Genomic DNA, 106,379 nt, shown 5'->3' with positions numbered 1-106,379 from the left:
GAAAAGGTCATCGATCCTGGGAAGGGGGTACTTATTCTTGATAGTGACCTCGTTTAGTGCCCGGTAATCTACACATAGCCTCATACTTCCGTCCTTCTTCTTGACGAATAGAACCGGGGCTCCCCAAGGCGACGAACTTGGTCTGATGAAGCCAATTTGTTGTAATTCCTCTAGTTGTTTCTTTAACTCTGCCAACTCGGTGGTTGCCATCCTATAAGGTCTCTTGGCTATAGGAGCAGTTCCAGGGACAAGGTCAATGACAAATTCTATGTCCCTATCTGGTGGCATACCGGGAAGTTCTTCGGGAAAGACATCGAGGTACTCATTCACTACTGGGACTTCTTCCAAGAACTTGGCTTCCATGCTAAACACCATCGGGTTTGCTCCACTTTCCCGGGTATGGCAGGTCACTCGGACTCCTTCTGGGTTTGTTAGGTGTACTACCTTGTCCGTACAACCTATGAGGCCATTGTGTTTGCTCAGCCAATCCATTCCAAGGATCACATCTATCCCTTCTGACTTAAGTACTACTAGGTCTGCTAGAAACTCTACCCCACTTAAATTGATCCTTACCCGTAGACAACCCAGTTGACACCTGATGTCTCCTCCGGGCGTCCGGGTTATTAGGGGTGTTTTTAGTAGTACCGTAGGTATTTTATGTTTCTCCACAAAACTCGAGGATATAAATGAGTGTGATGCCCCAGAATCGAACAGTACTGTTGCAAGAGTTGAGCTGACTAGGTACTCACCGAGTACTACGCCCTGGGCTCCTTGAGCTTCCTGTGCGTCGATGTGGTTGACACGGGCTCGTCCGAAAGACTGCTGGGATTGCCTCTGCTGGTTGTTGTTGTTGTTGCTGTTGCCACGGAGGGGCACTCGGTTGGCACCGGTCAGAACTGGCTTGGGTCCGTTCACTGTGTTGGAGAAAGCCGAAGTAGCAGGCTTGTTCTTGGCATAGGGACAGTCGGCGATGAAGTGACCCGTCTCACGGCAGTTGAAGCAGGCTCTCACGTTGCTGTTGTTGTTGGTGACCCGGCTCGCATTATTCTGTGAGGCCCTCATGGTGTTCTGGCTTCTGGGCTGTGTGTTAGGGGCCCGTGGTCCTGTCACTTGAGACTGAGTTTTGTACTGCATTGGGGCTTGGGACCTTGGTGCGTTGTAGCTGAGACTTCTGGTCTTCTGAAAATGATCCTGCTGGCGAGACTTACTCTCCAGAAACTTGCGTTTGTTCTCTTTCCTTTCATCAATCTTAGCCTTCTCGGTGAGGATTGCCTTGTTCATCAAGGTGTTGAAATCAGGATAGATCTGAGGGGTGAGCAGGGTCCTGAGTTCTGGGTTTAGTCCCTTCTTGAACATGTCCTACTTCTTCTCGTCGTCGTTCACTTCATCTGGCGCATATCGAGACAGCTCCATAAACTGGTGAGTATATTCTTCCACCGACATACTCCCCTGCTGAAGTGCGCGGAACTCATCTGCCTTGCGCTTCATGGTGGCCGAGGGGATGTGATAACGGCGGAATTCCCTCACGAATTCATTCCAGGTGATGGTGGAGGCATCTCTGGCGGCAGCGCAGTAATTCTCCCACCAGGCTAAGGCAGTCCCGGTGAGTTGATGTGCAGCCAGAAGAACTTTATCTCGATCCTGGCACCCAAATGGCTCGAGCTTCCTCTGGATCACGCGGAGCCAGTCATCTGCATCCAAGGGGTTGCTGGATCCGGCAAAAGTGGGTGGCTTGGCCCTCAGAAAAGCTGTCAGCTTGTCATTAAAGGTCTGCTCTCGTGGCTGCCTGTTCACTAGAGCATTGGCCAGTGTCTCCAGTATGAGAGTCTGGTTATGGATTACTTGTGCCAGGTCCACGAAAGGTGGTGGTGGTGGTGGTGGCAGCTGTGCACCATGATTTTCTCCTCTGCCCTGACTCACTTCTTGTTCTTCCTGAGGATGGTTTTGCCCGTCAGGGTGTACTCCTGCATCAGCGGCTGCAGGGTCCCTGACTCGGGAGGCCCTTGTGATGCTCTGGGAAACCATCTGCAGAACGAGTGGATTGGGACTAAGATTAGGTGATGTTTAAGTCGATTAAGTCGTATTTTTTTTTTGAAAAGGCAGTATCTATTTACTGCCGGCAAGCACACAATCAACAAGCAATCATCACAAACAACAAGTACAAGCAGCTTTATTACAGCAAGGGTGGTACAGCAAGGGGCAAGGTCAAACGCGTACTACACGACCGGGTACACAACTACAAAAGAAAAGGGGCACTGATCTTCTTCGGACCACACGGCTTCATCCCTTGATGATCGCTAACACTTTAGGCTGACTCATCGGCTTGAGTGGGTTCCTCCCTCGGAAAGGTACCCACGACCTCCGGGGAAAAGAGTGGTCCCGGTACGCCATCCTCTAGACCTCCGTTTTCCCGGGGTTGCGTTGCGGCTTCTCTTGCGGCGGCGGCCGTAGACCTTCCAGGGTTCTCGGGTGGGGCTAGTGGGTTTCCAACGAGTGGTCCCCATCCAAAGACGGGCGTCCCGAGTAGAACATGGTCTTCTCCTATTGCCGGGACTGGGGTTCCACTACTAGCCCATTCTTGCATACGCCGGTCTCGGGCTTGCCTGAGGCTCTCCTGAGCAACTGCTTCACTGCTGACCGCTGCTGCGGCTCTTGCCTCAGCTTGGACTGCTCGGATCTGTTGCAGTCTTAGTGCGAGCTCTGCTTGCTCGGCTCGATGGGTCTGTTCCCTCAGCAAGTTGGCTTGCTCGTCAAAGAGCTGATCCAAGGAGGCTATGTAGGTAGCTACTTGATACAGGAGGACTTCTTCATGGCGGCGTCGTTCCAGGCTCCTCATTCGAGCTTCCCAAACTGGAGTCCTGATGGCTGGTGGGAAGAACCTCATTGGTGTGGGGTGAGGTGTCCTTCGAAAATCCGGCACAGATAACGAAGTGCTTTCCTGACGGCTAGGGGATAGGTGTCCTGGTGCCTAAACCCTGTAGCAGTCACCCGCCATGACAGGATGTCGGGGTAACGGTCGCTTCTGGCGACGACTAGGATCACCCTGCAGCGGAGAGTGCCATGATGCTCGTACTCTCTGCTGTAGTACCTTGGGCGTTCCGTGACGCCAAGGCTCTCCAGGGCGTTGATCAAGAGGCTGGGAAAGCCAGGTGCAGCTTGGCAGTCGCCCTGGGTCCATCCTTCCTCAGCCATCTGAAAACAAAGATATGGTGAAAAACTTGCACAATTATTTGAGGTACACAAAGGGGTAGATGATCTTTATTTATGGCGTCATGGGGGGGGGGTACAACTTCATGGGTACATGATTATTATTAGAGCAAAGGTCCTAGCTTGGAGACAACTCCTATCATGGAGACTCTTCCTCGATCCTAAGAGGGCGCTTCTTCAGTGGGAGATACTGATCCGTGGTGTCATCGGTCTGAGTACCCTTATCCCAATGGGTTTCCTCGGGCTCTTCTTCCTCTGTCTGAGTACCTACGTCCCAATGGGTTTCCATGGGTTCTTCTTCTTCGTCCTCCTCTATCCAACCGCCTATTCCCCAGCGAGCCTCGTACCTCCGCATCCGAGCTTGGAGAGCGGCTAGCGAGTCCTCGGCGCGTGTGGCTCTTGCCCGCTGTTCTTCCAGTTCTTCCTCATTTTCATCCATTTGGACTTGGAGGGCGGCTAGGGAATACTCGGCATGGAAAGTCCTCGACCGTTGTTCCTCCATCTCCTGGGTTGCTTTTTCTGCTCTGTGGACCTGCTGTTTCAGTTGTGCTGCTTGCTCGCGATAGAGCTCATCCAGGCCGGTGAGATAGATGGATAGGTGAGAGACCGTGTCTTCTAGGTCTTCTTCTTCTCTTCCAAGTCCTCTCATCCTGGCGATCCATGTGCGTCCTCTTCCTTCAGTCGGCGGGAAAAATCCCATAGGAGTCCGCTGGAGGTGATGCCTGTAGATCACACGCAGACGTCGTAGGGCTTTGCGGGCGGCTTTCCGATAGGTATCCGGGAAACGGAATCCAGTGGTGGAGATGAACCAAGGGTCCACATCAGGGTAGCGGGTGCTCCTTGCTATGAAGATCATCAGGTCGCACCGAAGAGTGCCCTTGGAGTCATACTCCCGGTAAAGAAACTCTGGCGGATCCACCACTCCAATGCGTTCCAGGCTGAGTATCAACAAATTTGGAAGGCCGGGCTCTGCGAAACAGATTCCGCCGATCCATCCATTGTCAGCCATCTGGAACAGGGCAAGAACCAAAGGTAAGTGTTTGTGTGAGAAAAGGATTAAGGATAGAAGAGTCCTAAGGCGAAGGGTCCTGAAAACGGGTTTCGCTCCTAGGGTCACGTCCTACGGCCAACCTACGGCTCTGATACCACCTGAAGCGTCCCCTCATAAGAGAAGACTTAAATGTGATACAAAACATCAGTCACAGGAGGCTGATGCCACATTTATTACATCAGATGGTTCAAAACCTTACAAACCTTGGCGGACACTCGATACAGATGATAATAATAATTAACCAGGCTACGACATAACACCAGACCGCGAACCACATAGGGTCTACTACGGGCTCAGAGTACTGCGACAGCGGAGGCATCTCAACAGGGCCGGTTCCACAGGCAAGGTTGGGTGTAGAACGGTAACCCTACTCGGCGTCGTCTGGTACGAAGTCCGGGTCTTCTTCTGTAAAAAGTAAGAGTGGGGTGAGTACAAACGTACTCAGCAAGTCCAACCACACCCACGGAGGGGGTTATATCAGAATAATATGCATAGGTAAAACAAGGATAAGGTTACGGTTTAATTTGCAGAAAAACGGCATTTTATGCAGGGGTTTATTTTACGAAAAACCTTTTAGAAATCAGTTTTTGCAGTAACACAGAGTTCAGGTTTTAAAACGGCACAACTGCCGGAACCAATTCCAAAACAACTCACACCAGCCCATCCCAAAGAAACACTAGTTATGTGACCACACCATAACTCGCCCAATACCGTGGGCACGGACTATTCGAATAGATTCTTAACTCTGCAGAGGTGTGCAACTTTACCCACAAGTAGGATACCACAACTCGAACACCGTCGTGTCGGTGTAGATCCCAACATAGCCATTACCCACCATAGCTAAGCCTGACTAGCCATCACGGGACGCACCAAGGGGTCATTGACCGTTCACTTAGGTATAACCGGGCATAAGTCACTCGGGGCTTATCCCTTTTCCTTAGTCACCCGTTGCTCTCAGCTCTCCTGATGGCTACCACACCAACTAGTGGGATTTATGCTACGCCGTTGCCCATTCAACGGTCGAGTGGTTTGCACGAAAGTGGAGTTAGGTGAGATGACACACCAACTCGGTCCTTAGACACGACAAGATGGATATCTCCCTCCTTGCTCTGCCACACAGGCACAAGCACACCAATCGGCAAATCACACAGAAATGCCGTCCATCCCGTCCATACTCATCTTTCGAAATCCACATTTTATCCCTTCCCACACGCACACATTTTCTTTATCAAATAAATCATATTATGAGTAAAGTCCTGAGCGTTCTAATATCGATTAACGTCCAAGCAAAATCAGACATTAATCTAGGTGGTCAAGGAATGGTCATCACAAGTCAAGGGGTGGCTATCCAACCGTGTTTTCACGCAAGTAAAACATATGCAACTTTATAAAACAGGCCATTGGGTTGTGTTTATAAAAACTAGGACAGAAACATGCATCAAAGGATGGGATTGAACTTGCCGTCTTCGCAGCCTTCGGGGAAGTCCTGTCCTTCGGGCTCGGGGTCGCGGAACGGGTCCTCGTTCACCTGCTCACAGCACTGCTCGTCAACGGGTTCTCCTTCGTTCGCTCCGTGGTCTACAGCGCACACAAACAGGCACACAATCAAAACACAGAAGACAAAGATTTGTCGTCGAGCTCGAAACGGGAACACATGAAATATAGAGCATAGAGTATTATTTTTGGATGGTTTCTGAGTGGTATGGCCGCAACTGAGCTAGGAGAGGCGGGGTAAAATTTTAGGTTAATCCGGGGTCGTTAGGCACATAAAATGATAGGTCAGGGGAGCGTTTAGGCCCTAAACAGGGGTTCAGGGACCTAATTGTAATTATAATTAAGTAAGTAAGGGCTTGGTTTATATTTTAGAAGTTTCTTGGGTTAATTAAAAAGAGTCAGGGTTTTATTTGTAATTAAGTTTACATGGAAGGGGGCTTATTTTGGAATTAGGTAAAAGGGCAGGGTTTACTTTGCAAATTGGTTAAAAGGGGGGACTCTTAACCAAATAAGAGGGAAAGGAGGGGGTTTGGGGCAAATTTGCCCCTTCTTCCTCCTCCCGTCGGTGGGGAACAGAGGAGGGGGAGGGGGCCTCTGCGCCGGCCAAATCCCGGCGGCCAGGGGTTCGCCGGCGGCCCGGATCAAGGGGAAAAGAGAGAGGGCGGGGAGGCGAACCGATCCCCGGCCTCACCTTGCGCCGGGGTGGAGCGTGGCGGTCCGGCCACGAAAGACAGCAGCGGCAAGGGTGAGTGAGCGGCGGCGGCTGTGCAGGGTTGCGGAGAGGGGGCGTGGGGCGGTGGCACTGCGGTTCGTGGGAGCGCCGGGGGGTGCTCCTTGGCCCCCTTTATAGGCGGCCAAGGCGGTGGCGGTGGGAGCAGGGTGGTGGCCGGCGGGGCAGGCCTGTCGGCGGCGTTAGAGGCACGGCGAGGCTCACCATGGTGATGCGACGGCACGGCGCGGGGGGGGGGCACTGGTGAGGCGTCAACGGGGCGCAGAACCGGAGCGGCGAGGCGAAGTGACACCACGGCCAGGCGGCGACCGCTGCAGGCGGCTCTGTGCCGCGGTCGACGCTGCTGTGCAGCGTCAACGGCGGTCGGCCGTGGCGTGACGCGCACGGGCTGGCGGCGCTGGAGCGGCTCGGGTGCAGCAGGGCGCAGGCGAGCGGGTCCAGGCGGCGGGGCGCGCGTCGCAGCGGGCGCGGGTGGGTGCGTGCAGCGGCCGGGAGCGGGGCGAAGGCGAACTGCGCGGGGCGCGGGCCGGTGCGCGCCGAGCCGCTGCAGGGCGGCGCGTGCACTGCGTGGCGACGTGCCGGGGTGCGCGTGGCCGTGGGCGAGGTCGGGGGCGAGCTTGGTGTGCGCGGCGAGCGGCGCGCGGGGCGTGCTCGGGAGCGGGCCAGCGCAGAGAGGGGGGGGCAGGAGGAGAAGGCGCGGGCCAGGCGCGAGCGGCAGAGAAGAAAGGAAGAGGAGAGAGAAGAGGGAAAGGGAAAAGAAGGAAAAAGAAGGAAAAGAAAAGAAAAGAAAAGAGAAAGAAAATGGGAAAAAAAAGAAAAAGAAAAGGAGGGAAAAGGGAAGGAAAAAGAAGGGGGAGGGAGGGATCCGTGCCGGGATCACGGCGCTGATCGCGGAGCCGGTCGGCCACGCTTGGCGTCCGGGCGCGCGAGAGCGCGACGCGCAGGTCGAGGGGTAACAGGGTGTCGAATACGGGTGTCGGGTCTTTGGGGAATCGGGAAGTCAGGCGGAAGATGAAACAAGAAGGGATCGAGCTCAACGACAAAACAAGGATTAGCGCGTGATTTAATTTTGTTAGATTTTTGGGATGTTACATCTACGATAAAAATTTTGCACGGCCAGAGCGAGACGCCGAGGCTTGCTGCCCGGTAGCAGGCGCCCACGTCAACGGCGCACGGGATCCGCTGTCGCCACCGACGGGTGCCGAGATGAGGCTGCAGAACGGACAGGCGCGGAGTGGCGTCGCGCAACGGCAGCGACACGGCAGCGTGAGCGCCTGAGCAGGACTGTAGGGGGGTAGATGGTGAACTGCTGAAATTAGCAGCGGCATATGGTGGCAAGAAGATGCAGTGCTGGGTTGGGGCGCTAGATTGAACCACTTAAGAGGCCATAGCCCACTCGACCTCGCGTTCGGAGGGCACCGCCGCACCGTCATGAGCCCCTGCCGGAGTTGAGAATGGGAGATATTGTCAACACCCACGAACCGGAGGAAACATCTACTATTATGGGCCGCCGCACCAGGAAGCCTAGTGTTTGTCTTGGTGCGAATGAGTTCGCTAGATGTGCCTGCCCGCACATATCAGGCCCAATCCATATAAACACAAAAGAGTCGCTAGTTAAATACTGAGTGCGTGCGATGAGGAAGGGTATCGAACAACTTGTGTGAACTCTTACTCTTTTCTCAAGTAACATGCTATGTGAAACCAATTCCCTCTTCTTTTATGTTCTTCTTATGTTTTTCAGATTCATTCTTCTCATTCTCTACTACTTTTACTGTTAACAAATATATTTTTAATCTCACCTGGAGGGACCTGGCCGGCCGCCCTGGCTCGCCCTAGTGTGGCTCCGCCACTGGTGCGGCGGCGGGAATAATCCGCCAGCGCCGCCCCGACCAGCCGCGCCGCCCGGGCAAGGACGCGCGCTGGACATGAGAGCATTCAAGGCTGCAAGATGCCCCAGCGCCGCACTGCTCCTCCCCGTCCAGCTCCGCACTGTCCTCGCTGCCTCTGTATGCCAGCCCAGTGAGCCCCAGCTCACGTACGCACAACGTGCACACGCGGAGCACGCCGCGCACCTCCTTTCTCTCAGCTTTCCTCTCTCTGTTGGCAGCAGCAAGCTGCACCACTCCTTTCTCTCTCTGTCGTTAGGCAAGCTAGCAGCAGTTGCCTGCACATCCGTCTCTCCTCCTTTGCTCAAGCCTACAATTCAGAGAACGGGTGCCATCTCTCCTATTTAAATTCCCAAGCCTACAATTATATGTATGCTACGATGATTTTATGTGTTCAAATGTCATTTTATGTCGGGTAGACACATCCTGTTTCAAGATATTTACCTTCCTTGACAAGTTGCACCCTTTATTCCTTGTCGCCATAGATTTATGGGTTATTCGCGTAATTCAGAGTCACATGCTTAGTTGGCTTAGTGTTTGTGCAGTAGTTAAGTAGCATCACATGGGTTGGTTTCTTTTAAAAAAATATACATTTTTATGGTTGTTTTTAAAAGATAAAAACTCTATGGTAGACGCGGGTGAATATATGGTCTAGCGGATATTATGGTATGAGGATGAAGAAAAAGAATATGAATGATAAAATGGATGGAAAAATAGATGATGGATATGGTTTGGTTCTGTATGCGTTTCCGGCGCATTTTAGGGATTTATCACCCGTGTCAAATTAAGAACCGGTAATTGGCACAATTCTAGTCAAGTATTACAGTGCAACCATACGACTAAATGGGCACTGGCCTTAGCTTATTAAGTCAGTCGACCCGAGAGGATGCTACCGCCCGAGCGCTCGAGGAGCTCGTCGGTGTCGGGGTAGCTAACCCGGGCAAATGTATGGAGGCGAGGCGCTCCTACAGTCTGTCGTACAGCATATATTGGGTCCGGTTGATGTAACGGTCATGTTAGCTTGCCGACACATCTAAGAAATTGTGTATAAGCGCGCTAGCTACGCGCTGGCATCAAAGCGAAACATGTCGTATGGGTAAAGTGTACAACCTCTACAGAGTGTAAAACTATTCGAATAGCCGTGCTCGCGGTCATGAGCGCTTGAACTAGACGCCGGTTTTAGAGGTTTGGTTTGAAAAACTTGGTATGGGAATTGTTTGACAACACTTGCACCGGTTCAAAGGTTGTGGACGCGAAATGGAAAATGGGGAGTCATGATTGGTTTTGTCGGTCTATTTTATATAAAACAAAATATTTGCAAAAATTATGCGTATGAAGATACACTCAAATAAAATGCAGCCTAGTGCTAGTGAACCTGTCAGCCTTTCTTGATTAACCATGCATGTATTATAGGATTTTTGATATACACCCGAAGTCTTGCGAGTATAAAATTGTACTCACATTTGTTGCTAAAATTTTAAAATTCAGAGTTCGAAGAAGAGCCGTCTCAGTTCAGTTCCTTGCTGAAGGATGCGGGTTTTCGACATTAGTTCTTTTTAGGACTAACTCCCAGTCAGTTGACTGTGGGAATGGTGAGGCACACTACTGTAGGATGGAAGTTCTATATTTCTATTTGCTTCTGTTGCAGATTATATAAGCTCTGATTAAATTTTAATATTACTAACAAGTTTTTGAATGCAGTTGTGATACCGGTGATGTTGTGCGCACTTGCCGACTGATCATGGGACAAGTACAGTGAAGCACAACGGGAACCTGGGTATTTGTACACCCAGCAGCCCGCAGATGGAAGATTTATTTTGGAGGTTATTAACATGTATTAGAATTCAAAGGGGTTCTTACATACTTTTAATGGTGAGTTCTTGAATTTAGATCTAGATATGATCCCGTAATATGGGTGTAGAGGAGGGGGTGATGGCTTGGGAAAGATGGAGGAGGTCACAGAGGGAATCAATAACATATGTACCGTAGACCATAGTAGGGGATATTACGTCCTTCGTGGCGTGGTGGCCGGATATGGTGGCGGCAGGTGTTGTGGCGAAAAATCTCGACGTTAGACTTGGGTTAACCCAGAGTAGTTTCTGGTGAGGAGTTGAAAGATATTGGTGCACAGCGATATCGTGGCGACTTTTATGGGCGTGTCTGTAGCCACATGACTGCTAAAATGCACATTCAGAGTTTGTGGACCTAAGTGATATAAGTTACAAATTTATGGATCCAAAAATACACTATCAGAGTTTATGGACCTATGTTTTCAAAATTTATAGACCTAAGTGACACAAATTACAAGTCGATGATCTAAAAATGCACTTTTAGAGTTTGTGGACATAAATGACACACCTTTATAAGTTGATGGACCTCTGATGTATTTTACTCATACATATATGTAATTCAAAAGCTCAACCATTTCTAATCTAGATTAAGCAATAGTTAACCCAAATATCTAGCAACCAAATTATCACGTGGATTATACATGAGCATCTAATAGCCAAATTTTCATCATCCAATTTGCATAATCAAACATATATATTAATTATAGGCGATATTACAAACATCCCATTTGGAGCTAAGATTTTTATGGTGGGTAGGTGTTATCAAAACATGGCTACTGTACAAAGATTACATGCTCAAGTTTTGTAAATTAATCATTACAACCAAAACAAATTTTAATTGCAATAAAGCATGTGGGAGCAAGTTAAATCTAAGAACTCACAATTTAGTTGTTATAAAAAAAAGACTCACAATTTCTGTAAAAGCATGGCCTTATTAAGGTTTCATAGGTCACAACAACACCATTCAAAGCTAGTGGAACCATATTTTCTATTTTTACAAACTTTTATTATCTATAAACTATTTATTAAGCACTAAACAAGCTAAATCATTAACTCAGGCATACATGCACCAATAAATCTGAAAATTTTAGCACAGTACATTTATCACATTAATAGCCTACCATACAAATTTGATAGCAAAATGAGCAACATAACTACAGATATGAATTTATTCCTAACAAGCATAGCTAAAAATCTAGAACAATATCTTTCTACTAAAACATATCGTATTATAGGTCTACTGCATAGATCTAATAACAAGAATTCCAAAACATCTTCGTTTTCTATTTTACAGTTTTTCTATAATTTTATACTAATTTTAGAAGCTATCAGCTAATTTATGTATAAGAGAAAAGATTAAACCATATAAGACAGGCACTTTACACCAAGGCCCCTAAATTTTTCTAGGATTGCGCAGCACTATTCAAAACTATTCATATGAGTCATAGACTTCGCAAAGAGCCCTCTGGAATTGTTTCTATGGTCCAGTCAACCATGGCCGGCCGGGTGGGGCGATCGAGGGAGGAGCTGCCTGTGCGAGGAATTGAGATTTGGTGGCTTGTGTGGGGAGTATTGGAGAGGGGTCAAGCTCGAGCTCGTTAATGGTGGCCGGGTTCTGGAGTTGGGCTTGGCGACAGCGCAGCACGCGAGCGGGGAGGGGGAGAGGGCAGGCAATGGGCAGGGAGCTCGGGAAGGACGGGGGCCGGCAGCGGCTTGGGCAAGGCCAACGGCTAGAGCTCGGTTCGGCTCTGCCTAGCTAAGCTCGAGCGGGAGGAGGAAGAAGAGAGGACTGAGCGTGCGTGCGAGAGGTTTCGGGAACAGGCGAGGTGGCCGGCGTGTAGAGGCTTCGGGAGAGTGAAAGAGAGAGACACAAAGATAGCAGACATGTGGACCCGTGGACAGTGAAACTAATCCAAAATTCGAATTTTTATTTTGGAATCATAAAACCGTAGTGTTTTAAAAGAGGATTCATCGTCACATGTGTTAAAATGCTAGAAAATTTTTATTTAATGGTTTTATGTATATATAATTAGTGCTAATGATAATGCTAATCATATGCTTAGCCCTAATACAAAGTGATTAACACTCGGCCTCTGGCCGTTCTATGTCAACATTACTGGTAGGCGTTGTAGGCATCGAACTCCCGGAGATGCGCAAGGCCCGCTTTTGCTTTGGTGGCTCCCTATCATCGACGAATGAGAAGAATCTTTTGAGGCTGCACTTCGATTTCGATGACCCTGGCTCTGCGGAGACAGATTCGGCCTGTTCATGTCTCAGGTACTGGCGTAGCACGATGCCGAAGTAAATGAGCAGTGCGAGGACACATGCTGCGCCACAAATGAGGAACAGGCCCATGAAGCTCTCAGGGCGGAGCTGGTTCGAGTCCACAAACTCGGTATTGTCAGCTGAGCAAGCGCCTGTCTTGAGCCACTTGTCGTGGATCCGCTGCAGTTCCCCATTCTCCGACAATGCTAGGATTGCGGTGGACAGGTCTACTTGCAGAGGGGAATCCCTTGGAAATGCCTGAAAGAGTTGAATTTTTAAGATGCTAAGTTAGAATGAATGAAATAAAGTGATCTACACTTGACTTCTGCTGCTAACAAGTGCAAGAAAGGCTCCATAATCTTAGTGTGTGTGGCCATCAGCTATGTGAACAGTAGTTAAAATTCTAGCAGTTAATGCAAAGTTACAGTAGATAATCTTGTAAGGAATTATCAGATTTGTTTCTGTTTATATTCCTAGAATAGAATATGTTTCAAGAGAACGTAAAGTTCAATGTACTTACAAAGCCCCATCCTGTACTGGTAAAATCTGAGCCAGCTACAGCAATTTTGCAGTTAGTTGACAAAAACAGCTCAACATAGGGGCGCTCATCGACAATGGCCATAACACCTCCTTTCTTAGGGCCTAGCTTGAGGTTTTCAGCATACTCTTCAGGAGAACCGAGAGCTTTTAACCTTGACCGTGGCATGTTGAATTCCTTGACCATGTATTCTTCTACAAAAGAACCAACTTGGAAACCAATAGGGTAATTACTATTTTGCAGGTCATCAAGTCCTCTTATCGATGTATCAAGTTGTTGCACCGTTAGGATGGAAGTAAGACTCGCGGTATAGCTGGATTGAATGATCAAAACAACAAATAGCCATATGATCAGAACACCACGTCCTAATGTGCTCATAGTGTTTTCTCCTGGTAACAAATAAAGATGGAGGTGACATGTCAGAACAGGAGGTCGGTTGCACTTAAAGATAGAACAGGAAAGGCTAGTTTACTCACTATGTGCAAAAAATAGAGTCGAAAAGCTGAACCTGCAGAGAATGAAGCAGATCATAAGCACTCGTTTCATAGGGAAAAATCAAGCCATCAGAGAAGCACAATACATGTCGAGAAGTACTTTGACAGACAAAAACTAACAAATAGAGGACAATACATCATAATATCACGTCAAATAGATTATGCAAATGCAGACATCTTTTCTTTCACAAATCTAAAATTACAAGATTTAAGTTCCTTGTTAATTGCTAGATGTTCCATTGGGACAAGTCGCCAGTGTTGAAAAAACACAGTTTAAGGCTGCTAACAATGTGTACTATGTTGCATGGGAACAGTGGAAATCTTAATACTTGTAAGTGAAATGACCAGGTACAGATAGTGAATGCAAAAAGGTGCAGTTCAGCTCCTTACCAAACAGTTGTTATTAATTGTTGCCGTGGTGAGCCACGGAAATCATCATTGATTCGATGCTCAAGAACCCAAATAACCACACCCACAACAAGAAAAAACAACCCTGTAACACACCACATCCTCAATGTAAATGGCTGCAAGAATGCCCAGGAATTCGTTATATGCTTTTTGACCGGAGCCAAAATAACCAGGCCTGACTCAATAAAGGGCTGGGTGAAATCAAGAGTTTGAGTTCTGTTCATTGTAATTACAATGTCCCCTATTGCTGCATCAAACTCCTGCAGGATAAGTTAACTCCGATCATTATCACATGATGAAATGTGCTGGAGGGAAAAAAACCCCCAAAAAAAGTTGCATGTTCATACTTACATTGTCCACAACCTTCTGTACGAGTTGATCATAATTAGGATTTTCAGTACCACTGCCAAAAGCTTCAAACCTGTATGTAACTGGATAAGGAAGTAAAAACAGTGCTTGAGTGAAGACATCGATGCAATAGCCCATCATTTTCCCAGTAGCGTTATCTAGGGTGACAAACTCTTTAAAGCTAAATCTGTTGGGGACGCCAATTATCAACTCCTTGGCATTGGAAGGAAAGACCCAACCTCGAGGTTTCTGCGCAGTCTCTCCAGGCCAAATGACATCATAGAGATGTTGATTGGCAAGAGAAGTATTAGGAGGCTTCAAATATAGGTCTTCTGGAAGGACGGTCGACAGCAATCTTGTATAGTTTGACCAAAAACCAATGGTCCGCACGCCATTTCCAATTATGCTTATGATGTCATAGGCAGGATGAATGAGTTCACCCAGAGCATTAAATTGCACTTGGCCAGATACCCCAGTGAAGTTCACTTGTCTAATCTTATCCAGTAATTTTTTTCCCATGTCAAAAACACTCATGGCTTCAAGGTGAAGACTTCCCCCAGTTTCATCACGCAACCTTGAGTCATTTTTAAAGGAAATCCTTCCACCATCATCAAAGAAGGCGTCCAGGGCCCGAGCTACTGCCCACACACTATCATAAACATAAAAACCATAAGCACTTAGGCGAAGATCACTGTGGTTGTATTTCTTGCTTAAGCTGCTCCACTTGGACATTAAATTACTCTTCATCTTTGACTTAGGGATGTGTGGACTTACAGTCAGAACACCTTGCATGCCATTTATAGTTTCAGCAGGAACTGATGAATTAGCATCAAGATAAGCAGAAAGCCAATCAGTTGCAATCCATACATAGCCATTGCCCATCATGTTCAGTCCGTTTGCAAGTGAGAGAAGCTTGAGTCCGGGTTCCGCACCAGTACGGAGGATAATAACACGAGACTCCATATTACTAACGGTAACCAACAAATTTAGAAGCTCACTTCTTTTAGCATTGGAGGGAAACCCAACCTTGTAGGAAATTTTGCAGCGCCTAGCAGTAAGTGCATCATCCAAAGCAGCAATGCCATTTCGACCATAATCATCATCAATGTATATTGCAGTCACCATCTTCCACTGGTAGTAATCAACAACTGCTGCCACAGCTGCCATTTCGTAGAGATCACTGGGCGCAGTCCGTACAAAGAATGGGAACTGGATTGATGATAGAGTTGCATCAGATGCCAAGGACATCAAAGGGACTTGGAGCTCATTTGCGACATACGAAATGATATGGGCAAGAGTAGAGCATTGTGGCCCAATGATTGCAATAGCATCAGTCTCCATGAACTGCAAAGCTGAAAAAAGGAATACTCATGACCGTGACCATAACTCTAGAATACAAGCACACACTATTAGAGAGTGCAAAACAAATGGAAGTGGTATTAAAGATGGTCTACACCTTCAACCATTCCGAGGAAACCATCATCGCAATTTATATCCCTCATGTCAACTTGTAATGTTGTTCCATTTAGAACTGTCGGATCAGAGTTTATATCCTCCAAGGCCGCATGGATGGCAACTGCTGAAACACCTCCAGTGGGGGAGTTAAACTGAAGAATGGAACCAATACTCACAACTGAAGGCCTTGCAGCTAAGCTCTTGCGGATCCCATTAGGGAAGAGGAACAGGGAGACAATCAACAACATGAGAAACACTATCTTCATTTTGGCTCAAATTGTTCAAAGACTGCTATGAACTTATGCAGATGTTGGTAAATTATCAATGAGTTTGGAAAGTGGGAATCCTGTCAAAAAAGAAAAGACGGATGCACTGTTATTAGGATGAACATATAGAAATGTGCAAGAGAATCAACATATAGATATTACAAATTGAGAGAAAATTATAAGAAAGGATGTCAACAAATGTAGACATGATGGAAGCAAATATAGGATTGAGAGCAAAATGAACAATGGATTGAAGAATCCAAAGAAAGCAACTTAGACAGAACAAGTACTGATGATCATTTTGATATCAATAAAAGCTTCCTTCTATCAAAAAAAATTACTGACGATTGCAGTAAATATATGATGAATGACAAAACTCATTATAGTATGGTACAAAATGTTCTGGGAGGCGCCATTCATGATATATATTTATCCTATTTCTAGAAAGAAGAGAAACCACAAAATGATATCCCAACATTGGTGAAACATTCAACTAAAGGAAGCTTAAGGTCGGCCTTAGATTATTCCGGCAAGCATCATTCAGAGCTAACTTCTCATATGGCCCTATCCCAGAAACCAGATGCCATGTGGTCCATTAGTTAATAGCGATAGATAATCGTGTGGCTGTCCCGCTCACTCCACCTGTTCCAATTTGCACACCCTTTTGCTATGAACGAAAAGAACAAATGCTGGACCTTCATACCTTGGCACTGTGCAAGGCATAAGAACCAACCAATCAAGGTGTCTATTCTATTCCTTGTGTGTAACAATTTGACAACAAGAATGTAACAATCCGACCCGGGCCGGCCCTCGGGCAGTGCGGCCAGTGCGACCGCACCGGGCCTCAAAAAATTAGGGGCCTCCAAATATTGCTAAGCTAATAGGCCTGTAAAGTTACAAGTGCCAATAAATTTTAGCCCAGTTCATTAATGATAATGAGTTTTCCAATATTACTCCATTCAGTTATGGTATCTATATTTTCACATGGCACAGTGACCAAGGGTACCAAGTATGCTTATCAATCCATTAATCACATTAACCATTGTCTTCTAGTTTCTATAATTTTTTCTTGGCGAGACTCCTTGCTTCCAGCAATTATTAATTGCCGCGATCCATGTGGAAAATCAACAGATCCAGTTTTTCTCCTTCCCGAGGCACCCGTGCTGGCGCTGGAGTTACTGTGGAGGATACCGAACGGGCTACTTGCGGACTCTCAAGGCAAAGGCTTAATATAATGATCAATTTTAAATTTTTCAATTTCGAAAATATAGCTATCATAACTAAATGGAAGAAGTATCTTGTATTTTTTTGGTGAATGAGAGCCTCCATTTTTTGTTTCGCACTGGGCCACCAAAAAGTCAGGGCCGGCCCTGAATCCGACAACAAGAAACAAGCACACGTCCCATACTAGTTTTTTTCTTAAGTTAAACAAACAATTTTGGTATTGCTAGGCACTAGGGATGTAAATGGTACGGATATTTCCCGACCGACCGACCGACCGAAAGGGGTCGGATAGTGATTCGGATATCCGGATATTTTTTTTCGGATATCGGATACGGATTCAGATATTGGATTCGGATACGAGAAGGGTAATATCCGTCGGATATCGAATATCCAGTCGGATAATCCGGATAGTCAAGTACTAGATTCGTATAGTTGTATTATACCAAATATATACATTAATAAAAAACTGATTTAATCTCTAAAAATTTATAACTAATTCATTTCAAATCAAAAAAATATAAAATTAGCACCAAAATTTTTCTAAAACTATAATCTATCTATTGGTACTCTATTGGATTAATAAAAAAAATCTGATTTAATCTCTAAAAATTTATAACTAATTCATTTCAAATCGGAAAAATATAAAATTAGCACCAAAATTTTTCTAAAAATATAATCTATCTATTGGTACTCTATTAGAGTTGAATCTTGTTTATTCCTAGTATAGTTCGAGAACTAAACTCGAACTCTAACAATAATTAGACTTGTTCCATTTTAATAAAAACTCAATATAGTATAACAATTCGAACTCTAGCAATAATTTGATCGCTCCTACATATTATTGCATGTAATAATTTAGAATGTCAATATTGTGCAATTGAGTGCCCAAAATGGTATGTCATCTGTATTTAATTTGGTTTATCAAGCACGATTTAGTTTGACTCATGGAACAGACGAATCGATCTGAGTGCTTGTCATGTATCATTAATGTAATAAGCTATAATGTTGTTAATTGAGTGTCTCCAATCTAAGTTGTGTAGCAAGTTAGAATGGCATATAATCGAATCTCTCTTATCTATATGATAAGTTAGAAATATCATGTAACTATTTGTTAAGTTGCTTCGTTAAACATAATCTAGTTAAGATTTGGACTCGTATGGTGTTCGATGTGATATGAATAAATATTAGCTTTACTCAATATCCGAAGAAATATCCGTGTTCGACATTATCCGCATCCGACTCGCTCTGTATTCAACACATATCTATTCGTATTCATATCCGAAGCAATCCGTATTCGTATTTGTACCCGAGTCTATCCGTGTTCGAATCCGAATCTGATAGAAAATGTGAAAACAAATACAATATCTGTGATATCCGTCCGTATCCGATGCGTTTACATCCCTACTAGGCACGCTTGCCACGAGGTACATTCCATACTAGTATGTTCCAACGCAACTATCAAGGGTGCTTCCTGCAAAAGTGCAACAAAGCCTCAATTATCAAGCAACCGAACGAACTAGACACGAGCATCTTCAGCCACTCATGCGATTTGTGCTTGTTTATCAAGTGATGATCAACAGGATGGACCTAAGTGAAGCGTTGTAGTGAAATCTTTTGCTCCAACTACAATCAAAACCCCAAAGAAAAATTGTCAGGAGCTACTAGAATTACTGGGAGCAGCTTCCAAAAAAAAATCAAAAAAAAAAGTTACTAGGAGCAACAAAGATCAGGAGAGGAACTGCAGGAACCAGCCAAAGAACACAACTTTGATTTGAATCACCGCTGGGAACCCGAGGAATGAGCGGAAATGACACTATGACAGCCATTGGTGGTTGGGGACATGGGGATTTGCTCCGCTCCAGGAACGAAGTGGATGCCTGTTGGTTGGTTCTGACGCGGAAACAGCATGAGGAGGTAGAATTGCAAGAGGACTCACGGGTTGGCTGCATTGCTGCCCCGGAAGAGGAAATCTTGGTCGTCGCCTCGTCTCCGGGTGCTTAACTCCTCGTCTCCTCCTCAAGACTCCAAGATCAGGCGGCGCTGGCCTTCCCCGGGGCTCGTTTTCTCATATTGGAACCGGGCTGTTTAACCTGTTTATAGGAAGGGGAGCGGGACAGGGGAGGGAGATGGAGATGGAGATGGCAGGTGGGGCCCATGGGAGCAGATGACTAGCAATGGGGTTGGGGTCCCATCTGTTGAACGAGCACCTGTTTTGGTTTGACTAGCAGTACAACCTTTTTAACAGGGACAGGGTGCTTTAATTTACCAGAGGCTATTAATTTGGATCTAGTGAGAAATTGCCCGAGCTATATTTGCTATCAATTGATATATTATCAAATAGTAATTATTTATAGTAAGTAGTACTTCCTCCATCTCAAAATATATCTACTTCTGGCATTCAAATTTTGTCTCATAATACAGCTACTTTTAAGTTTCCAAGTGGATTTTTTAGTATGCCAGGTCTAAAATGCCCCTCCATGCGTGCAAATTAATTATGGCATACCGATCTGCATGCAAGCTAAATAGAAAGGTCATAAGTATTCTCTTAATTAGTGCACGGTAACTAAATAAGAGTAATTTAGACTTTTACTCTCCATCCTTAATACGTCTGAAAAACTTTAGAAGTAGGTATATGGACAGAGGGAGTAGCCACACCAAGATTTGTTGAAAAGACTAAAGAAACGCCATCAATGTTGACACATCATTATTCTAGCTTACACTGTATTGCGACCCTACTGTATATTTTTTATGTGTTTATCTGGATTGAGAAAAAAAACATTGCCCCATCGCATTTGATGTTTTGTTTATCCATCCATGTAATAATTGAGTTATTTCCTTCACCCAAAAACAAGATAGCTAATTTGTCCCCAAGTAAAAAATTTCATATAAAATAGATAAACACATATTTTGACCTTTACCGTAAGGGGTTATCAAGGAAGAAGAGATGGAGGAGTTTCACGATCACAGGCTCACAGGCAGCACCTGTGACGGCGTGACCCACGTTGTGCACGGGGGCGTCTAATTTACGGTCGCCCGAAAAAAGGCCTGCCTACGGTTAATTTCTGACCGGCTATCGGAACATGTCTTCTTAGGAGAGTGTCAGAACACTATTATTTTTTCAATAAAATAAAACTTTTCATGGAAAAAATTAAAGAGACCGAAACTTTTGATGAGAAAAGTTTCAAAGAGACATTTTTTCCCCATGGACTGAAAAGTTTTTCGCCAATACTCGTACTAAGTTGTACAGTATTTTTTTCAATAAAATTTTTCTAGAGAAAATTTTCAAAAAAAAATTGGAGAGACCGGAAAACTTTGATGAGTAAAAATTTAAAGAAAAAAATTTTTGCATCTCAAATCGAAAAAACAATTGTAACAAAAACTTTTGCATCTAAAAATCAGGAAAAAAAAGAAAAAAAACACTACTCGGAGGACTCGGCGCCGCCGCTGCTGGCGAGCGCCTGGGCAGGTCCCCGCCGCTGCCGAGGGCGAGGCCAGGGGAGCACACCGCCACACCGCGCGCGCCGCCTCGCCGCTCGGCTCCGCTCCATCTCACCACGCTCGTGCCACTCCACACCCCCCTCTCAACGCCAAGGATGACGTCCCGCTCCAACTGCAAGCTGCAAGCTGCAGCGCGCTGGCCCCGCACTCCATCGTTGCATCCGCTCTTGCTAGCAGGTTGTAGATTTGGCTGGAGAAAAACGAAAGGAGAAGGGGAAAGCAACCAGGGAAATGAAAAGGCGGAAGGAGGAAAGAGTGGGCACGGGTCACGCGGCAGTTTTTGTGGGGTTCACCCACGTGCACTCTAACAGCGCGTCGACCGCTGCGAGGGCTGCGTGTGGTCGATCGCAAAACCAATACTGGGCGTTGGGGGGCGTCTAATTTACGGTCGCCCGGAAAAAGGCCTGCATACGGTTAATTTCCGACCGGCTGCCGGAACATGTCTTCTCACATGTCGGAGAGTGTCAGAACAATATTTTTCAGTAAAATGAAACTTTTTGTGAAAACAATTGAAGAAATCGAAACTTTTGATGAGAAAAAGTTTCAAAGAGACATTTTTTCCCCATGGACTGAAAAGTTTTTCGCCAATGCTCGTACCAACAACGTTGACCTGGGCCGGCCGTACGTGCACGTGTCACATGCTCAATGGTGGATGGCCATTGTGCCCCCGGACCCACCACGCACCACATGGTGTGCAGGCCAGACCATACAATCTAGCCCTAGGCTGTGTTCGCTTTCCCAAACTCCTCCAAATTTTCCAAATTTTCCATCACATCGAAATCACATCGAAACATTAAATATAACAAATGACTCATGCATAGAGTACTAAATGTAGGTAAATAAAAAAACTAATTGCATAGTTTTGATGTACGTTGCGAGACGAATCTTTTGAGCCTAGTTAACCTATAATAGGACAATATTTACCACAAACAAACGAAAAGTGTTACAGTATGCTACCGTGTCCTATGTGAATTTTCTACCAGATTTTCGCGGATCTAAACACACCCCTAGACCCCTAACAGCTTACTGTAGTAGGCAAGGCAAGCTGTGACTGGCACAATTAACCCGGATGCTCCCTCTCCAATGTCTCCATGAAACCTCGATCAGGCTTGGACTTGGAGTGTGTGAGTGGGCAAAGAAAGGAATAGAATTTTTTTCTCTCTTTTTTTCTTTAGCACTTGCAAACTAAACCGTGAGTGAACACACGTAGGTCTGGATAATGAGCAAGTAATTCATAGGCCCCTTTCTTGAAGTATTTGAATTGATCTAGTCATTAGTCAATTGCTGTCCTGTATTCGAGGAGAGTCTAACATTGTACCAGTTTTAGTTTTTTTTTTGAAAAGTAATATAATAGATGTGATCTCCGTTTCAGCGACAGGCCTCAGGCAGGCAAGTGTGACAAGACGAGACAAATGCTAGGAGATGATGAAGGCGACAGCATGTGGGGCCAGCTTCCTTCCAGCGATCATTTTCATAACTTGCACAAGCTACTATAGATCACATGTGGTGCAATGTATTAGCACATCGAGCATGAAAAGGACAGGCGCCAAATTGCACGGATATGTTGACGCAAGTTAGAATCTGCAAAGGCAATGCGTGCGTAGGTCGACAAAAATTCGCAAGAAACCAACAAGGCAACAACAACTACGTAGGACGAATATAACGTGCAACACGAGTTGATGAGCAGTAGTCTGCCTCAAGCAAGAAAGAATACACGCACGGCTCTTTCTTGACCAGTCAACAGCAATTTATTTTTTTAGAAAAAACCAGTCAACAGAAATTAAGCATGTTATTTACATTTCTGCCTCACTCTATTTACATGATATGCACTCTCCAATTCCCATGCCATCTTTTCTTCGTTTGTATTATATAATTTTGGTAAGTGAAAGTAAAGCTATAACAATTAAGCAAATTGAGAGTAGCTCACCTGGTAAGGTTTCTTGTGGTAGAACCTGCCCATCCGAGTTTTTCAACTTTTTCTTGATTTACCCTATTGGTCAAGGAATGAGTGCCCGCATTTTTCTAAATTTATTCTGAAATTTAACCGGCGCTATTTTCTTTCAGTGGTAGGCGACTGTCCACAGTAGCACGCATGTGGTCACTTCGTCAATCTCGAGGATCAGCCAGCTCAGTCTCTCGTCAAAGGTGTTTTTAGAGGTAGGGTTGTGTGCGTGTATTCATAAGGGTCAGTGTACATACGTGTTTGTGAGCATCTGCGTTTGTGCTGTATTTCGAAAAAAATATAATTTGCACTTGCAATGCACCTCTTCTAATTTCCTTATGCTTTTCAGTGGCCTGACAAGCCAGGAATATAATTAGCATCTCTAGCCAGCCTAGCTATCTGCTTGTTGCTAATATTTGGGTCATATATATATATATATATATATATATATATATATATATATATATATATACAGCTGTATACAAGCAGCAGGCAGCTTTTTTTTCCCAAAAAGGGAAGATATATTAAAAAGGAGCACAGTACATCCCTTTTACAACCAGGCCCTTGCAGAAAGGAGAAATTACAAATAGGACCATAATCCTACTGTTTTCTCCTCCGTTGGCTCCGATCTGCCCGGTTAAACACCCCGGTCTCCTCCGTTGGCTCCGATCTGCCCGGTTAAACACCCCGGTCGCCAAGAACTTCAACCACTCCGTCAGAAGACCTCAAAGCATGATGAAGCCGCAAAGTCCACCACCCCGGAGCTCCCACCAAGATGGATCTCATACGCTGAACGCGAATCGGCGATCTTGCAAACGAAGTTGAAGAAATCCAACCTTCCGGCCGAGCCCACCACAGCCGGCTAGAGATAAAGCTAGCACCACAACTTCCAGAAGGAAGCCATGGCCCATCAGAAAGTCCGGCGCCGGCAACAAGGTCGCCGACCCAGAAGAAGAAGCCCACGGGGGAGCACAACGCTTCACCTTATTTTTTGGAACAAGACAGGCGATTTTGCATCTTGCTGATCGATCTTGCGTTGCTTGGGCAATAAACTGCATTGTTCGTATTCCATTATTTGGAAATGCATTTTCATGAAGAATAAAGTTCACTGAATAAACTCACTAGCCATCTTTGAGCTGTCCAAATCAGAGAATATATCCTTGTTTCCTTTTTCCTTTCGGAACAGGAAAAGACCAAATACGACGTAACGCTGACATGTCACATGCATGCGAGATGCAAGTGGCATCAGATGCTGCCTGAAAGTTCTGCGCGTGGCTTTACAAGCAACTAGCCAATAATATGTGAAGACATGACGAGAGAGAGAGAGAGAGAGAGAGAGAGAGAGAGAGAGAGAGAGAGAGAGAGAGAGAGAGAGAGAGAGAGAGAGAGAGAGAGATGTAAATAGTGAAGTTGGAAATCAAACGAAAATGTTTGGCATCTCACAAAGCTGGAAAACAAATGAAAACGCAGCTAGCTGGATCATAGCAGCAGCCGAAAGTCGTTTTCGGTCGTGCATCGGCTGACTTCCAGTTCCTCCAGTGTGAAGAGAGAATAAAGACATTTTAGTGGGGAAAGAAATCAAAGTGTGACACACTGCAGGAAAAAAATTATTCGAATCTTCCTAGTTGTGATCGTGCAATGCACCAGATTATTATGCATAAATCAAAGTGCCTAGTTGGGAAGAACAGATCTTGAAGACTAGCAGTAGTAATCAGCAATGGATGGCCTCATATACTAATGCAACTTGAATTTGTGAAACGAATAAGTCAGTCCATCTCATTAGGCAAAACAAATGGATCCATCCTAACTTCACGTATTGGAAAGTAACTTTTTTTTTAAAAAACACAATACTAGGCTGACATATCTTAAGTTCGACAAAGTCACCATGTCGATAAACTAATTGTCTACCACTATAGAAGGAATTAGCCAAAATAAGGTGGACAGGTTTCACCACAGAGAATCTCACCAGCTAAACTAAATTTGTGAAAAGAGTCACCATATTGACAGACCCTTTGTATGCTGCTAAAAGAAATTAACTGAGAATAAGGTGGACAAGTTCCATCACAGAGAATCCCAGCAGTTGAGCTAAATTTGTGGAAAGTAAGTCAAGGCGTAAGAAATCTCTAGATTGTGCATTGATCTTATGTTTTACGATAAAGGAAGCTCAAAGATTGTTACATCATGTTTATTATAAAAATTCAAAAACTCAACATCTTCATTGATCTTATGCAGGGTAGGGTAAAATTGTGCATGAATTCGAAATGAGTACTGTTTTGCCTGTTCTGAAAAGCAGCGTCTGCCACAACAGGTAACGAGTGCAGGAGAAAGTAGACACTCGGTGGCTGGTGCAGCGCCTCGGAAATGGAAGCCATAGTCAAAAACACCACGCAACGCATATAGCCGCAGCTTCCGTGACTTCGATGCAGCTACGTACCGGATTCCACATTCCAGTCTCTGCAGTTCCTTTCTTTCATTCCAGTCTCTGCAGTTCCTTTCTTACTAAGTAACGAGTTCCTTTCTTTTATTCCAGTCTCTGCAGTTCCTTTCTTACTAAGTAACGAGAGTACTCTATTCTGTCTGTGATGAGTGAATTGTCAATCGTGCGGTATGATCGTGTGCTTGTTCTTTGGATTGCAGGTACATGGGCGTCGAGTGTCGACGGAGAGTTGCCGTGGAGGAGCTCGGGCCGGGCGGCAGCTGTGGCGTCAATTCCTGGATCGAGGGCGCAAGCGGCGACGGAAGGCGGGTTTCTTGGTTTGCGCCACAAAACCAAGGAGGCGGACGGCGGTTGAAAACGCCAAGTCGTGGAGGCACGGGCGTCGGTCTCGGGACTAACGGAGGCGACGGGCGTCGACGGCTTCTAGGGCCTCGCTGCGGGCGAGGAGGTGACGGGCGTCTAGGGCCCCTCAGAAGGCCGAGGCGGGAACGGCGTCTAGGGCCACGGCGTGGAGGCGGAAATCTTCCCGCGCGTGAAGTTTTGGCGGTTTTCTCAAAACCGGCCACTTACCCGGTTTTCGCGGACCCTCCAAAACCGCGGACCGGAACTTCATCGACGTGGCGGCATCGCAGCAAAGACTTCGAGTCGAAGAAAGAAATTCTGCCGTCGATTGAGTCTGTACAGCGGGCTGTTGCAGACCCGACCGGTCTGGCCGCAGCAGCTGGGTATAAATACCCCCACCAGCCCGTGGCTTGGTGAGTCTCTTGAGTCTTTTAGTATTCTCTTTGTTTTTTCTTTTCCCTGCCCCTGCTCCAGGTTAGGGCCAAGGACTCCAACGCAAAAGAGGGTTAGAGTTTAGCTAATCTCTCAATTTTAGTGGGTAGGATGATGGGCGGATGGCTCTAGCTTTGTATAGGTGAATTCCTCTGAAATTTATGAATGAAATCTTGTTGAGATCATCTATGTGTGTTGAGTATTGGTTTTCCCCTTCCTCTATTGCGTTTTGTGTTTGATTTCTCCTCTTTTGGGATGCTTTGTGTTTAGAGGAATCGAGCCCTTGGATTCGTGTTTTTGCCGAACTCTTTGTGACAATTCCTATGCATCTAGCCTTGTGCCAAACCCCCTGAAATCGTGAGTTCTCACGAATTGGAATTTTTGTGTTCTTGAGAAAACCTCAATCCACTTTGATCTTACCCCGAATTCTCAAGATCCTTTTATCTTTTGGGAGAGATCTCTTGGGGATATGTTCACGGGACAGGTGTGAAGGTATCCTCCAAGTTTCGTTGGATTTAGACTTCGTTTGCTCGAGATTTGCCATTTGGAGATTTGGTTGCGGGCTGTCTGGGAGCGACCGGTCTGACCGGTCTGTGTAACCGGTCTGGAAATTCAAAATTCCAGCCCGACCGGTCTGTGCTAGCAGTCAGACCGGTCTGACTCAGCATAGCTGCTATTTGGGGAGTTTTTCTGCATTGCTTCCGTTTCTCTTCCTAAGGGTTTTTGCTTAGAGATAGCTAGTCCATAGCTACTCTCTCACCCTAGGTTCGAGGGTTTGTGGTGATTTTCGGGATATAGGCCGACAGATCGATTTTGAGAGAAATTTTGATCGGCTCCCATTCACCCCCCCTCTGGTCGCCAGTTTTGGTCCCTCAATTGGTATCAGAGTTTGGTTGAGGTTTTCAGTACCTTAACCGGTTCGAAAACCAATTGGCGACCATGGCGAGTCTTGGTAAGATCCCTCTGTTTGCCAGCAAGGACTATACTTATTGGAAGGTGCGTATGCAAGCCTTCTTGCAAAGCATGAGAGCCGAGGTTTGGGAGATTACCAGGAACTAGGCTTACGAGGTGCTTGCCGTTCGGACCACACCTCTTTAGGTGTCCGAGCACGAGGCCAACGCTAAGGCTGTCAATGCCTTGTTAGCTGGCGTTTCTCGTGCGGAGTTCTCACGCGTCCAGGGTTTTCAGGAAACCCACAAAGTTTGGACGTGCCTTAAGAACTACCACGAGGGCACACCTCAGGTGAAGGCCAGACTGTTCGAGACTCACCGGCGTGAATACGAGAACTTCACACAGGGGCCGGGTGAGAGCATTGGCGACATGTTCAGTCGATTTCAATCGATTGTGAACAAGGTCAATGCGAACAGATCTGCTGATGCCCTTGAGTACACAGAGCATGAGAAGGCCCTCAAGCTGCTCTACGCACTTGACCGCTCTGTGTGGGATCTCAAGGTGAACACGATCATTGAGTCTGCTGGCTACGAGACTCTGACCGTGAATGAGCTTTTCAGCAAGCTCAAGGCCACAGAGGTGGATAACCAGACACGAGCCAAGCTCAATGGTGCCCCTCCTTCCAAGAGCATCGCTCTTGTGACTGGCCCAGGTGGATCGAGCTCTAACGCTAACTCTGCTCTTGGCTTTTCTCTTGCATCTTTACCTTCTGTTACGGATGAGCAGCTGGAGACGCTTGGCGATGACGACTTGTGCCTCCTCATCAGCAAGTTCCAGCGCGTCTACCACTACAGGCAGAGGAAGAAGAACCCCGGGTGCTACAACTGCGGCGATCTGAACCACTTCATCGCCGATTGCCCCAAGAAGTCCGGCGGTGGCCAGAACAACCACTTCGACTACTACCGCCACCGCGACCGCGACGAGGGAGGCTCCAACAAGGAGCGTCGGCGTCACAAGCACCGCAGTTGTGACCGGGGAGGACGCTTCGACAAGGAGTCGCTCAAGAAGCGCTTCTAGTACAAGGCCAAGAAGCGGGAGAAGGCCTTTCTGGCGCAGCTCAGTGACCTCGACAAGAGCTCCGACACCGACCGCTCTTCTTCACCGACCTCCGACGACGACGACGACAAGAAGAAGAAGAAGCGGGACAAGGAAGCCACCGGCTTCATCGGCCTGTGCTTGGCGGCTAGTCGGCGCAAGGGTTTCTGCACCATGGCGGGCGAAGCCGATGGTACACGTGTCTTCAGCTGGACATGCTACACCGACACACATCGACTCTTCTCCTGGATCCGAGAGCGATTCAGAGGTAAACTTCACAATCGACCTGCTTGATACAGAGGTTAGGGAGTTGTACGCCGCTCTCGACAACCAGAAAAGGCTGCTTAAGGAAGCAGCTAGAGAGCGTAGAAAGCTTAGGACTGAGCTGGCTTGTGCTAGGGAGAAATCTAGTGAGGATGAGTGCGCTGGCTGCATATCTCACATGAACGATCTTGTTGCTCTCCGTGCCAAGCATGATGAGAACGTCGCGAACTTAGATGTTGCTAAGACTTCGCTTGCTGACGTGTCTCATGAGCTTGCTAAGGCCAAGCATGAACTAGAACTGGTTAAGGACGCTCCTATTGTTAGCGATGTGCTTGAATGTGATGAGTGTCCTATCTTTAAGTCCGATCTAGCTTCGTTGCAGTTCAAGTTTGCTACTGTTGTGTGCGAGCTAGAGGAGATGAAGTCTAGGCCAGTTCTGCTTGGTGCTTGCAAGCTTTGTCTCATGCTTAGGTCGGAGCTAGATGAGAAGAACGCCTTGGTTAAGTCTTTAGGGAAAACTAAGGTTGTGGAGTCTAGCCCACTTATTGACTGCTCTGTTTGCCCTGGTTTGATCTCTTATTTGGATAATCTTGCGGTAGAGAAAAGCCAACTTGGAGAATGAGAATACCTATCTTAGGGTGATTCTTAGTTGGGTTTCTGCTAGTGAGCCGCAGTTGGACATGATGATTAAGCAGTTCAAGCGTGGTGATGGGTTTGGGGTCGGTTACACATACACGAAGTCAGACTTTGACAAGTTGTATGGTAAGATCGGCAAGGCTACTGGAAACACTGCTAGTACGAGCACGCAGCCTTCGCTTGTTGACCCCACGGATGGTGTGCTTAAAGAACCACCGAAAGCACCTCCGCAGAAGTAGGTTTGGGTTCCAAAGCCCAATGAGCTGAAGAATCCCCTAGATACGCTCCCTGCTGCTGCAGCCCAGGTTGCCCAGAAGAAGGGGGCTGCTCCTCCCCGTCCGCAGGCAAGGCCTCCACCTGCCAAGTGTGAGGTGAGGTACCACTACGAGTACTGTGACAGGGAAGGTCACCTGGACGAGTTTTGCTTCAGAAGGAAGCGGGCTGTGAGGCGTGAGTAGGAGAGACATAACTCGGACATGTACTCTGCTCGGGTGCATGGTCCTCCTCAGTGTGGTGGTAGGCAAGATGCTAGGGCGTGCCTTGTAGGTGGAGGTCAGGGAGACGGTGGTGGTTACCGTGCTCCAGCGGGTGATCGCTTTGCCGGTCGTGCTCCTGGTCGTTTTCAGTACGGCTATGGAACATGGGACCGAGGCTTTGGAGGAGGTTTCGATGCTCCATGCTTTCCTTGCGGTGGTGTTCGTCAGTCACGCGGTAGACGGGACGAGGGATATGCTTTACCTGGTTTTGCTAACCCTTCTATAGAGCAAATGGCTCGACACTGGTTTTCTTCTCACTTTACTAACCCCAGTGTTAAGACATTTGCTCACCCTTTGTCTCACTACTGATGTGCAGGTCGGAGGCTCGGAGAACAGGTGGATCATGGACTCCGGTTGTTCACGCCATATGACCAGGAATGACAAATGGTTCTCCAGCCTCACCCCGATGCGCTCAAAGGAGTACATTGTGTTCGGGGATAATGGAAGAGGAAAGTTGCAGGAGATGATGAGCTCGGCACCTCCATCTTTGAAGATGAGGAAGAAGCTGTGGAGGGTGAGGCTGAGGCTACCACGCATGCTGTGGACCCAGTTGCCTCCGCCACGAGCTCGGACGATGATGACGGCCCCGATCCGACTACGTCTACTTCACGGGGGCCGATCGAGCAGGTGACTCAGGCTTCACCAGCTTCACCTGAGGAGACACCAGACTTGGTTGAGGAGGAGGCGACTTCGACGCGGGAAGCACCTCGACACATTCAGCGTCGTCATCCACCTCAACAGATGCTAGGTGATCTCAACGAGCGAGTCACCAGGTCCAAGGTAACAAGTATCGCTGGCTTTGCTTATTCAGCGTTTGTTGCCTCTTTTGAGCCCAAAGATATTGGACACGCTCTTTCTGATTCTAATTGGGTCAATGCCATGCATGAGGAACTTGAAAATTTTGAAAGAAATCAAGTTTGGGTTTTAGTCTAGCCTCCACCTGCTTGTAATCCCATCGGAACGAAGTGGGTTTTCAAAAACAAGCAGGGTGAGGATGGGTTGGTTGTTCGAAACAAGGCTCGTCTTGTCGCCCAGTGGTTTTGCCAAAAAGAGGGTATTGATTTTGAGGAGACTTTTGCCCCTGTTGCTCGTCTGGAAGCTATTCGAATCTTTCTTGCATTTGCTGCTTCCAAGGATTTTAAAGTTTTCCAAATGGACGTTAAATCTGCCTTCTTGAATGGTTTTATCGAAGAAGAGGTTTATGTGAAACAACCCCCTGGTTTCGAAAATCCCAAGTTTCCAAACCGTGTTTATAAACTTCAGAAAGCTTTTTACGGTTTGAAACAGGCACCTAGAGCTTGGTATGATAAACTAAAAACTTTTCTGCTGGCTCAGGGTTTTAAAATGGGATGTGTGGATAAAACATTATTCCTTATGCGATCTGGCTCTGATTTTTTTATTAGTTCAAATATACGTGGATGATATTATCTTTGGTGGCTCTTCTCACGCTCTTGTCTCCAAGTTTTCTGAGCAGATGTCCAAGGAGTTCGAGATGAGCATGATGGGTGAGCTGCAGTTATTCCTCGGGCTGCAGATCAAGCAAACTTCCCAGGGCATGTTCGTTCATCAAGCCAAGTACAGCAGGGACTTGCTGCGGAAGTTCGACATGAGCGACTTGTCTCCTCAGCCGACTCCAATCAGCACTTCGACAGCGCTTGATGAGGACTTGGACGGCGAGGCGGTGGACCCGAAGGAGTACAGGAGCATGATCAGCTCGCTCCTGTACCTGACGACGACCCGGCCGGACATTCAGTTCGGGGTCGGCCTCTGTGCGCGATACCAGACTTCTCCGCACACCTCCCACAGGCAGGTGATGAAACGCATCTTCAGGTATCTGAAATTCACCCCTGAATTTGGTCTTTGGTATTATGCGGATTCTTCTCTTGTTTTGGTGTGCTTTTCTGATGCCGATTTCGGTGGGTGTCGGTTGGATCGCAAGTCGACATCCGGCACTTGTCAATTTCTCGGTACATCTTTGGTGTCTTGGTCCTCTCGCAAGCAGGCTAGCGTATCGCTTTCTTCCACAGAAGCTGAGTATGTTGTCGCTGCTAGCTGCTGCTCCCAGATCCTTTGGATGAAACAAACCTTGCAGGATTATGGACTGAGTTTCGGTAGGGTTCCCATCTTTGTAGACAACATGTCAGCCATTAGCATTGCTAAGAACCCTGTCCTACACTCCAGAACCAAGCACATAGATATCCGGTTCTATTTCCTGCGAGATAATCATGAGAGAGGACACATAGTCCTGATCCATGTACCTTCAGAGAAGCAAACCACAGATATCTTCACCAAACCGCTAGAGTATGACACCTTTGCTCGCTTGCGAGGGGAGCTTGGGGTTTGTTACCCCTTTTGATCGCTGACTTTTCTTTGGTTAGCTTTGTAGGTTTTTATTTGCTTCTCTTTGTTTTCTAGGTTTGGTAGTTGCATTGTGCATATGCATTGTACATGTTTGCATTTTGCATTGCCTCACTTGCACTAGCATTCTTGTATACATTGCTATGATCTTCTAGTGCCTGCTAGTGTGAGTTGATAAATTTGATCATGTATAGCTTGCTCCACTGTATATATGACATCATCTGAGTTAAGCTATTTTGATTTGAAAATCTGAAAACATGATCACCCTGTCTTGGCTACTAGCATGTTAGGGCGTGTTGATATGCTTTGCTATCTTATTCATGCTAGTGTAGCCTTTCGTTCAGCAATTCATACTTGAAATAATCTAAATCTGATAAAATTGCTTGAACTGTTCTTGAAATGGATTGAAAAGATCCAGGTGGGATTGCTTGTCACACTGATCAAGTTTTCGGGACGGCTCACTTTGCACTTCTGAGAACCCGGGCAAGGCTGTGCATGACTAAAATGAGTGCCTTAAGCTTCTGATTGTCTTTGGCATAGGCTTGGCCTCGTTGCTAAGTAAAGCATGACAAGCTTTCAACCCTTGGCATTAAGAATTGTTTGATATAAATTTGATCGAAAAATAAATGTTTGCAACATGCTTTTGGCTGGTTTGGCTTACCCGCATGAGTAGGATTAGCACTGCTTTCCTTTCCCTACTTGTTAGTGCTAGATCATGGGTGATGCTTTTATTTCTCCTAAACTGAACTTTCCTAGCTCTAGACTGATTTGATATACCCTGTTGAGCTAGATGCAGGTCTTGTTTATGGATGCACACGTGCTTGTGACTAGATGTTGCTCATATCATCGTATCCCTGAATGCTTTCACTTACACCTCTTGCATTGCATTCATTGCATAGCATCTGTTCATGGGGAGTTTCAGCTTCAGGGGGAGCTTTAGGTCTTTTTAGACTTGATGTGTGCATGTGCCAACAAGGGGGAAAAATTTTTGGAGAAGTGATCGAACAAGGGGGAGACTTGTTTGATTTTGGCTTTGAGAGTGCATCATTTTGGGAGAATTGCACGTGTGAGGGAAAATGCATTTCAGGGGGAGTTTCTGTCACAGAACAGTCCAAATAATACCGATCAAGTGCACTAATTAACCTTTTAACTTAAACCTCTGCTACTGCACTTCACCAGTACACTCAGACTGCCTGCTATAACCAGGATCGATTACACGGGAACTCTCGCCAAAAGACGAGCACAGGTGATTACAAGCAACAACAGTTTTCAAATTTAACTTACAACCAGAGTTAAACAAAAGTCTTCAAATTAATTCACAATAAAGTTTTACAAGCCAGAGTTACATTTCGAATACAGAGTTTAAACGCAGCGGAAAAAATACAAACAGGTTGAAACAAGCTTCAAAATACAGTACGATAAATAACGTCGATGACCAAAAGACGAACTTCACATCTTGCCCACTGATGTGAGGCTCACCTGCCTTCACTTCACGGAGAAGACGGAACCCACTCGACCGTCCAACCTGGAGGAAGATGCTGACCACTCCAGGACGCACTGATTTCCTCGAAGTCTTCCGGAATACAACCTGCTCAGAAGGGTTACAACCAAACCCTGAGTATTCTAATACTCAGCAAGGCTTACCCGTCTATGGGTATACTTAGCCCATTACCTAGACATCCACAGCTCTTTGGCTCTGGGTTATTTTGCTGGAAAGCTACTAAAACTTGATCCTTACTTTCAATATTTTAGCTCCAATTGTGTTGATAGCTAGAAACTAGGTTTGCCTAATTCTCTAGACCACACATGGTTAAACATATTATCTTTTCAAGAATATCAACAAAAGTCCAACTTTTCTCTTTCTGACCTTTCAATCCTTACTACGATGCGACGCATTGACCAAGGCTCTCATAACCGCGAGTCACGGCGAATCGATCCGATTTAACCTTGCAAGGTGGACCTAACTCACACGACACGTGAAAACCCCATCGGGCCACACACGTCAACTATTCCCATAATTACCTCGAAGTCTGAATCAAGCCCACAAACACCCGGATGATGAGCCCCACACGTGCGAACACCCAGTAAACCCGTGGGCTACTTCACCATCCGTCAACCCTACCCAGCATCGTAGGTCGAGACCCAGATTCCGACGCAATTTAGGTAATTAGCTTACCGGTTTCGACTACCTCCTACTTCCGGCATGTGGTTAGTACTGTTCAATCCTCAGTCAAAGGGCCAACAACGGAACGGTCCTCAATCGACACAGGCGGAGACTCAACTTTCTTTTCTCAATAGTCATGTCCAACTTCCCCTCCGCCCGGTCTTCAATTTCCTTCTCATTGCATTATTTCTCAAAACACTGGCTGAAGTAACAACCCTATATCTCGCGGGTGACAGGAAATCACCCGTCTTCTACCGAGTTTACTTAAGCCTAGCAATGCTAGCGATACCTACACTAGTAAGGACACTGGGTAATCAAGATTATGCATCTATTGTTCCAATCAATTCCTTGAACGTAAATGCACAATACTTAAAGTATAACATGGAGTAATTAAAATAAGGGATATGCTCCGGGGCTTGCCTTGCAGGTCAGCAGGGTTAGTGGTTTCTCCGGGAGCTTGATTAACGACTTCTCCTGGCTGCGGTTCTCCTGCGAAAGGCTCCTGGACCGGCCCGGCAATCAGCTCGTAGACGACGTCGGTTTCAGCGTCTACACGAATAAAATATACCATGCATGAAACTCATGAAATGATGCAACGCAAAACAATGCAATACAATGCAAAACTCACAAAAGGCTACATGGACAAAAATTTACCAACAGCCGCTTCAACTAGGGTTTAAAGGGATGGTGGAAAGCGGCGACAGGGTTTGGTTCTAAGTTTCTTTTTAGCCTGAAGTGCCTCCATCCAAGAAGGCGAGAGGGTGCATTGATCAGATCAGGTTCAACTTTAAGTCCGAAAGGAGATGCTCTAGGTCTCAAATACCATTAAACAAGTGCAATCAAAACCATCTATCAAAAGTGATGAAATTATCCATTTCATGGTTCTATCAAATAGAGCATGAAATTACGAAGCTAATGCAACTGGTTTTGCCTTTTTAGCATTTTTCTACGAATTTCTACAATTTATCAAGCTTCAACTCAAATCAACAAAAAAAAACAAAGACCCTGACCAGCGGGCCCCATCTGTCATTGGAATCAAGAGAGAAAGAGGGGGGCACTCTGCTCTGCTCTGCCCCCGGCCACGCACGCCGGCAACGCGCTCGGCGCGCGCGCGGCGGCCGTAGGCCGGCCGGCCAGCGGGCAGCGCAGAGGAGCAGCGCGGCGGAACGAGCTCGGGGGTGGGTCGGCGCGCTCGCGGAGCAGGGGCGCCCGCGGGGCGGCGCACGGGGCGCGCGCACGGGGCGGCTCGCGGCGGCGTAAGGGCAGAGGCGGCGGCGTGCAGCGTTCCGGCGACGGGGACACAGGGCGGCCGCGGGGTAGGGCAGCGCGACGTTCAGGGAGGTCCGACGGCCTTAGGGCGCGTGGCAATGGCTAGCAGGCACGCGCAGGGGCGGCACGCGGCGTGTGGCGGCGGCGCACGGAGCGCCCGCGGCGGCGCGGCGTCAAACTGGCGGCGGCATGGCCGGAACCGAAGGGGGAAAAGCTCGGAGAGCTTGAGTGGGTCGCAAGGAAGCTCACCGACGACTCGATTTGGACGGAGGACGGCTGGAGAGGGAAGCTCGACGAGCACGGCGGAGCTCCGTGAGCGGCAATGCCAGCCGACGATGGCGGGGGTGCCTATTTGGGTGGGGTACTGCACGGCCAAGCTCAGGGAGGGACGGAACTGGTGCGGAGCGAGGCGAGGGAGGTCGGGGTGCACCGAATCGAGGTGAGGCGGCGAGAGGTGGCCGGCGCGGACGTCGTCGGCGGCGGCGCTAGGGCTCGGCTCAACTGCGTGCTCTGCGCACGGGCGAGGAAAGGGGAACGGGGAGGCGAAAGCAAATGTGGTGTCCCACTCGGCAACGTGGGCGCTTAAGCGGCGATGGTGGTCGTCGGCACGACGCGTGGCGACGACGACATCGAGGCCGGCGGTGCCCTGACAAGCAAGGGAGGCAAAGTGACCAATTCAATGTTTTTGAGCTGATTTTGACCATCCAAATCTCGAAATTTGATATAAGAACTTGAAATTTGGCCAAAATAAAAGTTGTAGAGGACGAGAAAATCTACAACTTTGCTTTTGGGCGAAAGTTGAATTGAAGCTTGGATCAGAGACAAAAACGTGATCGAACACTGCTAAATCGATGTTTACCACGCGAACACGATTTATGCTAATGACAAGATTAACTCCTAATTAGCGAATCTAAGCTCATGATTAGCGCTCAGTAACACTGGGGTGTTACAGCCTTCCCCCCTTAAAGGAATCTCATCCCGAGATTCAGACACGATGGAACGTATAAGATGAGATGGGCAAGTGAGAAGTACCTTGATGAGCATTTAAAAAGTCCAGATACTTGGATCTCAGAAAGTCTTCTTTCTCCCAAGTAGCTTCTTCTTCAGAGTGATTACTCCATTGAACTTTGTAGAATCGATTAGTTGTGCGACGAGTAATCCGATCCTTGCGATCAATAATCTTGATAGGATGCTCAGGATAAGTGAGATCAGACTCTAGTTGAATTGAATCACTATCAATAGCTTCAGTTGGAATTCTCAAACACTTCTTCAGTTGTGACACATGAAAGATGTTATGGATTGCCGAAAATTCTGCTAGAAGATTCAACCGGTAAGCTACAGGGCCACATCTCTCCACAATTGGGTATGGACCAATGTAGCGGGGTGCTAATTTTCCTTTTACTCCAAATCTTTGAACACCTTTCCAATGTGATACTTTTAAGTATACATGGTCACCAACTTTAAAGACGAGTGGATCAGTCCTTTTGTCAGCGTAGCTCTTCTGCCGAGACTGCGTGATTTTCAAATTTTCTTGAATAAGACGGACTTGTTCTTCGGCTTTTTGAACCATGTCAGGTCCGAAAATAGTTCTTTCCCCTACTTCAGACCAATTCAAAGGGGTTCGACATCGACGACCGTACAAGGCTTCAAATGGTACCATTTTGATGCTCTCTTGATAGCTATTGTTATAAGAGAATTCAGCTAATGGCAAACATTGATCCCATTTCTGTGGATAGGCTAAGACACATGCACAGAGCATATCTTCTAAAATCTGATTGATTCTCTCTGTCTGGCCATCTGTTTGAGGGTGGTAAGCAGAGCTGCGAATCACACGAGTTCCTAAACAAGTATGCAATTGTTCCCAAAAGCGAGCAGTGAATTGGCTTCCACGATCAGAGATGATAGTCTTGGGTATACCATGCAGACATAAGATACGCTCAACGTATAACTCAGCATATCTTTTTGTGGAATAACGAGTACTGACTGGAATAAAATGTGCTGACTTGGTTAGCCTATCAACCACAACCCAAATCGAGTCGTAACCTTTTTGGGTCCGAGGTAACCCAACTATAAAATCCATACTAATATCTTCCCATTTCCATTCAGGAATACTCAAAGGCTGTAGAGTTCCCGCTGGCTTGAGATGACTAGCTTTAACTCTGCGACAGATGTCACACTCGGACACATATTTAGCTACCTCTCTTTTCATTCGAGTCCACCAAAATCGTTGTTTCAGGTCCTGGTATATCTTGTTGCTACCAGAATGGATAGACAGTCGGGAAGTATGAGCTTCATCAAGAATTTGCTTTCGGAGTTCAAAATCCTTAGGTACCACTATTCGGTTCTTGAACCATAACACATTCTCACTATCTTGGTGGAAACAGTTTACTTTTGGATCTCCTTCTGATAATCTTCTTTGAGTTTCTTTTACTCCTTTATCTTTCTTTTGTGCTTCGATGATCAGATCACGAAGAGTAGGAGTAAGTTCTAGATGAGCCAATGTGCCATGGGGTACAATGCTCAAATTCAGCTTTTCCATCTCAAAACAGAGAGACTCACTTAGGGGTATAGCCGAGAGGCAATGACAGTGAGCCTTGCGGCTTAACGCATCAGCAACCACATTTGCTTTTCCTGGATGGTAGTGTACTTCAAGCTCATAATCTTTAATCAACTCGAGCCATCGTCTTTGACGCATGTTCAGATCAGCTTGAGTGAAAAGATATTTGAGGCTCTTGTGATCTGTATAAATGTTACACTTCATGCCCAGAAGATAATGTCACCAGATCTTCAAAGCATGGACTACAGCTGCTAATTCCAGATCATGTGTGGGATAGTTCTCTTCGTGACGCTTGAGTGATCGAGAAGCATAAGCAATCACCCGATTCTCTTGCATCAGAACACAGCCAATTCCGGTGCCCGAAGCATCACAATAGACATCGAATGGCTTTGTAGTATCTGGTTGAGCTAAGATTGGTGCTGAAGTAAGTAAAGTTCTTAACTTCCGGAAAGCTGCCTCACATTGGTCACTCCAATAGAATTTGGTACCTTTCTTGAGAAGTTCAGTCATAGGTTTAGCAATTCTGGAAAATTTCGATATGAACCGATGATAATAACCTGCTAAACCTAAGAAACTTTGGATTTCAGCCACTGAGGTTGGAGCCTTCCAGTTCAGTACATCCTGTACTTTACTGGGATCAACAGAGATACCCTCAGTCGTAATAACATGACCTAGAAATGGAACTTCCTTTAGCCAAAATTCGCACTTGCTGAACTTAGCATATAGCTGATGTTCCCTGAGACGCTGGAGTACTATATGAAGATGCTGAGCATGTTCTTCCTCCGTCTTGGAATAAATTAGGATATCATCAATGAATACCACGACGAATTTATCCAACTCTGGCATGAATACCAAATTCATGAGATACATGAAGTAGGCTGGAGCATTGGTTAATCCAAAGGACATAACCAAATACTCATAAAGACCATAACGAGTGGATAATGTTGTTTTTGGTATATCTGATGGCCGGATTTTGATTTGATGATAACCAGATCGAAGATCTATTTTCGAGAAGAACTTGGCACCGGCTAATTGATCAAAGAGAATATCAATGCGAGGAAGAGGATATTTGTTTTTTATGGTGACCGCATTCAAAGGTCGATAGTCCACACACAATCGTAACCCATGATCTTTCTTTTTCACGAACAAGGCTGGACAACCCCATGGTGAAGCACTGGGTCGGATAAAACCCTTATCTAATAACTCTTGCAACTGAACTTTTAATTCAGCTAACTCACTTGGAGTCATTCTGTATGTTCTTCAAGATATGGGCGCTGTGCCGGGCTGTAACTCAATGACAAACTCAATATCCCGATCGGGAGGCATGCCTGGCAAGTCCTCCGGAAACACATCGGGGTATTCACAAACCACCGGAATTACTTCTAGAATCTTCCCCTCAAGATGGTATATGATAGTGGTTGTAATTTCACGCTGGGAAAGATGAATATTCAAAATGCCATGTGTGGAAGAATTGATTCGGACAATGCAAGATGAAGTATCAAGGATAACACGATGTTCCTCCATCCAATTCATTCCAAGAATGATATCTATTCCTTGGTTTGGAAGAACAATGAAATCGGTCTGGAAAACTTTCCCTCCTAGGTCAAGGGATACACCCGGAACACATTGACCGGCTTTTAACGGTGCACCCGGTGCATGAATAATATATGGTCTTTTCATGTGTGTTACTTGTAAGTTGAGCCGTGTTACGCACGCTTCGCTGATAAATGTATGAGATGCTCCGGAATCAAATAACACAACAATAGGGCACTGGTTAACGGAGAACATACCCGTCATCACTTGAGTACCGTCAGTAATATCTTCCAGTGCAGTGTAGTTCACGCGACCGGTCTTTGCAGGTACAGTTTTCTTCTTATTATCTTGGGTACTAGAAGTTGAAATTGGTGTAGGAGGCTAGTAATTGACTTGTCTGCGTGGCATGGGACAATCACGTGCAAAATGCCCAGAAAGCCCGCAGTTATAACAAGGATAGTTGCTGGGGCGTACAAACTGCGAAGCGGGAGGTCTCTGCCCTTGTTGTGGCGCTGGGAGACGTGGTACCCACGACTGCTGCTGTGGCGGCCTAGCAACCCAACGGCCTTGCTGCGGTGGATGACTTGGAGCCAGCTGACTTCCTGTCTGTACTAGCTTGTACCTCTGGGGCGCACTACTTGAAGATCCAACAGGTGCCTTCCTCTTTTTGTCGGCCTTATGAGCTAAGGTAGCATCTTCTTGAGTAATAGCCTTATTAACCAGTTCTGTAAAGTTGGCACAAGTTGTTAGAGCTAGTTTGTCCTGCAGCTTGGTATTCAGTCCCCTCCTGAAGCAATCCTGCCTCTTTTCATCACTATCCACATGAAAACCACCATACTGAGCTAACTGGTTGAAGGTTTGAGCATATTGAAGAACAGTATTGTTTCCTTGCTTCAATTCCAGGAACTCTGCCATCTTCCTTCTCATCAGACTAGTAGAAATATGATGAGCCTTGAATGCTGCCACAAACTCATTCCAAGTGAGACGTGCACCAGCGGGGAGTAAAGACTTGTGATTAACCCACCATATCTTCGCTGGGCCTCTCAGCTGTTGCGCTGCAAAGGCTGCCTTGTCTACTTCTGTGCAATTGAGGATACTGAACTTGTCCTCAATGGTGCGAATCCATGCATTGGCTTCAAGAGGATCATCTGCCTTGTGGAACAGAGGTGGTTGGGTGGCCAGAAAACCGACATAGTCAGTTTCTGCTGGTGGTGCTTGTCGACCTCTGCCGACATTGTTTTGCACCAATTGCCTCATCAACTCGGTCTGCTCATTGCGGTCAGCGATAAGAGCCGCAATAGCTTGAGCCAAGGAGGGAGGTGGTTGTGGCTGTGCTCCGTGATTCTCATTTCCATGGTTGGCAGCGTGGTTATCGCCCATCTGCAAAATAACCACCCCTTGGTTAGCCATTCCGCTATCAGGACTAATTCATGCAAATAAAGAATGTGCATATCAAATATGAACACACGGCATGAATCATTTCCCTTGCGATATGGTTCACCAAGGAAAAAAAATAAACCGACTTGCTTCGGTTGAAACCTCATCTACTCAACTTGAACCACAGATTGGTAACTCGGGGTTGCACAACTATTAACTACGAAGCGATCAAAATAACTTTTTTTGATGAGACGCAACCGCAAACAACAAAGCGATCAACCAACTCAAATATGACAGATGCATGCACGTTCTATCGTTTCTCACCCAAACAAGTACCAAATATGGTATACGAAGACGACTAGTGGCACAATTACATACTCTCCCTATATATACTAGTCGTTCCTACGACCAAGGATTTCATAACGCGCATAACGGAGTTAGTGTTCCTACAGACAAACCAAAACAACAAGAGAGATAAAAATATCCATTTCTGGACCCTTCGTGCCAGCACACACGAACGGCCCCCATGTGTCCTATGCCACACGGGTAACGCATATGCAGTTCCCACATATTCACCGATACATTACCGTCCACTATAGAGACGGCACCCAAACGTTCGACGCTGAATGGGCAGCGCTGCATACGTCATAACAACGTATTCACTTCCCGTACACTCGCCTTACGGGACATCCAAGGGTAGACGTGTCCCAAGGGTCATGGTCATGGCCAACCGCATGACAGGTTTACATCTCGTAACATTACCTTACGAAATGACCGTGATCACAATCACACGGTATGAAATCCGCACTCCATATCAGGCGGCAGATAGCGACAGGCTCGTTTGAATTGAGCCTTATCACCTCCTCGTATGCTCTTCATACGGGACCCGCGCACGTATGAAACATGTGGGCTATTCTAAGGACTATCAGAATGCTCACCTTGCTTACCTCAGCGTAGGTGCGTCGTTACAGAATAGTAGTTGTGCACAAAAGTAAGGTTTAACGAGAAGTAAATGCTGGAAGTGCTGGAATGAATAGATACTTAGATGCCACCTAACTTGTAACACATAATTAGGGCATACGAACTATCTATCCTATTCCTTAGCGCATCTAGCGTCAACTTTTCAAAAAAACCCAAAAGTTTTGTAGTTAAGCACTCAAGTAATCACCCCCCCAGTGCAATTAGCTCTGATGCCAGCTGTCACAGAACAGTCCAAATAATACCGATCAAGTGCACTAATTAACCTTTTAACTTAAACCTCTGCTACTGCACTTCACCAGTACACCCAGACTGCCTGCTATAACCAGGATCGATTACACGGGAACTCTCGCCAAAAGACGAGCACAATTAATTACAAGCAACAATAGTTTTCAAATTTAACTTACAACCAGAGTTAAACAAAAGTCTTCAAATTAATTTACAATAAAGTTTTACAAGCCAGAGTTACATTTCGAATACAGAGTTTAAACGCAGCGGAAAAAATACAAACAGGTTGAAACAAGCTTCAAAATACAGTACGATAAATAACGTCGATGACCAAAAGACGAACTTCACATCTTGCCCACTGATGTGAGGCTCACCTGCCTTCACTTCACGGAGAAGACGGAACCCACTCGACCGTCCAACCTGGAGGAAGATGCTGACCACTCCAGGACGCATTGATTTCCTCGAAGTCTTCCAGAATACAACCTGCTCAGAAGGGTTACAACCAAACCCTGAGTATTCTAATACTCAGCAAGGCTTACCCGTCTATGGGTATACTTAGCCCATTACCTAGACATGCACAGCTCTTTGGCTCTGGGTTATTTTGCTGAAAAGCTACTAAAACTTGATCCTTACTTTCAATATTTTAGCTCCAATTGTGTTGATAGCTAGAAACTAGGTTTGCCTAATACTCTAAAGCACACATGGTTAAACATATTATCTTTTCAAGAATATCAACAAAAGTCCAACTTTTCTCTTTCTGACCTTTCAATCCTTACTACGATGCGACGCATTGACCAAGGCTCTCATATCCGCGAGTCACGGCGAATCGATCCGATTTAACCTTGCAAGGTGGACCTAACTCACACGACACGTGAAAACCCCATCGGGCCACACACGTCAACTGTTCCCATAATTACCTCGAAGTCTGAATCAAGCCCGCAAACACCCGGATGATGAGCCCCACACGTGCGAACACCCGGTAAACCCGTGGGCTACTTCACCATCCGTCAACCCTACCCAGCATCGTGGTTAGTATTGACCGGTTTCGACTACCTCCTACTTCCGGCATGTGGTTAGTACTGTTCAATCCTCAGTCAAAGGGCCAACAACGGAACGGTCCTCAATCGACACAGGCGGAGACTCAACTTTCTTTTCTCAATAGTCATGTCCAACTTCCCCTCCGCCCGGTCTTCAATTTCCTTCTCATTGCATTATTTCTCAAAACACTGGCTGAAGTAACAACCCTATATCTCGCGGGAGACAGGAAATCACCCGTCTTCTACCGAGTTTACTTAAGCCTAGCAATGCTAGCGATACCTACACTAGTAAGGACACTGGGTAATCAAGATTATGCATCTATGGTTCCAATCAATTCCTTGAACGTAAATGCACAATACTTAAAGTATAACATGGAGTAATTAAAATAAGGGATATGCTCCGGGGCTTGCCTTGCAGGTCAGCAGGGTTAGTGGTTTCTCCGGGAGCTTGATTAACGACTTCTCCTGGCTGCGGTTCTCCTGCGAAAGGCTCCTGGACCAGCCCGGCAATCAGCTCGTAGACGACGTCGGTTTCAGCGTCTACACGAATAAAATATACCATGCATGAAACTCATGAAATGATGCAACGCAAAACAATGCAATACAATGCAAAACTCACAAAAGGCTACATGGACAAAAATTTACCAACAGCCACTTCAACTAGGGTTTAAAGGGATGGTGGAAAGCGGCGACAGGGTTTGGTTCTAAGTTTCTTTTTAGCCTGAAGTGCCTCCATCCAAGAAGGCGAGAGGGTGCATTGATCAGATCAGGTTCAACTTTAAGTCCGAAAGGAGATGCTCTAGGTCTCAATTACCATTAAACAAGTGCAATCAAAACCATCTATCAAAAGTGATGAAACTATCCATTTCATGATTCTATCAAATAGAGCATGAAATTACGAAGCTAATGCAACTGGTTTTGCCTTTTTAGCATTTTTCTACGAATTTCTACAATTTATCAAGCTTCAACTCAAATCAATAAAAAAAACAAAGACCCTGACCAGTGGGCCCCATCTGTCATTGGAATCAAGAGAGAAAGAGGGGGGCGCTCTGCTCTGCTCTGCCCCCGACCACGCACGCCGGCAACGCGCTCGGCGCGCGCGCGGCGGCCGTAGGCCGGCCGGCCAGCGGGCAGCGCAGAGGAGCAGCGCGGCGGCTCGAGCTCGAGGGTGGGTCGGCGCGCTCGCGGAGCAGGGGCGCCGCGGGGCGGCGCAGGGGGCGCGCGCACGGGGCGGCTCGCTGTGGCGCAAGGGCAGAGGCGACGGGGACACAGGGCGGCCGCGGGGCAGGGCGGCGCGACGTTCAGGGAGGTCCGACGGCCTTGGGGCGCACGGCAATGGCTAGCAGGCATGCGCAGGGGCGGCACGCGGCGTGTGGCGGCGGCGCACGGAGCGCCTGCGGCGGCGCGGCGTCAAACCAGCGGCGGCATGGCCGGAACCGATGGGGGAAAAGCTCGGAGAGCTTGAGTGGGTCGCAAGGAAGCTCACTGACGACTCGATTTGGACGGAGGACGGCCGGAGAGGGAAGCTCGACGAGCGCAGCGGAGCTCCGTGAGCGGCAATGCCGGCCGACGATGGCGGGGGTGCCGATTCGGGTGGGGTACTGCACGGCCAAGCTCAGGGAGGGGCGGAACTGGTGCGAAGTGAGGCGAGGGAGGTCGGGGTGCACCGAATCGAGGTGAGGCGGCGAGAGGTGGCCGTCGCGGACGTCGGCGGCGGCGGCGCTAGGGCTCGGCTCAGCTGCGTGCTCTGCGCACGGGCGAGGAAAGGGGAACGGGGAGGCGAAAGCAAACTTGGCGTCCCACTCGGCAACGTGGGCGCTTAAGCGGCGATGGTGGTCGTCGGCACGACGCGTGGCGACGACGACGTCGAGGCCGGCGGTGCCCTGACAAGCAGGGGAGGCAAAGTGACCAATTCAAAGTTTTTGAGCCGATTTTGACCGTCCAAATCATGAAATTTGATATAAGAACTTGAAATTTGGCCAAAATAAAAGTTGTAGAGGACAAGAAAATCTACAACTTTGCTTTTGGGCGAAAGTTGAATTGAAGCTTGGATTAGAGACAAAAACATGATCGAACACTGTTAAATTGATGTTTACCACGCGAACACGATTTACGCTAATGGCAAGATTAACTCCTAATTAGCGAATCTAAGCTCATGATTAGCGCTCAGTAACACTGGGGTGTTACAGTTTCTGCTTTGGTTGTGGCTTCTGGTTTCCTTGTTTTCCCTTTGCTTCTTGCATGACTGCGTCGAGCGTTACATCTGTCTTTGAGGAGTCATGTTTTGGCTTTTGATCGATTGTGTTGAGCTGTTGCCCTTGTCTTAGGGGATCGATTTGTGCTTGAGTAAGTGACTGGTCTTGCATGTCTGAGCTTTTTGTCACTTGCTTGAGTTCTTCTCTTTCTTGCTTCCATTTTATCACTTCTCTGGTTTCAGGTGGTGTGTTGACAATGTACTCATCAAGAGGGAGATTGAGGAACGAGAGTACTCTATCCTGCCTGTGATGAGTGAATTTGTCAACCGTGCGGTATGATCGTGCGCTTGGTCTTTGGATTGCAGGTACACGGGCGTCAAGTGTCGACGGAGAGTTGCCGTGGAGGAGCTCGGGCCGGGCGGCAGATGTGGCGTCAATTCCTGGATCGAGGGCGCAAGCGGCGACGGAAGGCGGATTTCTTGGTTTGCGCCACAAAACCAAGGAGGCGGACGGCGGTTGAAGATGCCAAGTCGTGGAGGCACGGGCGTCGGTCTCGGGACTGACGGAGGCGACGGGCGTCGACGGCGTCTAGGGCCTCGCTGCGGGCGAGGAGGTGACGGGCGTCGGGCGGCGTCTAGGGCCGTCAGAAGGCCGAGGCGGGAATGGCGTCTAGGGCCACGCCGTGGAGGCGGGAATCTTTCCGCGCGTGAAGTTTTTGCGGTTTTCTCAAAACCGGCCACTTACCCGGTTTTCGCGGACCCTCCAAAACCGCGGACTGGAACTTCGTCGATGTGGCTGCATCGCAGCAAAGACTTCGAGTCGAAGAAAGAAATTCCGCCGTCGATTGAGTCTGTACAGCGGGCTGCTGCAGACCCGACCGGTCTGGCCGCAGCAGCTGGGTATAAATACCCCACCAGCCCGTGGCTGGGTGAGTCTCTTGAGTCTTTTAGTATTCTCTTCATTTTTCCTTTTCCCTGCCCTTGCTCCAGGTTAGGGCCAAGGACTCCAATGCAAAAGAGGGTTAGAGTTTAGCTAATCTCTCAATTTTAGTGGGTAGGATGATGGGCGGATGGCTCTAGTTTTGTATAGGTAAATTCCTCTTAAATTTATGAATGAAATCTTGTTGAGATCATCTATGTGTGCTGAGTATTCGTTTTCCCCTTCCTCTCTTGCGTTTTTGGTTTGATTTCTCCTCTTTTGGGATGCTTCGTGTTTAGAGGAATCGAGCCCTTGGATTCGTGTTTTTGCCGAACTCTTTGTGATGATTCCTATGCATCTAGCCTAGTGACAAACCCCCTGGAATCGTGAGTTCTCACGAATTAGAATTTTTGTGTTCTTGAGAAAACCTCAATCCTCTTTGATCTTCCCCCGAATTCTCAAGATCCTTTTATCTTTTGGGAGAGATCTCTTGGGGATATGTGCACGGGACAGGTGTGAAGGTATCCTCCAAGTTTCGTTGGATTTAGACTTCGTTTGCTCGAGATTTGCCATTTGGAGCTTTGGTTGCGGGCTATCTGGGAGCGACCGGTCTGACCGGTCTGTGTAACCGGTCTGGAAATTCAAAATTCCAGCCCGACCGGTCTGACCGGTCTGTGCTAGCAGTCAGACCGGTCTGACTCAGCATAGCTGCTGTTTGGAGAGTTTTTCCGCATTGCTTTTGTTTCTCTTCCTAAGTGTTTTTCTTAGAGATAGCTAGTCCATAGCTACTCTCTCACCCTAGGTTCGAGTGTTTGTGGTGATTTTCGGGATGTAGGCCGACGGATCGATTTCGAGAGAAATTTTGATCGGCTCTCATTCACTCGCTAGTTTCGGTCCCTCACTTACACATCGTCATACTCATGCAGTAAAGTAAAAGGCAACTCAGACCAAAAAAGGCTAAATCTTGTTCATTTTGACTCAATTTGAACAAGGAATCAACAACTCCGAGTCCTTTCATCGTTGAGGCCTGTGAAATTCATGCCCTCCAAACAGATTAGCAGCAGTATGGCTGTTTAGGAAGCAGGGAGCCAACGAGATATCGTGGAGGCCTGTGAAATTCATGCACTCCAAAACAGAGTTCCGCTGAATCCTTAACCAAGATGAAGTCAGTAAGGAAAACAGTAGGTCAGAACATCTCAAGTCACACCATCTTTTTCCCTCTTCAATTCAACTCTCCGAACCAAATAATCCGCAAAGCAAAAAAAAAAAAATTGTATCATATGAATCATTTCTAGGTTCTTAAGTGAGCCGGTATCAGAGGTCGTCAAGCCCATTTAGCTGCTGACAACCTTACACGAAAACTTGTGCCTTCCTTTTTCTCCTCATCATGACCTAAATCTAGCTAGAACGCTAGTCCCCCTTCTTGTTCTCTTTGGATTTATCATCTTGCTCTTCTTCACCTGCTTCCTCGGCTTCGGCTTTTGACTCGTCAAACTCCAGTAGCTGCATGTGCAAAATATATAGCAGCAGCCAAAAGTTGATCGTTTTCGGTCGTGCATCGTCTGACTTCCAGTTCGTCCAGTGTGAAGAGAGAATAAAGACATTTTAGTGGGGAAAGAAATCAAGTGTGACACACTGCAGAAAACAATATTATTCTTCCTAGCTGTGATCGTTCAACGCACCAGATCATTATGAATCAAAGTGTCTAGTTGGGAAGAACAGATCTTGAAGACTAGCAGCAGTAGCAATCGGCTATGGATGGCCTCATATAGTAGTGCAATTTGGATTTACGAAACGAATAAATCAGCCCATCACATTAGGCAAAACATATGGATCCATCCTAACTTCACATATCGGAAAGTAACTTTTTCTAAAAAAACACAAAATACTAGGCTGACATATCTTATGAAAAACACAAAATACTATGCTGATATATCTTATGTTTGATAAAGTCACCATGTCGATAACCTGATTGTCTACCACTAAAAGGAATTAGCTGAAAATAAGGTCGACAGGTTTCACCACGGAGAATCTCACCAACTAAACTAAATTTGTGAAAAGAGTCACCATATCGATAGACTCTTTGTCTAACTAAAAGAAATTAGCTGAAAATAAGGTGGACAAGTTCCACCACTGAGAATCTCAGCAATTGAGCTAAAATCGTGGAAAGTAAGTTAAGGCGTAAGGAATCTCTAGCTGAAAATAAAGGAAGTTCAAAGATTGTTACATCATGTTTATTAAAAAAAATTCAAAAACTCAACACCTTCGTTGATCTTATGCAGGGTAAAATTGTGCGTGAATTCGAAACGTGTACTGTTTTGCCTGTTCTAAAAAGAAAAGCAGTAGCGTTTGCCACAACAGGCAACGAGTGCAGGAGAAGGTAACACCCGGTGGCCTGTGCAGTGCCTCGGAAATGGAAGCCATAGTCAAAAAACACCACGCAAGGCATATGGCCGCAGCTTTTTTGGGCCGTGACTTCGATGCAGCTACGTATCGGATTCCAGTCTTCTGCAGTACCTTTCTTATTCCAGTTTCTGCAGTTCCTTTCTTACACATCCGTCATACTCATGCAGTAGCATAGAAAGAGAATATCTCCTCTCCAGCTTTAAATCACCAAAGAAAAGTAAAAGGCAGATCAGACCAAAAAGCCGAAAGTCAAAGGCGGCTCAGACCAAAAAAGCCTAAATCTTGTTCATTTTGACTCAATTTGGAACAAGGAATCAACAACTCCGAGTCCTTTCATCGTGGAGGCCTGTGAAATTCATGCATTCCAAACAGACTAGCAGCAGTATAGTTAGGAAGCAGGGAGCCAACGAGATATCATGGAATGCAACCAAGATGAAGTAAGGAAAACAGAAGTAGGTCAGAACATCGCAAGTCACACCATCTTTTTCCCTCTTCAATTCAACTCTCCGAACCAAATAATCCGCAAAGCAAAAAGAAGTTGTATCATGCGAATCATTTCTAAGTTCTTTAAGTGAGCCCGGTATCAGAGGTCATCAAGCCCATTTAGCTGCTGACAACCTTACACGAAAACTTGTGCCTTCCTTTTTCTCCTCATCATGACCTAAATTTAGCTAGAACGCTAGTCCCCCTTCTTGTCCTCTTTGGATTTATCATCTTGATCTTCTTCACCGGCTTCCTCCGCTTCAGTTTTTGACTCATCAAACTCCAGTAGCTGCATGTGCAATATATATAGTCAGCCAGTCTTGCATTCCAAGACATCTTTTATACATAAGCTACTTTCAGGGAAACAAAAGGGATAAAACTTTGCACAGCTACAACCAAAAACACATGAGCTGAAAGCGAGATGAAATAAATGACTAGAAGGAACTAGAGAACACCATCAACACTATGGAGCTCATTACTCATCATAAAACCGAATACCAATTCAGAACAAAGACAACTTTATCTTCGTGACTCTGCTCAAGATCTATTAGACAGGTAAGAAAAGGATAGAGGCACATTTAATACGGAGCAGTACTGATAGTACAGAAACCAGAATGTACAAATGGAAGGGCCACAAGGTAGAAGGACGGAGGTAGAATGCCACAGTTGCAGTAAGTATTCAGAATCTGACCTGTTTTACTTCTCCATTCCACAAACAGTGAACAGCAACGAAACCGATCACACCAGGAACAATGTATAGTAGAGCAGGCTGCGTATGCCCAAAAAAATGACCATATTAATATTTCAGAGATGACAGATATAAGGGGCAAAAAGGCAGTAAACCTGAGTAACAGAACTCACTTGTGCAGCTTGAAACCAGTTCATTACAATGATGGTAACCGTCAAACCCACAGTGTATCCCAAAAATGCACTGTTGAAGTAATGGTTCTTGATACCTCTTGAGACGTCAAAACGCAGGGCAAGTGCAACAAAGATGCCTGGAACCAAAAGTACAAATCCATATTATGAGCTGAATGACACAGAAACTGTCTGAATAAAATCACATTTTCTATGCACCTGATATGCAGCTGATAGTTTTGCCTTCTAGGGGGTCAGAACAGATATAAATAGTGCTTGTATTGACAATAACTCAAGAGAGGGCATGCGACCAGATAGCTTAAAAATATACATGAGCATGAACCTCAGGACCTAGTCATATGGCCCAACAAATACATCAATATCTGAGCATGATCTCGTTCCAGTTGGACCAATTCTAGTTGCAACACTGATTCTTAGCCAAGTACTAAAAGCATACATGAATAACTATATCATAAATCTAGAAAACCTGATACTTGATACTTCTCTCCAATAAATCTCCATAAATCAAGGAAAAAAAGCTCCCATACAACATATCTGTAGATTGTCCTAAGACATGCTAACAAGATCCCAGTATATGCTCGTGTAATAAGTTTGGCACTCATAGTACTGTGGCTGATATATTACCATTCAATCAGGAAAAAATTAATTCACTGCAGACATCAGCAGAAATGTAACATAGCACAAAGAAAGAAACTTTTACTACTGACCAGGTATCACAATGTCACCAAGGCCAAGCATAGAGAATGGCCGTGCAGCATCTGCAGTTGGAAACAGAAGCTGTAGAAAAACAATGCAGAGCCAGATTAGTTGATGACGAAACAGAACCGACTGTATTAACAAAGACAGTTCACTAACAACAAGCACCGACCTTTATTGGAGCATCAAAAGATTTAGCCACACTGACCATAACTGGAGTGAAGAACACCCAGAAAATGTCATAGACAAAAAGTCCTGCCTGAAAATGCAAAAGGTAAATGCATTCACATATGAATGTCAGTGAATGAATAGAGAATGATACAGTGGCACTATCCTGAAACAAACGGCACAAATCAGTTCAGCCAGAACAGATGAAATTGCTGTAGCTATTATTTTCAAAACAATCAAAATGCAAGCGCTCGGTTTCTTCAGAACTATTATTCAGTATGAGGTTCCATGCGAGAAAAACTATCTTTTTCAAAGTTCAAGAGGTATGGCAGAGTGCATACTAAAAAGCCAAAGCATAAAAGTTAACTCGCCAATATGCACCACGGCTAGGACAGATATTGCAGTAAAAAAATCATTATGGCCAAACAGGGGAGGGGAGCGGGAGAACAGTAAAAGTATGATATGAAATCTGACCCTATTAAAAAAAAGGGGGCAGACCCAGTGCCAGGCGGCTCCCACTTGAGTGGGGTTCTGGGGAAGGGGTAACCGAAGCCAGCCTTACCCCCGCAAATATGCAGGGAGGCTGCTTCAAACCCAGGACCTGGTGCTCGGTGGGTGAGCTTCTCACCAACTGCACCAAATCTGACCCTATTAAAGTGTTAGAAAATATATTGAACATGTTAAAGAGGATAGGGATACAACTTTGACCATAATTAGAAACAATACATATTTAAATCCACATACATCACAAGCAGCAGTACTTTTAGTTTCCTGTAGTGCATAACAGGTAGTTCCTTTGGTAGGAACAAAATCAAGTTACATTAGGACCAGATGATTTGTAATTATTATGCATATAAACTTCAGTTGTGAAAACTATGATAGCTTAGAGATGATAAAATAAGAACATGTTTATGACTGAAATGATGAGGATGTGTTCTTAGAAGTTATACCCAAAAAACAGAAAAAAAAAACAGAAATATGTCTTCAAACCAATACAAAGATGGGGAAAAAAAAACTTACCAAGAGAATGGCTCCAGTTTTAAACGATCCCAATGACAGCATCTCGATCCCCTGCAAAATCAAAGTTTAAGGCTCTGGTGAAGTAAAATTCGTGGCGGAAACAATCAAATTCAGGAAGATTTAAGCCCATAATCTGAAGTAATGCATATTAATGTTAAATCATACAAACAAACCTGAATACAGAAAGCGATTCCCAGAACATTATTTGCTAGCCAATGCTTCTTAGATGCATACCACATGCAAAAGAGAAATCCCGGGACAGAAGCAACAATCTGTGACTTTGTGAACTCCACCGAGAGTGCTGAAATAAGAAACTCATGGACTTAAACCATCTTCAAGAATAAAGATTGTAAAGGGTGGCAACTCTGGCACATAATACATCTATTTCGCGAAGGAAAATGGAGCTTCCATATATCCATAAGAAATGCTGTCAACAAAGAATGTATTTCCATGCCAGCATATAGTTTTTCTAATTTCACAGAAAAATGGCCATATCCACATGGAGCAATGTCATTTTGTTTGTAACAAGGTTGAAAACATCAATGGTGAAGAAGTTCAAAATCATTCAGGCCACACAATAAGTTTGTATATCGACTCTCAGTCACCACAATTTTTATTTCAATTACAGCAGCATTGAATATATAATCAAATAGAGCTACGGGATATCATTGAAAACATAGAAGCAGTTTGTTTCAAGATCTGCATAATTGGACAAACAAGAAAGAACATCAAAGTGAGTGAGGTTCATACAGTGGATAAATGGAGCCCGCCATACAATGAGATTGTCATTCCATTCTTTTGGAAGAAAACGTTTTATAGATGGAAGCAATGTTGCCCTGCACAAGGGAATGAATGCAGTCATTAGCTCATAAGTACACATGTCTGCAAAGGTATTCCGAGAAAATTTGGACATACGAGAGAGCAACGATTCCAAGAATGAAGAAGTAAGCAGTGAGCACAGCATTGACCAAGTCTTTTGAAAGAAACTTGAATAGAAGGAACAGTGACAAGAGCATAGCACTTCCCACTAAGGGGAAACGCATAGCATGCTCCTTGGACATTGTCTCCTGCATAATAAAAATTGCAAAAATAAATTAGTTGGTCTCTTAATTTACATGTCACGGCAATACCCAACAGATGTTATATATAGCAAAGAAAAACATATTGCTTACAGAGGGTGGAGTTGGCTTGACAGAACGGTAGCAACCCACGTAGACAGTAAGGCATGCTGTCAATATCACATTCAGATTTGGGTTTACTTTAACCACAAGTGGTGCCAAGCTCAAAGCTGCAAATATTGTAAAAAAGAAGGCCGCAGAGGTCAGCAAGTTTAATTTATCAAAACAAATATCAACGTAGTGAACAATGTAAAGGCAGCAATGACTGAACTGAACAAGAAACATACCGGCAAGGGCCAAATTGGCAGCTCGCTCATGCATCTTCATTGTCCGGGGACAATCAGGGAGACTAGCAAGGTACTCTTTGTTGGAATATCAAACTGACCCTGCGACGATGATAATGTTAGAGTATATTTGGTAGGTTAGGATATGTAATCCCGGACTGCAATATGTATCGGGGAGGTGCCTTACCCCCAAGTCTCTGTACTCTATATATACCGCCCAAGGGGCTCAATACAATACATCGACCACATTATACGCATCCTACTCTCCTACATGGTGTCAGAGGGTCACGATCCTGTGACATAACTAGGCTTCCGCTGCCGCCGCCGCTGCGCCGCCCCCGGGGAGATCGATCTCCGCCGGGGGCAGCGCCCTCGTAGGATGCCCGGCGGATCCCTATGATCCGTTGTGGCTGTCGTTGTCAAGCACAGCAAGGGAACCTACCTCGCTGCTACGATTCGTCGCCAGCGCCGCCGTCTTCGCCTCCCCCGCCGAGCGCCCCGCCGGCCACGTGCCTCCCATCTACTCCTCAAACGCCATCGCCACCCCTGCCCTGAGCGCGACCTCGCTGCAACTTGCACCGTCGCCACCCTGTTCTGAGCGCGACTTGGCTGCACCTGCGCGAGTCCGTGGCTGCGGAGGAGAACCGTGGGGGCGCCGCCGCCGCCGCCGCAAGATCGGGGGCGCCCGACGGTCGCGCGCCGCCCTTCTCCCGCCGGTCCAGCCGCACCGCCTGTGGCCACGGATGGACCTGCCAGGGTGGCGGCTCGGCTCCGATGCCTTCGTCATCGTCGCCGGGCTCTGGTGGCGCACCTGCCTGGCCTCCACGCACCTCCACCGCGTCGCTTCACCGCCGTCGTTGGCGGGTCGCGCCGCCATGGGGGCGCCACCCCATCTCGCTACCCCCTGCTGCTCGCCGCCGGTCACTCCCGCCGGCGCCCTGCTGCTGGGTCCTTCCGACCTGAGCGCGGGCCCGGCATCCTCGAGGGCGGGCGGGTGCCCGGCCATGGAGTCCGGGAAGGACGGCCTCTCCTCTCCCCGTTTGATTTTTCCCACTGTCCGTTAACCGGGGGAAGGAGATAAGGGAGGGGGGAGGGGGGAGGGAGCAGTGCTAGGGGCACCCGAGATTGTACCCCAAGGTTCGTCTGCTGCTGCTGATTTTCTTCTTTTCCCGATCAGCGATTGGGTTTGCGTCGCCCTGCCGTTCGTCTTCGCTCCATCGTCGTCTCGTCGACACTCCCGAGGACGAAGTTGTTGTTGCGCCCTCCAGGCTGCAGCGACGCCGCTCGTGCTCAAGCCACCCTCGCCAGCATCGCCGCCTCTTCAGGCGGTGGCGCCACCCGCTGCCGGTCCTCGTCAAGCTGGTGCCCAATCCGACTCCACGCCTCCTGCCGTTCTTGCGCGGACACCGCCGCCGATGTTGCTAAAGGAAGATCCCCGTGCGCTTTTTAGCTGCCTGGTCTACCATCGCCATCCGCCGCTCACCATCCTGCTACTGTCCTCGGCCAGAAGCTGCTGATCTTGTGTACTCGGGCGCCTCGACGACGCTTCGGACCCGCGCCCTCCTCCACGACTTCGACCACGTCCACCTCGACCTCGGCTACTTCAGCACTAAGGGGCTATCATCTGCATGAGCTACTCCAGTCGAAGCATTCGCACCGGCGTTCCGATTGCGGGGGGGATATCTCCATTGTTCTCCAATCTATCCGTTCGTGTTGCTACCGCTACGACTGCGAGGGGATGTTAGAGTATATTTGGTAGGTTCGGATATGTAATCCCGGACTGCCATATGTATCGGGGAGGTGCCTTACTCCCCAAGTCTCTGTACTCTATATACCGCACAAGGGGCTCAATGCAATACATCGACCACATTATACGCATCCTACTCTCCTACAGATAATGATGCAGCACAGGTGCTTCACGATCTTATCACTGGTGCCATACAATGATACAAATAAGGAGTTAGGAAAGTAAGACTATACCTTCTAGTCTGAAGCAGCTTTTGGTTAACAGTGTAGGAAACATCCAACGATAGAACAAAAGAAATTTTAATTTACGGGACATGATACAAAAGCTCAGTGTCTTCTTCAGCAATACTGTAAGGTCAAAGAATGCTCCAGCCTTACTCACTTAAGTCTAGCACAAGGGAAGTCTGGATGCTACAACTACAACCACACCAAGAATACAAGTTCCAAGTAAAATCATGCATTCACACAATAGAAAGTTGCCAATAGTTCTGATATTCACCATCTCACTACTGAATTTTCCAAATAATTAACAGAATCGATTTCTCCTAAAGACTAGCATAACAGAAGCAACTCCCGTAAGATCTAGTCTGCAAAAATCAGGGGCATACTAAAGCAGGACATAGAAAAATTTCAATACAAACTACACCGGCACCTTGGTTACCAAGTCCTATGGGGTCAACTGATATTTTTCAGACATCAGGGGTCAACTGAGAATCTGAGATTTGGGTATGCGGGTGCACAGGGTGTAGTTCAGGGGTCAACTACTGAAATCTTCGTTTATCCCGTAAGAGCCCAATCGAACCGGACAACGGGTGCACAGGGTGCACAACGAGGCAAACGACTCCGCAACAAACTGAACTGCGATAAACGAAGATTTGGGGATTCTCTGAGCGGCGATGAACGAAGATTTGCGAATTCATACGCGCAATCGCTGCAGAGAAATGGAAGATCCCGCCGAACGAAGCGAATTACTAGTAAAACGGAGCTCTCCCAAGCGGTCTAGGGTTTACTCACCGAGGGAAGAGGGAATCAGTCCAAGCCCGGGCGGATCTCGCGTCCTGGACCCCGCGCCCAGCCGAGCCCCAGCAGAGGGTTTTGAAAGGGGGCGACGAAGGGAGGGAGGACTGGGGCGGAAGGACGGCCGGCCCGCGGGTCGTCGCGTCCCGTCGCCGGCGGTGAGGCCGGCTGTGCGGGATGGGAGGAGCGTAGAATTTGGGGACGGGAAGGAATTTTTTTTTGGGGGGGGGGGGGGGGGGGGGGGATTAATAGGGGGAGGAGACTCGCACCAGAGGAAGAAGATGAAATTACGCGGTGGAAACGGTTTAATAGTAAGACGCCGTTACTCCATGACAGCATGGGCCCACAGTAAAATTCAACTTGGGGACTCCTTCCGTTGACCAGGGACCCACACTCCAGAGCTGGCGAGTATTTTGCGAACAAGTTATCAATATTGGCTGTGTTCACTCCTCCAAACTTTCTATCACATCGAAACATTAAATATAGCAAATAATCCATGCATAAAGTACTAAATATAGGTAAATAAAAAACTAATTGCATAGTTTTGATGTACGTTGCGAGACGAATCTTTTGAGCCTAGTTAGCCTATAATAGGACAATATTTACCACAAACAAACGAAAAAATGCTACAATATGCTACAGTGTCCGAAGTGACCTTTTCTACCAGATTTTCGCGGATCTAAACACACCCATTGACAGACTTTGGAAAATAAAAAGGTACTCTATCGGTGATCTAAATTGACAAATTTAGAAAATTAAAGGGCATCTTCTGCTGCATTGGAGATGAGATACTGAGATCTTCTGGTGTATTGGAAATTAGGGATTGAGATCTTCAAAGGCATAATGTATTGAAAAAGATATTGAGATCTTGCTTGACTCTTGAGAGGTATTTGTTTCAGCGCCTGCCCTTCACTATGTGCAAATTTTATTTCATGCTACAACAGTTTATTTTTGGTCTATAAACAACTCTGACGAGCCATGAATTCCTGGCTTGTTATGGCAACCCAATGTGCGTGATCAGTGGGATGCGTTCTGCAAATCCCAAATGCATATAATTTTGGGTCATCTCATTGGCATACTGTACTAACTACTAAGGGATGCGCAATGTGCGCTCATCAATCCACACTCAACATGGCATAACACTAGATGATCCGGAGCATTGATCTAATTGGCTAGAACTTGGAAGCACTCAGATATCAGATTAGCCCCTGACAGGTTAGTTGCGGCTGTTTTCAACTGTATTTTGGTGTACAAAATTTGCTGTTCCGTTGTTCTCTATAGAGCAGTCTATACTTTAGACCAAAGAACATCATCATGTGGAACGAATTACAGGTCCTATTTGAAGTACAAGAATGCGAGCTCGACACAAAAAAAACATCTGATATGGCACCTTCACGTCTGATTAAATTGGGTATCAGGGGCCATTTGAGCTTCGTGCCTTTGACATTTCCCAGCCTGCCGTCTGTTTTGCTTCGCCCACCACCATGGCACGGCCTGTTATAGTTCATCATCGATCTGGATGGTAGCACTAGAAGGAAAAGGAAATGAAGAAGATGTATAGAGCAATCAAAATAGGAGAAAAATATGCAATGTGTCATGTGTGAATGTACAAACATGCCTGCATCGTTAGTTTTCAAGCATGCTAAAGAATCTAACAGGTGACATGGCCTTGTCACATACAGTAAGGCTCTTCAGAGATTTGGTTAAAACGAAGGATCTAATATGCAGGCACCAAAAGGCATAATCACAGAAACCATTCCCTGACGATCTATGCCTGATAGTCGATACATCAGATATGACATACCTTGTGGACCGACAGTGTGTGCTAATATCTTCACAAAGGGCCTTGCTCACATTTTCCAATTCTGAGGAGCTTGTTTTTATCCATTCAGAGAGCTGCAAATGAACCAGAAAAAGAATCAGAATCCACAAGGCCTTGATTTGTGTTTTGACAAAATTAAACAAAAACCATATATTTTAAAAATAAAACGCAACTAATAATCAAGCTAATAAGATGCTATTTGCGAAAACCAAACTGTAATAGTACTATATGAACAGTATCCAAGATAAGCCTACCTCATCCTCTGTTTCCTCAAGTAACCTGCAAATTAAGTGAAGTTGGTCAGTTCATTCCCTCAATTTTCAGCTGCAGGCTTCTTCAAAAGCCGCAGAGAGTCAATATTATCTTTACACAACCAATAAAGTTGTGCTCTAAACCACATGGTGAACGAAGAGTTTGTTTAGACTTGCTTAACAATGAGAAAGTTTAACAAGTAAGAAAAATGACTCTTAGCAACGAGGAAAGGCTTGCATGTGCAAATATGTTTGGTCCGGGATAGTGTGTGTAATTGACCCAGGTGACTTGAAGCCTTTACAACTTACAAGACAGGAAGACATGTAAAATTTTGCAACCACATAAATAAGAAGAAAGTTTTGTATACAGACCACATTCTGCCAGACAAATTCATAGAAAAAAAATACTAAAACTGCTTATATGTTCTGCTTATTCCGTTAATGAAAACCTAACGTACCTTCCACAGAAGCTGGACAGATTTTTGGAATGTGCCCGTGCTGCTGCCTTCTTTTCTACAAAAAAGAACAATGACATAACCAACATAGTGTTAGGCATTAGAAACAATTCTAGTACACGTACAAATGTTATTATTGTAATGAATGAACATAATCCAAAGGTATGACTTGTTAGCTTGGCATTCTGCATTAAGATTTACCACAAGACGATGCAACTTAATCTCGTGAACAGGATCGATTCGAAGATCATCTTCAGTAATATCCTCCAAGATTATTTTCACATCACTGAATTTGAGTTGCTTACAATAACATTCAGAAATGATCAGAAACACAGCTCTAAACCTAGTGCTTGCAGCCTTTCCTGGGGTGATGCATGATAGAAAACAACTAAGCAGGAAAAAGGAACTAATATACTGCAAGAAACCATGGATTGACATGGCACTTTGGTCTCCCAGTACCAATATAGTAACAAGTCATCAGAAAAGTTAACAGGAGCCACAGAGTTGAAAAAAAAGATCTACCAGTTTGAAAGCTGTTCCAGTCTGTTACTTTCACCCATCCTTTTCGCCGGATTCCAACTGCACACCAGAAAAAAAAAATCATTAGGTTGTGGCTAAATGCTGGGGAACATCCTGATGCTATATCAAAAAAATTGAATACTAAAGTATACTGATAACCCTCTTTACATTTATGGCATATTTATTACGCTAGATATCAAGAAAAGGAAGCAGCATCAATAAGATGGTATTCAGGACAAAATCTAAAACAGTAATAGATTTTTGTTCTACCTTCTGCAAGGTATAATCTTGCATCTTATCGCACAGGCCATCCAGAAGTTCTACAACCCGAAGCTCACTGACTCTGCACCACGTATATAGGATCAACTACATATAATGACAAGAGTAGGCAGTGAAATACATCCATAACTTGTTATGTGAAACCAAAGGATGCCAATCAAGATCAAATACGCTCCCTGTGTAGAGTTAAATCAGGGACTATTCCTCTCAACGTATTTTCCAATATGCATCTTTTTCTTCATTCACAATGTGTGTTATTATGCTGGCTGTGTACCTGTAATCAATGACCTTCCCTTCCCTCTGACCCTTGGAATTCAAGCGGTTGCGCAGGTCCAAGTGATTTCTCGGTTTCTCCTGTATTAGAGAATTCAGACACAATAATTGATCATTTGATGCCAATAACTGAAAAACTAATTTGTAAGCAGCTAAGATTATGGAATGATTGTTTTATCAATTGTAAAAGATATTTTAATATTTGAGAAAGATAAAGCTACTTGGTATAAAGATAAAACTGAAATCAGCATTGTAGACAAAGGTCAGAATCACATAAATAAAGGCAACTGAAAGAAAGATTATCGGTGTACTTACACTCGAAATTCCAATCTCTAGCTCTGCCTGGAAAGAAGATCAATAGATACATCAGAGAATGTACAGTGTACATTGCAAATTACTGAAACACAAAGTTCATTTATTGACGGTAGAGAAGAACAAAGAGGAAACATATATGCCCCTGGAAGGCTGGAACTCGAATTCAATCTTCAAACAACTGCACTATACACGACATTAACACACAAAATGATACTTTTCCCAGCACCTGAGTGTTGAAATTTCCCCGTTAATCTAGTTAGTATAATCTCAAGTTATCAATAAAATAGTCAGGGACTCAGTTCAAACTCTGACTGCGCCAGCATCGAAATTCTACAGAGAACGTTAAAAGATCCAGTTCATGATCTATCCTGCACTGCAGCTTCAGGTCGGAGCTAGTTTTCCCCCCTCGCTGCTATAAAATGGTTTCAGACACGCTTAACAGGATTGCTCCAAGAACGACAAGAGGACGACTTCAAAAAAAAAAAAAGAACGACAAGAGGACCGAACAGGAGGCAACTTACCGCAACAGCCTTGCAAGCAGCGCACTTGTCCCCGATGGCCGATGCGGAGGAGGCGGCCGCTGCGAGGACGGCGGCGAGGAGTAGGAAGGCGCCGGATCTGTGGGTTGCAGCTCTCGGCTCCATCTCCCGCGATCTGGCGCAGCGTCGTCTCCCTCCCGATTTCCAGTCTCCGCTTCCGCGTCCGTGTGATGGTCTTTTTGCAGATGTGACCCCGAGATCTTGAATAGGTTTAAATACGTCCGTACCCTTTCAGTTGGGGGAAGCTTCTGGAATTGTTTCCTGGCCAATTTCCACACCACTCAAGTTCTCCTATTCGTGTCTTTCACGCAAGGGGCAGGTGACCAAGAACAATTTCAGAAGACAAACAATTTCAGAAGACAAACGGAGTTGGCGTTGCATCAAAAATCTTGTTGCAGGTAGAATTTCTACTTTAGAAGTATTCATTCATGGCACCCAAAACACGAGTTTGTAATGGCACCTTCAGGTTTTACAGAACCTCCATTTTTGCAGTAGCACCTTCAGGTTTTACAGAACCCAAACTCAACTATGACACAATCACCAAAACGGGAGATCTCGCATGCGTACACGCAGTTGCAGACCAGGCAATGCACACTGTACTGTTACATTTGAATGATTAGACAAGTAATAATCTCCATTAGTCCTAGGTGGACATATATGTAGCCAGAGTATGGGCCACTATGGGCCTAGATAATATATGGGCGTTAACACCCCCCTCAAACTCAAGGCGGATCCGAAGCGTTGAGTTTGAGCAAATGAAGACGATGATGTTCTCGAGTTTGTGCTTTAGTGAAAAAATCAGCAAGCTGCTGCTCTGATGAAACATACTCAAGAGCAATAGTTTTCTGATGACAATGGGACCGTGTAAAGGCTGCATCAACACCAATGTGCTTCGTAAGTTCATGCTTGACAGGATCATTAGCAATCTGAATGGCTCCGGTGTTATCACAAAGAAGAGGTGTGGGGTATCACAAGAAACTCCAAAATCAGCTAATAGCCATCGAATCCACACAATCTCAGCAGTAGTAGTGGCAAGTGCTCTAAGTTCTGCCTTTGTACTAGAGCGGGAGACAGCAGCTTGCTTCTTGGACTTCAAGGCAAGAGGAGAAGAACCAAGAAGAATGCAATAACCAGAGACAGAACGGCGATCTGTTGGATCACTGGCCCAAGTGGAGTCTGAATAGGCATGAAGCTGAAGTGAGTTGTCATGAGCATAGAATAAACCCCGAGAGGATGTCCCACGTAAGTATCGCAGTACACGAAGCAAATGTCCAAAATGAACTGAAGTTAGAGCACTCACAAACTGACTCAAAATATGAATAGCATGAGCAATATCAGGCCTTGTGACTGTGAGATATACTAGACTACCAACAATATGGCGGTATCGAGCAGGATCTTCGAGAGGGGTACCATCCGTAGGATGAAGCTGTAAGTGAATATCCATAGGAGTGGCAGCTGTCTGAGTATCAGTAATACCAGATCGAGCAATCAGATCTTGAATGTATTTAGATTGAGAAATGTAATACCCTTTGTCAGATCGTGAAACCTCAATGCCCAAAAGATAACTGAGGGGACCCAAATCAGTCATCTGAAATTGTTGACTAAGGTGCCTCTTGACCAAGGAAATATGCTCGGCATCATCACCCGTGATCAACATATCATCAACATAGATAAGAAGCAGAGTACGACCACATGAAGAAGTATGAATAAATAGAGCCGGGTCATGAGAACTAGGTGAAAAACCAGCTTCTATTATCACGGAGACAAAACGCTCATACCAAGCACGGGGAGCTTGTTTGAGGCCATAGAGAGCACGACGAAGATGACAAACCTGTCCTGAAGGGACATCAACACCTGGAGGTGGGTGCATATAAACTTCCTCATGTAATTCACCATGAAGAAAAGCATTCTTGACATCCATCTGAGAGATAGTCCAAGAACGACCGGCAACTACTGCAATCATAGTACGAACGATAGTCATATGTGCAACGGGTGCAAAAGTCTCCTCATAGTCCCTCCCCTGAGTTTGCTGAAAACCGCGAGCAACAAGACGAGCTTTATACCTCTCAAGGGATCCATCTGATTTGGTCTTGATTTTGAACACCCATTTACATGTAATAGGTACAGCATGTGATGGCAAAGGAACAATTTCCCAAGTACCTGTCCGATCAAGTGCAGCAAGCTCCTCTGACATAGCATTCTGCCACTCTAGAATACCATATGCTTCCTTGTAAGTGGAAGGTTCAGCAACAACAAGGGCAGCACTTACATAGGGAAAACCCAATTTATCAGGAGGAGCAATAGCAGCACGATCCCGTAGATTATATCGCGGACCAACCTGTGACTCATGAGAAATAGAATGAGACTCATCAGTAGTGTCAGATGCATCTAAAACAGGAGTATCAGGACTGGCCGAAGGAGAATCAGATGGAAGAACTGTGGGAGCCTTGGGACGACGAGTGTAAACTTGTGTGATGGGAGGTTTAGCGGGTGGAGGTGGTGGAGGTTGTGGTGGACATGAAGGCTGTGGAGGACATGAATGCTGTGGTGGATATGAAGGTGATTGAATAGGTGGAGGAAGACACAGAAAGCTAGTGGACTCTGTGGGGGAAGATGAAGATGGAGTGGAAGAATTATAAAAGAAAGGGCGATTCTCATCAAAGATCACATCACGAGAAATACGCATACGACGACAGGAAGGATCGTAACAACGATAACTCTTATGTTCAAGACTATACCCCAGAAACACGCACTCAACAGACTGAGCAGTCAACTTAGTCCGCTCACGAGGGGCAAGCAAGACATAACAAGTGCAACCAAAAACCCGAAGATGATCATAGCGAGGTGGAGTACCAAATAGAACTTCACCAGGACATTTTCTAGACAGTGCTGAAGACGGTTGTCTATTTATGAGATAAGCAGCGGTAGAAACAGCCTCACCCCAAAAATGAGAAGGAACAAATGAGGAAATCAAAAGGGTACGAACAGTCTCAATGAGATGGCGATGCTTGCGCTCAGCAACCCCATTCTGAGCATGAGCTCCAGAACATGAAAGCTGAGGAAGAGTACCCTCAGAGGCCAAAAATTGGCGAAGAGTATCAGATATGTACTCGCCACCAGAATCAGAACGAAACACTTTAATAGAAGTGGAAAACTGAGTATGCACCATACGAGCAAAATTCTGGTAAATGGAACACAACTGGGAGCGATGTTTCATAAAGTAAATCCAAGTATATCGAGAGTGATCATCAATAAAAATAACATAATACTCATGACCATCCTTAGTGGGAAAAGGTGCTTTACCCCATACATCTGAATGAATAAGATCAAAAGGTCGAGCTGAATGAGATGTACTAGAAGAATATGGAAGTTGTATTTGTTTTCCAAGTTTACATCCCTTGCACTGAAAACTAGACTCGACAGAAGTGTTGCCTAGACAACCACTACTTATTAAGGTCGACAAACGAGATCCACATAGATGACCGAGCCGATGATGCCACATGGCAAAAGGTGCAGATGATGATGCAACAGATGACACATGAGCTGTAGAGGTAGCAGAAGCAGGAAGACTCAATGTGTCCAAAACATAGAGGCTAGAGGAACCTCTACGGAGTTGGCCAGTCCCAATCACTCTCCCGGTTCGACGATCCTGAACAAAACAAGATGAGTCATCAAATCTAATAAAACAATTCTGATCGGTAATCTGTCCTACTGAAAGAAGATTCATGGACAGCTGAGGTACAAATGAAACATTGGGTACGGGAAAGTGTGGTGTAGAAAGTGAACCATGAGAAGTAATAGGACAAGATGTACCATCCGCTGTCTGAACAGAAGCACCATTATGGACTGTTTGGCAATTAACCAACTGAGATTTATCATAAGTCACGTGGAAAGAAGCACCTGAATCAAGGAACCAAGAGGACTGAGGAGCACGAACAGGTGAAGCAGCAGCAACAGACACAGAGCCCCGAGGAGGATTAGATGTACCACGACCACGAGCCGCACGACGAGCACGGAACTCAGCTAGCTTCTCAGGATACTTAGCGAAACAGTGCTCTGAACGGTGAGTATTCTTCTTAGAATGTTTACAAAGAGGGGAAGTATCAGACGTACGAGACCTGTGAGCAGCGGCAAGAACACTCTGAGGTGCCAACACTGAAGGAGCAGATGACAATGAACGAAGTCGAGCCTCTTCAGCAGTCAATGAGGATAGAACCTCTGATAAGGATGGAGTGGGAGATCTATTGAGAAGCTGCGCACGAACAGGCTCATATTCAGATCTGAGTCCCATAACAAACTGATACATCATGAACTGGTCAATGAACTTGTTCTTCTTGGAGCATCCATCACAATCTGCAGTAGATGAAGGAACCATAGATAGCACTGGTCCCATGAAACGATCAAAAGCACTGTAGTAGTCATCAATGGTCATGTCATCTTGCTGAAGCCCACGAAGACCTTGCATCAGAGTATGCAGATGAGCACCACTAACATGAACAAATCTGTTCTTTAGATAATCCCACATCTCCTTAGCTGTTGCAAAGGGCTGAAGACTCATCATCAATGATGGTTTAACACTTGTGACGATTGCAGTCTTGACCCTACCATCATCATTAACCCAAGTAGTGACTGTACTAGTATTAGAACCATCAGCTGCAGCAACTGGTTTGGTGCCAGTAAGATGTGAGACAAGACCATATCCACCAAGCACTGTCTCAACACAAAAAGTCCATTCTCTATAATTTGAGTCATCAAGCTGCACAGGGATGGTGATAGCAGTAGGATGCGACATGCTGGTATATGTCCAACAATAGCAAAGACCAGTACCAGTAACAAGAAATGAAAATTCTGCTCACAGAGGAAAAGTCACGGCAGTCTGCAGCAGCGGCGCCTGATGAAGATAGCCTGATTGGACTCCCGTGACAACAGCGAGCAGAGGAGACCGCGACGGGCGGTGTTGGAGAGGAGGCCGCGACAGGCGGCAGGAGATGGGCCGCAAAAGGCGGCGCAGGACGGGCCGCGACGGCGGCACGGAGGACGGGCCGCGACGGCGGCACGGCAGACGGGCCGCGACGGCGGCAGACCAGAGGCGCCGCGACGGGCGGCGCGACGGACGAGCCGCGACGGCGGCAAAACAGAGGAACCCGACGGGGAAAAATGGATCGGGGGTAGGGATTAGATTAGTCCTAACCCTAACCCTAAACCATGCTCTGATTCCATGTTACCTTTGGATGATTAGACAAGTAATAATCTCCATTAGTCCTAGGTGGACATATATGTAGCCAGGGTATGGGCCACTATGGGCCTAGATAACATATGGGCCTTAACATGTACATGGCCTTCTTTCTTTAATTTCAGTTACATCATGAACACTACTTTTGCTATTTCCATTTCCATTTGCTGAACAGATCAGAATCTTTTTTTTCTTTTCTGAAAACTAGGGCAGACAGATCAGAATCTCAAGTTCTCCATGCGGCGGACATCTCCTGATCAACGTTCTCTTCCCACCATGTAGCATTCTGCATGACAGAAACTCAGCTAGTAAAATTGATGCTCTGATGAAATTCAGCTATGCAAGAGCGCATGTTGAATTTAGTTTAAACTGCAATGAATCATATTTCGCCCTATCAACTATTGACTGGATGAAATCTGAACCTTGTATCCTCTTCTGAGAAATTCAAGTGAGCTTCCTTCTTCTTCTTGTAAACCAATAACTCTCAACAGTTCTTCTTTGGCCTGAAAGATGAGATGTTGCATGGCGGACCCAATGAGCTCGAACGAAGTTAGTCAATTTTTCAAACACTCAGGAGAGTAGGAAAACGTAAAATAAATTTTTTCAAGTTACTTATGGTACGACCTGTCCCAAAGTGAACCGAGCTTCACTCTCTGCAACGCAAGCATATGAACCATCAGCCTGCTTCAGCATAACCTGCCAAGGGCCTGAACAAGCAGAAACTCAGTAGATCAGTAGCTGATGATGCTGAAGAAAATGGATGACCATGAAATTACCCAGAAAAAAATCCTCTTTGAACATTTATTTATTTTGGTCTTCTATTGCAAACCCAACATGGCAGATTTGTGTTTCAAACTGTAATCTTTTCAAGTGAATAAATCTGAATAAGCCAAAATGTTCTCCAGGATTACCTGGGTATTGGCGGAATACAGCGCCACTGTAATTCACTATGTATGGAGCAACTGCAATTGTCTACATGGTAAAGAAGGGAAACTAGTCACAGATAGTACAGGAAGCAAGAAACACAAAGGATATTGCTAGGTGCCTAGGTGGATAGAAGTGAAACAAATTAATACCTTGGAGTAGTCACGCTGTCTGATATAAAATACTGGGGTGAACTGAGAAAGAAACCGGTAATGCAAATCTTTTGGAGGGAATCCCAGAAGCCCCAAGTCAGATCTGGAGGATGAATTACACTAGTCATTGCCTCATAACACACTCAAAAAATTTAGAAGTAACAAGCTACTGAATGAATATATGACACATTCCGCAAGGTATCTAGTTCAAGATTAAATAGAAGGGCTGGAACGGATGTGGCAAACTTCTCCTGAAATTAGCAAAAGCACAAAGAAAGAATCAACTGAGTGTGCAAACAACACATAAATGCACATCGGCAAGGAAAGAGGCATTAGATTCTAGACATACCACATACTTCTCTATAGAAGCAAGGTCTCGTGTGCTGCTGTTGATGAAGATATATAATGATGGTGGTTCATCAGATTTCCATCGATCTGTATCCACACCAACCAACTGGTTACGACTAACTTATTCAGATATGTTTATATAAGAATTGTACCATAATAACAGGCAGCAAGCTAACTGATTGTTCTTCTTAGATGAAAAAGGGAATTTATGCTTCGATGATAGCATCATTATGAATATAATTAATCTGCCTATGCTTGATTCATGCACATAAAGGTGATGCACACATTCAGCATTCACTAATGTATTTCCTTTTTTTTCAAGCTGCGATAATTTATCAACACGAAAATGCTTGCCATTAAAAATATTAGCATGTGTGTTGCTCCTCTACACAAGAAGGCTTCCATGCCGCAGAGAAGTGGTATGAACTCTTTGATAAAATAAAATGAGAGTACGAGACAAAATGTCATTTTAGACTAGGCGTTGCATGGTTATTGCTTTCACTAATGTATTTTGATCACGATATTTACCTTCGTTGTCATCTGAGAAGTCAAAATCCAGGGTATTTCTTATTGATTTGAAGAAGCTGTTGACAGGGTCGGCGGGCACATCATCCAAGGAACTGACAGTGATACCCTCAATCTAAAGATAGTGGAAACAGAAAGCAGAGCACTTAATTTTTCCTTTAGAATGAACAAGCAGAGTAGTTATCATGCTACTATAAGCAAGCTCATAACAAAGATTCAGGAAAGGGCAAACAAAAAAGAATGTTTTTTTCACCCTCAAATAAAGATATTATTCCATGAGGCATCATTTACCGTGTCAATAGCTGTTCTGAAGATCTGTGACGCTCTGCGCTTTTCAGGTTGATCAGGAAAAACCTGAAATCAACTAGAAGAGAGCAAATGAGCACGGTTGCGCACTTCTACGGCATACCTGTCTGAGTGATGGCGTGTGAAGAAGCTTGAACTTACTATACAGGACCTAGTCCCCTTGAGCTCTTTAAGCTTCCTCGCAACAACAAGAGCAAGCTGGATGTTGGCATCGATGAACTCATCTGAGGAGCCCTGCAGAAGTAAGGCAGGATGATCAGAATCAATAGGTCGTTTCAAAAATCAAAACTAGTGTGCGTTTCAAAACTGGATGGTGCATCAGAAGTATAAAATTTATAGTGGGCGTTCCAAAACTAGCAAAGCAGAAGAGCTCCAGTCAGTGAAGCAAAATGAGCAGAATGTGATGAGAGTAGGTGTAACCTTGTAAGAAGAGATGCTGCTTGGCAGAGGCCTTGACACCGTCACAGTCCAGCAGCAGCCACCCACGAGAAAGGCGTAAAAACAGCAGGGAACCGAGCGATGAGAAGATAATGCAGCAGGCATGGGGATAGAAATGCAGCAAAGCGAGGAGAAGGGAGAGCGCGGTGGTGTGAGCTTATTACGGGAACTCGATCTCGAGGCGGGTCTTGCCGTTGTCGATGGCGCAGGCGAGGGAGCGCGCGGCGTCGGTGACGAGCACGTCGTAGGAGCGCGGCTTGTAGACGGACACCCCGGCCCTGAGCGCCTCCACGTCCCCCGTGCCCGCCTCCGCGCGCGGGGAGACGGCGAGGCGGCGGGGGCGGAGCCGCGGGGCCGAGCAGGCGGAGGCGGTGGCCGGCAGCCGGGGCGGGGAGGAGGAGGAGGAGGGCGCGCGCGGCAGGCGGAAGCGGCGGGCGCAGAGAGCCGTGGGCGCCGGAGCTGCCATGGCCGCGCGCTCCGACGAGTGGAGGAGAGCAGACGACGAGACGACACAGCCGCACGCTCTGGCGCCAGACTTCGACGACTAAGGCCAATCCCCCGAGTCCGCAGGCAGGCGGGGCCCAGCCACTGGAAATGAGGACAAAAAGAGGGGAAAAAACAGAAATGCAGGTGCAGGAAATCGAACCCGGTGCCTCTCGCATGCGAAGCGAGCGCTCCTATGAGCTACACCCACAAATAATATACTCCTTCCGAAGGGAGCTTACTTCCAACAAGGAGTAGAACTCATCATTCTGCTAACACGAATAAAATAAAGATGAAGAGAAATAATGTACCATATATTCTCTTCTTTAAGAAAACTGAGAACTTGGTAGCTTTGCTATTTCATATGGATACAACTCTCTCATGAAACTCTTACTCATCTCCCCTCATAATGATACTGGGAATGTGGATAGAACTCGTCTCTCGTCTCATGAAACTCTTACTCATCTCTCCTCATAATAATACTAGAAAGTCAGCAAATTTGCTGATGTGATATATTATTTAGTACTTATGTAACCAATAATGAAACTCCCATTAAGACCACTATACCACAGCCCCTCATCGCCGATACCGCAAGGGTCGGTATAAGCCTCTGTACCGACGGAACATCGGTCGGTATAAAGTTATAGCAACCCGTACTATAGGTTGTTTTAATTGGCGTGGCGTCGGTATAAAGTTATACCGACCAACAACACTATACCGACCGATGGTTGGATGCAAACTAGAGATATACCGATCCATGCATATATGCCGTGTGATTCGATCTCTGTACCAACCAAATAGTTTGACGTTAAAAATGTCTATACCGACAAACAATCCAACACCAGTCATTCATATAAACCTAGAAAATAACAGATATATAGAACCTCACATTAACAATTCATATGAACATAGCTAATAGTTTTCAATTGAAGACAAAAAGATATCAATCGCACATCTGAACATAGCTTAAAGTTTTCTTTTCAATTGAGGACAACATCATTTGTCTTATCACAGAGATTAGTTCTACCAAACTAGCTAGATAATATGTTTTCCTTGTCACAGCTCACAGTTCAAGCGGATAGCAACATTTACAACAAAATGGGAGGAAGCCAAGCTTAGTCAAATCAGTCACTAAACAACCATAACATTGGCTTGTCAGAACACATGACAACTCACAATTCACATACAAAATATATCAGGTCTGCCAAAACAAAATAGCACTAGCAAGCACTGATCCGCTTCCTACCAACATGATCGAGCATCATGCTGCCTCTAGGATCTCCCACCTGAACAAAGTGAAAGTGAAAATTATTAAAAATAATGCATTGAATATAAGGGCTGCAGGTTACATATTGGAATTGCAATGTCACTATTCTCAATAAAAAATAAGGACCGCTTTATTAGCACTAAAGTCCAGACCTCTTAGTACTAGCGAATTTCCCTTCATGTCACTATTTTCAATCAAAAAGCAATTGTGCTAGCACATTAGCAACAGCCAAGAAGCTAATCCAAACATAATGTTCAGAAAAATGGCTAGCTTCTATGCAGGTTGGTCAAAGTAAAATTCAGCTATTTGTTCAAATAGAAATAAGACATTGCTTGTTATTTGCTCAAAGTAAAATATACAACATACCTACAGTACCCCGGAAAGATTGTGATGCCTTGTTAACTTTCAACTGTTAGAAATATAAATAATTAGAATATTTAGTCACTCATCAAACTTGAAAAAAAGGACATAAACATGTGTATTACCCTTTGATATGGCCACACAATTGACATGTTAAGAGCATCAGCCATCGACTCCACACCATCATAAGGCCGAGGCAAAATTGTATCCTTTTTAGCACAACATTGACAATAATTTCACAATACTGCTTTCCAAGAGCCACACCTCTAAGCATGTTGTCACGATTAGTTGAAAAAATTGTTCCATTAGCCACATGTTGATCAGTTCCCAGCATGGCACATAATATCACATCATTTCCAATCTGAAACAAATGATGCATTTATGAGAATTGACTCTATGTATAGAACCATTGATATATCAAAATTAACATTGTAAGACAGATAAGAAGATTACAAGTTCAGAATGTGGACAACGAGGGGCATCATTCCTTGGCACAGATGAAGGGGCTGCACTAACAGGCCTGCAATGACGAGGCTGCACTGACAGGGCTGCAATGATGAGGCTGCACTGTTGGGGCTGCACTAGCAAGGCTGCAATGACGAGGCTGCACTGTTGGGGCTACTTTGGTGGGGCTTTCCTTATTGTACTCCAATGTTGTTGGAGCTACAACATTTCTATTCACAAGCATGAACTCACCCTCATCATCAGAGCCATCAGGAAGCTTCAGCACGTTCCTCGCACCTTGTATGTGTTGGAAATATGCCCTAGAGGCAATCATATTTCCTTGTATTCATGATTAATAAAGTGCTCCTTGAATATCCATGGATGACAACTTGTATTGATTAATGCTTATGTGAAATATTTGTGAAACTCTTTACTTGTATTAATATTCTAAAATATTTCTAGTCGGAGTTTATGTGAGGACACACATGAATATTAAACTAGCACATGTATTAGTTGACTGACTACGTTTCACAAGTCATGGACATGGTGATGTCAAACTAATAATGTGGGCTCATATGAGATATGAGACTGAACTGACCCAACACGAGATAATAACTTCTCATTACACAATATGTACGCTGTGTCCTAAGATCTGAGATCATCGTATGTACTCAAGATGTGAACCGACTTATTTAGGAGCCATCAAACGCTACACCGTAACTGGGTAGTTATAAAGGTGGCTTTCGGGTCTGTCAAGAAGCATGCTGTGAGATATAGTCGGTCAAGATGGGATTTGCCCCTCTCTGCAAGAGAGAGATATCTCTGGGCCCCTCAATTGATTCGGATCAGAAAATGTATGGCCATGCTGGGGTTAAGAGTTAACCAAGGATTCCGAATCACAGGATCGAGAAAGAGTGGTTGGCTTAGAGCTAGACCAAATATCGTGAGGCAAAAGGAACAACATGTATATGACATTGTGACGGCTCGTCTGATATGATCTTTGCGTGCGTATAGGAATTGACATGTCTTGCTAGAGGCCACTGTCTACTATTGGGCCGGGTAAGAGTACTCGGGTCATGTCTATTCGCATGTGAACTCATAGGGTCACACACTTAATGGAAAGAAGGCTGATAAGAATGAGATTCAAATTAGATTGGGTTTAGGTGCACTAATGGGCCTCTCGGGCCCAAAGAAGGCGCCTAAGGTGGGGCCCAAGAGGAGCCCACCTAAGAGAGCGCCCAGAGGCTATAAAAGTAAGGGGAAAAGGGGCACCCAAGACTAATCCTAGCCCTTCCTGTCCATGCTACAATACCACAGGTATTGTTCACTGAACAGTAACGCCGCTGCTACAGTAGCAACGCCCCTTTGTTGTTCGCCTCTCCTGCGCACCGAAGCCCTAGATCGTTCTCGCGGATCTGCCGTAGCGTGACGCTTCTTCCTGTACGTGTGAATACCTTGGAGGTGCTGCATCTGCTGCACAAGAACGAGCCGCACGTGAGGATCTCGCAACTGCACTGCCGGCTTCCATCTACACTACACCGATGCGCTACAGAAGTTCCACAACTGCGCGTCTAGTGTTAATCCCGTGATCTATAACAGCAGTAATCCTGGTTTATGCGGTAGAGAAATTTTGTTTTTGCTACCCCATATTCCTACAATGTGGGCAAGTGATACCCCAACCCGCTCCTATAAATGAATTTGTAGGGGCGGGTAGGGGCGTCATCCCCCTACATTCAATTTTTTTACTCCTAAAAAAATATTTAATTTAAAAAATAGTAAAACACATAAAAAAGTGAAACTTGTACCTAAGGGTATTATGACAGGCAGAACTTAAAAAATACGAAAACCATATTTTCTTGTATAAAATGGTTAAGAGTGTGGAAACCACAACGTATAATTCACTCACACAATTATCTCATATAGCTTAAGGCTCACTTTATAATTTCCACACTCATAATCACTATATACATTGAAATATGCTTATAATATTTTTTTCTAGTTCTATCACAATAAGTTTAGGTACAAATTTCATATTTTTGATGCATTTTTACTATTTTTTGAAATATTCAAAGCTTTAGAATAAATTTAAAAATTATTTTTAGGGACGGATGGGCCTCTTCCTCACCCGTCCCTACAAATACCATTTTTAGAGGCGGGTGAGGGAGGTGACCTCCCCATACAAATGGTATTTTCATATGCGGGTAGGGGAAAGTCAACCCCTCACCCACCTTTGAAAATGGGCGTCATTTTCTGAGACAGGTCGGTTGCTACTGTATCCCCATTTAATTTATAGCAACATGTTATATTTAGACCCGCCTCTGGAAAAAAAAATCTGAACTTTCCTACATATGGTTTTTAGTATTGGTGCATGTCATTCACCAACACAGTTTCTGCTGCATGATGTTGTTGCAGACACTATGCGTCCACCAGCAGTAGCGCCCCGCTAGTGGGCGACCTTCTAATTTCCCGCGTCCTCATTAGAGCAAGTATTTCGGTGCCAACGAGGCGTGCGGTATGGTGGAAAGAGAAGAGGAGAAAGTGGAACGGGCGCTCCACTCGCCCGCCACTCGTCGACTGAATCACGCGGCTCGAGACGAAAACATTAGCTGATAGCTGGGTACAGGCGTAGAAGCTGCTGCGTCCTATCCTCCTCCCATCCCGTGCGCTTGTGTGCTGCATCCTATACAAACAATCTATTAAGCCAGTTTTAATGCAGAATTTCACAGAAGTTTCATAGCATTTAATAGGATGCCACGTCAGTAAAAATGATTACATGGTAAGAAATTTAATAGAGGAGAGAGCAAGGCGTTTCATCCCCACGACACCCGTTCGGCGCTGTTTCCAACTCGTGAAACGCAGATGGAACCCGCACTGAGGCACATTCGTTTCATCTTGTCGATCCCGTGCGAATCCTCCCCACCGTTCTCCTCCGGCCTCCCCTGCGACGCCGCGGCAGCCCGGCCTCCGTCCCGCTCGAGGCTGCTTCCCTCTGCTCTCGCCTCGCCTCCACTGTCGCCTCACCTCTCTATGCTCTCGCCCGCCTCCCTCCCGCTCTTGCTCCCCTGAAGATGGATATGATGCAGCGGCGGAGGGGAGCTCCGAACGGTAGGTCTCCGGCGGAGGAACCCGGCCTCAGGTAAATCCTACAGCAACCCAACTGGAGAAGCAAAAGTCCTCTTCACCAAGGTCTTCTTCCTCGCCGCCGCCGGCGCCATCACCAGGAGCTTCTCCGTCGCAAGCACCACAACAAAGTATGCAGTTTTGGCCAGGATTTGCAGAAAACAGAGTCACAAATCTCTCATCCCCTCACGGAAACTCTCCCCCAAATCCACGGCAACATTCCTCTTTGATCTCCCTTGATCTGTTTGAAAATGATGATGACAAGCTAGGAATCATATCTCTGTACCTGCACTTGGAGATTTCCTTTCTGTTAACTACCTGGACAAGTTTGTTGCCCAGGTAATGCTCAGCATGATTTGTCGATGGATAGTTCAGATTTGTTTGCTCTTTGGTGGTCTTATTATTTTCTTAGTATATGAACGATAGTCAGATCAAGTGGGGAGGTTTGCTCGTCAGGCTTTGAGAAAGCACGGAAAGAGGCTTTCACTTGGTGTGCAATGGAGGCTTTTCTGAAGGTGCCGCTGCTGATATTTTGGTCAGAATTCAGGTTTGGCAGCTTCAGTTTAGCGTGCTCGGCGTCACTACTACTACCACGGCAGCATAGTACCTGTCGCTGTGTGTTTTACCGTACATGTTCCATAGTTTGTATTTACCCTGTTTTACCATACGACCGCAACCATGTGCTCCAGACTTTTGCATGTCGTTGTAAGTAGTCAGCGAACCATCCAACCATACAATAGTGGCTACATAGTTTGTACGGCACAAGTAATCACAACATTATGCTACAATTAAATATTCGGACTAGTCTACGAAACTGTGATATGAAACGGTGCATTGAGAGAGGGTGTTTCATTCCGAAAACCAAGATAGAAAATGTGATGTGCCACACTAGAAAACTCCCCCATAAAATCTCCCACTGAGACTGGCCTTAGCCAACCCATTATGTGTGTTAGTGCACTTAGATGCAGCGGAATGACTTAATTTTCAAAGGAGTTCAACTTAATTTTCAAAAGAGTTCAACCATCACTAGTCTCATGTTTCCAACACTTTATCAAAGAATTTGCCTTAGTTATTCTAAGAGCAAAAAATAGAATTAACCCCCTTATGACCTCATGGCCAGAAGCCTGTGTATTAACTCATCAGGCTCTCTCCTCTTGCTTCCCCTCTCGCTACAGTAGCCACAGGGCGATCCCCTTTTCCTCCGTCGATCCGCCGGCCCCCTCCCCTCCGGTGGCCCTCGGGGCGTCGGACCGGCGAGGGGGGCCCGGCTCCTCGGCGTGAGGACCTTGTATAGCCTTAGTCCTAGGGCTTAGTGCTACTGTTTCCGGCGTTGACTTCTTGGTCGGCGTCTAGGGTTAGGGTTCCGGCTGCACTTCTTCGGCTGCGGCGGCGGCGTGGCCGGCGTTTCTTTCAAAGTCGGGCGCTGGGCTTCAGTTCTCCATGCCATCGATGATGCTGCTGGCGTCGTCGATGTGGAGGGGATTTTGCTCCCCCGATGCGGCTCCGGAGACGTCCTCTCCGGCCGCCTTGTGAGGGATTTGATGCCCCTCACCTCCTCCAGCGCTCGCGGCGGCGGCGACGGCGTCGGCTCTAGTGGTGGTAGATGGTGGTGGCTTGGAGTTCCCGTCGACGAATCGTTGGGGGAGACGGCGTCGGCATCGTGGAATAAGGTACTCCAGATCCCTCTCTCCTTCGTCGGCGTGTACTCCGGTGCCGGCGTCGGATCTGTGAGTCGTACAGGAGTTTGGTTCTTCTTCCTTGGCGTTGCTGCTGGTGCTCTGCTCGCTGGCGTTGGGGAGGCAGCCTGGTGCTCTGGGATTGTGGAAGCAGGCGGGAGAGGGGCGGAATCGGGGTTCTCGACGACTGTTGTTCGTTCATCGAGAATCTCCTGCAGTTTTCCAATGTTTGGAGTCCACTCTCCGATTGCGACTGGTGAAGTTGGTTGTTTGAGTATCAGCGCGTGTTGCTCTTGTCCGGGTGAGGCTTCGGCGGCAGGCTCTGCTGAGGAAGACGAAGAACAGTTGGGGGGGACTTTGTTATAATTCTTATGTTACTCAGGGTCCTTTCTGTAAGAAGGGAATGTACGGTGCCCTCTTTATTAATATAAGTTACGTTCCTTTCTCGCAAAAAAAAAAGGCTAGAAGCCTGTGTAATCACCCTGATTTTCTCTGTTTCTTTATTTTTGTTTCTTAACTGTACTTGACTCTTTGACTTTTTCCTATTTTGATATAATTAATTAGTAGGCCCCTCCTCTTCTGTTTCTTCAAAAAAAAAGTGTTGGTTGGGTAGTTAACCGTGTATGACGTGGTACTTGCATTTAGCCAGCGTTAAATCATAAGCACTGCTCTCAACCAAGCGGCACCGCTGTGCCCTGAGTGAGTGGAATGCAACAGGTTTACCACCAGCGTCCTAAGAACAAGTATTATAGTGGGCTGTAAGTTGGTTGAATACTGAGGTGAAGGAGAGAGAAGAGAAAAGAGAAGGGAGGTGGGCTGTAAGCTTACAACCCGCTTATGCACAAGAACCAAGAAAATTTATGCGAGGGATAGGTGAGCCATGTATTAATAGTGAAGAACTGAACTACTACATGAATCAGCTAATAGAAAACTACAAAAAAAAATCCTTATAGTCAGCAGTTGGCTGAATCATTAACCTTGCTCTAAAATCGAGTTTGTCTGCCGCCAACACAGTCCCTCACCGCGTACAGTGGCAGTAGTAGTGCCATGGGTTGAGCTTGAGTGGAAATCCCGCTCCCATCTTTCAACGACGGTGTTGTCTGCAAGTCTCGGGTCTTTTGTTTTCGATTATAATCGGTTTATTGGTGAAAATAAGCGATAATCATAACAAAAATAAGCGATAATCATATCAAACTCTTCGTTTGTTTTCGCTTATGTGGTAATTTGCTTCAGAAATTTAAACTACAAAAAGCGAGAATCGAGAAACAAGAAAATCTTCACTTCTGTCAACCACGCTTAGCTTATAAACTAAGTGAAAACAAACAGAACCTTTGTTGAACCGGGAGATCCAGCTGCCGGGGGGGGGGGGGGGGGGGGGTTCCAATCTTGCTTCTTGCTAGTGGATAAAACAATAGTCTGTTCCAACCAAACCAAAAGTTACACACCACGGCCATGTTCCATTGGTCTGCGGTTTTTATACACTTAAAGATCCAACGTATTTTAAGACATCGGTAAAAGGGTAGTACAACGGGATCGCGCTAGCTAGCTACGATAAAAAAAAAAGGGTCAAGGGGATCACGGAAGACATGGATTCAGAGCAATCTAGAAGTTAGCGAAGCCCCATCGCACCAGTTGCTGGGAGACGTCGGACCAAACAGGCGATGAATCATCATCACCGGAGGATATTTTACTGAGCCCTTGTTTAGATACGAAACGGAAAGTTTTTGAAAGAGAATTTTTGCACATTTGAGATATTAAATATAAATTAATTATAAAACTTGTCTGTAAACTACGAGATGAATTTATTAAGACTAATTAATCTGTCATTAGCACATGTTTACTGCAATTTTACTGTAGCAATTTAATATCTAATTATGGCCTAATTAGGCTCATTAGTTTCATATCATAATTTACAAACAAACTATGCAATTAATTTTTTATTTTATCTAAAATAGTTTTAAAATTTTAAATTTTGCGTCTAAATTTAATACTCCATCCATGCTCATCTCCCGGCAGCACAGCATCAGCCAGCAACGAGATTGTTCTTGCAGCTGGTGGGACCGGGACCGGTCACTGCAAGAGCGCTGCCCCCAGAGATTGTCCTCTGCTGTCCTGATTCGCCGTCAAACATTTGTGGTGCATATGCCATTCACCACCACAGTAGTCTCTCCCGCATGAGGGCAAATATTATAGAGTGATATAAGCAAACTATAAGAGTTGCCACATTATTTTTGTGCTGAGTCGGAGGAGAAAAGAGAAGAGAGAAGAAAAATAGACTGTTAGCTTACTGCCAGCTGATGCACATGTTTCAAGGAATTCTATGAGAAAAAAAAGGAGGATCTAGCATTAATGATTTAGTCTGTGTTTTAGCCAAACCACTATGCCGTTCGAGGGTCATGCCCATACCGTTCGAGGGCTCAGCGGAAGGAAAAGTACGAACGATGTATGGGGAGTTGGCAGCATAGTAGCTGGAACAGTGCCGAGCACATCTTGCACTGCGTCTCAGGTTCCCACAGTGTCGCCACAGCGTCCGGAATGGCGGAGCAGTGACCGGAGTTGGCAGACAAGACTCCGGTCACAGCCACTGTGGGAAATGGTGGCCTGACGCCTTCTGACCCGAGCGCTGTGGAGGAGTAGTTGGTATTTAATGCCTCCGTACGGCTGGCGGGTGAGCGGAATGACCGTTTGTCTTTTCCGTCGAGGGGTGGCCTCGAGCGAGGCGGAGACGTTCTGCTTTCTCGAGGGCAGGCTCGCTACCCTCGAGCGAGGCGGAGACGATCCGCCTCCCCGATGGTAGGCTCGCTACCCTCGAGCGAGGCGGAGGCGCGGTGCGCGGTCGAGGGCTTCAGCGGGGAGCCCTCGAGCGAGGCGGAGATCACCCCGCTGGTCCGAGGGGGGTGCGGATGGGCCGCACTGCGTACGTGGGCCGCGTGTTGGGTTTCTTTGAGTCCTTTTATTTTTTTTCCAGATTGGAAGGAGGCTGTAGGCCTTCGTGGGCCCGGTTGCCAAACACATGTTTGGATTTTTAGGGCAATTTTAATCCCCTAATTAGGGTGCCCCTAGTCATGGTACCCGACACTTATATAGGGGGCTAGCTCTCTGCACGCTGGCTGCTTCCTCTTTGAGGCCGTGTTTAGATAGAGCGTAAAAAATTTTTGCGACGGAATCTTGCTAATTTGAAGTACTAAATGAAGCCTATTTACAGAACTTTTTGCACAGATGGGTGTAAATCGCGAGATGAATCTAATGATGCTAATTAATCCATGATTAATTCATAATTAGTGGATGGTTACTGTAATATCACTGTTGTAAATCATGAATTAAGTAGACTCATTAGATTCGTCTCGCGATTTATAGCACATCCATATAAAAAATTTTATAAATAGACTTCATTTAGTATTTCATACATGTATCAAAATATTCGATGTGATGTTTTTTTACATTTATGGGATTTATAGATAAATATCAAAACAGAGCCTCAATTTCACACCCGGCCCTTACCAATTATTAGCTTGACTGGGACGTGTGCACGAAAGCAGGTAGACCTTCGGTGTCACCTTGGGGGAAGCCCACCAAAGCAGGATTTCGGTCACACCCGGCCCTTACTAATTATTAGCTTGACTGGGACGTGGGCACGAAAGGAGGTAGACCTTCGGTGTCACCTCGGGGGAAGCCCACCAAAGCAGGATTTCGGTATGCACTGAGCCCGATTCCTACGCGCGTCCGTGACCCGAAACTGCGGAAGGTCGGTTAGCTTGCCAGTCAAGTAACTGCTGCTACTGGTTTTAAAATCACACCAAAGTTTTTTTTAGATCAAATCACACCAAAGTTAAAGGCGCACCAAATAAACTTTCTGCAAAATCATCAGACCACCCTGCACTCTCTTCCTGCAGATTTATATATATTGGTAGAGCGCGCAGGTATATATATAATAATATGACCACCTAGGGGCAGAGCCAGGAATTTATTTTTTTTCATTATTAGGGGGCCAATCATACTAATTTATATAAAAATTTAATCAAAATTTGAATTTTCAATGTAAATTTAGGAGCCATAGGGGGGCCAGGCCCCTGCCCCCCTGTCTACGCCCCTGTGCCCACCACTTGCGCGCTCCAGCCGATTTTCCCCCAATTCCAAGCACGATAGTTGGCGTCAATATCAGTGATTCCGCGCCAAATTTTCTCCTAAAACTAGAACCCTTCTCCACCAGTACTCGATCGATTGAGCTTCTCCCCACATCAACCCCATTATATATCCCTAAGCATGGTCACATATTGAAGTGTTACTGTCATCTCACCGGCCAGAAGGTGGAATATGTGTGTCAGGCCTCCACCGGTCCACTAAGTGCTATCAAAGCTGCATTATCCATCTTGAGGAGCCCCTCCTTGACCAACCATGCCAAAGGGACGAATCCAGCCGTTTGAGTAAGGATGGCAGCGGGGCGGGTTCGGGGTGGATATCCGCGGATTTCGGGTCCGCGGGTTTCGGGTTCGGTTTTTAATTTTTGCCCGCGGATTTGCGCGTTCGGATACCCGAAGTATTTCGGGTTTGGGGCGGGTTCTAAAATTTGCCTAACTATATAAACCTGGAAACCCTATCCTGACCCTCAGCCCCTCACCCGTCGCCCGCCTGCTGCCTCTGCGCCTCCGCATCTCGCATCCTCGCGGCCCGCATCGCGCTCGGCGCTGGCGCACCGCCTGCCTGCCCTGCCCCGCACGCGCAGGCGCCGGCGCGCCGCCTGCCCGCGTCGCCCCGCATGCGCAGGCGCCGGCGCGCCCGCCCACCCACCTCGCACGGCACAGCACACGGCGGGGGGCGGAGGCCGCCCGTGCCCCGCACGGAGGGCGCGCCGCCGCGGACGCACGCAGCTGGTAGCCCCAGACGCACACGGGAGCGGTGCGTGGGACCGGCCCCTGCCTCGTGGGTGCTCTACACCGTCAACAAGGAGGAGGACAGGGACAGTGACAAGCCACAAGACGAGGAGCTTCTGATCTGTGCAGTGCAGCTTCTGATTCGTTTGCTGCACCTGCATGCCGTGCAGCTTCTGATCTATATGAGCTAGCTTGCTGCAGCTTGGTTTTCCCCATGCTATTGCTAATCCATAGGATGAATTCGGGTTTCGGATTATCCGTCGGGTTTCAGTTATCCGCAGGTTTCGGTTTTGGGGATGAATTTCGATCCGAAATGAAGTTCGGGGCGGATTCAGGTTATAAGTTCGGGTTTCGGTTTTGGGTGCCCAAACACTCCACCCGAACCGAACCCGACCCGTTGCCATTCCTACATTTGAGGTACGGTGCGTACCTATCGTCCCACATGAGAGGCTTGTGAAGGCGGGGACGTAGAGGCTTCAAAACCTACAAACATATCATTCAACTTTATAATCAACTAAAATTGAATAAGTGATCGAATACAAAAAAAAATCAATTACAAGTTTACCTCCGTACGCTCCTCATGTATATTGCCACGGTGCCGCTCATCGTAAAATATTTCCAGAAGAGGGTAGAGCGGCATTTCCCTAGCAGTGTTCGTGAAGCAGGTATATCCCTAGCATAAGTATTGTGGTTCCTTCTATGACTAATGTCATAAATTTTATCATTTTTTCTATGTAACAACCAAGGAAGAGGTCATCAAACTCCCTAGCTTCTGAGGGTCTAAGTAGGATTTGGGAGGCAAGGAGGGGCAAACAAATTTTTGTAACAAGTTGTGGTTCCGGACATTTGGCTGCTGGTAGTTTGCGCTTTGAATTTCGTTAGCCACGCAAGAAGTTTGCTAGGTATTTGGATGCTAGTTGCAAGTTTGTCCAAAGAAAAGAAAAACAATGTCCTAATTGGTGCTGCTGCGATTGTCTATATGCATCTTTGTTTATAAAAGCATTGTCTACACTTTGGGTTCGTGTTCACTTATTATCATTTGGTTTGTTTTGCAGAAATAAGGAAAGCAAAATGACAAAATTGCCTGCAAAGGAATTGAAAATGTCACAAACAGACTGAAGCGAAATTAAGGGCAAAGGGACGGAGAGGGCAAAGATACAGAGAGGAGGGAGCAGTGCGTACCTGCGCGGAAATAGCTGCGCTAGCAGACGTGCTTGCGGACGACGGGGCGAGATGCCAGCGAGCTGAGGCGCACTGGGTTTGCCGCGGCGGCGCGCCAGCGCACGGCTCCGGTGGTAGGGGCGCGCTCGGGTCAAACCCTATCTAAACCCTAACCAACTCAAACCCTAAAAAATCCACGAAATAGAGTAAAACCTATCGGTTATAATGGAGGAGTTACCTTCAAGGATCAATTTCCCTTTGTTTCCCCTTCGAATTGGGTGGAGGATGGAGTGGATCTAGAGGGGGAGGGGGAGTGGCGGCGCCATGGAGGTCAGGTCGAGTGAGGAGTGGAGGAAAAAAGAATGGGAGGAGAAGGAAGAGGAGGCTGGCCGGGTGGACCTGTATTAGGCTGAGTCGCGCCACGGCGCATGGCGCGACTCAGTCGCGCCAAAGCATGTGGTGCGACTCAGCCTTGCCATGTCAGGACCGCTGGCACGCGTGTACCAGCGTGGCAGTTTGGTCGCGCCGAAGCATGTGGCGTGACCCTTCAGGGAGTCGCACCACGAGATTTGGCGCGACCAAAAGGGCTAGTTCTTGGAAATTTAGATATGTATGGGCTATCATTAAAATATTAAATTAAAAAGGATTAAAATAAAAAAAATTCCGCTGGAAACATATGCAACACTCATGATCATGAAAGATACTAGTGGAATGCCACAAGATGTCAAAGCTGACTAGCTGAGCATGTTATGGTTTTCAAGTGCATTCGGGAGAGCATATTTGGCAAAACAAATGACGTATTGCTTTTGTAATCTACGATTTGATTTCAATAACAGCTCCTACTATATATATTTAAGAAATTAGGTAACTTATCTAACAGTTCTCTGATGTTGTACTTGTCTTACACAGGTGCATATGCACGCTAGATAACCAAGATAATTAGGTAAAAACTTCTCACTTCTTTTTTTTGTTTTTGTTGTTTTGCATTTAATAAAAATGTTCCCGGCCAGGAGTCATACTCCACAATCTGATAAGCGAAGATGAGGAGATGGTCGAATTTTCTGTTGAGTTGAATGAACATATGGCCAGTAGGGCTGGTAAAGGACTGGGGCCTAAAAGATCCGAGCTCTAATCTTAAATAATTTTAAATTTAAAATATAGAAAAAGTCTAAATTATTCCCCTCAACTATAGTCAAAGTCTGGATAACCCCCTAAAATATTGTTTGGTTCATTTTACCCCCGAACTATACCATTTCGTTCAAATTACCCTCTAATATAATTTGTCTTTTTCATTTCTCCATGCATAGGTGGAGTTTTAAGTTGAAATTTTGTAACATAATATTACACACCATAACACATGTTACAAAAATAAATCATAATTTTTTATCATTATATTGATAGTTTAGGAAATTTAATAAACAAATTAATTATTGGAGCACAAAATTATATGAAAACTAATGGGGAAAATTATAAAACTTTTTCTAAATATGCATTGTGATGTCCACTACTACCCTGCAAAATTTGAAATTAAAATTTAACTTGTGTATGGAGAAATAAAAAAAGATAAATTATGTTACGGGGTAAAATAAACTAAATAACATAGTTTATGGGTAAATTGAACCAAGTTATAGTTTAGGGGGTTATCCAGAATTTGGCTATATAAGGGCTGACTAAGATTGTGAAAAGACCACTAGAGCCACCATCAATTGCTCTCCCTTCTGAATTAAAGAAGGATGGTGGCTCCATGTTCTCTGAAATGTTACGTAGAAGGGGCAATATCCGTATCATGAAACACATACCCAACTGAAAAAGATTTAATTGAACACATTTGTTAGATGTTTGGCAACAGAAAAAAATAATTGCCCATGGATGCAATATCCGCCATCATAACTGCTAAGTACCTATGATGCTTATTCCTTGCCGGTCATGCTCAAAGGTAACACTGCTAGAAAAATCCACACTAGTACGGGGAACCCCCGGTTAGTGCCGGCACCCCGCCCGGTACCGCGTTTTCGGTACTAAGTGCGTATGCTCTTAGTACCAGTCGGCCTAATCGGTGCTAAACTGCTCGCCACGTAGGACTCGTGGTGCAGCATTTTAGTATTGGTCACGGACACCCGCCAGTACTAAAGAAATTTTGGTGCAAAAAAAATCAGGTTGTTTCTCCTTCTCTCTTTCTCCTCTTCTTTTCCTTTCTACCACCGTCTGCTCAACTTTCTCCTCTGTTCTTCAATGTTCGTCAAGAACAGAGAAAAAATAGATAAGCAGGAAGGGGTTTGGAGCCGGAAAAGCTTCATTTAGATTACAACATTCCAACATTTAAGACAAGATTACAAAGATTCAAGATTACAAGAAAAAAATATGCAACAAGAGAGATTCAACAGGGAAAATTCAGCATTCAACTACATATCTGAAAACGAAAAAATTCTCCGCCGACGCAGTCTGGCCGATCCCGCGCGCGTCTCCGCCATTGTGGCCGAGCCGCACCTGCCCACATGCCACGCAGGGGGGCGCCGCCTGAGGATCCACCCGCCTGCTCGAGAGAGGAGAGAAGGGAGAAGGAAAAAGAGAAGAGATAAGAGAAAAAGGAGAAGGGAAAGGATGAAGAGATAAAGACCTTTGCTGGCCACCCACCTGGATGGGAGGAGGAGGTCGTGACGCGGAGCGGCGGGCGGCGCCGAGACGGGGACTCGCGTGGGCGTGGGGGAGGAGCGGCACGGAGGCACGGAGGTGGACCGAAGACGCGGAGGCGGAGGCGGACCGACAGCGCAGAGGAGGAGCGGCGCAGAGATGGATCGAAGACGGTAACGAGAAAGAGAGGGGACTGGAGATCGAAACGCTAAGTTCCATATATATATATATATATATATATATATATATATATATATATATATATATATATATATATAGAAGCATCACTTTAGTACCGGGCCTTGGTTACGCCCCGTACTAAATTGCCTCCATTGGCGGAAAAAAATTCGTGGAGGCTCATTAGTACAGGGCCGGGATTTGGCCTGGTACTAAACTATCTCCTTTGGCGGGAAAATTTCGTGGAGGCTCATTAGTACCGAGCAGGAATTCGGCCCGACACTAAATAGTCAAATACCAACTGCTCTCATATTTCCTTTTGTACGTGTTTTACATGATGTAAAAAATTAAATAAATTAATTAAATATGTAAATATATGTTATTTTGACCATCCAAAATTAAATTTTTGTAGTTTATATCACTTTGTTAAATTGAATATACGTTTATGCACTTAATTCATCATATTGAGTCCAAATTTCCTTTTATATGTATTTCAAATGTATTTTTTGTGTAACCAATTATATAAATGAATAAAAATTACAAATATAATTTATTTTTGTGACACCCTAGGTATTTAAAATGCTAAGCAATAAATCTTAAACATGATATCCTGCATAAAATCTATGAATTATTAAAAAACAATTGCATAGTGTGGTTGACCTCGGAGTATCCGGACATATACCCGGAGTATCCGGACGTGTAAATCGGATGTCCGAATCCTTGTTCGGAGTATCCGGGCATATGTGCGGAGCATCCGAGAATATTATTATTATTATTTTATAATAAGGTTGGAGGTATATGTTTTAATTATCCCTAACAAACATTTAAATTTGTAATTTCTTTCAATAAGCATGCATAAATTCATTTAAATGGTAGAAAATACCAAATCTATTCGAAAATTCTTGAAATTCCTACATGCCAACTTAGATGTTCTTTATTACATGTAAAAATTATATTGGGAGCTATAAGATAGATAATGTCGGTACCCCAGAACTGGGGTACCCCCTCTTGCTGTGTCTAGGCAAGGGCCATGTAGTTATCCTTGGTTACGTCCAAACATCCGGACCCCTGTGGTCCGGAGTCCTGTCTCTCTCGACAACGGCCCCGGACCTGTCTCACAACTGGAAAGGTCCGGGAACGCTGTGTGTCCCAGGAAAGGCGGGCGCTCAGCCCAAACAGCCGGGGCTCCGGACCTCCCGTGGAGCCTGGACCACCTGTATAGTAACCGGACCCCTCGCTAAGGGAAGAAGTCGACGCCCTGCCTTGGGGTGGTCCGGAGCCGACACGTGTCGGCTAGCACGGACACGTATACAAGGCCGCTTGGTCTCCATATAAGGCCTCACCCACCACTGCATTCATTGCAGTAGGTGGACGTCCACATTGATGTAGCAGAAGCCGAGGCGATTCTTTGACCGGGGGGCACTATTGATCGCGTATTACCAAGATAGTGGAGCCGCTGGCGCCGCCCATACCGCGTCTGCCAGTCTGCCGTAACAGATGGACACGACGGCTCGGCTTCGCCCATTATGACGCTACATAATAGCCTCAGCAGGCCACGCCGCAAGCTACGCTACTCCAACGGGCGCCTAGCTGACGGGACAGAAGAAGACCCCCCTGAGTCAGAGGAGCAGCAGTACGCGTATCGGAGGAAAGATTCGTAACCACTGTAGTCTTTCAAGTACTCTGCACAGTATGCCGCATAGCACGTTGGGCCCACTTGTCGGGGCCCAATGTCCGATGTATCCGCTCCCCCTTGATCTATAAAAGGAGGGGGCGCCGCTAGAAGACCTCAGGCTGGGTGAAAGCCAAGGCCTGGGGAGGATAGGTTCATACAATACATCTCCCAGTGGACGTAGGGTATTACGCTCCGGCGGCCCGAACCACTCTAAATCGTGTGTTCTTGTGAGCTTCCTCCCAAAGCTAGATCAACCCAATCACCAAGGTACTTCCCAGAGTCCTCCCTCACTGGGAATAGGCGGGTGCGCTCCGCCACCCGGCTATGGGTACCCTACAAACCCCACAACATTTGGCGCCGTCCGTGGGGAGAGCAGGCGTTGGCTGGATCTTCAGGCTTCTGGGCTGAGCTCATCCTCTGCAACGACGAGTGAGAAGATGAAGGAAGGCAGGGCGTCACCCATGCCACGAGCTGTAGCACTGGGGCACCAACGCCCACGGTGCGGCGGCGCACGGCAGCGGCGTCTGATGTGCGTCGCCACGGCAACACCTCAGAGCCGGCACGGGAGCGCACAGCGGAGGCGCCGCTGGGCGCTGCTACCCCTACGTCGACTCAAGGTTTTCTCTCAAGCAACGGCCACACTTCCTCTGCGGTGGCATGGCGTCGGCTCAAGGCTTTCTCTCAACATGGAGCCTGGAGCCGACGGCCATCCCGGAGGAAGTTGACCGTGTCGTCGCGTCGTCTCCGGCACAGCCTGGGGCTCTTGGTGCTGCTGCAGATAGGACCCCGCCACCAGGCGCGGGGGCCCCTGGCGCTAGCACCAAGGACAAGCCGGCGAACGACCGCACTTCTCCGCGCGTCGAACCGGTCCTTCTGCTGCGCAAGGGTGTCTGTCTTTCATCGGCAGACGACGACGATGGCTGGGGGCCTCTCCCATTCAAGCCAAAGAATTTGTCTCATGCCATGTAAGCATGTGACAACTCTTAGGCAAGGAGGGGTCCCCCGAGCTCCCGAGGTGATGCTGGATGATCCGGTTCAGGCACATCCAGGGCGCCTTCGCCTCCGACGACTATGAAGAATTCGGGAGTGCTCGCACCGCTTCCAACCGGAGAAGGACACGCTGTATAGCATGCAGCCGTAGGTTACTCCTAAGAAAAGACTAAGAGAGTTCCTCCTTTGTAATAACGTGGTGCCTATGTGTGTGTCCAGAGTGGTCAAGGTCCGACCTTGTAAACCCGACCTCTGGCCCTATCACACAAACAGGCAAAAAGCGGTCCGGAGCGGTGGAGGTCCGACCTCGTAATCCCGACCTTTGATGTATACCGTGACAACCACAATAATAAAGGAGATTTTCTTTCTCAGTTTTACCTAGGCTCCACCCTGATTACATTTATTCGCCTTGGTTTAACTATTCTTTCCTCTTGAACGGAGTTTCCCTTGTTGCTAACAATCCAAGTTAAGTTGCTGGCTTATGGTCAGGTGGGACACCCCTTCTAGCTGGAAGGTAGTTCGGACCCCTAAGGATCTGCTCTGGAAAAGTGGTACTCGTATCCTGGGGTAGAGAAGCTCTGCGTAGCTTAGCCTGGTAATGTACCCTAAGTTTACGTACTTCGCTACCCTGATACAAGTGCTCTAGTATCCGAGTCTGCTGTCTTTAGAGATCCCGGGCTCCCTTCTAGTATAAGGCTTGGTTTCTTTGCATCTTACTATAAGGTCCGGAAACATGCTTCATCGGATCGTCAGCAACGCTCCAAGTCCACTCCGGTGGCCCGCTCCGGCGGAGACCGCTCGCCACGGTCGCTCCAAGTCCACTCCGGTGGCCCGCTCCGCCGGAGACCGCTCGCCACGGTCGCTCCAAGTCCACTCCGGTGGCCCGCTCCGGTAGAGACCGCTCGCCACGGTCGCTCCAAGTCCACTCCGGCGGAGACCGCTCGCCACGGTCGCTCCAAGTCCACTCCGGTGGCCCGCTCCGGCGGAGACCGCTCGCCACGGTCGCTCCAAGTCCACTCCGGTGGCCCGCTCCGGCGGAGACCGCTCGCCACGGTCGCTCCAAGTCCACTCCGGTGGCCCGCTCCGGCGGAGACCGCTCGCCACGGTCGCTCTAAGTCCACTCCGGTGGCCCGCTCCGGCGGAGACCGCTCGCCACGGTCGCTAAGAGCCAGGTCCGGGAAGTAGTGCTTGCTCCCTGAGCGATCCGAAGTCTGTGTAGCCGCTTAGCTTGGTTCCGTACCCTAAGCCTACACCTTCATCGCCCTGTGGAGAGCACCCTAGTACCTGAACCCGGCAACAGGCATACCGGCCTCAGGGGTCCGGGATGCCCGCTCTCTCCATCAGCACACCAACGCAATCAAGTTGCGTAGGAACACATCGCGATGGTGGCCCCACCCGCGGGTTCGTACCTCGCCCGAGGTGGGCCCGGGGGCCACTGTCGGTACCCCAGAACTGGGGTACCCCCTCTTGCTGTGTCTAGGCAAGGGCCATGTAGTTATCCTTGGCTACGTCCAAACATCCGGACCCCTGTGGTCCGGAGTCCTGTCTCTCTCGACAACGGCCCCGGACCTGTCTCACAACTGGAAAGGTCCGGGAACGCTGTGTGTCCCAGGAAAGGCGGGCGCTCAGCCCAAATAGCCGGGGCTCCAGACCTCCCGTGGAGCCCGGACCACCTGTATAGTAACCGGACCCCTCGCTAAGGGAAGAAGTCGACGCCCTGCCTTGGGGTGGTCCGGAGCCGACACGTGTCGGCTAGCACGGACACGTATACAAGGCCGCTTGGTCTCCATATAAGGCCTCACCCACCACTGCATTCATTGCAGTAGGTGGACGTCCACATTGATGTAGCAGAAGCCGAGGCGATTCTTTGACCGGGGGGCACTATTGATCGCGTATTACCAAGATAGTGGAGCCGCTGGCGCCGCCCATACCGCGTCTGCCAGTCTGCCATAACAGATGGACACGACGGCTCGGCTTCGCCCATTATGACGCTACATAATAGCCTCAGCAGGCCACGCCGCAAGCTACGCTACTCCAACGGGCGCCTAGCTGACGGGACAGGAGAAGACCCCCTGCGTCAGAGGAGCAGCAGTACGCGTATCGGAGGAAAGATTCGTAACCACTGTAGTCTTTCAAGTACTCTGCACAGTATGCCGCACAGCACGTTGGGCCCACTTGTCGGGGCCCAATGTCCGATGTATCCGCTCCCCCTTGATCTATAAAAGGAGGGGGCGCCGCTAGAAGACCTCAGGCTGGGTGAAAGCCAAGGCCTGGGGAGGATATGTTCATACAATACATCTCCCAGTGGACGTAAGGTATTACGCTCCGGCGGCCCGAACCACTCTAAATCGTGTGTTCTTGTGAGCTTCCTCCCAAAGCTAGATCAACCCAATCGCCAAGGTACTTCCCAGAGTCCTCCCTCACTGGGAATAGGCGGGTGCACTCCGCCACCCGGCTGTGGGTACCCTACAAACCCCACAACTGATAAATTTGTAATTTCTTTCACAAGATTGTTGCAATTAGATATTTAAAAATAGAAAAAATAACTTCTACGCACAACAAGTGACAATGCAAATCAACAAATTTTAATAGAGGGTAAAGGTAAGATTTGATCCAAATTTAAAGTATATATGAATGAGAAAAGACTTTAGGGTGTATAAACTTCGAAGTTTGAGTTTATTTATATGGAACAATGTGAGAGATCCATCCATTTTGTGAACAATATATACCCTAATTTTTGCAAAGTCTAATGAAACTTTTATTTCAAGCTTAAACATCCATAAAATGATTCTATAGCAATTTCCATATTTTTTGGAGAAGTTTTAGATATTATTATTATTATTATTATTATTATTATTTTATAATAAGTTTGGAGGTAGATGTTTGAATTATCCCTAACAAACATTTCAAAATTTCTTCCATTTTTGAGAAATGAGCTATAATAGAACGAGACACTTAAGTATATTTTTGGTATTTCCTTAGATATTATTCTAGATACTTGTAGTTTAAATAGTAATTACTTTCAATAAGCATGCATAAATTCATTTAAATGGTAGAAAATTCCAAATTTTCTTTTATATGTATTTCAAATGTTGTTTGTGTGTAAACAATTATATAAATGCATAAAAATGGAAATATATGTTATTTTTTGTGACATCCTAGTAGGTAGTTAAAATGCTAAGTAAGAAATCTTAAACATAATATCATGCATAAAATCTACAAATTATTAAAAACAATTGCATAGTGTGGCTGACTATGGAGTATCCGGGCATATGCCTGGAGTATGCGGGCGTATAGATCGGATGTCCGAACCCATCCCTGGAGTATTCGGGCATACGCTCGGAATATCCAGGATATAGATCGGAGGTCCGAACCCTTGTCCGGAGTATCCGAGCGTATGCCTAGAGTATCTGGGAATTATTATTATTTTTATAATAAGGTTGGAGGTAGATGTTTGAATTATCCTTAACAAACATTTATAATTTTCTTCCATTTTTGGGAAATGAGCTATAGTAGAACAGAGACACTTGTAGTTTAAATAGTAATTACTTTCAATAAGCATGCATAAATTTAGTTAAATGTAGAAAATACCAAATTGTCGGAGTAATTTAGTATCGTCTAGAACCACCAGCTAATACTAAGTTGCATCTGGACAATTTAGTATCGGTTTATGACTCCAAACCATTATCAGAGTAGCCTATTTAGTACCGGTTGGAACCACCAACTGGTACTAAATGGCTCTCTAGGGCCTCTTTTTTTTTCCAGGGATCTCGTTGCAAATTTGAAAAAAAAATACACTAAGGGCCTGTCGCCCTATGGGAGTGCGACCGGGGGTATTTTTGAAATAATTCAAAACGGACATATATTTTTGAAATTTTTATTTTTTTTAAATATAAAAAAGAAAAAAGCGCTTGCTTCTCTACCAGCTCGAGCCCGACACGACCTGAGGATAAGGCCAAAAATCCTGGCTGGAGACCGTCCAACGGCCCGCGGGCCGAAACTAACACAGACATACATAGCTTATTTCATTGAGATTTCTACATAGAATTTAGTTGACATACTCCCTCCGTTTTTCGTTTATTAGGCGTATCAGCCTCAACTCCGGATGAATGTGCATCGCCTTCCCAGGATCCATAATTGCAGGCGGACACTTTTCTTCCTTTTTGCATGCAGCCATCGAGAGGGAAAAAAACGAGCAGAGTTTGGAGCATCGGAAGATTTATCCCCATAGCGTGACGATTCGGATTCCCAATTAAATGAGCTTTCCAAGGGGGTTGCACCCTATAAATCTAAAAATGCAGAAAATCGTGATATGCCTAAAGAAACGAAAACGGAGGGAGTATTAAAATTACAAATAGGGAATCAGACTGTCAGGATACAATATGCATCAAAAATAATAAATTGACATTGCTAGCATCCGCGCATCTGATGGTTAAACTTCCCATCGGACGCTCCATTGGTCCACACAACATCAAAGAATAACATCCACAATATAAAAATAAAGTTCTACAGCATAAAAAATCACCGTTTGCAGCATCAAAAGATATGTTGAAAAAAAAAAGTCCACCTCAACTACTATTTTATATTGCACGAAACATTCAAATCGAGTCCAATCGAGTCGGCAGGGCAGGCACGCGCGCTCCGAAGGGGTAGAGACGACGAGGCGACACCGCACGCTCTGCCAATCGAGTCCGCAGGCACGCTCTGGCAGGCGGGTCCAGCCACTGGAAATGAGGACAAAAGAAAAAAAAAAGAAATGGAGGTGCGGGGAATCGAACCCCGTGCCTCTCGCATGCGAAGCGAGCGCTCTACCATATGAGCTACACCCCCGATTGTCGGGACGCGAGCCTACTTAATTCAAGAAGTAATCTGCCTGGGTCTTATCCATTTTCGGCCCAGTATTAGGCCCATCTTGCCCAAGAGTCCGTCTGATCCGGCCCAGTCCAATAGCCCGCTTCGCCGCCGCCACCGCCCGCTTCCCCCATCATCCCCTTCCGGCTGTTCAATCGAGTCGAGTCCAATCGCATCGCAGCAATTCCAACTCCGGCGATCTCGCTCCGGTCGGAAGCAGCAAGATGTCCGGCGAGGAGGAGGAGAACGCCGCCGAGCTCAAGATCGGAGAAGGTTCGCTCTCCCTCTCTTCCTGCTCTCCCCACTATCCCCCCCTGGCGGCTAGGGTTTCGCCGCTCTTCCGTCTCGCCGGACGGCGTGTTGCTTTATCATCGCCGTCGTGGTGCGAACGCAATTAACCCGCTGCCGTGTCGAAGCAGAGTTCCTCAAGGCCAAGTGCCTGATGAACTGCGAGGTGGCCATCATCCTGGAGCACAAGTACGAGCAGATCCAGCGGCACGCGTCGGACTCGGACCCCTCGTCGCAGGTGTCGCAGGTGTTCGAGAAGTCGCTGCAGTACGTCAAGCGCTTCAGCCGCTACAAGAACCCCGACGCCGTGCGCCAGGTCCGCGAGACGCTCAGCCGCTACGGCCTCGCCGAGTTCGAGCTCTGCACCATCGGCAACCTCTGCCCCGACACCAGCGGCGAGGCCACCGCGCTCGTCCCTTCCCTCAAGTCCGGGGGCAGGTTCGACGGCGACGCCGGCGACGAGAAGATCGAGAAGATGCTCAACGACCTCTCCCTCATCAAGAAGTTCGAGTAGCCAGCTCTAGTGCCATCTGCCGCAGTCTTGCTATATTGCCATGGCCATGCCTTTTGTTCACTTGGACCGTCAGTTCCCCTGGCTGCCCTGCCTTGTCACATCAGGCTCCATGCTAATGATCAGCAATGATTCATCTTTGTAACTCTGAACAAAAAGCCTCCATGCTGCGAATTTGAGAACTCAAGAGAGGGCCTTTGATGATGATGTTGCTTTCCCTGTTCTTTGGACGTCTCATAAAAGTAGCAGTGCTACATCTATTACTGCTGGTATGAACATGAAGCTTAAAAGGGAACATTCCAGATGAAGATGTACTTGAATTTCTTATTGTTCAGCAGCGTTCACATTTTCTTGATCTGTTCTGACAAGAGCCCCGATCATGATATGTTGAAAAGGGAACCTTGTTCGTTCCATATGTTTAAGAATATGACTGCTAAATTCTGCACAAAGAGGCCTCCATTCAGTGAATCCAACTGACGAGCAAGCCTCTGATGAATGTTTCTCGGGTGAAGAAAACAGCTTGGGTTTTCTAGGGCTGGGCATTCGGTTAGTGTGGTTAAATCGGTTCGGTTAATTCGGTTTTGAAATATTTCGGTTATGACAAACTCTTAACCGAAATTGTAGCTAGAAATCTTTTAACCGCGTAAATTCGGTTGCGGTTAAATCGGTTCGGTTTTGCAGTTAACCGTAATGTATACAATACATAAATAACAAGCAAATTAGAATGAAATTATGACATCAACTACAAGCTATTGGCCACTAAAATAAGCTTAGAAAGCTAGAAAAACAATTAATGTAGCCTCACTTAGATATCTTAATTATGAAAACCAAGAATTCTTGATATCTCACATGATTATACATATATTTAAGACATAAGATAAATACATATTACACTCAACTTGCTAAATCGGTTAATTCGGTTAAATCGGTTAGTGGCACATCAAAACCGAAATAATATGCGGTTAAAGAATATCTCAAAAAATTTAACCGCAAAATTAACCGTTAACCGAATTAACCGACTTTTGCGGTTAAAGCGGTTCGATTCGGTTCGGTTAATCGGTTTCGGTTATATTTTGCCCACCCCTAGGGTTTTCTGTTCCTTAATGCAACCATATTACTGAATATACCACACATATGAACACAAATTGAACATCCTGCAATTCAAGCCTCTGCAAACTGAGCCTGGATTCTGAACTTCACTTAACAATGATTTCGAGGCATCTGTGACACTAACAGTAACTGCACAGCACAGACGCCATGAGGCACACATCTTTACATATGTAGTTACAAGTGATTCATTCTTCTTCTGTCACATATCTACTGAATCAATCCAAAAGGAAGGAAGGTTCTACAAGACACTCGATATTCATTTCACTAGTAGACAGTAACAGGTGAGATGCTTCACAGGGGCAGAGGGAGGAGAGGCGCTAGCTTGCTTCCTACGAGCACCAGTTCCAGCAGCCAGAGGAAGGCGGCACTCGGCCGGTTCTCCTGATGTGCTCTGCCTGTTCGGCTGTCCTTGCTGCCGCACGGTTCCTTTTCAGCTCCGCGGCAGCACGCTTCTCATCTGCATTGTGCCTTGCTGATGCGAGCTGGGTCATCAACTTGTCTTGAGCACGGGCACGCATCCTCTCCACTTCAACCTTCAGGAACACAAAACCATGATGACTACTTCATTGATATGAACAATGCAACATCCATGAAAATGTTTGTAAGAAAAACTGAATTTTGCAACATTTGGTTTTATATGTTCTGAAACATCCCTGGCATACAGAGCAAGAGAATAGAGGCAGCAGAATAACAAACTTGAATAAGCTAGTGAACCTACCATACTATATCTGAATGGAACAAAATATACTTGTATTGCTATGGTGTATCCAAAACGCCTTGTTGTTGCTATGTCGTATCCAAGATTAAATGGAAGGACAAATATGCTAATACCAAGTGTTACGCTGATGCAAGAGAAAAATTGCTGCTCTGGTTCCAAGTGTTGTCTTGGGCTATTTTTTGTTCTGTGATTAAGGTGTTATTCTACTTATTTGTCTTGATACCTATGATCTTTATATTCTGCTTGCCACTGTGAACAGTTACCAAATAATTAAATAATTGCATCCCCAGCAAATTGAGAGGTAGCCATAAAGGGTAAGATATGCATTTAATTCAGATAAATCATAGCTGGAGGAGGTGATAAGCTGTAAAGTTCCCTACAATGATATGCAAACTTCCAATGTAGGGATTATCTCATATACGCATATGCGCATTGACAAGATATGGCATGAAAATAAAATAAGGATTCTAAAAATTATAAAGAGGGGGAGAGGAAAACACATCCCAGATAAAAGGCAAAACCAACAGGATCCATGGACATGGCATGGCAACTTTGAATGACAGGAAATAAGCTGCTTACTTCAATTTTTCTCATTTCAGCTTCAATTTTGGCCTTTTGATGATCCTCCCATGCTTGGATCTTGATCTCTTCTCGTTTGAACCTGGAAAAGAAAAAGGGACAGCATATTAATCAAGTCACTCACCAACCAAAGAATTTAAAAATGCAGATAGAAGACACTTAGATATAAGCACCTGGCTAAGTATTTGGCCTTTTCAGCCTCCTCCCATGCAGCTGCACGGATTTCAGTTATGTTCTGTGTGGATTGGTCCATGGGCACTGTTTTCAGTGAAAGTGATGCGTCCTTTTCCTCTTCCTTCTTGCTTGCCCATGCTGCAATGCTTGTCTTACCAAGCTGCGTGCCAAGAAGCATTATCTCCCTCCTAGTGTTTGTTTGTAATTCCTGTTCACTTAATTCAGCATTGCTACATTCTCCATGGCTGATAACAGCACCAATTGCATTGGGGCCTAACGTCCTTCGTGGAGTTGTTGGCTGAGAACAATTTGGACTTGTTGCTCTCACCGGTGTTCCTGTCCGGGATGGTTCTTGGCTTGCAATAGGAGTCATTTCAGTACCCATATCCCTCATTGATACTGACCGAACTGTTGATGGTGGAGGTATACATGCTGTTGCGCTTTGAAGCATGGTGGATGAATCATTACGATCAAAACTAACTGCAGTCATTCACAAAAAAATGCAGCTATCAATTATTCTCTTTTCTTTTCCAGTTAGATGTAGATGAATGAAAGAAAGAAAAGAAAAGGATGCCCAGTGAAGGAATTGATCACCAACACACAATGCATCAAAAATTAATTGTGGAAGAAGTAGAGCCGAGGCAAGATGAAAAACAAGGGCACAATACTAACCGGTTGAATCAACTATTGTACTTTCTGCAGCAATTGTAGTCTTTGAACAAGGCTCCGCTTCTGGATAGGGATCAGGTGGAGCCCAATTTACTGCTTTCTGCCACCCAATTTCCCTCTTCTCTTGGCTTGGGTCAATCCTCTTAGTATCTATCTCCTCTGTGGCCTCCAACACAACCTTCGTTGCTGGCAATCTCCCCATGCCAGAGCTAGGCTTCTCCATCTTCCTGGGTACTGCCCCACCAGCAGCCCTGCTAGGACGGTTTGTTGTTGGGCTGGCAATCCATTTCTGTGCATCGTCCCACTTTGATGGAGCAGGCTTTGAGAAGGGAGGAACAACTGATGCCGCCGCTGACCGAGCAGAGGTCCCTCGTTCCTTGTGGAATTCAAAGTTGGAGGCCACACTCTCAGTATCACACGGATCTTCTTCGGGCACCCTTACCCTCGAGCCCATGGAGTGGGTATCTCTCGAACGGTGCCCACTCCCTGTCTCAAGTGAGGTTGAAGATTCTGAGATGGTGCTCACCACATCCACGTCCTTGTATTCCTCGCAATTGGCACCTCCACCTACACAAGAAGCCAATCACACAGTTTCACACTCTGAAATCAGCTAAAGATTCAGGCAATCGTTGTCAGAAGACTTTCAGTGCAGCTACCCACTGAAGCATATGGCTATTGCACTTCTAACTGAAAACCAGAAAGTTAGTTGGAGAAACATAAGATTGTTGACCTCTACGGCCGGCATAACCCCAACTGGAGCAAGAAAAGAAAATGCGCAGCAACGACCCAAAAGAAGGCCACACGACTGAACTGCAGTTTGGAACTGCATTTGGCCCCTTCCTACAACCCCGTCGACCAGTCACAAACAAACCACCAAACGCGTTCCCCGGTGTCCATAGAGCACGAAAAGATTCTCCTTTCCACTTTAGGGTACAGCACAGACGGAGCTCCATTGATAGAAAAAGAGGGTTGCCTATATCCATCTTTTGAGGAAAAAATACGTATGCTGTAAAGCAGGGTGGCCAAATTTTGACCATGCATTGACCACCAAATCGAATGTCCGAAACCAAGCAATGCAGGGCTCAATTGGGCAGAAAGCCCATCCCAATCGAGCAAGGGAGGGGGGAAAAGAGGAGGGAGCAGAATGCCCACCGCGCGCGTCGGCGTCGGCGTCGGATCTAACGGAGGCCCTGGGCACGGCGCCGTAGTCGTCGTCCCCGGCGCCGGCGCCGCCGTCCTCCTCCTCCTCCGCGTCGTGGCCCTTGCGGCGCTTGTCCACCCCCAGCAGCATCGCGCGCAGGCGCTTGGGCGAGAACCCGCCGCCCTGCAGGTCACAGGCAGCACAGCGTGTCAGCGGCGGCTCGCATTACTCACCACCGAACGGAACGGGCAGAGAGAATCTGAGGAGGAAAGGCGGCCGCAGCAGAGGCCGGGTCGGAGACGGAGAGATGGGTTCGTGCCTGGGTGGGGAACGGCTTCTCAATGCGCTCGTACTCCATGGCGGAGGCGGCGGCGGGCGGAGATCTGCGGCTGCGGCGGCGTGGAGCGGGAGGTGGCGGCGGCGGACACCCCCTGGCTGATGAGGTGTGGGAGTGCGGGGTGAGAGAGAGGAGATCAAGGGAGTGATGAGGTGAGTTAAATGCGTAGTACTAGCTCGGGAGTGTGTGTACTTTTGACTGCCTTTTGACGGGCTCCCGGATGACTCTTTTGACCTCATTTTTTGCAACAATTAACAGAGGATGCCACTGGATGCAACGGGGAGGAGAAACGGGGGGAGCACCGGAGGGCAAGATGGTCAATGCAGGGGGGCTACCTGAGGAGACGTGAGGTGGTGATTACCTCACCGGCAACGGCCACCCCGCCTTCTCTCTCTCCTCGTCATCGTTCGTCGTTCCTCGCGCCACCAGCCCATGCGCCCCCAGGGACCTATGCCCGGGCCCACATGGAGGTGAGCGCAGGGCCTCGTCCTCATGCGAGGAGGCCGCCGACGCCTGGGCCTTCAATCTAGAAATTTTAGATCACATCTCGCAATCATGCTGCTGCTGCTCTTGTTCGTGTCCTCGTTCGCTTGCTTTACAACATGTGAGCAACCAGATCGGTCATTAGGAGAAGCAGACTATGACCGTGTTTGGTTAGGATTCTATAGAATTTTTTTTCACCTTTGACCACTAATTTAGAGTACTAAATAAAGTCTAATTATAAAACCACCTTCACAACCCCTGTAAATCGTGAGAAGAATCTAATGAGTTCTTTGACTGCGTGATTAGAGGATAATCACTGTAGCATCACTGTAGCAAATCATCAATTAATTACCATCATTACATTTGTCTCGAAAATTACACTTATCCCTAAATTTTTTTTGAAAATAGACTTTATTTAGTACTCCATGCATACGAGATTCTTTTTTCGGAAAACGTGCACGGAAATAACAAAACACGGCCTATTATAACTTCTGATCTTGCTTTATGAGTATTATTAGAGCGTACTGTATGGATCATCGGGCATTCATTGCAACAGAGCCTGTCGAGCTAGTGTGCAACTCTGTCCGATCTTTCCTCATTCGTTCACGAGCAGGGATGATGGTGGGAACTGGGGAAAAGAAGAAGAAGAAGAAGACTGCCCGTGGGCCCACAGTAACGGAATCATTTCAGAGTCTTAGATCCATCTGACGGTCCGTCGCCTTACCTTGTCCCCTGCTATGCTGGCGACAAGGATGGTGGCATGGCAGCTAATCCATCCAATACAATTCGCAACGTCTCCACACCCATCTACACTGTTGATCTATCTCCATGGAACGAGCAACCCCTCCGCTGTAGCGGCAAGTTGGGTGGCAGAGCAACGAAGGCGCGACCACAGCCGACAACTCTGCTGTAACCAAAGGGTTTCCTATGGGATGAGAGGAGCTGAGAATTGGCACGTGCGTGATGTGACCCTCGGCGTCTTAGCATTAGGCCTACTAGCAGGCCAGCCGCGGCAGTTGGAGGCCGGCCCAATAATAAAGCCCAATAAGCGTCAGTGGCTGGCCTGCTGCAATATGCACATTGCTGAAAATTTCCCATTTGACATTGCTTCTTTTTAATAGAAAAAAGTTTTTTTTTGGCTCTCTGAACTTTGGGCCGAGTCCTCTTTTCCTCTCTGAACTTTAAAATCGGCCGACCAGCCTCCTCGGACTCCCGAAACCGGTCGCACAACCTCCTTGAGTGGGTTTGAGGACGGTTTTACTATTTTTCTTTTATATTTATTTTAACTGAATCTTTGAAAAATTATAGTAAATCACAAAAATGTATAAAATAGAAAATCCAATTTTGTTGAACTCCACGTGAGTAGATATACGCAGTGAACATAATATATAGTATACTTTAGTAAAAAAATTTGCTATATCTTTAGATATATATTTTTCTGTAATTAATTTATAGCTACAGTTTTCGTCATCCAATTATTGTGAAATTTTTATGATGGGCTAATCATTATATGATTGAGCTGTAGTAAAAATTTTATGATTATTGGATCATGTATGACCGAGTTTTATCTGAAGTTAATGCAACCTTTTTGTTGTGCTATTTTTCTGTCTCAATGGGGAAAACTGTGCTTTTCCATTTTCATTATTTTGCAATAAAACAATTGTTTTGGGACCAAGGGAACATAAAGCTGCAGTGATGCGGATACACTATCAAATTATAAATAAGTGTGCCAACACTTCAATAAGTTTGCAAGTCTGAGGTACTACCTTCGTGGAAACAACTTTTTGACTTTTCAAAGTCAAATATTTTCGCAAAAGATATATAAAGATTGACAACATAAAAGTGATATTAGTTTATTTGTATGAAACTAAATATCGTTACATGTAATCTTTTCTATTTAAAAGTAATTATTTTTTTAGATATTATTGGTCAAAGATTGTTATATTTTGGGACGGAGCTAAAGCATCAATCCATCAACCCTGGAATATGAAAAATAACAGAGATGTCAACACAAGTTTCTGAAAATGCAGCAGTTACTAAGTGAGAAAGCAAATCAAAGTCTTATTTACGAAAAGAGGGCACAAAACAAAAGGAGGAGAAGAGAACAAAAGAACCGAGAGAAAACAGAGAGTGTAATTTAGTTGCTCATGAGTTTGCTCATTTAGCTCGGAGAAATACTCATACAACAGTTTGGATAGGTCCAGTGCCTGTGTGCGTGCATGATCTTATCAAAAACGATTGTAATCCTCCGATCTAATTAATAAAGCTCTCCTTTACCCCAAAAAAAAAAGAGACAATACTGCAGTAAACAAATGCCCACTGAATAAACCAAACCAATCTATATTATCTTAATTAAAATCTGGTTTGGTTGTGGTTGGTCTCCCTCATGAGAGTTTCGTGCCAACAAGTGGGTCACGCAGCAGTGTCCCATACAAGGTTCTGGGATTCTTTTTCTAAAAAAGTTCTGAGCCCACCGAATTGGACGAAATTCGGAAAATTCGGACCGGTACCCACTCAAAATTTGAATGAAATTTGAGCAAATTTGAACAAAATTTCTCTAAACCATCAAGCATTGCAGTGGGCTTACAGAGGATGCATGTGGCGCTGGCGTGGAACACGGAGGGAGGGCAGCAACGACGCCATTGAGGTAGGAGCTTAGCAGGTTGTGCAGATGGCACAAACGACGCCTCAGATGCGCTCACGCGTGACGGCGGGCGTCGAGAAGCAGCCATGGCATGTGGGTGGCGTCGAGGAGCGTCCATGGCGCGAGCTCGGACGGTAGGAAGCAACTGCGACTCTCCTGGTGGCTGCAGGTTGCCGGTGCAGGAGGCGACGAGCAGAGAATGTTGGCGGCGGCGGCGGCTCGCAAGAAATCATTGGACGGTGAGGCAGTTTTGGAGCGTGAGGGATGTTGGTGGGCTGTTGTTGGACCCTAATATGGACTGGAATTTTGACTTGGGCCAAAATATTTTGACCGATTTTGTTGTATCTCGGGCCGGGCTGAATTGGACGAATTTCGATGAAATTCGGTTCATTCGGGCCAAATCCCAAAACCTCCAGCCGATGCCAATGCCGGGAAATCCTATATATCTTCCGGGAGATGGGAAGAGTATTGAACTTCCAATGTTTGAGATTCGTGCAAGTATATCGAGCGAATGAGATTGAAGAGAGCAGGGCTACGCTCATGTGAGGCTTCAATCTGAGTCATTGCACAGAAAATTTGGTTTGCACCTGATATGTTCCCTTTCTATTTTCATTATTTTGCAATCAAACAATTGTTTTGGGACCAGGGGAAGGTGTTTCTGCTGCATGGATTTGCAAGACACCATAACAACAGTGTTATGGGTGGTTTCAACATTCGATCAATCACACTATGCTATACATGTATATATATCTGATACGATATATCCGGTGTCAGTGAGTAGGATCATGTTATGTACTACTCCAAAACTTTAGTTTTCCAAGTGCACACATCTCCAAACGCATTAGATTTCTTTTTTCATCATCTCCAGTTAGTAGTTACAATTGTTCATCACGCCGTGGTCGGTGTCAACCGGCGGCGGCGGCGGCGATGGCGTCGAGCCACTCCACCACCTGCTGCGCCGTGGGCCGCGCCTTGGGGTTCTCGCTGACGCAGGCGCACGCCACGTCCAGCACCCTACCCGCCTCCTCCCGGTGCCTACCCTCGCCGACGTTCGCGTCGACCACCTCCCCGCCCCGCCCCTCCCCTCCCGCCGCATCCGCACCGCCCAGGCCGTCACGTCCCGGCCGCCGCCCGCCGGCCGCGCCATGTCCACCGGCCGCCGCCCGCCGGCCGCGCCATGTCCACCGGCCGCCGCCCCGTCACGAGCTCCAGCAGCACCACGCCCAGGCTGTACACGTCGCCGCGGTAGGTGGCCGCCGACGAGTGCCCGTACTCCGGCGGGATGTACCCGAGCGTGCCCACCAGGTCCGTCGTCACGTGCGTCTCCGCCGGCCGCACCAGCCGGGCCAGCCCGAAGTCGGCGAGCCGCGGCTCCAGGCGCGCGTCCAGGAGGATGTTGCTCGACTTGATGTCGCGGTGGAGCACGCGCGGCTCCGACGAGGCGTGCAGGTGCGCCAGCCCGCGCGCCGCGCCGCGCGCGATGCCCAGCCGCGCCGGCCACGGCAGCGCGCCGCCGCCGGCGGCCGGCCGCCGTTCGTCGTGGAGCCACTGGTCCAGGCTGCCGTTCGCCATGTAGGGGTAGATGAGCAGGCGGTCCTTGCCGGCGCGGCAGTAGCCCTGCAGCGGCACCAGGTTCCGGTGCCGGACGCGCGACAGCGTCTCCACCTCGGCGCGGAACTCGCGCTCCACCTGCCACAGGTCGCCGGAGAGGCGCTTCACCGCCGCCTCGCGCCCGTCGGGCAGCGTCGCGCGGTACACCATCCCGAAGCCGCCGCACCCCACGATGCGGGACTCGTCGAAGTTGCGCGTCGCCTTCATCACGTCCTCCAGCGTCATCGTCCGCTCGCCGTCGCCGTCGTCCTCGGACGGGAAGAGTAGCACCAGCGTCGACTTCGCCGCCGCCGACTCGAGGCTGCCGCTGTCGTCGTCGTCGGCCGCCACCCGGGCGTTGTCCTCCTGCCGCTTCGACCACACCCGCCACGTCACGACCGCGGCCACGGCGAGGACCAGCGCCGTGCCAACGCTGATCGCCGCCACGACGCCGGCGCTGGTGCTCCGCTCCTTGACATCCTCTTGCTCCAGCGGCGGGTCCTTCTCCTTCCCCGCGCACCGCGCGACGTGGATGCCGCACAGGAAGGGGTTCCCGTCGAAGTCACCGCGGGAGAAGGTGGAGAACTGCCCGCCGACGGGGACTTCGCCGGAGAGGTTGTTGTGCGAGACGTCGAAGTGGGAGAGGAAGCTGAGCCGCGTGAGCGACGCCGGGATGGGGCCGGAGAGCGAGTTGCGCGACAGGTCAAGCGACTCGAGGCTTGTCATCCCCGACAGCTCCGGCGGGATGGGGCCTGACAGCTTGTTGCAGCTCAGGTCAACGACGTGCAGCTTGGTCAGGCCCCCCAGAGCAGCCGGCACGCCGCCGGTGAGGTTGTTGTGGCTCAGCACCAGCGACGGCGGGAAGCTGTTCACCTGGTTGTACTGACGCCCCTGCACCGACGTGTTCCGGCGCATGAAGAACGGGAAGTCCTGCACCTGCGCCTCGTCGCCGCCGCCGCCGCCGCCGGCGACGAACCCCGGCATCCGCGTCAGGCTGCCCGGTATCTCTCCCTGGAGGGAGTTGTTCGATGTGTCGAGGTAGAAGAGGCGGTCCAATTGCCCCAGCCACGGCGGGATCGGGCCGGCGAGCCGGTTCCACGACAGGTCGAGCGCCCTCAGCCTCCGAAGTCCGGCGATCCACGACGGAATCGCGCCGTGCAGCTCGCAATTGGCGATGACCAGCACCTGAATGCTGGGGAAACCGGCGATGCCTCCGGCATCGTTCGACGGCATCTCCTCGCCGCCGTGGAAGTTCTTGGTGAGCACCAGGCTCGTCAGGTTGGGGAGGCTCTGCAGCGTCCGCAGGGCCGACGAGAGGTTGGAGAAGCTGTTGCCGGTGAGCGAGAGGAAGGAGAGCGAGGAGAAGTTGGCGAACGACGGCGGTATCTCGCCGGTGAGCTTGTTCCGGCCGAGGTTGAGCGCGGTCATGCTCCTGCACTCGGGAAGGCTCGCCGGGATGGGGCCCGTGAAGCTGTTGACGCCGAGGTCGAGGTACACCAGGTTCCTGAGCGCGCGGAAGTCCAGGCCGATGTCCCCGACGAAGGAGTTGTTCCGGAGGTTGAGCACGCGGAGCCGGCGGCACCGCGAGAGCGTGGCGGGGAGCTCGCCGGAGAGCTTGTTGGAGGGCGCCGAGAGCTCCTGGAGGCCGGTGAGCGCGTCGAACACGTCGGGGAGCGGCCCGGAGAAGGCGTTGAAGGAGAGGTCGAGGCGGACGATGCTGCTGAGGTTGCGCAGGCTAGGCGACAGCCCGCCGGAGATGGAATTGGTGTGGAGGCTGAGGAGCTGTAGTGTCGCGACGCCGAAGAGGTCGTCGGGGAGAGCGCCGCCGATGCCGTTGCCGTCAAGCGAGAGCTCGGCGAGCGACCGGCATTGCCCGAACCCCACGGGGAACGCGCCGGAGAGCCTGTTCATTTAGAGCCGCAGGACGCGCACCGCCGGAGACCCGGCGAAGAGGGCGGCGGCGTCGACGGGGCCCCCGAAGCTGTTGCCCGACACGTCGTACTCCGTCAGGTTGCCGGCGCCGGAGAGCACCGGGTGGCTGCCGTTGAACGCGTTGCCCGAGACGTTGAACACGCGTAGCGACGGGAGCTCGATCACCGCCCCGGCGCCCAACCCGCCGGCGAGCGCGTTGGCGCTGACGTCGAGCACCTCGAGGCTCCGGAGCCGGAGCAGCGCCACTGGGATCGCGCCCCGGAGCGCGTTGCTGGAGAGGTTCAGCACCCGGAGCGCGGCGAGGCCGGCGAGCGACGCGGCCACCTCCCCGCGCAGCGTCCGGTTGGGCAGCACCAGCCCGACGGCGGCGGCGGCGGCGCTCCCCCCTGGCGCCTCGTCGCAGAGCACGCCGGGCCAGTCGCAGCACCCGTCGTCGGACGCGTTGGCGATCGGCCAGCCGTCCACCGCGGAGTCGAGGCCGGCCGAGAACCCGCGCAGCGCGGCGAGGTCGCTGGCGCCGCAGCGCCGCGGCTGCTGCCCAGCGGCGCCGTTTCCGGACCGCGACAAGAGGATCGCAGACCAGACGAGCAGTAGTATCACTGCCCTGCTCCTGCTCCTGCTCCTGCTCCTGCTCCACCAGGAGGCCATGCCTCGAGACAAGACAAGGTGGTGGTTGGTGATCGATCTGGCAGGCGTTGGCAGCTAGCTCATGATCGTAGAATAAGGAAGCGCCAAGAATTCACATCTTGGGATCATGGTCTAAGCTCTGTTTGCTCCTGTTCTTCAATCTTGCTTGCTCTTCTTGTTCACTTGCGGGAAGTAGGACTGTAGGAGAGACCGAGAGAGGAATAGAGCAGCTGGAGGCCAGCCAGCCAGAGAAAGGAGGGAGAAGGGGAGGAGGTGATTGACAAACTACTCTGGGTTTGACTCTGCAGCTCAAGTTTAATACTGCTGCTAGTACACCCCTGACTTGTCCTAATTCTTCAGGTAAGTGTCTAAGTGACTTTGTAAAGTATAGGTGTCATGATTTGTGACCCCTCTTCAGCAAAATTTTAGTATATTTGCTGAGTGCTTGCTTTGGTCTGTGTTGGCTCACTTTGTTGGATTCATTTGGACGCTGCAGCTAACACAATGCACAAGACTCATCTTTCAGTGTGCCATCATCTTCCTCTTTGCTTGTACAATTTCTTGTTAGTTTATATAAGGGAAATTTGTGTGTAGGACACTCTGAAAGAGTGGTTTTGTGTGAGACACATCCTGAAAGCTGAATTTGTCTCCAACACATCATGACATTGCAATTTTGTCTCCAACACACCACACCAAGTATATTAATCATTTTTAGCTGAGTGAAGGTGTAAAAAGACCATTTTACCCTCAGGCCCACATGTCATCTTCTTCCCCCTCCGACAGGCCACCGCCGGCACTCCCCCGCGCCCGCTCCAGCACGTCGACCGCCGCCGCTAGCCCGCGCCGCCGCCCCTCGACACCAGTCCGCGCCGCCGCTAGCCCGCGCCGCTGCCGCCCCTTGACCCGGCGCGCGCGGAGGCCGGGGCACGGGAGCTCCAGCTACGAGACCCCGCCGCGAGGGACCGGCAGCCGCGAGCTGGAGCTCCCCTGCTCCACCGCGCAGCTCGCGCTCGGCCACCCCGTTGAGGATGGAGAGGAGGGGAGCGAGGCGCCGCCGGCCATCCGCGCGCGCTCGGCCATCCGCCGGCCGAGCTCGAGGCAGGGCCCCCGCTCGCGCTCTGCTGGCCCGGCCGCCGCCGCCGCCGAGCTCGAGCGCGCGCGGGCGCGGACTCAATTCCGCCAGGGGAGCGCGGCGAGGAAGCGCAGTGAGGCCCCGCGCGGAGGGGGAGGGAGCTTGAATCGCTGCTCGCCGGCGAATCGAACGATTCCTCCGCCGAATCGGCCTCCAGCACCTCCGCGCCGAGCTCGGCTCCACCTCCAGCACCACCCGCCTCCCAACACCTCCGCGTCGAGCTCGCATCCATTTCCAGCACTGCACGCGAACGTACCCGGCGGCGAAGCTCCCCAGGCGCAGCCGCGACGGCGCTCACTCGCGGCCGCCGAGCTCTCCACGTGCAGTGACCCAAGGCGGCGGTTGAGCTCCCTCGCGCCCGGCGGCGGTGCTCCCCGGCGCAGCTCAGCACTCTCGCGCGAAGAGTCTCGTAGCTGGAGCTCACGGGCATCGGCGCCATCTCGTCGCCGTCGTCGTGGTCGTCGAAGTCCATGGCCGGCGTCGGCCAGCAGCAGCAGCGGCCGGTGGCAGGTGTTTCTTGTGCCTGGCCTGTGAGCCGCGGCGGCACAGGCAAGCAACGGCGAGCCGCGGCCGTGCAGGCGGGCAAGGGGACGGCGGCGAGCCACGGCGGAATGGGCAGGCGAGCAGACCGGCACGCAG

General features: G+C 47.3%; 5 protein-coding genes, 1 non-coding gene and 2 pseudogenes across 8 annotated transcripts; 1 reads left to right on the top strand and 7 right to left on the bottom strand.

Moving 5' to 3' along the window:
- Positions 1-12,192: 12,192 nt before the first annotated feature.
- LOC120699276 (glutamate receptor 3.1-like) lies at positions 12,193-19,316 on the bottom strand. 2 transcript variants are annotated; one of them, XM_039983258.1, is made up of 7 exons: positions 19,153-19,316; positions 15,728-16,072; positions 14,275-15,623; positions 13,906-14,183; positions 13,498-13,529; positions 13,004-13,410; positions 12,193-12,741 (listed from the first exon to the last, which is right to left on the bottom strand). In XM_039983258.1, exons 2-7 carry the CDS (start codon positions 15,990-15,992, stop codon positions 12,298-12,300), a joined length of 2,775 nt encoding a protein of 924 aa, XP_039839192.1. In that variant the 5' UTR covers positions 15,993-16,072; positions 19,153-19,316; the 3' UTR covers positions 12,193-12,297. The 2 variants fall into 2 exon arrangements, with proteins under 2 accessions (XP_039839192.1, XP_039839258.1); XM_039983324.1 differs by lacking the exon at positions 19,153-19,316 and having other exon boundaries at positions 14,275-15,615; positions 15,728-15,904.
- Positions 19,317-48,721: 29,405 nt separating this feature from the next.
- LOC120699207 (signal peptide peptidase 1-like) lies at positions 48,722-55,950 on the bottom strand. Its single transcript, XM_039983144.1, has 12 exons — positions 55,718-55,950; positions 52,961-53,059; positions 52,728-52,843; positions 52,471-52,622; positions 52,306-52,391; positions 51,729-51,856; positions 51,556-51,606; positions 50,540-50,626; positions 50,379-50,448; positions 49,654-49,790; positions 49,484-49,561; positions 48,722-49,081 (listed from the first exon to the last, which is right to left on the bottom strand). The coding sequence occupies exons 2-12, from the start codon at positions 52,998-53,000 to the stop codon at positions 48,989-48,991; spliced, it is 1,038 nt and encodes a 345-aa protein (XP_039839078.1). The 5' UTR covers positions 53,001-53,059; positions 55,718-55,950; the 3' UTR covers positions 48,722-48,988.
- A 938-nt stretch (positions 55,951-56,888) lies between these two features.
- LOC120699144 lies at positions 56,889-60,406 on the bottom strand (annotated as a pseudogene).
- Positions 60,407-65,384: 4,978 nt separating this feature from the next.
- On the bottom strand, positions 65,385-68,626 carry LOC120699017 (protein LOW PSII ACCUMULATION 3, chloroplastic-like). Of its 2 annotated transcripts, XM_039982901.1 has the most exons (12): positions 68,264-68,626; positions 68,082-68,112; positions 67,803-67,895; positions 67,647-67,709; positions 67,359-67,470; positions 66,832-66,917; positions 66,675-66,733; positions 66,483-66,585; positions 66,318-66,378; positions 66,031-66,113; positions 65,829-65,909; positions 65,385-65,692 (listed from the first exon to the last, which is right to left on the bottom strand). In XM_039982901.1, exons 1-12 carry the CDS (start codon positions 68,563-68,565, stop codon positions 65,633-65,635), a joined length of 1,134 nt encoding a protein of 377 aa, XP_039838835.1. In that variant the 5' UTR covers positions 68,566-68,626; the 3' UTR covers positions 65,385-65,632. The 2 variants fall into 2 exon arrangements, with proteins under 2 accessions (XP_039838835.1, XP_039838888.1); XM_039982954.1 differs by lacking the exon at positions 66,675-66,733 and having other exon boundaries at positions 66,839-66,917; positions 68,264-68,625.
- A 23,085-nt stretch (positions 68,627-91,711) lies between these two features.
- Positions 91,712-91,784, bottom strand: TRNAA-CGC. The gene has a single exon. It is a non-coding gene; the product is annotated as a tRNA-Ala (tRNA).
- Positions 91,785-91,893: 109 nt separating this feature from the next.
- Positions 91,894-92,924, top strand: LOC120698887 (DNA-directed RNA polymerase II subunit 4-like). Its single transcript, XM_039982679.1, has 2 exons — positions 91,894-92,078; positions 92,225-92,924. Exons 1-2 carry the CDS (start codon positions 92,030-92,032, stop codon positions 92,605-92,607), a joined length of 432 nt encoding a protein of 143 aa, XP_039838613.1. The 5' UTR covers positions 91,894-92,029; the 3' UTR covers positions 92,608-92,924.
- An 825-nt stretch (positions 92,925-93,749) lies between these two features.
- Positions 93,750-97,458, bottom strand: LOC120698810. Its single transcript, XM_039982586.1, has 6 exons — positions 97,315-97,458; positions 97,007-97,178; positions 95,858-96,421; positions 95,185-95,665; positions 95,012-95,093; positions 93,750-94,247 (listed from the first exon to the last, which is right to left on the bottom strand). The coding sequence occupies exons 1-6, from the start codon at positions 97,351-97,353 to the stop codon at positions 94,044-94,046; spliced, it is 1,542 nt and encodes a 513-aa protein (XP_039838520.1). The 5' UTR covers positions 97,354-97,458; the 3' UTR covers positions 93,750-94,043.
- A 3,741-nt stretch (positions 97,459-101,199) lies between these two features.
- Positions 101,200-105,127, bottom strand: LOC120698735 (annotated as a pseudogene).
- Between the last annotated feature and the right edge of the window lie 1,252 nt (positions 105,128-106,379).

This window comes from Panicum virgatum, chromosome 1K (assembly GCF_016808335.1).
Source record: "Panicum virgatum strain AP13 chromosome 1K, P.virgatum_v5, whole genome shotgun sequence".
Taxonomy (NCBI): Eukaryota; Viridiplantae; Streptophyta; class Magnoliopsida; order Poales; family Poaceae; genus Panicum; species Panicum virgatum.
Note: the sequence above shows the minus strand (reverse complement) of the source record. Positions and strands in the feature narration are given on the sequence as shown.

What these genes read in the sequence shown, in the direction of transcription:
- LOC120699276 (XM_039983258.1), bottom strand. Translation starts at nt 15,992, where the DNA reads ATGAAGATAGTGTTTCTCATGTTGTTGATTGTCTCCCTGTTCCTCTTC. An exon ending in CAATTAATAACAACTGTTTG is followed by an intron (nt 13,530 to 13,905) that starts GTAAGGAGCTGA and finishes CATTCTCTGCAG; the next exon opens with GTTCAGCTTTTCGACTCTAT. An exon ending in GACTCTATTTTTTGCACATA is followed by an intron (nt 13,411 to 13,497) that starts GTGAGTAAACTA and finishes ATTTGTTACCAG; the next exon opens with GAGAAAACACTATGAGCACA.
- LOC120699207 (XM_039983144.1), bottom strand. Translation starts at nt 53,000, where the DNA reads ATGAAGATGCATGAGCGAGCTGCCAATTTGGCCCTTGCCG. An exon ending in TGCCAATTTGGCCCTTGCCG is followed by an intron (nt 52,844 to 52,960) that starts GTATGTTTCTTG and finishes CAATATTTGCAG; the next exon opens with CTTTGAGCTTGGCACCACTT. An exon ending in TGGTGACATTGTGATACCTG is followed by an intron (nt 49,791 to 50,378) that starts GTCAGTAGTAAA and finishes TTTTGGTTCCAG; the next exon opens with GCATCTTTGTTGCACTTGCC.
- LOC120699017 (XM_039982901.1), bottom strand. Translation starts at nt 68,565, where the DNA reads ATGGCAGCTCCGGCGCCCACGGCTCTCTGCGCCCGCCGCTTCCGCCTG. An exon ending in CGCCTCGAGATCGAGTTCCC is followed by an intron (nt 68,113 to 68,263) that starts GTAATAAGCTCA and finishes GACGGTGTCAAG; the next exon opens with GCCTCTGCCAAGCAGCATCT. An exon ending in GCAGCATCTCTTCTTACAAG is followed by an intron (nt 67,896 to 68,081) that starts GTTACACCTACT and finishes TTACTTCTGCAG; the next exon opens with GGCTCCTCAGATGAGTTCAT.
- LOC120698887 (XM_039982679.1), top strand. Translation starts at nt 92,030, where the DNA reads ATGTCCGGCGAGGAGGAGGAGAACGCCGCCGAGCTCAAGATCGGAGAA. An exon ending in CGAGCTCAAGATCGGAGAAG is followed by an intron (nt 92,079 to 92,224) that starts GTTCGCTCTCCC and finishes GTGTCGAAGCAG; the next exon opens with AGTTCCTCAAGGCCAAGTGC.
- LOC120698810 (XM_039982586.1), bottom strand. Translation starts at nt 97,353, where the DNA reads ATGGAGTACGAGCGCATTGAGAAGCCGTTCCCCACCCAG. An exon ending in AGAAGCCGTTCCCCACCCAG is followed by an intron (nt 97,179 to 97,314) that starts GCACGAACCCAT and finishes TGTGACCTGCAG; the next exon opens with GGCGGCGGGTTCTCGCCCAA. An exon ending in AAGGCCAAATACTTAGCCAG is followed by an intron (nt 95,094 to 95,184) that starts GTGCTTATATCT and finishes TTTCTTTTCCAG; the next exon opens with GTTCAAACGAGAAGAGATCA.